General features: G+C 37.1%; 5 protein-coding genes across 6 annotated transcripts; 3 read left to right on the top strand and 2 right to left on the bottom strand.

The window, feature by feature from the left end:
* The first annotated feature begins 15,898 nt into the window (after positions 1-15,898).
* On the top strand, positions 15,899-43,310 carry LOC140152624 (uncharacterized). The gene is made up of 9 exons (XM_072175041.1): positions 15,899-16,347; positions 17,901-18,035; positions 18,365-18,981; positions 20,004-20,250; positions 21,312-21,560; positions 21,836-22,001; positions 23,113-23,283; positions 38,785-38,840; positions 39,268-43,310. The coding sequence occupies exons 1-9, from the start codon at positions 16,032-16,034 to the stop codon at positions 40,380-40,382; spliced, it is 3,072 nt and encodes a 1,023-aa protein (XP_072031142.1). The 5' UTR covers positions 15,899-16,031; the 3' UTR covers positions 40,383-43,310.
* Positions 29,173-34,257, bottom strand: LOC140166874 (uncharacterized). Its single transcript, XM_072190363.1, has 2 exons — positions 34,086-34,257; positions 29,173-30,196 (listed from the first exon to the last, which is right to left on the bottom strand). The coding sequence occupies exon 2, from the start codon at positions 30,181-30,183 to the stop codon at positions 29,359-29,361; it is 825 nt and encodes a 274-aa protein (XP_072046464.1). The 5' UTR covers positions 30,184-30,196; positions 34,086-34,257; the 3' UTR covers positions 29,173-29,358.
* Positions 43,311-51,508: 8,198 nt separating the features above from the next.
* Positions 51,509-61,829, top strand: LOC140152613 (NADH dehydrogenase [ubiquinone] 1 beta subcomplex subunit 5, mitochondrial-like). The gene is made up of 6 exons (XM_072175027.1): positions 51,509-51,651; positions 53,563-53,666; positions 55,688-55,754; positions 56,434-56,495; positions 59,101-59,207; positions 60,776-61,829. Exons 1-6 carry the CDS (start codon positions 51,543-51,545, stop codon positions 60,876-60,878), a joined length of 552 nt encoding a protein of 183 aa, XP_072031128.1. The 5' UTR covers positions 51,509-51,542; the 3' UTR covers positions 60,879-61,829.
* A 23,312-nt stretch (positions 61,830-85,141) lies between these two features.
* LOC140152599 (WD repeat-containing protein 91-like) lies at positions 85,142-104,868 on the top strand. 2 transcript variants are annotated; one of them, XM_072175019.1, is made up of 17 exons: positions 85,142-85,279; positions 88,165-88,319; positions 88,857-88,966; positions 89,676-89,798; positions 90,641-90,723; positions 91,333-91,454; positions 92,263-92,530; positions 93,143-93,425; positions 96,345-96,374; positions 96,902-97,040; positions 97,682-97,778; positions 98,061-98,155; positions 98,884-99,034; positions 99,738-99,846; positions 100,565-100,677; positions 101,393-101,590; positions 102,752-104,868. In XM_072175019.1, exons 1-17 carry the CDS (start codon positions 85,157-85,159, stop codon positions 102,905-102,907), a joined length of 2,355 nt encoding a protein of 784 aa, XP_072031120.1. In that variant the 5' UTR covers positions 85,142-85,156; the 3' UTR covers positions 102,908-104,868. The 2 variants fall into 2 exon arrangements, with proteins under 2 accessions (XP_072031120.1, XP_072031110.1); XM_072175009.1 differs by lacking the exons at positions 85,142-85,279; positions 88,165-88,319; positions 88,857-88,966; positions 89,676-89,798 and having other exon boundaries at positions 90,580-90,723; positions 96,905-97,040.
* A 1,185-nt stretch (positions 104,869-106,053) lies between these two features.
* On the bottom strand, positions 106,054-125,829 carry LOC140152592 (alpha-L-iduronidase-like). Its single transcript, XM_072174998.1, has 13 exons — positions 125,700-125,829; positions 122,610-122,803; positions 121,009-121,104; positions 118,320-118,522; positions 117,020-117,120; positions 115,117-115,195; positions 113,668-113,917; positions 112,875-112,959; positions 111,782-111,876; positions 111,069-111,196; positions 110,584-110,709; positions 109,373-109,568; positions 106,054-108,573 (listed from the first exon to the last, which is right to left on the bottom strand). Exons 1-13 carry the CDS (start codon positions 125,711-125,713, stop codon positions 108,461-108,463), a joined length of 1,680 nt encoding a protein of 559 aa, XP_072031099.1. The 5' UTR covers positions 125,714-125,829; the 3' UTR covers positions 106,054-108,460.
* Positions 125,830-144,179: the final 18,350 nt, after the last annotated feature.

Here is a 144,179-nt window from a genome sequence, read left to right as displayed (position 1 = left end):
AAAACCATAGAATTTTTTTGTTGATTCACCACAAATATTTTTGATATATCTCCTGTATGCGTTCCTAGTTGTCTTGTTTGCCGCTTTTCTGGCATCATTGAAGTTCTCATAACTGGTGGTGGTATTTAACCTCGATGGGAATTGTAGGCACGCTGTTTACGTTTTTGTAAGCATACTGACTCTGGTGTTTATCCAGGGTGATGTGTTACGCTTAGTAACGATCTTGGAAGGAATAAACATGTCCATAGATTCATTAATAGCATGCTGGAATTCATCATACAAAGTATTGACACTGGTGTCAGGTGAAACAGAGTTAACAAATTGGTTAGACCAATTTTTAAATGACATTTCAAAGCAGCATCGTCCGCTTTGTGGTACATAAAAACCTTGCGGGATTTTGTTTTATATATTTGGGTTTAGTGCTCACAATTATAACTGGAATACCATCATGGTCACTTATCCCGGGCACTATCCAAGACCTCTCAACAAGGGTGGGATTAGAGGTGAATAGGAGATCTAATGTACTGTTTTTCCTAGTGGGTCCACGCACTACCTGTTCCAAACCAAAATCACTGGCAATATCAATCATCTGCGGGAGAGGTTTACATCGACCCACCAGGATCAACAGACATGAGATCCCAATTCACGCTCGGGAGATTAAAATCTCCCCAAAATGATCATGCCATTACTGGTGCTTTTGATTTTATCAAGCGACTCATAAGCGTTAAAATACTCGGGTGCAGAACCAAACTTATGGGATCTGTAAAAGATCCAATTATGAGATCCTTGGTACCTTTGATTTTAATGGTAATCCAAACAACCTCACAATTGGTATCCAGATCAACACGATGAGTTGCAACCAAGTCATTCCACAGGGCAATGAGTACACCGCCTTTGGAATGACCAAAGTCCCTGTCCTTCCTAATGACTGAGAAGTCAGCAGGGAACAACTCACTACTATTAACACTACCATCAAGGTGGGTCTCATTGCCGATAATTATATCGGGGCAATAATTCTCGATGCAAACACTGAAGTCGGCAACTTTGCCTCTGATACTACCAAAATTTATCACCATGCACTTCAGAGACTGTTTGTTTCTACCTTTTTGGGGGTGGGGTTTGGGTCTACTGAACTTGGGTGACCTACCCTGAGATGTACTGTTTCCATTTGGGCTAACAGTACTGCTAGCGGAAGACACTGTATTGGTCGACCTTACTCCGCTAGCTAAGTCTTATGATGAAGATGTGGCAAGGGGGTGCCAAATTTAAAGATGTTACTGGAATCACTCAAACAAGAAAAGTTGTTGGAAATCTCAAGGCTGCACGTATGGTATCAGAGAATAAAAGAGGGTTGGCGTAATTTGGACTGCCACATCTATTACAAATCCATGAAATGCTACTATCTACGAGTAACTCATAACTGGGTGTTGACATACCCATACACTCTCGTGGAACCACTGTTCACAATTATCACAGCACGTAGCTCTTTGACCCCATTTTGCAGCTTTGGTGCAAATATTACATGGGTACTTGGGCTTGTAAGGCCCCGGTTTGGATGTAGGTCACCCGACTGCATAATTAAAATCATGGACATGGGCTTGCCTTTGGTGAGAATTCATTAACCTATCCCAAAATGTTCCTATAAGGTTGGGAATCCTGCAATTATGTTCAGTTACTGTGAGGTTAGTGTATCAGAGATATTTTCTCTGAAAGTGTGAAGCAGTCTCTGCTTCAAAGCAGTAGAATATAATTGTAGAATTCCTTCTCGCCCCCCATATACTACGTAGCACATGCAGATATATGTAGTGTATGAACGGTGTCTCGTGGTTCAGAAAGTCACGTAAAGCTGGTGGTCCCGTGTACAGGAAGAGTCAAATCCTGTGCACGTTAAGTGTCAGAGCTATTCGAAAAGAGAAGGGGGACCATCCCGGTTCTGATATCTGTATTCACCTCCTCTAAGTTCCAGAGGACTTCCAGTATAGCTCAAATGAGCTGCAATAGGAGGTACTAGAAAGGAAAGGAAAAGTACAACAAAGAATGTGAAGGCCTAGATTGGTCATGGTTTACACAAGAAGCAACATCAAAGTTCTTGTAACTATGTGAAATCAAAACATGAATGTTGGCTGGGTAATATTCATACTCAAATTCTGGAGCAAAAAGTATGGTATAATTAACATCACAAGAATTTGCAAACCGTTCAGTATTAAAGGTGAACCTCATTGAAAATAAAGTTATATATCAATGGAAAGCTTATGATGTCAGGAAGCAGAAAAGAATATTTTTTATTTGCCAAACGTACCAGGCTAGACACAATCTCAAAGATTTGATATTGGCACCCCCTAAATTACAAAAGCGAAATCGTTCAAATTGGGCGCTTTTCGTTGATGACGCCAGCTTCGGGGACACACAGTTACTTCCGGGTTTGAATGTAAACACAATGTCCATGCATTACTGTGGCATGCGTCCCGGGCGAATGCACGAACGCAGTCATTGTCAACTTATTTTACATTAAAATATTTTGAATAAAATAAGAATAACATGAAGGAAACATCATGATCAAATCAAGAATGAAGTTCCTGAATAAAGGGTGAGGATAAAAATGGAAAAAGTGCTGGCCGGGGTGATTTGGGATAGGCCAAACCATCCACGATATGCATAGGGAATATTGCAGTAAAGCAAGAGCGAAGATTCGCTGAAGAACCGGAATGAAAACAGATTGCAAAAAATAACTGCTAGTGCTACCAGTTCAGATCGTCACACCAAGTTGAGATGAACTTATCACAATGAGAAAATGAAGGAATAGAATAAGGTACATTTTTTTTTTATTTCTTAGTTTTACAACCGGTCATGTATGACAGGCGAACTCGTAGATACATACGGGCCGGGGCATACGGGATGAACTCAGTGACTGACTAAGTCTCCCGGGCTGAGTCTCAGTCGCCGAGTGTTCGGTATCCGCGACTGTACTGCTTGCAGACAAAATGACCGATTTCATATTCACATTCTGATATTTCCAACTAATATTGCTACTTCGTCAGCAAAATTTATTCCTATCCTGTAAATGTTCCAAGTATAAAGGAACGATTGATCAAATCAGCTAATACACAGTGCTCCCGGAAGACGAGAAGCGCTAGCGCTGTTTGGGAATATCCGCCTCGCAGACACCAGCTCCTTGCAATTTCTTCAGTATTTCGCTACTACCATCATCCATACAACAATTACATAGATGTTTTTCTTTTTCAGTAGGGCTACACCGATTGTGCTATCATCAAGAACTGTGACAGAAATGACAATATTATAATTTAGATTTCAGAATTCCATCAAATAACGGTCTACCAAGCCTAAATTGTATTTATAAAGTATTTGTTTCTTTCAATTGGGAATTCATGGAAAGAATATTTTCCGCAATGAATCATATCCGATCGGGGAATGATCACGACGCTAGATATGAAAACCTTTTTATGAGCTGGATTTTATAATGAAATCTTTTTTTGATTACTGCAAGACAATATTTTTTAGAAATCAGATATTTTAAAATGAATCAAGATCAGGGAATGTTACTTGATAAGCAAGTATTTAATTTGATGTTTATATTATTATGCCATGACCGTCACCGGTCGCAGCAAGCATTTTCTGCGCGTATAATTGATCCCAGCGCGAAATTCGAACTCAATAACCCAATTATACCCAGCCAGTTTCGACTGATTTTGTCCAAAATTTACGGAAAATTTATGTGTTGACAATAATTCTATTATTTGCAGCTTGAATATTCCTCTAATTTCAAGCTTAATTGCGAAAATGCATACAAGCAGACTTGATCAAATCCGGAGATCAAATCTGCTGCAACACACACCGGACCGCAAGTGCTACCAGAGGACGAACTTGGCGACTAAGCTGTTGCGCTATTTCTTCAGCAGCAATTTACGCATCGTGTTCGGTAATCCATAAAACATGAATGTTTCACTTTTTCAGTACCGTACACTGATTGTACTATCATTAAAGAATCGTGACACAAGTGACAATATTTTAATTTTATTCAGATTTCAGAATTCCATCTACTAAGCCTAAATTGTACTTATTTTATAATAATTAAGTATGTTTCTTTCAATCGTGATTGCGTGGAAAGAATGTATTTACCGCAATGCACTAAATATGAAAACCTTTATGGGCTGGATTTGATGAAATCGGCGGGTTTTTATTAATTTTTGATTACTGCAAGACGATATTTTTAAATATCAGATATTTTCAAATGAATCAAGAATAGGAATGTCACAAACAAGTATGTAATTTGTTTTTCGATCATGTTTATTCAGTCCATGACATGAGCGGCGCTGATAGCAAGCATTTAGCATGGAATTGATCCCAGCGCCAAATTCAAACTCAATTACCCAATTATACCCAGCGAGTTATGACTGATTTTGTCAAAATTTACGGAAAATTTATGTGCTGACAATAATTCTATTATTTCTAATATATATAGAAGGAACCAGCAACTTGAAAATTCCTCTAATTTCAAGCTTTATTGTGAAAATCAGACTTGCCGGGCAGCTTGCAAAGTACAGGAAGCAAGTCTTGTTTACATGTTTCCGAGTAGGATCACGTGACTCACGAACCCTGAGCTTACGTCCACGAGCATTCTCAAGGTCATAGACGATTGATTTGGGTGCTTTTTGGGCGCCTTAAAAAAGACCAAGAATTCATTCATTTTTTTAATTTTTCAGCTTTATTGGCCATCAAAAAAATCGGAAAAAATAATTTTTAGTATCCTGACATCATAAGCTTTCCATTGATATATAACTTTATTTTCAATGAGGTTCACCTTTAATAACAATATCATGTTGTAAATGTTGTAGTGATAATTTGCAAAGTAAGAATGAGTCCATTTCCGATCACTGTCACTGAATGGGTCAACTGACTTTAAAACATATCGATAGTATGAAAAGCATGCATGATTGTGGAACAATCTAACATAGGATTGTATTTTGTATGCACCTCGGGCTATAAAATTAACGTGCAAAATCGTAAGCTTACCTGGGAAAACTTGAAAACTTGCAATAAACCAGGTAAATACAGCTCGTCGCCAATTATCACATGGCTCTGTTGGTAAACAACATTGCTATAATGTATTATTTTTATTTTAATAAAAATGTTATTTATCTTCCTGAAATAGCCTAAAAAGTTTATTTATATGTAAGAAATATTCTAATCTAAGTTATGGAAAGATACAATAGTTTGCAAAATGCAAAGGATAAGCAATGTTTATATTTATATTTATTTAAAATTGTTGTACTCAACCAAAAGGTCAAGTGACCCCTTGCAATTCTGCAAATAAACACACTCAACAGTGGCCGCTCAACAGTGCAGTGCAGTGGAATGTGATCAACATTCCCAGGTAAGGAATTTTATGAGTTTTTTCTCAAATATTGAACGCCAATGTTAGAATTTGGTGTAGGCCTACTTTCCGTTCGAGGTACTATCTGTTGTAGTAGTAAAGTTGCATAGCTAGGCCTATAGTTATACCAGTATATTAATAGCTGCACTGCTTCATGCTTTCAGACATGTCAGAGCCAGTTGCTTAAAGCCATAATGTGTGACAGGTGGCAGTTGTAGTAACTACAAATTTCGAACGTTTGAGGACTTGTTCTCAAGTTGTAGAAGGTGCCATATAGGGTGGCTAGAGTGTTAATTATTTTCATTATAAATGTCGCAAAATATTAATATTGACAATAATTAATAATCTGTTTCACCTCTCCATATATTCATACATTGCTCACCTGTGTTTTCATATCATATTTTGTGGTGAAAAATGATTACAAATGTGTAATTTGCAATCATTTTTGGAGCAACGATTTCTTCGAACCGGCGGCTAGTGTGTATGTGAATGCACATTAAACACATACAAACAAACACATACACAGCACCTGTTGGAACTCCCGGTCGGAGCCGGGAGTTTCGATTATTGGAACTGGACAGGTGGTGAATGATGTGCATTCTCTAAATTCAGTAAATTTCCATCATCAACCGTGTAATTGAATGGGATTATTTTGAAATTTTAAAACGCTTGAAATATCACAAACAAATAGGCCTATGTTAATATAAAAAATACAAGCTAAAACCGTTGGGGTTCGATAATGAACCCCACAAAACTAACCAAGTATATGGAAAATAACATACGGCCGGGCGGTTTCTCAAGTTGCCGGCTCTATCATGCCACTTGCCGCCTGATGTGTGATTTGCTTCACAGCGATGCCCTCAATTTTACTCGGATTCTACTTTTTGTATAATTATAATGCCCAGTGGTGTACTAAAATACCACGTAAAAGACTAGGCCTTGTACTGTCTGTTCAATTAACTTAGATTCTTGAATTTTTAAGATATTTGAAAAAATAAAAAATTGTGGCCAAAGTCATCAAAGAAAAGTGTTAGCAAAGCCTTAGACCTAACATGATTTATACTTTTCAATTTCTTTTCAATTTTGCCTCATTTTAGGCAGTTACTTGGGTCCACCAAAAGGGTTCGCGACCTTTTTACAAATTGAGTGGGACGGTCCATTCTCAACTTAGGGCATAGACCCTATCCAATTTAGCAAAACAATATGTCCACCAATCTGTCCTGCCATTTTAATTGTTATACCGTTCCGGTTATTGGATAGGTTGTATAGGTCCCGGGTATAGGTGTGATGATGGTCCACCGGTTTTTGTTACACAAAATTATATGGCGCGATTACGTTTTATGCATAACATTATTCTGAGCATTATTTTTTCCCTAAACAATGACATTAAAATTATGGATTTCGTTCTTATTTCAACTGGTTTACAATGTAAATTGAGTTTTGTTTAATACCACCATTCCTTCCCAAAAATATCAGCATTCACTTGACATTTTCAGATACAGTGACTTTACAAGAATTGTTTTCTGTAACCTGATTGTTTTAAATAATATTTTCTTGTACAAACGTTCTTTTGTTTCAGTTTTTTTCAGTTTGTATTCAACAAACAAAACAAAATAACAAATTGTAATTAAATGTGTAGTTTTATAAGGTGTAGTTTTAGAAGGTGTAGGCCTATAGGCCTACACCTTCTCAGACCCATTCTCAGACCCATTCGCAAAATAAATAAATAAATAAAAATAAATAAATAAATAAATAAATAAATAAATACGCAAGGAATGTATAAATATAAGCTGGGCCTATATTAGAAAACCTTAATTCATATAATAACGTAATGTTTCAACAGTAGGGTTTCAACACAAATTAGGCATACTGGCAAATATCCTGATGCGGATGGTCGAATAAATACTATCTCTGCGCATTGTGACATTCGTCCCCATTGCTCTAAATGGATTGATTCAAAAAAGTTTATGGTACCCGACGTCCTATGGCTTTTTATGAAAATATCGCGGGAAAAGACCAAAATTGAAAAGAAATGGGGTTTTAAATTGAACTTTGGAATTTGAAAAGTATAAATCACGTTAGGTCTAAGGCTGTGCTAACACTTTTCTCTGATGACTTTGACCACAATTTTTTATTTTTTCAAATATCTTAAAAATTCAAGAATCTAAGCTAATTGAACAGACAGTAAGCCTAAAGTGCTTTAATAACAGTAAAATTTAACTTTTTGAATTAAAACCAGGTTGACCTGGCTTTATTCAGAGTTCATCGATCGACTGCTTGCTAACATCTCCCATGGATGTCACCTTATGTGTACACACGGTTGAGCGCAATGCTCCGTGTTACATGTTACGATCGGTGAGCGTAGTACACGCATTGTAGGCGCTGGAATGAAATCGCAATTTTCTTCGTTATCCTCATTTGTTTTTTGGCTCGAAATTAAAAGGGGATAATGTGATCAGTGAAAACAAACATTTAAATAGGAATCTATTCTTTATGCAAATCACACATTATTGCTTTAAAGACCCATACAGTGATCCCAGCGAAAGTGCAAAAAAAATTAAAATTGTTTATAAATTGCTTAAAAGTGAAGGATTTAAAAATCATTCAAATTGCCTTTTGGTATTTTTGAAATGAAATATTTGGCAAAAAACAAAGAAAACAGTCGTATTAATGAAGTTGAAAAGCCCCATTTGAATAAGCCCTTTCGCAATTTCGAAAATTGCAACTCGCATGCTCAGACATCGTCACACAGTTCTTCAACGAGAGATAAACACGAGGAGGCTGCAGTGCGTTTCCAATGCGATGAACTGTGCCGTTTGCATAAAAACATCTTGTACTGGAAATTATGCCGATTATTTTGTCTTTATTTCTTCATGATACATTGTATTTGATTAAATATATTGATATCATGAAGAAATAAAGACAAAATAATTGGCAAAATCCCAGTACAAGATGTTTTTATGCAAACGGCACAGTTCACCGCATTCAGTAGCCTCTTTGTGTTTATCTCCAATTTTATCAGCAAATATTACCCATGATGCACCATGATCTGAAATTGTGAAAGGGCTTATACATGTATGTAGCTAATTTAGATGTACTGTCAGTATCTAAATTACAGATTCATGTAAATTCCTTATTTTTGTCTTAAATACACAGCTTTCGGCTGAACCACTACCAGGCTATGTTTACATATTTATAACAATGACAAAAGGTACCAAAATCTCAGTTTTGATGATTTCTACGATCGACCGGATGAGCAAATCACTGAATGGGCCTTTAAATTTTGAACGTTTGAGGACTTGTTCTCAAGTTGTAGCAGATGCCATAGGGTGTCTTCAGTGTTAATTGTTTTCATTATAAATGTCGCAAAATATTAATATTGACAATAATTCATAACCTCATTATACGCGAGCCTGTGATCCAATCAAAAGTAATTGATTGCCTGACCACGCAATGACTCCAGACGCGCAACAATGACTTCTGCGCGCGTGTGCGTGTATAAGTTAAGCGTTATGGCTTAACGCACATGCCTACGCGATGCTGTCGCGCTTATGTGATTGGTAGCTCTTGTTGTCAGTGCGAATGTTATATTCGCCTGGTCGATTTTTTGTTGGGTAGGTTACAACATTAATTAAAACTGGTTATATTTAACAGCGTTTTATGGCATAAAATAACATAAAATGTCATTTTGATTTGTTCACAATATAAGATACGACGGTAATGAATGACAATAATAAGGGAGTGTTCAGAAATACTTTGATGGGGGGGCCTGGAAAATATTTTTTTCATGTCGAAAATTTTTTAACCCCCTCTTCGCTGAACCCAAAACTTTTTCGACCCCCCTCTTAATGGACCTAAAACTTTTTGACCCCCCTCATATAGGTTCAAAACTATTTTGACCCCCCCCCCCATCATAATGTACCAATTTACATCAAATAGCAGAGGAAACATATTAGAAACTTCATTAGAGGGGACGGCAAGTGACTGTACCTTGTGTAAAGGACATATTTTGAGGGCATTACGGCAGTGGGGTTGGGCACTCACGGCAAAATGCCATGGGTGCTGTGGGTTAATTCAAGGGCTGCCGAAATGGTGTGTTCTAATTGATGGGCCAGTTCACATGACCGCGAAGCGCAAAATTTTGCAATTTTACCCTATTTGGGCCCAAAATATGGTGCTTTTCGATGTGCTAAAAAAGTTGAATGTAGCAATTATTGCTTTATTTTTCTTCTATTAGGATTTTCAGTGGATGTCCTCCATGGAAAAATTAGGGGGGGGGGTGTACCCCAGTTCTCCAAGCTTCCTCCGCCTATAATTGTAATGCAACATGATTTAGTTGTATCAGTGATAATAAATTAATAACCTGTACTACATGAAACATTATTGTAAAAATTGTCAACACTAAAGAAGAATTGCAGCTTTTAGTGATTTAAAGAGCTGACCAGAAAGAACTGACACAAACCTCAAAATTAAATTCTAGACAAGCCAGTTTTTAACACTGGATCTAATGTACTTTTGTTGTGGTTTAATACTGGAACATTTCGCGCGCAGCGCGCGAAATTTTTTTACCCCCCCCCCTCTACGTGCCGAAAAACTTTTTAACCCCCCTGTTCATACACCCAAAACTTTTTACCCCCTATTCAGAACTCCTAAAATTTTATGACCCCCCTACATATTTTCTAGCCCCCCACCAGAGTATTTCTGAACACTCCCTAACTTAGACTATGCCATAGTCGATTTTTGATAAATAAAAATGTTATTAATCATGATGAACGCATTCAGTTGAACTCGAAATTATACTGATATTTAGTACATCAAAATACTAGTATAAAATGGTTATGAAAAAGTTTAGGCTATATAATTATATTTGTGACAGTAAAAGTAAAGTATAGGCCCTACGTAGGCTTATATTATTGAATGCAACATATCATAATGGCATAATTATAATATGACACTTCAATACTGAACAATTCTAATTTTAGAATCTGCCAGTTTATTATCCGAAAAACCGACTATGGACTTTCACTTTTAAGCAGAACTTTACCCCGGACTCACACACTGTCAATCATACTTGTTTATCAATAAAATCTAACCACAAGACTACACATCCAATTTCTCACTGGATGTACTCTGGAGCTACTCCGGATTACCCCCAGGGCTACTCAGAAGCGGTGCACCGTAACGCGAGTCAAAAATCCGTGGACTACTCCTATCCGGTTTTCCACGGTGTACCTCCCGTGAGAGACAGCCTATAGCGGAGTACCTCTAGAGGTACTCCGTAAAAAAATGTGTGATGATCTGTTGCCAGATTGAATGTTATTTTCTCAATTTAGCTTTATTGTATGCTTTTATTAGGATATATTATGGATTTTTTGTTCTTTCTTTCTTTCTTTTTTTTATATTATTTTTCAAATATATGTTAATAATATAAATAGTAAACATGTAAATAGGCCTACATAAATACATAAACAAGTTCAGAAATAAGCAAGTAAAAGTAATGAAGTAAATAACTGACTAAATAAATTTATCAATGAATAAACAAGTAAATAAATAGGTAATTAAATTAACAATTTAAAACTACACAAATAAGAAAATAAATAGTAAACATGTGTATTAGGCCTAAATAAAAAAAAAAGAAAGAATAGTACTCGTAGCCTTGGCCTATGTAAAATAGTAAATAATAAAATGATATTAATTATCATTAACTTGGTTGTTATTTAGCTTTTTAATTTGATTACCTGTTTGCTTACTTGTTTTTTCATTTGTTTGAGTAGGCCTGCATTTGTTTGCTTTTAAGCAGTTTTCTTTGCATATTATACTTGAATGATTGGTCATTTTATAGCTAATATTTATTTTAGGACCCCACTTTTATTAATTTATTATTAAATTTATTATTAATTTCATATTTATTATTTCTTTATGTGTATTATATTTTACTTATTTACTTTTTGTTTAGTAACTTATTTAAATATTTACTTTTTAATAAATAAGTGACCAATCATTCAAGTATAAATAAGCAAAGAAAAAATGTTTAAATAACAAACAAAATATGGCCTACTCAAACAAACGAAAAAGCACATATCAACAGGTAAGTCAAAGTAAAAGATGAATAACAACCAAGTAAAATAAATATGAAAACTGCGAATAACATCAATGAAAGTTGAAAGACTAGTAGGGCCTAGCCAAAAAACATGTAAAATATCAAAACTGTAGGCCTATTGCAAGTAGGTATATTACAATATCTTAGACCATGTTATTTGTCGGCCAGAAGATGATCTATTGTCTAGCTGCGTTGTGTCGCCATTCAGATATGGTTCAGACCATCACATGGTTCAGTGCACAGTCAACAAGTTGAAACCCCCTCCGGAAAGAAGGATTATTACAACAAGATCTTTCAAGAATCTGGACAAGGCGACGTTTGCTTCGGATCTTTGTCAAGCTACGCAGTGTGTTCTTGCTACTAATGACCCTACTTTGCAGGCAGAATTGTACAACAAGAGTGTTCGCGAGGTATTAGATAAACATTGCCCAGAGAAGACGCGATCACAAAAACTGATCTGAAACCCTAAATGGTATTCAGAGGATGTTAGGGTTGCGGCGCCGGGGCGTAAAGCTCGAGCGCAAATGGAGAAAGACACGTTCAGTTGAAGATCGCGAGAACTATCTTGCACAAAATGAAAATGTGAATCAATTAGTTCTGAAAAGTAAGACTGAGTATTTCAATGAAACTTTGGCTAATTCCAATGCCAAATCCATGTACAGTACTCTAAACTCACTTCTTAATACTTCTGTTCAGAAACTACCTGCGTGCAGTACACATACTGCTCTTAGTGAGCAATTTTCAGATTATTTCTGTGACAAGGTCTCTAATATTAGGTCTGAACTTGATAAGCAAACTTCCATCATTAATGTCAAAGATAACTGTACTGCTAATGTTAGTGCCAATGTTTGTGATGACACGCAAGTTCATGTTCCAACACTTGATATGTTTACTGATGTTAGTGAGGAGGAGGTCAAAAGGGTTATCTCAAAACTTCCAAACAAAACATCTCCTCTGGACCCGATCCCCACATGGTTGTTAAAACAGTGCATTGATATTTTGTTACCGATTATTATGTCTATTATCAACAATTCATTCAGAGTTGGGTCTTTTCCATCTGTTCTCCGTGAGGCTGTTATCTTCCGTTGCTCAAGAAACCCACTCTCAACCCGGACTTACTTAAAAACTACCGCCCTGTATCAAACCTTCCCACCCTTGGTAAGATATTAGAGTATCCAGCTGTGTCAAGGTTTAATAAACATCTTCATGAAAACAATCTTACTGAAACCTTTCAGAGTGCTTACAAATCATCTCATAGCACGGAGACAGCCCTGCTTAGAGTAAAAGATGATATGCTTAATGAGTTGGATAAAGGTAATGCAATCATGTTGGTTCTTTTAGACCTCTCCTCTGCATTTGATACAATTGACCATAATATCCTTGTCCAGCGAATGCAGAGGGAGTTTGGTATTACAGGGTTTGCTCAAGATTGGCTTGAAAGCTACCTTAAAGATCGTTGTAGCAAAGTATGTGTCCTTGGTGAGTATTCTAATAAATGTCCAATGCAATATGGTGTTCCACAGGGGTCGGTTGCAGGTCCACCGATTTTCACGGCATATGCTCAGCCAGTTTCTGAAATCATCAGGCTCCATCAGATAAAATATTAGGTCTTTTTATGTATTTTCATAGACCTGTTTGCAGGTATTCACTCCCATGTGTAGTTTTTAAACATTGCTATTTGATTATAATATGTATTTTATAATGATATATGTCCCTATTTGGGTTCAAGTGTATTTTTAATTATTTTAATTGTGGTTCAGATTGCTGCGCATATCTGTTTTATTCAAATTTTTGATGTAATTAGGAGTATATTTTACCATGCTGTGATATATTGTTGTTCTTAATGCCATACTGTGTATTTTTGATGTATTTTTATTTTCTTTGTACAGCGCATTGATCCATGGGAAATGCGCTTTATAAGTTCTTTGAAATAAATAAATAATAAATAATAATAGGCCTAGGCCTACGACTTGCAACAGTAAAATAATGTGGTGCAAAATGTTAGGAAAACAGAAGTATAAATTATGAATAAATTTTAACTGTGGGCCTAATATTTAATAAACTCTGGTAATAAACAAACAACATTGGAAAGTAGAGCCACGAACTGCAGTATGCACACTTTCTTTAAAATACAGGAAAACAATGTCACACAAACATCTCAAGTTTAGCAAAACTAAAAACATAACAAGGAACACAAAACTAAATAATGATTGAAAATGATTTTAAAAACAAATTGAGGAGAAGTCGTACTGTCGTTAAACAAAAGAACAAGTTTGTACGAAGGAAACAACCACTAAAAAGAAACAAAATGATAGTCTGTGTCTCTGTGACATCGACAAGTGATTCTCGCTCCGTGTGGCTGAAAACGATTCATAAAGCCCTATCAATCAAAACAACAATGTTCGCTTTGCTAAAAATAGCTAGGTACACGCACTAGTATGCGGCTGATTACGTGTTCGGCGAATTGTTTACCGCTGCCGGTCAATGACCCAATTGGCTACGGTTGTACACCGGAGCCGACTTCGGTGTTGCTCCAGGGTTAGCTCGTGGCTGACAGCTATCAGATGTACTTCAGAGTAGCTTCTTAAGAGTACCTTTGGAGTAGCTCCGATATGGCGTATCCAGAAGTTGGCACTAGTGTAGCACCCGAGTTGGCTTCTAGACAGACAATGGATGGAGTAACAGCGAAGTAGCTCTGATATGGTGTATCCACTATGGGGTTTGCTAAGGTTTAGCTACTTCGGAGTAGCTTCAGAGTAGCTCTATTAAGGTGTGGCTTCAGGGCTACACCAGGTGTAGCTGCGAAGGTAATCTGCCGCGGGGGTAAACCGTGAATGAGAATCTGGATGTGATAAGCATGGTGGTACAATACGTGTTAGATGCATACGTTCATCCACCAGCACAAAAGCGCCGCATTCCCTAGATAGTTGTGTACCATGTATAGTTATAATGGTACCAGTACGCGTCGGGAGGATTTAAACAATAACGAGATCTGGGCGACCAATCACAAGCCAGATTCATTTTTAAAGATGCATTACATCATGACCAATTTTAGTTAGGCCAGAAATTGGCCTAACTCTCAATCCAAAGTCAGTAGTCCACTTGGGAAGCTAACAAACAGAGGCGTCACGGTGACTGAAAAGATCAGTTGTGAAAATCTATCAATTGTGCACTCATTAATTAAATCAGAGTTTTAAGCTTAAATGTAATAGCCAGAGTAGTGCACAATTGGCAAGTGGACTACGGAGAAGTCTAATAATAACTTTGCACCATCTACATGTATTTTGAGGTCATTGTGTGAAATTGTCGGGTTTTGTTTTGGGCCTCGGTATTTTTCCTCGGGAGCTACCGCTCCCAAAATACCTCAGCCCAAAACAAAACCCTCCGATTTCACACAATGACCTCAAAATAGATGGTGCGCAGTTATTATTGTCTAATTAACAACCTGTTTGACCTCTCCATATATTCATACATTGCTCACCTGTGTTTTCATATCATATTTTGTTGTGAAAATGATTACAAATATAGTTTGCAATCATTTTTGGAGCAACGATTTCTTCGTACCGATGGCTAAGTGTATATATAAACATATACACAGCACCTGTTGGAACTCAATTATTGGAACTCTGTCAGAGCAGAACTGTTTAGCTCTGCTCTGACATGTCTGAGCTATCTCACTTCCCTGCTCTGACTGAGTAGTATATAGAACTAGTAGTAGAGCGTTTATCGTAAAGACCATCTCAAAACAGATATTAATGCTTAGATTAGATTAGACTCGCTTGCCAGTCCTAAACACCGCACAGCGTCATCATCCCTATATCTTCGTGTCAAAAATTGCCGTGATAGTACGGCAAATCCTCTCGTTTTTCAAAAGCTGCGCATGGCGATTTTGTTCGAGATAGGCCGAGCGACTCAGGCAGGCTAAGCATACCATATGCACACGATATGAGATACCACATAGCCTGCAACAGAGTTTCTATTCTATGTTTTTACAATTTGTGCATGATCAAGTACTCCATATGATATTGCCATTACAAGAAAATTTGATTTTTGTCAGGTAAACCCCAGATTTTGTTTCCAATACACTAACTGGAAATGCAATACACTAATTAGCAGGGATTGCTGTTTGCTGTGGATATATTTTACTACAAAATGTTCAAAGGACAGCTGTATATTCGTCTCAGGTCTAGGCACCCCCTTTTCAGTGCACTTGTACAATTACAATGTACATGTGAATACAATTAAAAAGTTCTAGAGCTATATACATGTAGGTCCGTAAAATTCCAAAGGAAACATGAATCAGAAAAAGCAAGTGATGAACTATATTTTTGAGCTCTAAATTGTAGATTCTAAAAAAATGCTGTTTTAATTTTTTTCTTTCACAGTATGGCGTCATGGCAAGAAAATGTTCAGCCGTCTATTACATACGCCTTATCTACCTCAGCTGGGAGTCCTGAGTATAACGGTAGGCAACCTGTGTATTATGGTAGCCATGATAATAGCATCACTCACCAACCAGTCGCAAATAGCCCACCGCAGATGCAGGCAGGACATAACACTTACTACTCAGGCGGTAACGCTCAACCACCAACCCAAACTAGCTCTTCTATAGGACAATCTGCATATTACCAGGGAGATGGTTCTCAGATTGCAAATAGCCCTACGACACAGACCGAGCCTGTTGCGTTCTTTTTGTTTTTTAACTGTAAGACAACAGGGAGTAGCATTCACAGGGATAAGATTGTAGAGATAGCAATACAGTGCTGGCCATATTGTGAGAATGCACCTGTGTTTCATAGTAAAGTCGATAACTCTGGAGGCAAGCGTGGGAAACGACGGGACAGGACTAAGAAAGGTATGAAATACAGTAATAGTTATGGCAACTTACAAAGAATTAAGTTTAGACTTATAGGTCCGTATGCACAAAAGAGTTAGACCGGGTTTAAAGTTAGACCTGGTCTAAGTGGAATTTATTTCCATCAGGAATGGTCCTTTACTATTATTTCATTCCATAAGTAGCTAGCAAATTCTATAGATTTAAATGCAAAGGTCAAAAATAATACAAAATGACTGAAGCAAATGTAAAGGAAAATGTCCTTTCTCCTGGGATAAAATTCCACTTAGACCAGGTCTAACTTTAGACCTGGTCTAACTCTTTGTGCATACGGACCATACAGTCTTAGGGATACCAACTAGGGTCAATATTCTCTATCTGCTTCATACTGGGACAACACTATGCACATCTTCCTTTAATTAGTTCTATTGGAGACCAACTTTTATTTACTTTCGTACCTTATTAGTGTAAAAAAACACACATTTCTCTCTTTACATGCATTAATCATGGGATCATGTCAGTGAACAACTTTGACATTTGCACGTAATTTATTCTTTCCATTGAGTAGGCCAAGGAAGAAAAATTCATCTTTGACGAGGACTTGAACCTGGTACCACTGGGTATCTAGACCAATGCTCTTACCAACTGAGCTATCAAAGAAGCCAATGACATTGAAGCATTAATAGATATGCCCAAGGTTCCAAATAATATATCTCGACTGCTTCTCTAGCAACAAAGAGAAATGATAAATCAAGGGTTGAGAGCCAGAAAGCCTACAATCACCTGCTCCCACAAAATGAACATAAAATCATCAGGGCACTTTTTGATACAGTCAATTAATAAATAAATCATGACAAAATTCAATAGAAAACAAAAGCCATTGTAAAGGGAATATTGATTTTTGAAGACCAAAGCAAGGAGCCAACGTTGTGAGAGCTGGTCATAGTGAGTTACGGCTTTCTGGTTCTGAACCCTCGATATATAGCATTCTTGTTTTTGAAAGATAAAAAGTCGCTTGATGAGTGCATATTGACAATTCCTATATTTGGCACCTTTCGGTATCTCATCGATATCACATACCGCGGTACTATAAAACAACAAAAGTGTGATGAAAAGGGTATCACATGATTATTTGTTATTTTTAATCATGTGATACCCTTCTTGACCTCGCATTCCTTGTTTTATAATATGCAAATATTGACTGCTATGAGGGGCATGGTTAAAATTATAGGCCCAAGGTGATCTCAAAACCATGCTATGACCGAGGTGCAGCCGAGGGTCACAGCATGGTTTTGATATCACCGCGGGTCTATAATTTTAACCATGTCCCGAACAAATATTTGTTTTATATACCGAAATATTTGTTTTATATACCGAATGGATGTATGTGGATGTTGCAATTGCGCAGTTTGATCGGGACACACATTACCAGTCAATAGTTCGATTCCATGACCGGGCAATAGATCATTTTGAGGGCATAGCTAATTCAATGACCACACTTCCAACCAAACAGCATTGTTCAGTACAAGAAATGTCTTGGTTTTACTGATTAATTAAGTTTTTGTTCTTTTTAGGCCAAAAGAAGACCAGTAGTCACCCAGATGATACCATCGGCCATCCTTTCCCAGTGGTTTGGAAGCAATTGATGCAATGGCTGGAGAGGATCTTAGATCATGCTACCAATGTGATAGGAACACAAATATATCCAGGTAACAAAATGTATTATGGGTATAATCTTTTGCAAGATTGCTTTTAAGTGTTAACCATCAAGATTGCGCACACAAAGTCAAACATGTGCATAAGATCATGAGCAAAATAATATGCACTGGGCAGTTAGAAGTATACTTAATTTGTAAACGGAACATTGTCTGCTCTCCACATTAACAAACCAAGGTGGCAGATTTGTCATAGTATTATGTATGGTGCAATTTTGAAGTGATAATATAATATCTTTGCATTCAATATATGCAGTATCTATAAAGGAATGTTTTCACCTATGGATAATTCACTTTTTTCACTTCATCTTTCCTCTTTACAGTATTTGTAGCTCATCATGGGGATCTGTATGACTTTCATTTCCTGATCAGTGCCTTAGAGAAGCATGGCATTGATTTAGCAGCAATGTCTGAGTTAGACATCCGTTTCTGCGATCCAGTTCCATTGCTCCAACAGTATAAAGAATATGCGCATCCTTGGTTGATAGAATCTCGCTCTATGGCACTAGGTTCACTCTTAAATGACTGGCTGCCAGGACAGTTTGACATAGGTGATGTGTATATCTGCTTAGGAAAGACATTCCTTGCAGCTAAGTTATACACACAGACACCTATGTACTGGCTTCTCAAAGACTTTCCTGTGTACTCGGCTAAAGAATGGATCGAATATTATATGGAAGTCAAAGAATATAGAGAAGATAAGAAGAGTTTGGAGGATAACTTCCCACCAAATGTACCAGAAGTGCAGCGAAAGTTTGCTGTGCGAAGCTTGCTTCAATGGGGTTATAATTGGGATAGGCTGATAGAGTTGTACAAGGTGTGCACATCACCAGAGCACTTTAGGCAAGAGCTGAAGGATTGTGATGTCAAATCTGGTGCTGCTAGCCAATTGACCTGGAAGATTGTGGACCAGAACCTCCCTCAGGATGGAACCAGACAGGTAATCAATTATAATAGTTGTCTTTGGCATGCTCTGCTGACATATCAATGGGAAAAGTTGATCTTCAGAATGATAGGCCTAGATATGCTCACTCCACCTTGTTGTTTAATGCAATCTTTTGAAAGCAACCCAATAGCTAAGTTTATAGCTGATTCAAAAAACAAATGAAAACCACAAATTTCAGATTTTGAAAGATTAATTTTTTCTTGATTTTGAAAGAGTTATGTACAAATATTAAATGAGACAGAGGAAGACATATATTTTGTTGCTAAAAAACAACATAAATACACCTAATATGGTTTGACAACATAATAAAACAACATCATACCCAAACAAAAATTTCCCCATATGTAATGCTGGTAAATCCGCTATATTTTTGGTCGCTCGTGAAGGGCAAATAAATGCAGTGTACCTCCGACGTTTGTCAGCAATAGTCGGAAATCAATAATTTGCATCTGAATGCTACAAAGGTTTGCACACTCGGCCCTTTTTGGCACATGTTACAAGCAAAATGCAAATAATCACTCTCTTTGAATCAAAGTTAGTTTTATTTTATTTTCAGCCCAATTTGAGCCATTTGGGCATTTTTAGCGTTTTTCATAGAAAGTCAGTTTCAGGTCTACTATTTGCTCTCCATGAGTGACACATAAACATGGCGAAGACAGCACTCTTTTAAGTTAATTTTTTTTCCGGTTTTGGAGTGTCCCTGGACCTAGACCTAGATGCTAGGATCATTCATGGTTGACCTAAAAAAAAAAAAAAAAAATTTCAAGATATTTTGTATTTTTAATATGAAAATTGATACTTTGTTTTCATGTCATACTCTATTAATGATTTCAAAATGCATTCAAATTCAATTTTTTTTTTTTTTTTTTTTTTGAAATTGAGTATAATCCCACCCCCAATTGTGAAAAATTTTCACATAAAAAACGGGTGGGACTATACTCGGACCAATACGGTAATATGTTTTTACTAGACTTATATGTTATAATCTTTCACTTTCGTATGTTTCATTTCTCCAGTACAAAGTCCGAATTAAAAAGAACATGCCACCTCAACGTTACACCCATCTAACAGATCGTAGAGGGCGCATGTGGATTCTACGTGTCAAGAATGTGCTGCCACCTTGCATCTATTCTCTCAATGATTTATATGTGAATTTGCCTTCTACCAATCAATGGAAAGTGCCAGAGAACTTGCTGTTGATTCGTTACCCAGAAGCTTGGTGTCCAATGCCTGGGGATACCCCTGATGAGGATACTGTCATAGGTAAGGGAACTTAACCCCTTGAGCACTACCTGCCAATCTAACATTCTCTCTGATTGGTCAATTACATGATATCTTCATTTTAATCACCAATCAGAATGGAGCTTTGCAAATAATTCACCCCAATTTTTTTGTGTGGTGAAATTATTCTAACAATGTTGCTGATTGGTCCAATTGATAATGAAAACTTCTTTTTGACCAATAGGTAGGTAGTTCTCATGAGGTTAATGTTAATAATTTACCCTATCAGACACCTGTTCACTGTGTCACTGCACAGGTATTGCTACTTTAAAGGGAAAAGATTTGTGGGAAAATGCAGGAGGCTAATCCCAGAATCCATTACACTATGGGAATGGATCAGCAACCATGCCCAACTCTCATACTTTTTGCAATGCACTCAAGTGTCACTAGTAGGCATGTGTATCAACTACTACATCAATCTGTCCCTCAATACAGAACTTATTTTAATCTAATCTTTAATGTCTGATCATTATTACTCATGATGCTCACAAAATTGTTAAATTACTGCAATGTGAAAAAACAAATCCAAGACAACAACAGCACCACAATCTTATTTAAGACTGGACTTAATATTAGACCTAACAGAGTCATGAGATGGGTTGATAATAATATTTTGAATTCTTATTGATAAAAACAATGCATGATGCATCAACTCGAATATCCAAAACACAATGATGGTGTTAACCCTAACCGAACCCATGTTTTTTTTGCTATCGGAAGGGAAAGTAGAAACGAAAAAGGAGAGAAGATGAACAAAGAAGTCATGGTACCCCCAGGATTCAAACCTCGGATCCCTCGCATGCCACACAGATGAGCACCGACCTGGCCCGGCCAGCGATTCCCTGGGTATATATGACTTTGGCTGATTGTGTCATCACATCACATGGAATGCATGCACGAGCAGTGGCTTTAATAGTGAGCTTTAGTGAGACCTGGTTTGGTTAGGGTTAAGCTGTTTGTTATTTTTTAGGGAAATATGTTAGAGCTCTGTTTATGTTTATTTTAATGTTGACAAATCTATCAAATTATTCCCTGACAATCAGATCAACTTCAACTTGGAAGCTTGACGTTTAACAGTGATGACAACAGTGAGAATTCATGTGATAGCTGGGATGAAGAGGAAGATGAAGATGCTGCCATGCGACAGTCACTCCAACCAGTGGAAGAGTATGTCAAAGAACAACCTGCAGCGCCCCCTATCACCACCCTTCAATTTGGCAATGAAGCATCAGCATACAACCCATTTGCTGACAATAAGAAGCACAGAGATCTTCAGTCAGAGTTGAGAAAGGGTGAGTGCAAAATGGTGCAGCAAGTTCCAGAAACAAAATGTTATTTATCTTAAGGCAATTTTGATGATATTATTTTGTATAAAAATAGGCTGTTGTGATATAACTTTAGAGTCGTGGTGCAAAATTGATACCACATTGTACTGACTTTATGTGTTGATTGTCTGAGACTGCACTTTGAAAGTTGTGAAGCTTTTGTCAGGTGTGACTTGTGACTTCCATACCAGGTGAAACCCTGTTACTTAACATTTGCAACATTTTTGCATTGTCATTTACAGAGGACAAGACCAAGGTCATTAAAAGCCTGTGGGAGTCGGTCAAAGAAGACACCAAGCAGGAGCCCATAGGCTTTGGACAGACTATCAAGTTCTGTAGACCTGGCGGGTCAGAAGATCAGCGGAGAAAAAAGAAAGATAAAGACGATGACGAAAATTTCAAAAATAGGTAAGGTATAGTTAATATTAAAATACCTGGATGGTTAGTTGAGAGAGTGTGCTACATGTCAATATGGCTTATGACTTGCATCTAATTATTCCTTTGAAAACCATACTGCCATGACCTGACTTCAAAGATCTAATCCATAAGGCACAAAAAAACTAGGACCATAGAAATAATTTTCTAATAAGCAAATCTGAGCAATGTCAGAAATGTTCTGTAACTTTGAACAATTTGTTTAACTTAACACCAGGATGTTTTTAGCTTTTCTAGGTACAAAAATAGCCTTTGGATACACTAAATTTGCATATTGAACCAATGAAAATTACAAATTGACCATTTTTGAGATAATCGCAGTAGTTTTCTGTCATTTCTCAAAATTTTCTGACAAATTGCAATCTTTCAGCTTTCAATCAAATGACACAAAAGGATACCACCAAACTTTTTACCCTTAAACAGCATGTTGTGATAGCTGATGGGGCTTATCTGGACCTCTTGGAAGATCAGTACTATTGTATTGAAAAAGCTGCCCAGAATAAGGACGGATTAAATTATGTTATCAGGTGTATTTGCTTCTGGGTTGTATGCAGTTACCTTTTGGATTTTTATTGATGGGTTGTTATTTGAGTACTGGTATGTAAAAGAGATGTCACAAATGTATTTAGTGGAAGCATTATTTGTTTCAGCATTATTTGTTTCACACAGTATAATTGAGTATCACGCCAAACTAGACTTTGCTCAACTTGACCACTTTTAAAAATCTCATGTCTTTTAAGCATTAAACCAAAAAAATAAGTCCCCTTATTATTATTTGGCTTTAAAGTATTAAATTTAATGGATATAAGTCAAAATATTATGGTAAAAATTTCATTTGAATGAGCATAGCCACAAAAAGGTGTATGCGATCAGGCTGTGATCGCATTTCAAATTCAATGCAAATGCACAACCTTGCATACTAACTAGCCAATCACAAGTGAGTTGGCTTATCAGTATTACGCACACAAGGGCATTCATCACACAGTGTATGGGGACAGTCGTCACACTGTTGGCAGCTGCTTCATTCAAATGAACAAGTATTAACCTGAAGAAACATCATATTTTATTAATCCACAAATTATAGGAAAGGCCAGCGAAACAAAAGACAGAATGACAAAGGCAAGGGAGAGAGGGCGTTTGGAAGAAGCCAGAGCTGGACTCCAGAAACCGGTGATCCTGAGAAAAAGAAACCTGAAACAAATCGGTCCCAATCGAGAACAGTCAGCTGCAGTGAGAGTTGGGATGATGAAGCAAGGTATGTCATGCAATTGAGACTGGTTATATCATGTAATGTGGTCGGTTAGACATTGCGTCTCCAGCATTTGCTGGGGAGAGGCCAAAATATGCAGTGCATCATGGTAAAAAGTCGATATACAAAGCTTGCATAAATGAATACAAGACAGGAACATATTATGTCATTGTGTGTTTAATTGTCAATATAATGATGTTACATATGCATGCACACTAACAGTAATTTACAATTATATTAGATCTATTTCTATGTATTGATCCTTTGTGGATCTGTTTTCAACATTATTATGATCACACTCACATGAAAATTGAGTTAGCTTGAAATTCCCCTGAACAAGGAACTTATTACTGCTCATTGACTTCTAATTGGGAGCTGATCCTGTTTGCAAAGGTTATTTGTGGAATGTCTAGGGTGTGCGCTCTGCGTAGCCGCAAAGTCTCTGAATCGTTTGTAAATGGTTTATGGAATTGATGTGGGGCCATAGTGGTCAGCAACAACCTGTAAAGTGTGCTGAGGCTTGTGGATCAACGTATATAGGCATTGTGCCTAAGCGTAGTGCACTATATATCACTGCACTTTTTTTTTTTTTTTCAATGGTGGCATGGTGGCTAGAACTACAATGTCGACCCTGGAGTTCAAAAATTGGACTGGCAAGAGCAACTGCTGGTGGCGCATTGTTGCTGGCGGTGCATTGTATTGTGAATTGTGAGAATTGAGGTTTCTTTAAGCATGTACACTATAACTGATGCAAGTATTTATGTGTTGTCTGCACAGGCCTATCATTTTTGTCTCACCTTTAACAGTAGCTGTATTTTAACACCCACCCATACACCAGTTGTGGGTAACTTCACTGACAGACAGATAGATAAAAAAGTACCTGTCTGGCTGGCAGTCAACTATTTTAGATCAGTGGCACTGAAAATCATGGCACACAGAAAATGTACATGGGCCCCAAAAAATCCTGAATTGTTCATAAAATTGTACCAAGTTGAGTTGTTTCAATCACTTGTCACAAATAAATACTCAACAAACTATAGCATAGAGATCATTCTGAATCCAGATTTGGTGAAATTATGATAGCAAAGACTCAAGAGCATGACAATTGTAATTTCACTTGTAATCCTCACTTCCAAGTCGATCTCTCCAGCTGTGAATTCACCATGTGCAAACCTTTTACTGGGTGACCGGTGTTATGTATAAATAATAGATGCCATATTTGACATGGAGGTTTGGCGATGTGTTATAATATCTAGCTATTATATAATAGTAAATTTGTTACAGATCTAATCCAATCAGGCTAAAGTCGGCAATAATGAAACTGAAATATATGCAAAAAGTGAGAATTAAAAGCAACCAATTATTCAAGAGACATGGGGATTCCATATCAGTAAATGTAGGTATACTGAGCAAGTTAGTAATGGTAGTAACTCAATTTTCAACATTTCAGGCTTTGGCCTGAGTGGATCAGATTGATTCACATTTGTGAGTTTCCTCTTTTGAAAACTGTAAACCTTTTCATGATTAGTTCAAAATTTGTGATAATTGTGTTACCCAAACATAGACAAAAATATACAGACCATTAACCAATTATGAAAATTTCAGTTTTACTTGACCTTATTAACTACATTGATCATTGGTAAAATGCATTGAAACCATAATTCAACTTCTTAATAATAGATATTGTGATTATACAGGGTACATCACATGTGATGTACCCTGTATAATCACAATATGATATGTCTGATTTGCTTCAATCAAAAAGGTGTTACCAGAGAAGTATTACATTATCACATCTTCTCTGGAGCAAACAAATGTGATCAAACCATAATATTACCTTTTCCCCAATTAAGTTCAGCTTTTTGGCATTTAACAATTTTCCAAATGATGCAGCCTACTTTTAGTGCAAGGCAATACATTCAAAAATTGTTTTCACCTATCGCTATGGTAATTAATCCTGTAACATCACTACATCTACAGTGAACACTGCCCTCAATTAATTCATCTACTACATCACCCTCCACTTTATGGTATAGCACATGCATGTATTCCAAAAGATTTGCAACTCGGGTATGGGCTACAAATATCTTTACATAATTATTTGTTTTTAATTAATTGGTTGTTTTTATATATTTTAATGGTTTTACAAAATACTGATGTACACATCATATCATATCAATTTTTCCATCAATTAAAAAGCAATTATAGTCATTAAATTAGAACTAGCCCCGTTCCACAAACCGCGATGCCTCTCGAATAGCGAGCGTATCGGCTACTATCCTACAGTTGGAAAATCATCATACAGGTATCAGAGTACAGCACAGAAGCCAGTGCTACATTAAATGACAACAAACAAAGAGTAGAGTCTGGAATAGCCAATCATGGAACATATGAAATAAATTCTGTTTTGTCTGTTCTCGTATATTTTGTCTTTCTTTTATATTCAATACAAGTAAACTCAACCCATAAAGTAGACTTCTCCGTAGTCCACTTGCCCATTTTGCATACATTTAAGCATAAAACTCTGATTTATATTGATTTGTGTGCAACTGATAGATTTTCACATCTGTATCTGATCTTTTCAGTCACCGCACTCCCTCTGTTTGTTAGCTTCCCAAGTGGACTACTGACTTTGCCTTGCGGTGAAGATTTTTAACACGGGACTCTATGGAGAGTTGGCCATGATGTAATGCATCTTTAAATGGATCTGCCTTGTGATTGGTCGCCCATGTCTCACTATGATTTAAATCTTCCGGGCCCGCGCCAGTACCATTAACTACACCGTACACAACTATCTGTGGTATTAGCGGCGCATTTGTGTTGACGCGAAAGTTAATCTGTCAGAGCAAACATCTAGCGCGTCTTGTACTATACCATGCTCAGTACTTGTGGTTAATGGACTGATAAACAAGTATGCTTGACAGTGTGTTTTTAGAGAGCAAAGTCCCGGGGTAAATTTCTGCTTAAAATTCAAAGTCCATAGTCGGATTTTCGGGGTTTGGTATCAATAAACTGGTAGATTCCAAAATCAGAATTGTTCAGTATTAAAGTGAGCCATTATAATTATGCAAGATAATGTTGCATTCAATTACTTTTATTGTCACTAATCATCTGATATTTTTAACTCTTTATGACCATTTTACTATTGAATACTTTAATTTTAATAAACATCAGTATAATTTTGAGTTCAACGAAATGGGTTCATCATGACTAATAATAACATATTTTTAATAAAATTTGACTATGGCATAGTCTACCCATAAAGTATCGAAACGATTATAGATGGTCAGATATATTGGAAACTAAAATATATAGCAAAAACTTATTTAATGTATATAAAGCGCAATTTTCTCCTGCGCATTTTGATACCTCTTTTGTTGCTCTACGATATCATTTGGTCGAGTTATGGGCGCTTGAGTGGCTTCAAGTTGGATTTTGAAAGTTGCACTTAGCTCCTATACCAAGCCAAATGCGTTGTATTGTGACCAATAAATGCCCATTGCTTTTGTCCGCCAAATTCAAATGAGTACCGTATTTCGTCAAATAAACGCCCCCAGGGGCGTTACATTTTCCCAAGGGGGGCGTTTATTCAAGGTCAATTTTAGAACAATAAAAAACGATAAAATGATGAAATATGAACTAGAAACACTGACTTCTGGCTCACTTCCGGGTTTCCAATCCAGATTTTCGCCAATTATTGACGCTATTACCGACCATGTGGGGAACTTGGTAAGCTTACTACACAAGATGGCATGGAAATATCAGCATTTTTTAAACATCTTGGTTGAAAAAAGTGGTGGGGAGCGTTTATTTGAGGGGGGGGGGGGACTATTTGACGAAATACGGTATGTGTGATGGTATGCACACCAAGTATTGAGGTGTCAACAGAAAGAGTTCATGAGATAAGTCAGAGATAAGTAAAGGGTAGGAAGTATTGAAGTTGGAAGTCGAAGGAGTAAAACAAAGTAAAGTTCATGGTTAAGTAAACAGAGCACATCAGTGTCCTTTGTCTTGATTTTGTGTGTGTCTGTACATGACAAACGCGTTTGGCTTGAATAGGAGCTAAGTGCAACTTTCAAAATCCGACTTGAAGCCACTCAAGCGCCCATAACTTGACCAAATGATATCGTAGAGCAACAAAAGAGGTATCAAAATGCATAGGAGAAAGCTGCGCTTTATATACATTAAATACGTTTTTGCTATATATTTCAGTTCCCCATATATCTGACTATCTATAATCGTTTTGATACTTAATGGGTTGAGTTTAGCATATGAAGAGTTTAGAAGTAAATGTTGATAAACGCCAGATTCAAACTTTTTGAGTTATGACCACCAACTTCTACATTACTAAAATGCTAGCTTTATATTGACAGCCTACTGTAAAATTCCAACCTTTTAGTGCAAGAGTATATAAAGAATAAAATAAGAAAATATTTTCAAATTTTATTCTTTATATACTCTGCACAAATAGTATCTGTACACTTAAGACAGACAGTAAAACTATGTTTCAAAATAGAATGGTCTATAGATAGATAGATATCAATATTTCAATACCTCATTTAGCACAATGTGACTTTATTTCCTTAAGTTACAGCAATTTGAATGAAAAAAGAAAGCATTTCAAAAGTGACAAAATGTACATTGACTTCCCCTCAAGGTACACAGATTATGAACTCAACAGAGTGAGCATTCATGTCACGCTGTAAGGCTAAAAAAAGAAGTTATGTCTCAAAGCCGGCGCGCACGTTCGTTTTTCTTAGTGCGTCCATGTCAGCTAAAACAACAAATGCATTTTGTTATTTCTTTCTTTCTTTTTTTTTCTTGCGGTAAAATCATGAAATCGCAGAAATGCTAAAAAAAATTTGGAAGAAAATCTACATGATTCGATACTTGCATTGTTTAGGTATTAGATAATTGATATTTGTACTTCAATTGTCGAATGTAAGTTCATACGTGCTGGTGATAAACAATTTCTAAAAGTTTAAACTGACATTCAGCACAAAATTCCAACTAACCTTGAATTTTCGATGTGAGACACACATCTTCATCAGAAGAAGTCCTAGGCCGTCCTAGTCTTCAATTGTGTAAATCAACCACAATTTTATGCTGTGTAATTTTGAGCACTCAAAAATGACATCTTAATTCAAAGTTTAGTTTAAAAAAAATCTTTACAAAAAATAAAAATCTTTAAAAAAACTTATTCTGCATTCGTTTTTGTAACTGCCATGGGTTTTGAGACATAAGTATTTTTTTCTTTAGCCTAATGAGTCTTTGCACTTGAGTCACATCATTAAAAAAACATCCTAAAAATGCATGTTATTGGTCCTGTTTCCAAAACTGTGCCAAATATGAAAATTTAACTTTCATTGCCAATTAGTTCCAACTAAAGAATTAAATTTAAGATATATGTTCCATTTGGCAAAACAGAATTTTTTTAATCCCAAAAATTAGTGTTGTATTTTTATGGAATCTTGAGTAAGGGGCGGTGCAATAATTATGAGCCCCCCAGGGGGGGGTAAAATTTCCAAACGGCTCGCCAAAAATCGCTTGCCCCCCCTCTTGGCCTGCCAAAATCGCTGCCCCCCTCTCGGCCCGCCAAAAAATTCTTTGCCCCCCATTGCATGCCAAATTTTTGGAATCCCAATTTACAAACCTTAAATGGTCTATATACCTGTTAAGTAAAGCGCAAGAGCATGAGCAGGAAAATTTGCATATTTAAGCGCTTCCGTATTGTTTTCCTAAGCCTTTTAGAGCGTTTTATTAAAATGGCGCCCCATGAATGTGTGCCAAAAATCGCTTGCCAAAAATTGCTTGCCCCCCCTTTTGGCCCGCCAAAAGTTTCTTGCCCCCCAATTTTACCCTCCCCCCAGGGCTCATAATTATTGCACAGCCCCTAACCTGGATGCTAATTTTGATTTACACATTTGATACATGGTCAAGAAAATACGAACAACTCTTATATAAAATGGTGCGGTACATAATCTATCATCTGCTGCTGATTATAAAATCAGCCCTGGTTAAATATTAATTATTCAGATAAGCCATTTTAGTGAAAGCTGTCTTACATAAAACATGGTAGAATTAATCCTCATAGAGGAGAAAGCCTGAAAAGGTTGTGTACTTACTACTATCACTGAAAACTTGCAGCCTATTGGAACCAAACTGTAACCATACTTGGTTACCAGCTGCCAGCTGCAGTACAGCTCCATTGGTAGATTGTGCCAACATGCTACCTGACACATTTTCATAAAAATATGCCCTGGTTATTTTGGTACCATCTTTAACTAAATCAACAAATGGATTGTGTGAATCATGATTTCTACATATTGTAAATGTAAACCAGTACACTCCTGGGATCTGACAAGTAAAACGATTTGTATTAATGTCAAAGTTACTGCCAATGTTTGTTTCTGTTACCTGAAATGTTAATACATCTCCATCGTTACCAGATTGGCTGCTTCTCTTAAAAGCGGTAAATGCTGATCTTCCATTTCGCTCTCCTGACTCTCCTTTCGTTCCAAGGTCTCCTTTCTCTCCTTTTCCACCTGCAGGACCACTTTGTCCAACTCCAGCTCTTCCCTTCAAACCTTGTGGCCCAACTTTGCCTGGATGTCCTCTTGATCCCTGCACTCCTTGTAAACCTCCATCTCCCTTCTCTCCACTTAGTCCCTGAGGTCCAGGAAGTCCTCTTTCTCCCTCCAAACCTGGTCCTCCTATATCGCCCTTTTCTCCTTTCAAACCATCACGGCCAGGCAAGCCATTGTGTCCATTATGTCCTGATGTACCAGAAGGCCCTTGACAGCAAGAGTTGCATGGTTGAGGTTGGCTACCATCAACAGGCATGGTTTGTGAAGATATACTTTGGATGGTGAGGATACCAATAAGTAGGAAGATCAAGTGTGACATGTTGAATCCAGATCTGTAGCAGGGGGAAAATGGATCAAAATAAGTGTCATTCATTACATTGATTTTGTCGCTCTATTCAGCAAAAACAAAAATGGTAATGGTGTACTTAATGGCGTATATTTTTGTTTATTAAAAAATTTGAAAAATGAGAAAACCTTCCGTGGACTTTGATGTGCTCCTAAACGATAGTGCCAAAAGTTTGGAGTTTCTTGTCACAAAAATCATGCAATATTTTCACAAGTGAACTCTGATAAATCAATGTTTTAGTAAGTAAATGTCAACATTGCACAAAATGCACTTAGATTTTAAAACGGTAAGGCATTCATGCTTGCGAAAGCTGTATCTGGCGGATGGTCTTAATGTGCATCTTTTTGCACCAATTATTCAAAAATATCTGCTTTTAGTGCGCCAAAATTCAAAATAATCAAAAAATCTGAGTGGCATTTTGACTGCAAATCTTTGTTTTGTTTACATACATTTGCTGGAGTTAATAACATACCAAATGCGACTTGACTGGGTTGGACATACATGCAGGTTTGCGCTGCGCTGCTAATCATGAACGTATAAATCACAATATCTTTCATTACATTTCCCACAATTTAATTCAGCTGTCTTGAGCCATGTAACTTCGTAGAGTTACAAAGAGTGAAATAATGATTTTTAAATCATTTGTGCATAGACGAACGTTTCTCCGCTTATTCTGACCTTACCACAATTTGAGCAATTTTGAATTTTGACCCTCTGTTTAAACTTAGACCCAGGATATCTTGATATGCTCAAGGGTACCGAGTGGACACCCTTCAAATTCTGCATCTATACACATGAAACGATCATTTAAAGTGTAAATTTGACAGTCACTCAGAGGGATATTTTAGGGTTACCTACTAGACTGTGTCTGCTTGTGGATGGACAAGTAATCTATGTGTGTATGGCAAGCCACAAGGGCCAAAATGCAAAAATTGTTTGCTTGCCCTCCATTGGGATTTTTAGGGTGGGTTGGTCAGTCGGAATAATATTTATTTTTTAATGACTCACTACTCAGTCTCAACGCAGGACTACCGATTCTTTAGAAATGCATAGTCGCGCTAAAAGTCGATCGATACATGTTAAAATCAGCACAATTCAAATATACACCTTTTTGCTACGAAATAAATTTTCTCGGTCAAATATAAAGCAATATATTTTTTTTCTTCAGTAATGTCAGTTAAAAACATTGTGCTTGGATATACATTTTTTTTAAAATCCTGGTGTTAAAATTAGGTATGAAATTGTGTCGTTTAGTGTAAGATTTATGAATTTTATAGGCCTTACTTCCGTCCACGAGCTTTTTTCGGAATTCATTTTTTAGCGTTTCAAACTAATATAATTCTCTAAGGAAAGATATTTCCCACCTATGTAAAGCACATCGTGTGGGTCTATCTATTATTGTTTTGTCAGAATTTCCGTTTAATTTCACCTTTTTCACGTCATGCTCCTAAAATCTCAAACTCAGTACTTTATCTGGAAAGCAAGCAGCATAAATAGTCGATAATTCCATTGATCTAATCCAGGTCTCTTCTGCATTGAAAGCAGGATTACTCGACGGGCGATTTTGTAGCCCAAATCTCCCATTTGGGTGCTTTGGTAAATTAAAGTGAATACGGTTAGTCCGTATTAAGAGACGCACATTGTACTGTCCAAATCTAGAAAAAATAAATGAGTGTGTTATTATAGGGGATTTTATTTTTCTGTCCTCCTATCTCCAGGTGAATTTTGTATGACACCTCCCCCCATCGCGGGTTGGCATTTTCATTACACCCTTCAGGCTTGTGTTCGGGTTTGTTTTTAATTTGACATGTAGGCCTATTTGTCATAATAGGGCTATACTTTTTAAATGTATAGCTATAACGTGCTATATAAATATTATTATACGGGTATGTAATATTATGTATAGGCCTATCGGGCGTGGGGTGGGTGCAGAGGTGTGTGAGGTGGGTAGTAGGGGGTGTATATAGGGAAACTTTGGGGTGGTACTCAACACATTTTAAATATGACTTTCAATGCAAGGCTCATTGTTGCCACAAATGTGTTTTTTTTTTCCTTTAGGTTATTTAATAGGTTTTTTTTATAAACTTCCATGTTTAACCTTGTATTGTTATTCCAAAAGCAGTTTCAAACAAACTATATTGAAGTTCTGGCAACACTGTAGCCAGGCCATTCTTCATATCACTGCATATGGCACCCGGGGATATCGATTTACAATGCCTTGGATTTCACGCGTTGATTTTGAAAATTTTTCAGCCGGCAGTGAAAAAAGGTGGAATCAAAACGGAAATTCTGACAAAACTATGATATATCGCTCACGGTGATGTGCGTTAGAAAGTTGGGAAAAATCCTTCGTTAGCCAACTATATTACTTTGAAAAGCTAAAAGTTGATCCAAAAAAAGGCTCAAGGGCAGAGTTGAAGCCTATCAAAATCGAAAATCTTACACTAAATGACTGAATTTCACGCCTAAGTTTAACACTAAGATTTGAAAAAAATACAGTATCAAGCATTACAGTTTTTCCTGACATTTACTGAAAAAATGAAAATTATTGCTTTTCATTTGGCGAGAAAAAAAAATTTACACTGAAAAGGTGTAACTCAAAATTTTGTTCATTTGAATACCAAATTCGATCGTTTGTATTGCCTCATTAAATGACTGAGTGAGCCTTGCAGAACAATAAGAATCGGTAGTCCTGCGTTGAGACTGTACTGCATAGAACTGTAGGCAATGAAGATTGGTCATGTGGAAAGATAAATCAATACTTCACTGCAGACCTCAATACGCAAGATATACCATCGAAATGGATTCAATTAGAAGTACTGCATACATTGAGACACAATTTATTGGAAACATTGATACAGGAATGGACAGTTATAAATGTAATAATGGGTTTACAGTTAGTGATTTTCTTCTTAAGAATATGTTGTTGACCAAATTTAGCTTTGAAAGGAAATCTACGCACAGAAAAAGTAATAAAAACCATTAAAAACCTAAAAATAAAAAAAAAAAAAAAAAAAAATTTAAGGGCCGACCCTGATTTTGGCCAATTTTGGTTTGGTCATAATTGTAATAGTTTGTAGTTAGTTTGCCCATAATTGTAATATTTTATGTTAATTTTTACTATTGTATATAAACAGATTAGAAATGTGTTTTCTAAAAATTAAGGGTATACGATTGTTGGTCGAAGCAGCCAAAAAAAAGTAGGTCACAGCATCTTGCGAATGGTAGTGAGCTTTAGCAAAAATTACATTGCTCAATTCATAGCGAGCGTGTCGAAGAATTCAAATATCACAGATATACTTTTGTAGGTCCTGTGGTTCATGAGTTATGTTGTAAAGAGGGCTGAAACAACAACACTTTTGTAAAACGTACATAACTCATTAACAATAATAAATTAAGCAAGTTTTCAAAGTATATGATTTGTAGAATGAACTTTTGCAAAACACCAAAGTGTAATTTTTTAATAATATATTGATTCAGATAATGAAAAAAAATATTTTGGCTGCTTCGACCAACAATACCTTGTATTCCCTTAAATGCATAACCTGAAATTAGTCTTAGTACAAATCTTTGGGCTTGATTGTCACAGCATATGAACAATTCCCTGAATACATTTTCCCCCTTATTTCCACAAATTAGCCAAATATTAAAATTTGACTTTTATTCCCAAAAGTTCAAACTAAAGGATTAGGATTTAGCTAAGTTTCATTTGACAAAACAGGATAATATTTTGTTTAAAACCCAAAAAATTTCTGTAATCGGGAGTAATGTGTGTAAGCCTTCCAATAACTGTAGGCCTATGTAAATCTAAAATGTAGGTATAATACAATTAATTCAGCAGAGCAGTCATACAGAAAACAATAATAAGTACTCACCAACTTAATTTTCTGGCAAAATCCTGATATGAACAATAAAAGCAGGCAGAAGAGATCAGATGCAACTTCTGCTATGGAATATTGGCAGAATTAACAACTCTTTGTTCAGTGCAGATGAAGTATAACAACACTTCTCGCAAGTGTATCAAAGTCAAGCTCTTCCTAGGCAAAACATATTTCATAGTAGCATCTGTTGAAAGTATTTTGTAGATACCCTCATCAAAGTATATATACCAATTCTTGGGTTGATCAGACAAAGAAGCTTGCAGATATGAGTCATGTTTTCCACAAAAAAAAAAACCTACCAAATATGTACATTACTTTTTGTGATTTGATCAAGCCAAAGACCCTGGAAAGTTTTCCAGGGTCTCTGATCAGCTAAATGAGTTGTTTGTTGCTAATATTGAATTTGAGATACAGCCAACTTTATAATATTTATAATTATATAGTATTAAACTTTATCATGTTTATTGTTCTGAGCAACACTGAAAGTGTTATATATCTGGCACTGGAAATCCAATTATGAATATGATGCAGGTTTCATCAAAATAAAGCTCCGGACTGGACACACGCAGTCCCATATGCAGGGAAGGGGAGTGCAGCTGCATCCCCCAAAATTTGCAAAAGCATAAAAAAGTCCCAAACAATCCTAACTTTTTATGCTTTTTTAGTCAAAACTGGTCTGCATTTTGGGAAGAAGGTCCACTTTTCACCCCCCTGGAAAAAAGGTCCACTTTTTCAAAACACACACCCCCTTGATTGCTTGACAAACAACTTGTACCCCCAGAGTGGTGAATTATAAGGGGGAAGAAGTTTTTTGGCAGGCCAAAGGGGGAGGGTGGTGTTTTGGCAGGACAAATGGGGTGGGAAGCGATTTTTGGGACAGATAAAAATTTTTGTTTATAGGTATAATTCCATTTCTTCTGCTGCCCCTTCCTTTTTACCACTCCTGCTTTTACCCCCAGGGGCTCATGCCCCCAATGCCCCCATTTATATGTGCATGAACCCATCAAGGCTTTTGTCCAGGCCTTTGTCCTAAGCGCAAATCTGATCATGTGCCCAAGAATAAGGGAGCAGGACATGATATGTATCATAGTAGTAATGTTATGGTAAACATAGGATATTTGCTAATTTAGAGAAATTGTAAGGGGCTGTGCAATAATTATCAGCCCCCGGGAGGTAAAATTTCCAAACGGCTCGCCAAAAATCGCTTGCCCCCCCTCGGCCCACCAAAAATCGCTTGCCCCCCCTCTCAGTCCGCCAAAAAATCTGCCCCCCCCCCCTTGCACATGCCAAATTTTTGGGATCCCAATTTGCAAACTTTAAATGGTCTATACATGTTGCGAGCACAGCGAGCAGGAAAATTTGCATATTTAAGCGTTTCCGTACGTTTTTCCTAAGCCTTTTTAGAGCGTTTTAATTAAAAGGTGCCGCAAGAATGTGTGCCAAAATCGCTTGTCCCCCCCTCTCGGCTTGCCAAAAAATTCTTGCCCCCCCCCCTTTGGCTCTCCAAAAATATCTTGCCCCTCCAATTTTACCCTCCCCCAGGGCTCATAACTATTGCACAGCCCCTAAGGACAAAGCCTTCTTCAAGGCTACACAAATGACTATTTATCTTGCATGCCAGTATATGACAGTGTCTATCAAATCTTGCAGTAGTTATTATGTCTAGGTCTCTAGCCCTATATATGGTCAACATTTAGGAACAGAGTCATACATCAGTGTGGGGAAAAATGTGATCAGGCTTATTTCTTTGTTCAGTGGTAATTCAAATCATGTGTATTTGTAGATAGTCATGAGATTACAAATTGTTTTAAAATGTTTACATTATAACCCTAAAAACACAAATATAAGTAAGAATCTTTACTCAACTCATTCTTTGGTGGGCAGTGGACAGGGTAGCCTATAGGCCTAAATGTTATGATAGATCAATTCAGAGTAGAATTAGATGAGCAGTTATTTATGAAAATAGCGGGGCTGGTAACAACATAGGGGGACCAAAAGGGTTTTGGGCATTAAAAGCAGAGAGGGGACCAAAACAGTTACATGTTTATCAAAAGGGGGCATAAAACTCACATTTTTAAAAAGTTTGTGCTGGCTTTGCACACATTAGTATACACATTTGAGCATATTTCCCAACTTTCACTCAGTAGGTTGTTTCAGAGAATGTTGGTGCTTCACGCATATGTTTGTATTAATTTATACAATTCTTTATTATACAACCATAAGTTCTTTGTTTAGATAGACTGAATAGAATATACACTGTAAGTTTGTTTATAGTTACAGAATATGCAGATAAATCAGTCATTTTCAGCCTTGTGAAATTTAAATTCCCATTCCAAAATCAGAATATGAATACTAGAGTATTGTATGTAGGGGTTCAAAAAAGAAAGGGGTGGGGGGTCAAAAAGTTTTTAACAAAACATTTGAAAAAGGGCAGCCCCTACCAAAGTATGAATGAGTACTCCCTAACTTACATGTAGTCACAATGTGTTTGTGTGTGTGATAATTGATGAATTAAAACTTTCATGAAAGCAAAATGTTTCAACATAGGAAAATTGTTATTGTTTGAAGAACAAACCTGAAGTATATATTCCCTGAAATTAGGTCTACCATGTTTTTTGTTTTGTTTTGTTTTTTGCATTTTCTACAGCAATGACTCATCATATCATAGCTATTCAATTTCATCCTATCTTTATGTTCATGACATGACCTACGATTGGTATCAGACATGATAGCACATACTTGTAGTGTCCGATGACACATAGTACCATGATGACATGATGTAAAAGTGTGGAAAAAATAGAGACTGAAAATGTAAATTGATCTAAATTTAAAAGATGTAAAGGTGTAATACAGGAATGAGGGATTCTTCTCAATGAGTATTATTGCTTTTACAGGGTGAGTAAAAAAGTGCAATAGGGCAAAGAAGTCATCTAGGTAAAATTATCAAATAGGGTTGAGAGGGGGGGGCAAGCAATTTTTGGTGAGCCATTTGGAAATTTTACCCCCCGGGGACTGATAATTATTGCACAGCCCTTTACAATTTCTCTAAATTAGCAAATATCCTATGTTTACCATAACATTACTACTATGATACATATCATGTCCTGCTCCCTTATTCTTGGGCACATGATCAGATTTGCGCTTAGGACAAAGGCCTGGACAAAAGCCTTGATGGGTTCATGCACATATAAAGGGGGGCATGAGCCCCTGGGGGTAAAAGCAGGAGTGGTAAAAAGGAAGGGGCAGCAGAAGAAATGGAAATATACCTATAAACAAAAAAAATTTATCTGTCCCAAAAATCGCTTCCCACCCCATTTGTCCTGCCAACCATTGGCCTGCCAAAAAACTTCTCCCCCCTTATAATTCACCACTCTGGGGTACAAGTCGTTTGTCAAGCAAAAACAAATTAGGTTTTCAATTCCATTGCATGTCCCCAGGCCCGTATGCAGGATTTTTTAAGGGGGTGTGTGTTTTGAAAAAGTGGACCTTTTTTCCAGGGGGGGAGGTGAAAAGTGGACCTTCTTCCCAAAATGCAGACCAGTTTTGACTAAAAAAGCATAAAAAAGTTGGGTTTGGGACTTTTTATGCTTTTGCAAATTTAAATACGTTTAAATGAAATTTTCCAGAGTAACATAGTTTCAGTTTCAGTTTCAGACATAAAGATTGGTGGGTGGGTTTTTAGTGCAGATTGAAATGGAGTTCATTAGAAAATCTCCTAAAAGTTAGTAGGGGTATAGATAAACTGCAGTTGGTGCTGTCTGAGGTATGAAGGACTTACTTCCTTGAAACCTATCTGATGTGATTTTGATGTATTTTCCCCATTGTTGTTTGTTTGTTTACCTAGGTTGGTCTGTAAGGGACACATGCTTGAGTCCATAGAAAATATGTGGTCCAGGCCTATAGAAAATGCACAGTATGCTGGTCCTTCATAGTATAAGTTAAAAGGCATGAAAATAGCAAAAAGTAGACCGAATCAAATATGGCTACTCCCTTGAAATAACAATTTTGCTCTTATACCTACCTATCTACCAGACAGCATCATGCATTTCTGCACCTGCTGCCTGACGTAGGAGAAAATTCCATATGGCCCGGTCCTAGGTAGCAACTTCAGCTTCTTCCACAGACCATTTGGTGCCAAAGCTATCCAAGTTCCTCTGAATAACACTTTTCCAAGTTGTCCTAGGGCGTCCAGGTCTTCTCTTTCCATGGGTGGGATTTCAGAAGTAGAGTTTTCTATGAATTGGAGTTGGACTCTCATCCATCCTGAGCAGATGACCAAACCACTGTAAACGGCGCTTCCTAATGATGGTGATGAGCTTCTGTTGCTTTGTCAGAGATCTTATGAAGTCGTTGGTGATATGCTGAGTCCATTTGATGCGGAGAATTTTCCTTTGGCATCTCATATCAAATGCATCTAATCTGTACTCATCTCTCTCAGTGAGAGTCCAGCATTCAGAAGCATATAGAAGGGTAGAAAGAACGCAGGCTTTATAGAATTTCATCTTGGTGTCGAAGTTGGTCCTTCCACACCTTCTTCCACACCTTTGCTCTTATCCCTTACCAATCTATTTTGAGAAAATGATCAAAGTTTTAAAATGTGCATGTATGTATGGGAATAGTAAAGAAGGTGTCAGCCAAATATTACTGAATGTTCTTTTAAAACATATCATCTATACTTTTTACATTATTACAGTGTTGCACCAGCTGATCCAGTACCTAATGAAGATGGCTCAACTACTCAAGCCAAAGGTAGGTTTAATGACTTCTTATTTCTCTTTCTTGTCCATACTTACATTGGAAGTCATCAGGGCCACCGAAAACTGGCTGAGGCCTGGGACTGGCAGGTAGATGAAAAGTCCACTTTGGTATAATAAAAATGATTTTTTTTATACCAAATTAGTCCTCTAAAAGGCAATAAGTTTTAAATAGGTTAACTACCACAGTTGTTTGTAATTTGCCATGTTTTCTTTATAAAGAGTTAAACCAAATTTGTGGATTTTGAAAGGCAATACAATTTTTTGGACCTAAATGGCCCTGCAGTGAATAATATTTTATTATATCAGAGATTTGTTTCAGTTCTGATGTTTTCTGTGTTTATCTTCTGACTGCCACCATCAAGTTTATCCAACCCTTGTTGTTGTACATTTACTTACGTTGTCTATATCTTGTTTTACAGATACTGCAGCCGCTCATAGGATGATTAACTTCCATCTTGCCAAAAACAACAGGAAACCTAGAAATAGTAGGAGTAGAAAAAATGATAGCCGTGGGGAAGCTAAAAGACAGGAATCATCTCAGGGACAAGAACAGGTCCAAAGTAAGCTAGATGAAACATCTGGAAAGCAAGGCACAGGTTTGAACAACCCGGCAAAATCTCCTGGTTCATTCAGCAGTAAATTGGCAGCTAACAATACTCAAACACAGACATGGGGTAAAGGGAAACCAGACATAAGCAAGAGTACCACCACATCTTGGGGACAGGGAAAATCAGAAGCAACCAATGATACCTCAGAAAGTAAAAAGTTTCCTACAAGGAATCCATTATCATCAAAAACTAAGTACCCTTCTTCGTGGGGTCAAGGAAAGTTTGATTTGAATAAAGATTCCTCAGCACAGGGAGCTTCCTCAAGTGGAGCCATCAGAGCAAAGGCATCAGATATTGTACCCAGTAAAGAGGAAGAAGATTGGAATGAAAATATAATCGCATCTCCGCCCAGTGCTGTAACAAATGACTCCACAAAGAGTGATGATGACAAGTCTTCAGTCATGTCTCTTGGAAGCGTCAGTCAAAGAAGCGGAAGATCTAGCATTGGTGGATCAAATATAAGGCGACCCAGAGAAACAAGCAAGGCACATATTGTAGCACAGAAGGCTAAACAGCAAGAGAAAACTAGTCCCAGCACACTGAAATCACTGGTTCAAAAACCACCAGAAAATTGTCTGGTAGACTCTAAGAAAGCACCAGTAACAGAAGAAGGGTCATCGCAATCCTTTGTACAAAGTAAGACATTTTCGGGAAATAGTTACCAAACCCATAATGCAAGAGGTTCTCATGGATATAGAGGTCAAAACAAGGGTGCTTTTAGAAATGAAAATCAAAGTCATAATTTGGGATGGAGCAGTGACAGAGGAAGGAAAGATGACAGGAGATATCAAAACTTGTCAAAAAGTATCAACAGTAACCTTGGTAACAGTAGTCATGGTGATTATCAGCCAGTTGTTAGCAACCACATAGAGGAGAGTGAGAATTGGGATGAGGAAGTTGGAGATGATGAATGCTATGGGTTGTAAGAGTAACAGTAATAGCAAATATGCCATTACTACTCCTGATTCCAGAAAAATACAGCACTAATTTTTTTAATTAAAAAATAGTATCTTGATTTGCCAAATGAAACATTGCTAAATCCTATTTCTTTAGTTAGGTCTAACTGGCAATAATATTTATAAAGTTTAATATTTGCAATTTGAAGGGAAATGGACCAAAAACATGAAATTTTGCATATTGTTATAAAAATGTAGTCACAAAATTGGCATAAGTCTAATCATTCAAATTCTTGAATTTTATATTATTTTATATCATTTTTGATAATTGGTTATGAAAAAGATTAGGAAATTTTTTGGACTTTATTGTCCAGTGCACTAAGAACACCCTAAAAGGGCATGTTTTGGGCCCTTATTTCCAAAAATTGACCAAGTATTAAATTTTGACTTTCATTGCCAGTTAATGAAACTAATTAAAGGATTAGGATTTAGCTATGTTTCGTTTGACAAAACAGGCTACTATTTTTTTATCCAAAAATATTATTGCTGTATTTTTCTGGAATAGGAGTAGACTATGCTAAATGGTATAAATGTTTAGGCAATGTTTAGGCCAGTGCTGGTATTATAGTATTTTTTGTCTCAGGCTGGTATCAAACATAGCCATTGTCATTGTCATTCCAGTACTGATGTGGCTAATGGCCATAGTGACGTTGCTTTGTGGTGCTCTGATAAAATGCCACACACACTTTCACATGATAAACTCTTAAATCTTATTTAAATGTAGGCTGCACTATGTACAACTCGCAAGTGAAATTACACATGTTTTCTGCAATATTCACAATTTTGTGTGTGAGATTTTAAAAATCCAAGTACAGACAAAGTGAGTGATGTAATATATTCAATACCAGTCCCTTTCTTAAATACTTCAAAACATATTGCAATTGCCAAAACAAAAAGTAGAGAGTACTTTGTATAGCACCATAAGGGTTAAAAGCAGTATTGTAAAGATTGTAATAGTGGTTAATGATTGAAAATGATTTTGTTGTAGTGTAAATGACAACAATCAATGCACGCCTGTTACTTTTTTCGCCTGGACACAGTGTCGTGCAATGTGATAGGAAAAATTATAGGGCTATTGCATTGATTTTTGTCATATGAATGTTAACAAAATCATGTCAGTCATTAACCTCATTCATAGACATCATAAAACCATTGTTGGTCTAAACATATTTTGATATTAAGGTATTAAAAAATGACACAAATCAAAAGTAACATAAAAACCACTCATTGGCAGCCCAGAATTGCTAACCCGTAAATTGACCAAGTAAGGGCTGCCTAGATGGGTGCATGTCTTGCAGTAATACATGAATTCACATCATGCATTGACCAAAGTCATTGCATGAAACACTCTTATCAAAGGTCTGCTTCTTGTCCATGGGCCCTCGTGGCTCTTGCTACACCCTTTCTCCTCTGTGAGCAACACACAAACATATCAAAGTCCTTACTCACCTAGTCTATACTGTACATAACTGAGACTTATTCCTACCAAATGAGAGGAAAAGTTGCAAAATTTCATTTAAATTGATATAGTATATGATGTCAGTGATTTTTACTTGGTGTTCACACTTGGTGTTCTAACGTGGACTTTTTCTTAAGCTTTGCTTTTGTTTTCTATTGCTTTTAGGCATGTATAATGGCCCATACAGGGTGTATCAAAATGATTGGTACCCATCAGTTTCCAATAATTATGGACACGACTACCACAAAAAAATGCAACGTATGAGATAATATACCTTATTTATAGATGAATGTTATACATGTATGAAAGGTCATAAATTTATAAATCATGGGAATTTCAAGAGTATCCAATGTTTCATATTGAAGAACAGGCTTGTCAATAAACAACAAACACGGATGGGTACCAAACATTTTGATACAGCCTATATCTTTTGACATATCGGGTGACTTTCTGCTTATTTTATGTAAACAGATCTCTTTTGATTCCATTTACTACATTGTACAAGACCAGTATTTTCAGCTTAATGCAATGTGTCTCTCATATTATTCTACACTGTTAAGTCTATATGCATCAGGATGTGATTGAACGTTAGCAATAGCACTAATAGACACATTACATTAAAGACTGACCAGAGATGTTTGCAAAATATCTTAAAATATCATATGTAATGTTATCTGATCCAATCTGCCCAAAGTCTTCCTGGAGAGCATGGCCGTGGTTAGAGTACTCACTTCTAGTGCATCAAGGTCTCTGGTTCAATTCCTGATGGTTGTAATATACTGAGGTATTGACTTGGAAATAAAGTCAGAATTTAATTGGTGCTAGTGATTGGTCAAAAGCTAATGCCCAGCTGCTGTAGTGTGATGATTTTGGTATATAGAAATTACAGGAAAACGCTTTTTTAAGATAGTAAATTATAATACATCTTGTGGGCATCCTCGGCTCTGCCTTGATCAGGCATAATGCCCTCAATTCTATTAATAAATCCCTAATTCATAACCTTGTAACCATGTATACCAGGGGCTTTTCAACACCAGTAAGCTGTTAGCAAGTCAATGATGGTAATACATTTTGTAAATGTTCGCCTTTGCCCGAGTGGATCAGATTGTATTACATATGACGGATTATTAATATGTGATGTTTGGCCTTTGAATCGCGCAAGTACATAGTGCATGTATACTGATTGCAAGTCAGCAACATGTACTATGAATAAATAAAACTAATCAAAGGTTAACTGTAACTTGGTGCTCTTTATCCATGGCAGGGTTTTCTTTAAGCATTTTGCTGAAGGGGTATTTTCAAATTTTGTTGACCCTTTCAATTGTGAATTTTTCCTCTGAAGGAGTCAAAAACATTGACCGAGGGGTATTTTTATAATATTATTTTTGAAGACATTTTTAACAATATGTGTGTTTTTGGAGCCATATGCGTAGATCCGGATTGGGATGGTGGGGGGGGAATCTCCCCAATATTTTGCCAGGGGATGGTCCATACAATCATCCCCAATATTAATGTTGACGCCTGTATGTGGGTTTCTGACCAAATTAACCTCATATTTGGCCATTTTAGCCCCAAAAGTGCACATTTTTGCGCGCTTCTCGTGAATTTATTCCACTTTTGCACCATATTTCAACAGTTAAGCTTCAATATGGCAAAATTTGTTGTACCATAAACTTATTCTTTCTCCAAAAGGTGCTGGATTCACTATACTTCAAGACACCCCCCGAGTCAAAAAGAAATCTACGCCACTGTTTGGAGAAGTGGCGGATCTAGAGCAGTCAGAAGGGGGTGGGGGCAATTTTAGAAGAAAATAATAATATTTAAAGATTCCCCCTGAGAAGTAAGAAACTTTTGCCAATTGAAGACCTAATTGTAGCAATTTGGTGGATCATTTTGGCAATATTAATGTGTAAAATTTTAGTTTTAAAAAGCCGAACATTTGTGAAATGAGCAGTCCATGGAGTCTTTCGTGGGACGACAAGTTTTCCTATTATGGTAGGCCTATAAATTGTGTTAAACATAAATTGGCAAATGTCGAAAGCAGAAGCTAGCAGAAGTGAAAGTGGCCATTTGTTTATCAACTACGCAGGGTGATGTTCCCCCTTAGAACTTGGAAAATTTTGCAAAATGAAGACCTAATATTTGAAGACCATTTTGCCACTATTACTGTGTAAAATTTAAATTTGAACAGTTGAAAAGCTGAAAATTGTGAAATGCCGGTCCATAAAGCCTTTCGTTGTCCTACATATCGGGAGTAGGCCTATAGGTCCTAAATGCCAAAAGCCGAGAATAAATACACACATATCAGGTGTTTCTCTATTCAATTCTTGCAATATCTGAACGCAGCGTCGTTTTCAAGATTTTGTACGCATTGGACTTTGGAACTAGGGATTTGAAGGAGTCAGAAAAGTGCCTGAACGCGTAAATATGTGTGTTTTGTGCGTTAAAGAAAACCCTGATCCATGGAGCTTTATATATAGCCCCATGTCTTTTTTTAACAGTTAACAGTAGTAACTTAATGATATTTATAATAGGTGCACAGTTTCATTAATTGTCAATATAAAAAAAAAAGTCAAACTATGTGCTTCAGTCCAAATGTATTTTTCATATGTGATGCATTTTAAGCAAGTTCAAATACCACTGAAAATTAACATTGAACACTTCCACCTATACCCACCAACTATCTCACCCACCCACTCTACCCTACACACACATATATAAGGGGAAAAACAGTACATACTTGTGTAGTGCACTACTTAATGCTTAGTCTTGATTCAAGCTTGTATACACCCAGGGCCATATAATGTATGTTACTGCCCGGTGCCCCGGTTACTGTGGGATGCTGTATGCGTGTACGTAACGGCCGATGACGGTGATCGATTCTATAACGAGGGGGGCTTCGCCGCCAGATAACGGTCCATGGCTGTGAGTGCTCACTGGCTTCGCCGATCGATCGCGGATTTATGTTTGTAAAACTGGCAGAAAATAGTTGATTAATTTAAGTTGGCAGTACAAATAGGCCCGAGTGCGGATATCAGCTGGCCATGAGACCGACCTGTGTGTGTCCTTTGACTGTATTGCTTAAAATTGTTGCACTTATATTGCTAAATTAGTTTATTTGATCTATTTTAGTTGAATATGATATGTATGCAGTATTATTTTTCTTCTTTATTATTTTAAAGCTCTGTCTTTTGTGGTTGACAAAAGAATTCAAAGAGGAGTGGAACGATAGTATTATTGGTGTAGTTACACGATATACATGTATAATCAGTACGAACCTTGATCACATTTACAATGCAATGGAGACAACCTCAATGCAGTGGCATAGACAAAAAAGTTTCAAAGAGGAGACAGGGGGAAATGGGAGCAGCTGCAGGGGCTGTTACAAAATTGGGTAAAATGGCACAAAATTGTCCAAAATGGTAAAAAGGGCCTAAATATCTTTCAAATTTCAGTGGCCAACATCCTACAGGGGGGATAAGAGGGTGGCTATGTCACTGCTTCAGTGTTGAACTTGATTTTGACCATCTTGAGATATGTGACCCATCACATCGAAACACGGCAGTTCTCGTCACAAATGAAATTGTAGATTTCTTTACCAAACTAAAGGACTGTTCTAAAGCGTTAAAATGGTACCTCTTTCATTAATATCGCACATAAAATCAGGCGACGGATGACATGATCGCGCCGGCAACTCGTGAAACCGCCCGGCCGTATGGCATTTTCCATATACTCGGTTAGTTTTGTGGGGTTCATTATCGAACCCCAACGGTTTTAGCTTGTATTTATATTATTTATCAACGTAGGCCTATTTGTTTGTGATATTTCAAGCGTTTTAAAATGTCAAAATAATCCCATTCAATTACACGGTTGACGATGAAAATTTACTGAATTTAGGGACTGCATGTCATACACCACCTGCATAAAATGACAATTTTATGTGACAAATACAGTTCAAATTTCTTATTATTTTATTTTTCGGGACATATTTTCTTTATTATCTTTAAATGTGGGTTTTCCGACAACTGCTGTGTTTCGATATGATGGGTCACATATACAAGCATTTGAATGTATGAATTACAATCTTTGTCTCACAGCTTTGTCACCAGTTAAATTTAGGGATAAATTTTAGTTTCTAAAATATATAACTGTTATAACTCAAGACAAACTGAAATTTGAACATTTGAAATCGCCAACTTTTAAATAGTTTTTCCAGTGTAAATGCCAGGGTGTAGGTGACTAAATTTGTCAGATGCTGTTGTTGAATAAGTACTTGTAGCGAAGTAATTCATAACTACCTTGCATGCATAAAAAATTCTCGAATCAATTGCACTTGTGAAATTCATGAAATTTTCATGAATTGCACCATTCCATCCTGAAAGTTAACAGTATTTGATGACTTCCATAGGCTTTCATCTAGCTGTAGTTATGTAACCTAGTATTCAAGTTGTCAGGCTGAAAGTGTTGATCTTCCTGTGTTTCTTTCAACCTATCTTTTGTTGCTAACCAGCCAAAGATGATTTTGAATGCCTTTGTCAAAATATTCATCTATTGTTCAAGGATATCGATTCAAATGAAATATATTTTGTATGGTACTGTTTCACCGTCGAAGTAGTGATGTAACAAGATTAATTACCATAGCAACAGGTGAAAACAATTTTTGAATGTATTGCCCTGCACTAGTCACCTGTCATGTCTGTGTATGTGTGCAATCATAGAATGAAGACAATACCGCTCTTTTTAAAGACACTAGTCCTACAGATGCGAGTAAAACATACATGGACTCGGCATAATGTGAAAGTTTCCATAGAATTACGATGCATGTCTTTATATCTATTCTTTGATAATCAATGGTGCGATGCAGCGTACATCTAGTGCAAGGCAATACATTCGAAAATTGTTTTCAGCTATCGCTATGGTAATTAATGCTGTTACATCACTATTTCTACTGTGAATAGGGGATAATTTAGCAGTATTAATTTTTCTTAATTTTAGCTGTTTTGAACAGTTTGTGTGTTTATTTTCTCACAGCCACACATTAAAGGGGGTAGGGACTATCAGTAATCTTTATGAAAGTCTCAAATTATTTGAAATTTCCAAGCATAGCCTAAAGGTGAAAGATGAGTCTTATCAAATTTTGATTTTAATTTTTTTTTCATATGAAAAATCAACAAAAAGGAAGAAAACAGTATTGTATTGTAAACACTAAACAGTGTTGTATCTTTTAATTGTGTGTTGCTACGAGTGTCCGTATAGACATCCGGCAAACACATAATGAAAACATTTGAATATCAGGTTATATAAAGGGTGTAAAACTTTTTTTTTTAAGAAAATATTTTTCATGCAACATCATGCTTCAATTAAAAAATAGGGGCGGTAGTCCCAGATAGGTCGTCCGAAGATATGGGTAATGAAAACCATGCCTAGTAAATATTCATGTGAAACATTTTTTTGCAAAACACTTTTTTTTTCATTTTCAGCCAATTTTACAAGTTGACCTCAAATGACCTTAGACCATAGTATGTGACAGTAGTGAAGTATTGTATTGTAAACAGTATTGTATATTTTTAATTGTGTGTTGCTGCAAGTGTCGGTATGGACACCCAGTAAACACATAATGTTTTACAGAAAACCTTTAAATGTCAGGGTATAAAACATTTTTTTAAAGAAAACAATTTCTAAGACTTACTGCAAAATATTCTAACATAATGTTACTAAGCGTTGACAAAATATTTTGCACAAATGTTTGCAAAAAATATTTTGCGATAACATTTTGAGTGGGAGTGGGCTTTATTGAGCACAAACACCTAGCTCAGGCATCACTGGACATCAGTATTTGTCATTGGCTGCAACATTTATTCAATATTCCTGTCATTTTCATTTTTAGGTTGTCCGAAGGAAAACACCTTATGGCATCACAATTCATGTGTTCGTCCATCCGTAATCCGTCTGTCTGTGTTTCGTCATTCCATCAACAAATTTAGTCTCACATGAACAGTTCACATCTGCATTATGTGAACTTTCGGTCGATCCTTCATGTATGGTTTTGACGACAACAGTCAATTTTTGCCGACAAAAATTGTGTGGGGGGGGCACGCCCCCCATACCCCCCCCTCTAGCGGCGGCCCTGCCTAACCTTAACCCTAAGCCTAATCCTAATCATAACCCTAATCCTAACCGTAATCCTAACCCTAAACTAACCCAATCCTAGCCTTAAGGTTATACGATGTATTGTTGGTTGAAGCAGTGAAAAAAAGTAGTTCACAGCATCTTGTGAATAATAGTAAGCTTTAGGAAAAATTGCATTGCTCAATTCATAGCGAGCGTGTAGAAGAATTCAAATATCACAGATATACTTTTGCAGGTCCTGTGGTTCTTGAGTTATGTTGTAAAGAGTCCATTTTTGCCGACAAAAATTGTGGGGGGGGCACGCCCCATACACCCCTCTAGCGGCGGCCCTGCCTAACCTTAACCCTAAGCCTAATCCTAATCATAACCCTAATCATAACCCTAATCCTAACCCAAAACTAACCCAATCCTAGCCTTAAGGTTATACGATGTATTGTTGGTTGAAGCAGCAAAAAAAAGTAGTTCACAGCATCTTGTGAATAATAGTAAGCTTTAGCAAAAATTGCATTGCTCAATTCATAGCGAGCGTGTAGAAGAATTCAAATATCACAGATATACTTTTACAGGTCCTGTGGTTCTTGAGTTATGTTGTAAAGAGGGCTAAAACAACAACACTTTTGTAAAACGTACATAACTCATTAACAACAATAAATTAAGCAAGTTTTCAAAGTATATGATTTGTAGAATGAACTTTTGCAAAACACCAAAGTGTTATTTTTCAATAATATATTTGATTCAGATAATGAAAATCAATTTTTTTTTTTGGCTGCTTCGACCAACAATACCTCGTATACCCTTAACCCCTACCCTCATTTTGTGTAAAATTACATGAAGGAGTAACCAAACATTCATGTAGGTGGTGTTGAAGGTCACATACTGAGGTCAAAGATTATTTGAGGTCAACTTGTAAAATTGGCTGAAAATAAAAGAAAAGTGTTCTGCAAAAAAATATTTCACATAAATATTTACTATGCACTATCCATATCTTCGGACGATGCGACCTGTCCACTGAAATGTCCACTTTGAAATTCACAACTCAGTAAATGATAAGCACCCTTTTTAAATGACTTAATACTTATGATTTCACACCACCAAATAGAATTATATCGTTGTGCGCCCTTAATTTCACTTCTTAGAAAAACCCATGTATTCTCAATTTAAGCATTAAAATGAGCAGAAATTTGCATAATTTTAGCCAAATTTGGATTGGTCATGATTAGTAATATTATTTCCTGCAAGTGTACCACAGATGGGCGAGATCAAATAACTTTTAATGATTTTAAGCAGCCTTTTCTTTACAGAAACACTGGCATGGTTTTGCCTGTAAAATAGGCAATTCCCAGACATCGTAGACTTCGAGGGCCAGTCGTAAAAAATAATGACGGTCAACCTATATTTTTTCCCAGCCAGAGGGATCAGGCAAGGGCTGATTTCAACCATCATAGCTGTCGCTTAAAACTGAGTCGCTCCTGTGAAGAAAAAATGACGTTTTCTTAAGGCAAATTTAGCACATATCTCTATGGGACTCTGATTTGGTGGTGTGAGATCTTATTACCCAGCCAGGGGACTGATTAGGTTGAATATGGTACTGTAGCATTCATTTTTTTCATTTCTAATGCCTAGTAATAAATAAAACTGGCTTTCTTTACAAATGACAGTTATTTGTGGCTCTTTAACAGTTTTTCTATTCCCATATATTTATTTTATCCTGTACATTCCTGACACAGGCTGATACAGCCCATAATTGTAGATGTTGGAATAAAACTGCATAAAAGTAACAGGCTAGTGCCATTTTAATCAGCGCCTTTTGTGCCATCCATTTATTTTTTACTTGAGCTTTTTATTTTCTAAAGGTTTCTTCTATAAAGTTCTAATGAACTTGTTATACTATTATTGTGTGTGTATAAGGTATGTAGATATGGTAGTCATGGGACTACAATAAAGTTACTCTATATTGAATATTTGGACTGCCTTTACTTCTGTTTACTGTTTATTGAATAGACTGCAATATGGACTTTACGGTATGGGATACATGCCCCCCCCCCCTCCAGGCTAGAAGCATGCAGGACCAGGCCACTAGTATTTCAGCAACTCACTTGATCATTCACTTTTGTTGGACACATTTGGTCGATAGAAAAAAACCACTATTTTGTACATTTACTAGTTCAAGTACTACAAAGCAGAGACCATATCAGGGGCAGATCCAAGATTTGAAGGTGGGGGCATGACATGACAGTACAGTCGGTGATCCTCAAAGAGAGATCCTCAAAGGTGGAACTTTGGTATGTTAATTAACAGGGTATCTGCATGGGACGTATCATGTACCCTGCCGATTTTTTGTCAAAATGAGAGCCTAACTGAAGCCATGTAGTATTAGCCTATTGCACAATAATATTTCTAGAGTGATTATTTCCTGACTATATTATTAATTAAAAGGATTTCCAGCTAATTAGGCTTGACTTTTAGGCAGGGTGGGGGTGCATGCTCCCAGTGGCGTAGATTTTATGGAGTTGGAAAAGAATTCTTGGAAGTAGAGTCAATCCAGCACCTTTTGGCAACAGAATAAGTTTATAGTACAAAAATTTTGCTATTTTGAAGCTAAACTGATGAAATATGGTGTAAAAGTAAAATAAGTGCGCGCAAAGCATGCACAAATTTGCACTTTTCAGTGGCCGCTCCAACCCCAGGGGGCTGAAGAAAATTCAATTTTGCCGCCCCTCTACAGCCCGAAAAGGTTGACCCAATTATTTTTTTCAGTCGTTTGAAAAAGTGAAGAGCAAAAAAAAAAAAAAAAAAAAAAAGGGTTTTAGGCGCTAGCACCCTAAAAGCAACACATTTTAATGTATAGTACCATTTTTTCAATAAATTTTATACTTTTTCAAATTTTCCGCCCTTTTTTCTTTACTAATTCTTTTTGCCGCCCCCATCGTTTTTGCCGCCCCTTCGTCTTCCGCGGCGCCCCATCGTTTTGGCCTCCCCCTGCTTTTCCCCCGGGGGGCTGGTGCCCCCAAAGCCCCCCCAAAATATGCGCATGCTTTTGGGGCTAAAATGGGCAAATAGGCCTATGAGGTTAATGTCAGAAACCCATTATCAGGCATCAACATTGGGGGGGGGTTACGATCATCCCTTGGCAAAATGGATCTACGGGATCTACGCTTATGCATGCTCTGGAATCCCACTCAAAATTTATTTATTTTTGGGACACCATTTGAAAATTTTAACCCCCACTCTCTTTGTATATATTAAAATTCCTAAAACCCAAAATGCAAAATCAGAAGTTTTGGAACTTGATGCATGATATCAGTGAAAATTCTGTTGAGGTTCAATGAGTGGTTTAATAAAGTAATATATTGATCGGCCAATTTTGACGCAAAACGGACTTTGAGAGGATATATTCTCTATTCTTTTCCATACGGGCCGAAAATGTAAGAACAAAACCATGATGTCCGCCCCTCCTCCCTCCCCCCCTCCCTCCCCTGTAGCAAAAAAAAAAAGTTTGAAAATTACCCCCTCATACATGTGTAAATAGTTAGTTTCTCAAAATGGCGACTCTCTGTGGCAAAATTTGTCCAGGACTCATGTCTTTTTATAGGATAAATTCACCACTATGCCGAGCCTTGCATCAAGTCAAATGTACACCAGTGGCAAAAGGTAGGGTACTCTATTCTAGTGTAGATTTTATTATGTCGTTTGGAGTTGTAAATGAGATGAAAGTCGTGCCACGGTGCCAGTTTAGGTAAGCTTAAAATTTGCATTCAATCAAGGTTAGATACAGACTTTAAGGTACATATTTCGAGGTGCATAACAGACACAAAATTTGTGTCATAACAAACACCAAATTGGTGTCGATGACCTGACATGCATGCATTCTTTTGTGATGGTCTTTCAATTTGTGCCGAGTGTCCTTGGGAGACTTGACTATGCTTCAGTGGTCATGAAAGGATTCAATACTTAGATAACCTCTGCCCCACTAATCCCCAGCTATTGTCTGAAATTGCACCTCGGAAGATATATTATAACAACTCAGTCCCTCAAATGATAGTCATATAACGACCAAAAGATAAATGACTGACTATCATTGAGGACTGAGTTCCGCAGTCTAAATCAAGGTGTACTTTTGCATTCAGTAGGCAATGCAGGGTTACCGGTTAAACGGTTGCCAAATACCTTCTCATCAACGTTAATTATAATATTGGAAGAAGTGCAAGACTTTGATGTTAAAACAACTTAAAATTTGCTATTTTTGAAAGCTTCTCGAAAAATAAGATAGGAATTGCGGAATTAAGAACTAGAATTGAAATGTAGATTTTGTTTTTTTGTACCATTTGTAAAATCACCAGTACATCTCGTCATCTGTCACATGAAAAGATGAACAGAGAGTGGCAAAGAATTTTAAAAAATGAGAGAAATTTTGCAGAAAAATGAACATCACATCATTTGCATTTTCTGATTTAAATTTGCCATCAATCTTGAATATAAAGTGCAGATTAGACTTGAATTGCATCACAGTAAAAATGTGTCAACCTTTCTTGGTAATTGCATGATAAGCTAGCATAAATTACTAATGAAAACAAGCATAAATCTTGTTGATGTTGATTCTTGATCCAAACTTTATAATTTAGTCCAATGTTTAATATAGTGTGGGTGGTCTAAAAAAGGGAAACAGCACATCAAGTTGCTAACTTGCTTGGTACAAAAGACAGTCACAAATGACCAGACAAAGGAAGCATTATAAAATAGGACACACACCAGCCCTCGAATTAAGGATCTAAAAGGGGCACACAGCAACTTTTTTAGGGCAAGTTGATAATTGCCTTGGATTTTCACTGAAAAGGCAAGGCAGCACGGCAGTTTGTAATATTTCAAGAGGGCATCATGGCAACTGTTTAAAATATGAGATGGGTACCAAGGCAATTTCTCAAAAGTGAAGAAAACACACAAACAGTCTGATAGATGATTTTATAATGAAGGGGCAGGGCTGGGGCACCGACGGCAACTTCATTAGAGGGCACGGCAAGTGACTGCCGTCGGTAAAGGACATTACGGCAGTGGGGATGGGCACCCACCGCCCACGGCATTATGCCGTGGGTTAATTCGAGGGCTGACACACACTCAAAGAAAGAGACATCAGATATATATATGGCAGGGTTGTAGCTAGAATATTTTTAGTGCTGGGTGGCATTTGCACATTTTCACTATTTTTGCCCAAATGGACCAAATTCTTGACTAATTCAATAAAATGGTGCAATTTTGGCATCTGAGTGGTGGGCTCCAGTGCTAAAATTGAAGCTGAGTGGTGGGCTCCAAAACTGAGTAGTGGGCTCTACCGCCCACCACCGCCCACTGTAGCTACAACCCTAACATACTTAGTTTAAGTTTTATAGTATAAATGCCAACTCATGGACTTAATGCAAATTATGAAAAGTGAGAACAATCAACAATGTGAATTCAGAACAAAATGTAACAATTTATTAAATGCAAATTAAGCATAAAATATTATAACCATTTTAATACAATTTGTTGGTGATGGTGTTCATGTTTGTTTTCTTCATATCATTGCAGATGGCTATATGACAATAATGAGAAGGGGAATGGCAGGAGGAAAGGCCCCTAAATTTTTCATCAAACCCCCTGAATATGCAGAGAGAGCAATGTTGAGAAAATTTGTAAGTATGTGGGTTATTTTGCAGATATTGCACAAGGACCTTACCATGGACCTTGAACATGGCTTCTAATCAAATTGTACATAGACTGACCCATCACATTCTAACTCTGGTCATTGTTTATACTGCTCCAAAAAAGTATCCTTATACTTGGAAAAATAATCACAATTTCATGACTGAACCATATTGGGAGGGGGGGGGGGAAATTTGTTTTTTTAATAGATGGTCGCATGTCATGAATTGATCATCTTTTGTGTAACATAATTTTTTATGATAAAAATATCGCCAATCTTGATTCACTTCAACACAACTTTTAATGAATACATTTTAGACCATTAAAAGTATACATTTCTGGAAAGCTCATATTACAAGGATGCCAAATCAACAAAGTATAATATCATAATACAGGGTGGGTAAGAAATATACAGGGTGGAACATCAACAAAATTAGCATCTTTCGTGTCATGGTAAACCCCATATTTTCTTTTTCTGAAAGCTATGTAGCTCAAAATAAATATGGATTCAGAAAGACATTGCATGGGCCCTTCCAACAAATTAGGAAGAAAGAGTTTGGTATCCCTTGCGTTAAACATACAGGGTGGTCAAAAATTGAAAAAATAATTTTACAATTTGTATGACATTATCAATTAAAACTTTTTTCCTCCATGTCTGGCACTAAAACTAATAGCATAATTGAATTCCTCATCAAATTTCCTTAAAATATGTGTACTTTTGAATAAGCAGGGTGACTCGGGCAAGAGATAGGCCATTTAGAAATGTCGGAGCATTACGTATTACACTTTGTACAGTAACATATAGGGAAAACTGTCTTAATTAGTATTTAATTAGGCAATTAATTAGTTACATCTTTTGTTACAGTTGATCTACTATGAGGTAGATTAACAATCCAGGATGATATGCAATTTGGTGTCCATGCTAGTTGTACTTTTTAAGATACAAAGGTTTGAAGTTTGCCATATTTTCACAATTTTGTGTATTAACCCTATGGGGCTCACCCGCCTGCTCACCCGCCCAGCTCCTCCATTGACACATCTTACATATTGAAGTATAAATCTCAAAGTAGTTGTCTAATTGACTTGGGGTTTTTGCATTTGACAAAGAACATATTTATCTACAAAATGACACCAAACTTTCTAAAATAGGTATCATACTTTTAGAATAAACTAAACTTGAAGTGGGAAAAAAGCATTTTCATGTTATGGCTCCTCCATTTTTGGGTGACCTATTTGTGACATGCGACCAGATGCACTATTTAATCCGGCACATTATGACACCTCATTGAATCCAATGTGACTTCAAGAAGCAAAGTTACAAGCATTTGATTATACAAAGGTCCAGTTTTAAAAGTGACAAACTGGCCTATTCAAAACTCTATGGACAAGACATCTGGTTTGAGAGTGGTAAATGGTGAATTTGTGTGTGCCTCTAATTTAAAACAAAAGGAACAAAAGAAAACTGAAACAAAAGAACTGACAAATAAAATGGAAGTTATGAAAAGTACAGAGAAGTAAAAACTGAAATAAATACTGCTTTAAATAAAGCTTCATTGAAGAAACTGTTGTCTCTTTGTTGCGCTTGTTGGAATCGTTTCTGCTGAAATTAAATTCTACTTCGTTGTGTTTCTAATATTTGTAACATGTCATAAATTCATAATTATGCCAAAAAGACATTCTCATTTTGCATTACCTGGATGATTGAGAACATTCACAAATATATTAGTATAATACCAACTTGCAAAAGTTTAATGTAAAATGACATGACAGGCCTATCTTACTACAGCTCAGATTTACAATTGAAGTGACTACTGAAGGCTGATATCAGATTTGGTAATGGCAGTATGAAAATACAGAATTTGGGAAGATACACCATTGCATATAAAGCAAATTATTGGTAAAACTTTCAAGTTCATGCATTTCTCATTCAACATGATAACAGTAGTAATGCCACTAATTGTATTTGTATTGTATTACACTACACTTTATGTTTTTTTGTTTGTTTGTTTAGGTTAAATATCTAGCATACACAGGTGTACCATTAATGGGACTTGTCACATTTATCAATGTGTTCATTGGTAAGCATATGAAGTACATCTCTTAATTGAACTCTCATTTTCATCCTTAGTATCTTATATTTAGCCCACTACCAAAATGTGTGTCTTAAAGTAAATTGCTGTAAACCTTTGACGAGAGCGTACTTTTGCAATGTTGACAAGATACAACTCAAATGTATGACACGTATGGTGGCGAGATAAACAACATGTACGATGCACAAAGTACTTCAGAAGCACCTTGTTAACATCACTGAACTACGCTCTCTTGAAAGGTTTACAGCAATTTACTTTATTACTACAAGAAAGTTCAGTTTACACACTTTAGCCAATAGTTTCATTATCTGACTTGCCCTGTCTTTAATTGTAGTTGACAGGAACACAAGAGGGGGTTCCTGCAATTTGGTCAGGGTCTAATAGAATATACATGTAATGGAGGGTCTTTTGGGAAAGGTATCAAATCCACAGCTCGTCATTGCAAGGATTGAAAAGAGTGGCAAAGTTGTACCTTGGGAGTAATTATAACATATCGGGGGATTAAACTTTAAAGTAATTGTACTTTAAAATCCTTTAAATAAAAATCCTGGAATAGGTGCAGGGTTTTATTTTACAATAGATGATGACTCACTTATGAATAGCCTTTTGAAAGTGACACAAAGTTTTTGTACCCACAAGTGACACAATTATCATCAATTTCTTTCAGGCCCAGCACAATTAAGAGAGATACCAGAAGGCTATGAACCTAAACACTGGGAATATTATCAGGTAAGGGAGTCTTGTATTTCACAACTTGTAATCCAACAACAAGCTTAGTTTCTCTGGATCTGAAACTATATTCTCAAAGTTCTTGAGGCAGGAGCCAGACGAGAGGATATTCATGGGTACCCTTTGATATATGTGACGTGTCATGTCAAAAGGAGACACTTTTGGGCAGGATTGTAAACAGAGAAATAGCCAAAAATCTGCCAAGGCTGATTTTTTCACAATTTGGGTTTCGAATTTGTGATGTTATTAATGTTAAAAATATTGTCTGATAGTTTCAGACCGGAATATAACTGGCATTTTGTATTTTTTGAGACATTTTTCAAGGTAATTCCTACTCTCAACATTGTCAGTAATATTTTTAAAGGCCGATATCTCAATTTCCAATTTCATAATACCATAACTCAATATCTTCGCTTAGGAATGTCCGATTTCATTGGGGAAAACGGCATTGTGGAGCAAAATATCTCTTTATTTAAAAGATATGTAAAAACTTCAAAATTGATAACCTGCCCAAAATTGTCTCCTTTTGACATGACGCATCACATATGTGGATGAAAACATATCAGGTCAGGTGATGAACTAGCAAAGTACACTGCTGTGATTTTATGTAAAACCCAAACCAGGTGATATATGAGTGCAAGAGTAGATGCTTTAAGGTGGCTGTGTACTCTCAGACATGCATGTAGTAAAAGTGCAATAACTTTGTAATTATTCGCAAGAAGACATATAAAAGTATACATTTTTATATAAAGGCAAGACATCAATAAATCTTAATATAAATACAGATTTGGGGTAAAAACAACAATTATGAAGAAAATCACACAAATTTGAGTTTTTGGCAATATTTGTTATGTACATCATAACAAAAAAACACTCTTTCCAAAATATTTTATTTTGTTTTTAGCTCAATCTTGAGGCTCCATTCCAAAAACGTTTTTTTTATTTTTTGATATTGGCCTTAGTTTTTGAGATATTGACCATATAAGGCATCAAAATGAACTTTTAAAATTCACAAACGCCTATTTGCACAAAATGATGCCTAAAATCGGAAATAGACCAAAATATAAAAAAATGAGAAAACCTTTTCTTGAGTCGATCATGCTTTTTACGATGATCATATTTGCTTACCTATAGATGCTGTATTTATTGAGTTATCGTAGTACCTAAATCGTCATTTTTACCGAGAAAATGAACATTGAAATAATGGCCGTTGAAGTTTAAAGTGGTCACATTTTGCCCTTTTATCGAATCTCAGGAGAATGCGGCAGTTTTCGCTTTTTCTACCTTATATTACGTGAACATCGGGTAAATCCACAGCCCGTTGAGAAGTTTGAGCGAAATCCATTCATAACTTGATATTCAAATCGAGGGAGAGAACTTGAAAAACCCACATTTTATCAGCTAAAACGGAGCCATTTGACCACTTGAAATTAGTGTTTCCAAAGGATGCGCCACGCATGCAGTTAAGCGTCGCGTATGCGTAGCGTATCTGTGCGTTAACAAATTGCGCGATACGCAGCGCGATGCGTTGTTGCGCGCGTGTACCTTGCTGATACAACAAAGATTTTCTCTCCTTTAAAATTGCAAACACGAATGAAATAGTGAAATAAAATCCATAAAATAGCGCAGTTGGAGTTTATAAATCTGGATTTTCTTTCCTTGTATTTATAAAAAACATAACAAAGTAACAAATATCAAAAAATCTCAATTTTGCGAAAGAAACAACGTCTTGAGTACACAGCCGCGTTAACTATATACAAGTGGTATCTATCTAATCTGCACTATATCGCTGTGTAAAATCATTATCAATTGTATCTTATCATGTTTTGTGCCAGTGTCACAAAAAATGTGTGGTTGGGAAAAAGTGCGGAATTTTGGAACCATATTCCTGGAAAATTTTCATCACTCCCGGGAAATATTGACCAATTTTCCCCTTCATTATTATATCTTTAACCTACGTCATGTTGAACTTCATTGGCAGCCAACACAGCATTTAGAAGGGGTTTTATAGTCATTTCCTGGGCATGCAAACACAAGAAAACAAACAAAATATTTGGAACTGGGGACTCCCCACAACCGCCTTTTAGAGACCCTTGTGTGAACATTAAGATGGTATTGAATTGTCTGTGGTGATTTATGCAATCATGTTGTGTACTGGGACTTCTTGTATGCATCTACTAGCAGGCTTTATGCATAACTGCTCCTGCTAAGTTAGTATTAATATGTTTAAACCTACATGACCCTCTTGACACATTACAGGAACAAGAATTGAATAGTTCATCCTGATATCTTAAACCAAAGTCTAATAGTTTTGTACGTATTACTGCAAGACAGTTTTTCATTCATTGATTTAGACCTTGACCTAAGCTGTCAACTCCATTTTTTTCAAGATGCCTTGCCAGATTCTGCGTTCACATGAAAGACTGGTAGCTCCTCCTAGAGATCTTAGATTTCTTGTTGCTAGCTTCTCCCAGACATCTTCTATATATTTATTGTTGCAGTCTGTGTTGATCATGTTATGATAAGTGTATGTATGTTACATTACATATCAAATTATGATATATTATCAATTCAGTTTATATTTGTTATGTGATTTTCTCGGCAGCATCCTATACAAAGGTTCTTTGCAAGATATGTATCAAAAAGCCCACAACAAGAATATGAGAAAGCTGCACAATTTATGGAAGAAACCTATCTGAAAAAGGAAGCCAGGTATGTGTACTCCAAATGAAGTAATAGATTCAGTGTATCATTCATATGTGACATGATCTACTCCATGGAGGCCAAAGAGGCATTTTTGAAATTCAGTTACTATAATTATTACTTATATATACAAACATTAGGCTATCATAATTATACTAAAATCACCAAAGGTCTAGCATGCTTGGTTCTAAGTTTTGTGATGTTTATTTTCTTCAGTATTTTATTGTTCTTTTACTCCATATTTTTGCCTTTATCTCAACTTCAAATTTGTTGCCTTTGACCCCCATGGACTAGATTGTGTCACATATGAGATTGTTCTTCCTAAGTATAGGACTTAATTTACTGCAAACTCACTTTTGGAGTTTGGTCATACAGCCTCGGGCATTAGTCACACTACAGTATGGATCAAAGGTCTTTGATATACAAATTGTGTGGAACATACAGACAATAGTCTTGTGTGTCAGTTGTACAAGTAAAGTTAACTTCCATGTTGATTGCCTCGCAAATAAACGTAGGAGTAGTAGCAAGCCCTCTTTCAGCTATAAGCCTTGCATACCAATGATAAGTAGTTTTACCTCACTTGTCATGCCACAAGTAAAGTCAAAGACTTTATCAGTGGATTCAGTGCTGTACATGTAGACCAGTTGTGGACCGGAATGCTGCTAACAAACTTGAATACATGAAATTTGTCCAAAGTGTCAACAGACTCAACACAAAAAGGACAAATTCAAGGATGATTGCATGTCTCTAAGGCCTAAAAAAAAAATTGTTTGATTGACTTTTTTTTCTTCTTTTTTTTTTTAAAAAAAAATTAAATTACAAAAAATAAATAAAAATAAATTAATTAAAAAAAATAAAAAAAAGATAAAAGGTTCCAAAGCCTTAAAAGGGAAATTTACTGGTTAAAAAGTAAAAAAAAAAAAAAAAGAATCTCGTCCTACCTACCCTAAATTTTTTTTTTTTTTTTCGCCAATCAAACAATTTTTTTTAGGCCTAAGCATGATTGATTTTTTTGCAATTTCTAGCCACCCTTATGTTAATTGTGTGTCAAATTTAGTCATTAATAAAATTTTACAGACATTTTGGGGGTATATCATCCATGAATAAAAAAATAAGTAGAGATATTGAAGTTGACCAAATGTTCACATGCAAAACCAGTGAGTAATATAATGACATCACTATTGTGGTAAATTCTGTTTAAGAAAAATTCAAGCTGATAACATCGCATGCAACCCTCCCCATATAATATTGGCTAAAATGAAAAAAGGAAATTGCCTCCAAGGGGTAAGTTGGGTTCAAGTCTGGAACACTGGAACCAAGAGCAATTTGTTTTAGAAAATTGCTCCTGGTTCATGTGAATTTTACAAGAACCAGGAGCAATTGGTGGCTTTACGGGGGCAAATTTGCTCCCCGCGCCTGCTTATTTCCAGGCAATAATAGAACAGCAATGATTTCAATTAACTCAGAATTTGTTAACTACAAATCGGACAATACACAGACAAGAGAACTATCTTTCATTAATTTATCTATTTCTATGGTATTTATTTCATTTGTTTTATATATTTGTGTCATTTCAGGTTGGAACTTATGGCTGTACGGAAGCTAATGAAAGAGAGAGGAGATGGCTATTACACATTTGTCAGAGGTGTACCTAAACAAGATTTCAAAGAGGACAATTAGAAATAGAGATATTATGTAAAGATGTAAACAAAATACCCTTGTACAGCTTTATGAAATCAATGTGGTTACGTTGCTCCACATTTTGTTTTGAACCCTAACTTTAAAAGATAATGTAGAGGACACCATCTTAAAAACAAAATGCTTTGCTCAGGCAGTGACAACTACATAGCTACTCTATATTGTCAAAACTACAATGTCAAGTAATCACACAAACAACTATCAGCAGTGAACATGACATTTTTTTTGTGTAGATCATGGATCCTCAGTAGATGAACACGGCCTTTCTAGGTGGGGTGGAATCTGAACTAGGATGTAAAATACATGGAGATAAGGGCTGTTTTCTCCCAAATTTCTTAAAATAGACCTTGAGAAAAATATTTGTCAATAGCAAAAAATACACATGTTCAAAATGGCCCATGTAATCAAAGTATTTTGAACCCTAATGTGGACCTTCTGCAGATACACTTGTATCTACTGTCTATTAGGGGGCTGAGGTTCTTACTGAGTATGCTCATGTTCTCTCTGGTTACACTGCTGCTGCGGTTTTAGTGAGTTGGCAGCGTTATTAAAAACTGAGCTGAGAGCAATACAGGTTTATAATCTATTAAATTATGACTGTGGCAAAGACATTTTTAATGTTAACAACAATTCTCCCTTTTTGAATGAATTGTGGGTTGAAAGAGAAGTTCACAAATGAGAATTTATTCTGGAGATGGGAGTTACTGAATTTTAATTTACTTCCTCAAGTAACTCTTTAGATTGAAATGTGACCTGCAAGGCTGCCAATGATTAATTAGACTTTTATGCTGATTTAGCCATCAAAATTAGTCCACTCTTGATATGGGTAAATTGCTAACCATAATTTTGAAACCTGTGTCTTCAGTGATCAATTTTACAATGCATTTTAAGTTCTTAAACCTATTGCAGAGTCAAGAACGTTTTTCAGGGGGGGGGGGGGGAATCAACAAAATTGGAAATGTTTGTAATTTAGTGTTTTACTGAGGGGGAACTGGAGGCAAGAGTTCTGAATGGGGGAATTTCCCTCACCACCCCCCCCCCCACACACACACACACACACAATGGCACAGCCACTGATCGCAAGTCACTCATAAACCCATCGTAATTCTTATATATATACATTTTGTAAATCCTGTGGAAGAATTATGATAGGTTTGTACTTACAATGGGTTAAATGAGTTACGATGCATTGACTACTTAGTTTCATTATTGGTTCTTATATACAATTCAATCAGAGGATAATATGATATGCCAAGCATTGGCTACTATCATGATCAGCATATTACACTGTGACAGTTTACACCAATCACCTATAATAACAAAAACATGATGCCATGAGGAAGAATAGATCAAATTGGAGTGTTTTGATTCTTTCGCTTGAGCAGTATGAAACTTATCCAACTACAATCCAATGGCATAGTACCATCTGTTGATCATGTTATAGATTATTGTTTCAGATGTGTGGTCGGGTGTAGGCCTATATTGATATCTAAAATTTTGTTCAAAGATCAATATCTGTAGTCTTGCCGAAGTATAATGAAAACTTCTGCAATATAAAGCAAGTCTTATTGGACTTGGTTATTGGTTATTCTAATCAAATTAGATTAAAACTATTTTTTTTGTTTCATGTAGTTTTGATATCCTGACAGATTTCTATTTGATGGCACCATTGAACTACAGAATATCATTTCTGGATTGTTATTGTTGATGTGAGAATAATTATATTAATAAAGAGAGTTAAAAAAATCATGTATTGTTACTTTTGTAATAGAGAAGTGAAGTAGACCCATTGATCTCAACTTAGTCAAGTTATTGCACAGTCATCATGCAACTAAACCTTGCAAGGCAAGTCCAGTGATCTCAAACTTAGTAGTGATTGCCCCTTTCCAGTCAAGTCCAGTGATCTCAAACTTAGTCCAGTGATTGCCCCTTTGCAGTCATCATGCAACTAAACCTGCAAGGCAAGTCCATTGATCTCAAACTTAGTCCAGTGATTGCCCCTTTCCAGTCATCATGCAACTAAACCTGCAAAGCAAGTCCAGTGATTGCCCCTTTCCAGTCATCATGCAACTAAACCTGCAAGGAAAGACCAGTGATCTCAAACTTAGTCCAGTGATTGCCCCTTTCCAGTCATCATGCAACTAAACCTGCAAGGCAAGTCCAGTGATCTCAAACTTAGTCCAGTGATTGCCCTTTTCCAGTCATCATGCAACTAAACCTGCAAAGTGATCTCAAACTTAGTCCAGTGATTGCCCCTTTCCAGTCACTAACTAAACAAACCTGCAAGGCAAGTCCAGTGATTTGCTGCAAAAAATGGAAATGTTTGTAATTTTGGGTTTCTTTTTACTGAGGGGAAAGAGTTCTGAATGGGGGCATTTCCTTCATGCCCCCCACCCCCCACCACCACCACCACCATGGCACAGCCACTGATCGCAAGTCACTCATAAACCCATCACAATTCTTATATTCTTTATATGCAACTCAAAGTTAGTCCAGTGATTGCCCCTTTCCAGTCACCATGCAACTAAACCTGCAAGGCAAGTCCAGTGATCTCAAACTTGGTCCAGTGATTGCCCCTTTCCAGTCATGTAACTAAACCTGCAAGGCAAGTCCAGTGACCTCAAACTTAGTCCAGTGATTGCCCCTTTCCAGTCACCATGCAACTAAACCTTGCAAGGCAAGTCCAGTGATCTCAAACTTAGTAGTGATTGCCCCTTTGCAGTTAAGTCCAGTGATCTCAAACTTAGTCCAGTGATTGCCCCTTTGCAGTCACCATGCAACTAAACCTGCAAGGCAAGTCCAATGATCTCAAAGTTAGTCCAGTGATTGCCCCTTTCCAGTCACCATGTAACTAAACCTGTAAGGCAAGTCCAGTGAGCTCAAAATTAGTCCAGTGATTGCCCATCTATACAGTCACCATGTAACTAAACCTGCAAGTCAAGTCCAGTGATCCCAAACTTAGTCCAGTGATTGCCCCTTTCCAGTCATCATGCACCCAAACCTGCAGGGCAAGTCCAGTTATCTCAAACTTAGTCAAGTTATTGCCCCTTTCCAGTCACCATGCAACTAAACCTGCAAGTCAAGTCCATTGATCTCAAACTTAATAGTCCAGTGATTGCCCCTTTCCAGTCACCATGCACCCAAACCTGCAGGGCAAGTCCAGTGATCCCAAACTTAGTCCAGTGATAGCCCCTTTCCAGTCACCATGTAACTGAACCTGCAAGGCAATTCCAGTTACCTCAAAATTAGTCCAGTGATTGCCCCTTTGCAGTCACTATGTAACTAAACCTGCAAGGCAAGTCCAGTGATCTCAAACTTAGTCCAGTGATTGCCCCTTTCCAGTCACCATACAACTAAGCCTGCAAGGCAAGTCCATTGATCTCAAACAGTGATTGCCCCTTTCCAGCCATCATGCAACTAAACCTGCAAGGCAAGTCCAGTGATCTCAAACTTAGTCCACTGATTGCCCCTTTCCAGTCACCATGTAACTGAACCTAGTGTAAGGGAAAATCCATTGATATAAAATGTAAGGGTTGTGCAATAATTATATATGGGCGGGGGTCAAAAAGAAGGGGGAAAGCAATTTTTTGCAGGGCTAAGGGGGCAAGATATTTCTGCACACATTCATGGGGTACCTTTTTGTCCTTTTAAATAAAACGCTGCAAAAAGCTTACGAAAACCGTACGGAAATATCATTAATGCATAATTTCTTGCATAATAATTCTGGTCGTGCGTCTTGAACTCGCCACCCGCCACCAAAAAAGGTGGCGATGGCGCAATGTTACGTTTTTCAAAATTCGACTCAAATTAAATGATGATATCTCTGCCAAGCAAGAAGTTACTGTTAAGTCTGTTATGCTTGTGGTCTCATTTTATTGCTAAATAAATTGCACTTTCACTCCTGTAAAAAGAAATTCTTTGGCATTTTTGTTCACGGCTTGAACCCATATATGCACAGTTTATCTCTTACATACACTACGTCTTGAATAGATATTGTAGCTCATCAACCCTGTGATTAAGAGGCTAGGAAAATAAGGAAATAATTCCCAATATCTCAGATCATACCCAGGTTTGTATCCGGATACAAACCTGGGTATCCCTTTATCTAATCATGCCCTACATGACAAGGACTTTAAGTTTTTAGCACATCTTATCTTGTATTGAGACAATCGCAACCAGGACTATTTTTTTGCCTTTTTTCTAAGGATGTTTATGATTGAGCTATCACATGTTTATAATAGGCTGAATTGGACCCTATAATAATTATTGGGCCAAGGTTATTATCTGCATGGTATAATTGAATTTCAATAGGCCTATATAGTGATATTGTTTTAAAAGTTTGTATCTGCTGGAGTTATATAAGCCAGGGTCAGGATGTAGGTATCATTATGCCTCAAATCACTAATTTATTGTAAAATCAGTGCAGAGTAGGTTAGATATGAAAATGGAAAGTTAGAACAAATTACTATACACCTGATCCGTGAACTGTGTCTTTTTGACTTTTTGAAGTTCGTAATAAGCAATGCATTAAGTAACCCATTTTTTATCCGAAATTTTTTCCACCCTGTATAACTGTCTTGAAGGTCACCCTGTATAATGTAAAAATTCATAATATTTGTGATGTATACGCTAAGGGTGGCGAGTTCAGGACACATGGCCTTCTAGGTTTGCAAATTGGGATCCCAGAAATAATGCGAGCGCATGAGCAGGAAATTTTGTATTAGCGGGACTTTTAGGGCGTAATATAGAAACAGTGCCCCAAACATCTGTGCCAAAAATAGCGTTGCCCCCCCCGCCTTTGACTTTCCAAAAATCGCTTGTCCCCCTTCTTTACCTGCCAAAAAAATGCTCGTTCCCCCCTATAATTCACCACCCCAGTGGTACACATAATTATTACACCACCCCTAAGGAAGATGCACAGGGCAATTATTGCTTCAGCCCCCCCGCACCCCCCAGCACCACCACCGGCCCGCCACCACCTATGTCATTATTTTGGCATGTGTGAATTATGAAAGGGGGTATCATGACCGCTTACCAAAAAACAAAATTGGGACCCTTGCAAAGAAAATTGCAGCCATTTTGTGAAATAAAAAGATCAACCACGAAATGTTAAAAAAATATTAAAAATTAAATAATACATTATTCGTACAACTATGTTTGGCGTATAAATGGCTCGAATAACGTTGATGTTGCTCATATTAGAGTCTATTGGAGTTTGTCGATGCTGCTTTGTTATCAAGTCATGCTGCACGGTAAAACGTACCAATGACGTATAACATTTGACATATAACAAAAACCTGTATTTTGATTATAAATGGCTATACGCGGGTAAAACGGAGTTTCAGTCTGTATTTCATTATTGTTTAGTGTATACCTAATTTATACGTCGCTACATGTGAAAAACGTACAGGACAGTGTCAGTGTTATTGTTTATATCTGTGTAGCGTTTTGTAGCACAAGTGATTCCGTAGTACAACTTGGCAGATTTATACGACAACATAGCCTATTGCTGGTCGGCACACAGTCAGCCAGAAATGTGATGCCAGGAGCTTGGAGTAGAGGTGATGAGGCTTGCATGTTTATCTTTTTTATCCTTTTTTTATGTCAACAATTCTCCCTTTTTGTATAAATTATGGGTTGAAATTGTGGGTTACTGTATTTACTTCACAAAGGCTCCGGAAGATTTTGAACATGGGGGGGTAAATTTTGACCTGCCCCGAGACGTGAAACGCTGAAGGGGGTGAGTGTGGGAGGGGGTATAGCTTTTGACATGCATATATTTTTACATGAATTGTACCTTACATGTTGAATTATACCCTAAAATTATGAATTTTACCCTAAATCTATGAATCTAATCCTAAAATTAATCGGGTATTATTCTAGGGTACTTGGGCCCCTCACCAAAATTATTGAGGGCCTGGTCCCAGCCCCCCCGGTTCCGGAGCATTCCTCAAGTAACTCTTTTATACTGATTGAAATGTAACCTGTAAGAACTTTGACTTTCATGCTGACGGAGTTCTGAATGGGGGAGTTTTCCCCCAAGCCCCCCAGAGTAGCCACTGGTCACACTCCAAGCCCATCGTAATTCTTAGGCCTAAAGATAATTATAAATCCTATGGAAGAATTATGATGGGTTTGTACTTACGATGGATTAAATGACATGATGCATTGATAATGTTAGTAGTGAAATCTACCCTCTGGTTACTTGCTGTGGGTTAAGATACATAGGGCAATTATTGCTCCAGCCCCCACCCCCAGCACCACCACCCCTCCATGCCTCCACCACCAATATGTCATTTGGCATGTGTGAATTATGAAAGGGGGTATCATAACCGCTTACCAAAAAACAAAATTGGGACCCTTGCAAAGAAAATTGCAGCCATTTTGTGAAATAAAAAGATCAACCACGAAATGTTAAAAAATACTAGGGGGCTCGAATAACGTTGTCGCTCATATTGGAGTGCTTCACGTAAAACGTACCAATGACGTATAACATTTGACTTTAACCTGTATTTTGATTATAAATGGCTATACGCGGGTAAAACGGCGTTTCTGTCTGTATTTCATTATTGTTTAGTTTATACCTGATTTATACGTCGCTACGTGAAAAACGTACAGGACAGTGTCAGTGTTATTGTTTATGTCTGTGTAGCGTTTTGTAGTACAAGTGATTCCGTAGTACAACTTGGCAGATTTATACGACAACATAGCCTATTGCTGGTCGGCACACAGTCAGCCAGAAATGGTGATGCCAGGAGCTTGGAGTAGACAATGGTAGAGGTGATGAGGCTTGCATGTTTATCTTTTTTATCCTTTTTTATGTCAACAAGGCAAGTCCAGTGATCTCAAACTTAGTCCAGTGATTGTCGAGGCTTTCCAATCACCACTGTGCAACAAAACCTGCAAGGCAAGTCCATTGATCTCAAACTTAGTCAAGTAATTGCTCATTTCCAGTCACCATATATAACTAAACCTGCAAGGCAAGTCCATTGATCTCAAACTTAGTCCAGTGATTGCCCCTTTCCAGTCACCATGCAACTGAACCTGCAAGGCAAGTCCAGTGATCTCAAACTTAGACCAGTGATTGCCCCTTTCCAGTCACTATTTAACTAAACCTGCGAGGCAAGTCCAGTGATCTCAAACTTAGTCCAGTATTTCTCTTTGCAGTCACCATGCAACTGAACCTGCAAGGCAAGTCCAGTGATCTCAAACTTAGTCCAGTGATTGTCCCTTTCCAGTCACCGTGTAACTAAACCTGCGAGGCAAGTCCAGTGATCTCAAACTTAGTCCAGTGATTGCCCTTTGCAGTCACCATGCAACTGAACCTGCAAGGCAAGTCCAGTGATCTCAAACTTAGTCCAATGATTGCCCCTTTCCAGTCACCATGTAACTAAACCTGCAAGGCAAGTCCAGTGATCTCAAACTTAGTCCAGTGATTGTCGAGGCTTTCCAATCACCACTGTGCAACAAAACCTGCAAGGCAAGTCCATTGATCTCAAACTTAGTCAAGTAATTGCCCATTTCCAGTCACCATATATAACTAAACCTGCAAGGCAAGTCCATTGATCTCAAACTTAGTCCAGTGATTGCCCCTTTCCAGTCACCATGCAACTGAACCTGCAAGGCAAGTCCAGTGATCTCAAACTTAGACCAGTGATTGCCCCTTTCCAGTCACTATTTAACTAAACCTGCGAGGCAAGTCCAGTGATCTCAAACTTAGTCCAGTGATTGCCCCTTTGCAGTCACCATGCAACTGAACCTGCAAGGCAAGTCCAGTGATCTCAAACTTAGTCCAGTGATTGTCCCTTTCCAGTCACCGTGTAACTAAACCTGCGAGGCAAGTCCAGTGATCTCAAACTTAGTCCAGTGATTGCCCCTTTGCAGTCACCATGCAACTGAACCTGCAAGGCAAGTCCAGTGATCTCAAACTTAGTCCAGTGATTGCCCCTTTGCAGTCACCATGCAACTGAACCTGCAAGGCAAGTCCAGTGATCTCAAACTTAGTCCAATGATTGCCCCTTTCCAGTCACCATGTAACTAAACCTGCAAGGCAAGTCCAGTGATCTCAAACTTAGTCCAGTGATTGTCGAGGCTTTCCAATCACCACTGTGCAACAAAACCTGCAAGGCAAGTCCATTGATCTCAAACTTAGTCAAGTAATTGCCCATTTCCAGTCACCATATATAATTAAACCTGCAAGGCAAGTCCATTGATCTCAAACTTAGTCCAGTGATTGCCCCTGTCACCATGCAACTGAACCTGCAAGGCAAGTCCAGTGATCTCAAACTTAGACCAGTGATTGCCCCTTTCCAGTCACTATTTAACTAAACCTGCGAGGCAAGTCCAGTGATCTCAAACTTAGTCCAGTGATTGCCCCTTTGCAGTCACCATGCAACTGAACCTGCAAGGCAAGTCCAGTGATCTCAAACTTAGTCCAGTGATTGTCCCTTTCCAGTCACCGTGTAACTAAACCTGCGAGGCAAGTCCAGTGATCTCAAACTTAGTCCAGTGATTGCCCTTTGCAGTCACCATGCAACTGAACCTGCAAGGCAAGTCCAGTGATCTCAAACTTAGTCCAGTGATTGCCCCTTGCTGTCACTATAACTAAACCTGCAAGGCAAGTCCAGTGATCTCAAACTTAGTCCAGTGATTTCCCCTTTCAAGTCCCCATGCAACTAAACCTGCAGGGTAAGTCCATTGATCTCAAACTTAGTCCAGTGATTGCCCCTTTCCAACCATGCAAAAATATTAAGAATAACAGCACTCGTACAACTATGTTAGGCGTATAAATGGCTCGAATACACTATCACTAACGTTGATGTCGCCCATATTGGAGTCTATTGGAGTCAGTCGGAGCTGCTTAGTTATCAAGTCAAGCTGTACGGTAAAATGTACCACTGACGTATAATATTTGACTTTCACATGTATTTTGATTTATACGTGCTATACGCGCGTATATCGGTGATTTCGACGGTGTTTCATTATTTGTGTAGTTTATACCTGATTTATACGTCTCTACATGTGAAAAACGTACAGGACAGTGTTAGTGTCATTGTTTATATCCTTGTTGTGTTTTGTAGTACAAATGATTCCGTAGTACAATTTGGCAGATTTATACGACAACACAACCAGACAGAAAAATGGGAGGAGCTAGAAGGAAGACAAACAAAAATCATGTTAGAGTATTGTTGCTTTTGTCCCGGGCTTTTGTAATAGAGAAGTGAAGCACACCCATTGATCTGAACTTAGTCCAGTGATTGCCACTTTCCAGTCACCATGTAACTAAACCTGGCAGGCAAGTCCAGTGATCTCAAACTTAGTCCAGTGATTGCCCCTTTCCAGTCACCATGCAACTAAACCTGCAAGGCAAGTCCAGTGATCTCAAACTTAGTCCAGTGATTGCCACTTTCCAGTCACCATGTAACTAAACCTGCAAGGCAAGTCCAGTGATCTCAAACTTAGTCCAATGATTGCCCCTTTCCAGTCACCATGTAACTAAACCTGCAAGGCAAGTCCAGTGATCTCAAAATTTGTCAAGTGATAACCCCTTTGCAGTCTCTATGTAACTAAACCTGCAAGGCAAGTCCAGTGATCCCAAACTTAGTCCAGTGATTGCCCCTTTGCATTCACTATGTACTGATGTTACTAAACCTACAAGGCAAGTCCTAGACTGGCCCCCAGTCTCGGTTCGGTTCCATCTCTGGATAATGTAACAATAAATAATTACATAATGCCCTATGAAAAAAATGCCAAAGTCCTGCACCCCCCCCCCCTTATTTTCCTCAATGCCAAAAATCCATTCCTCTTCATCCACAAATCGACGCCACTGATTACACACACAATCAACCATGCAGCAATATAGAAATATACTCGTATTATGTGAACGTATCGTGAACGCGAAAGTCCATTGAGCGCTCATGTATTGGGTTGATTTTTAATGCTATGTAATCTACATTACCAGTCGTTCTCCATGGACCCGAGGGAGGGTCTAGGCACGTCCAATGATCTCAAACATAGTCCAGTGATTGCCCCTTTCCAGTCACCATGCAACTAAACCTGCAAGGCAAGTCCAGTGATCTCAAACTTAGTCCAGTGACTGCCCCTTGCAGTCACCATGTAACTAAACCTGCAAGGCAAGTCCAGTGATCCCAAACTTAGTCCAGTGATTGCCCCTTTGCAGTCACTATGTACTGATGTAACTAAACCTACAAGGCAAGTCTAGTGATCTCAAAGTCAAGCTGTACGGCAACACGTACCAATGGCGTATAACATTTGACTTTAACCTGTATTTTGATAATAATGGCTAAACGCGGGTAAAACGGTGTTTCTGTCGGTATTTCATTATTGTTTAGTTTATACCTGATTTATACGTCGCTACATGTGAAAAACGTATAGGACAGTGTTAGTGTCATTGTTTATATCTGTGTGGCGTTTTGTAGTGCAAGTGATTCCGTAGTACAACTTGGCAGATTTATACGACAACATAGCCTATTGCTAGTCGGCACACAGTCGGCCAGAAATGGTGCCAGGAGCTTGAAGTAGAGGTGATGAGGCTTGCATGTCAACAATTCTCCCTTTTTGTATAAATTATGGGTTGAAATTGTGGGTTACTGTATTTACTTCCTCAAGTAACTCTTTTGTACTGGTTGAAACTTTCATGCTGGTTTATCATCAAAATTTGTCCATGGGTAATTATTGCTAACCATAATTTTGAAACTTCAATGGGTCTTCAGGGATCAATTTTACAATGCATTATAAGTTCTTGAACTCATTGCAGATCCACGAATATTTTTTATCAAAATCAACAAATTTGCGCATAGTTGCTGCAAAAGTGGAAATGTTTGTAATTTTTAGTTTTTATTGAGGGGCAACGGGGGGGGGGCAAGAGTTATGAATGAGGAATCCCCCATGTCCCTCGGCGCAGTCACTGGTCACGAGTCACTCCAAACCCATCGTAATTCTTACATATAATCCTATGGAAGAATTATGATGGGTTTGTACTTACGATGGATTAAATGACATGATGCATTGATAATGTTAGTAGTGAAATCTACCCTCTGGTTCCTTAGCTGTGGGTATAAAACAAAACCCAAAATTTCTTCAACCTTGCTAGTTAAAACTATGATAAAATGAACATTGTGTAATACAAAATGCAGAACATCAAAAAACTTATTGACTTGTGTCGCTCATACCGGAAAAAAAGACAAACACAAATCATGTTAGTGCTGTTACTTTTGTAATAGAGAAGTGAAGTAGACCCATCGATCTCAAACTTAGTCAAGTTATTGCACAGACACCATGCAACTAAACCTTGCAAGGCAAGTCCAGTGATCTCAAACTTAGTCAAGTGATTGCCCCTTTCCAGTCACCATACAACTTAACCTGCAAGGCAAGTCCAGTGATCTCAAACTTGGTCAAGTGATTGCCCCTTTCCAGTCACCATACAACTTAACCTGCAAGGCAAGTTCAGTGATCTCAAACTTTGTCCAGTTATCGCCCCTTTGCTGTCACTATATAACTAAACCTGCAAGGCTAGTCCAGTGATCTCAAACTTGGTCAAGTTATTGCACAGACACCATGCAACTAAACCTTGCAAGGCAAGTCCAGTGATCTCAAACTTAGTCAAGTGATTGCCCCTTTCCAGTCACCATACAACTTAACCTGCAAGGCAAGTCCAGTGATCTCAAACTTGGTCAAGTGATTGCCCTTTTCCAGTCACCATACAACTTAACCTGCAAGGCAAGTTCAGTGATCTCAAACTTAGTCCAGTTATCGCCCCTTTGCTGTCACTATATAACTAAACCTGCAAGGCTAGACCAGTGATCTCAAACTTAGTCCAGTGATTGCCCCTTCCAGTCACCATGTAACTAAACCTGCAAGGCAAATCCAGTGATCTCAAACTTTGTCCAGTAATTGCCCCTTTCCAGTCACCATATAACTAAACCTGCAAGGCAAGTCCAGTGATCTCAAACTTAGTCCAGTGATTTCCCCTTTCAAGTCCCCATGCAACTAAACCTGCAAGGCAAGTCCATTGATCTCAAACTTAGTCCAGGGATAGCCCCTATCCAGTCACCATGTAACTAAACCTTCTAGTCAAGTCCATTGATCTCAAACTTTGTCCAGTGATTGCCCCTTTCCAGTCACCATGCAACTAAACCTGCAAGGCAAGTCCAGTGATCTCAAACTTAGTCCAGGGATTGCCCCCTTTCAGTCACCATGCAACTAAACTGCAAGCCAAGTCCAGTGATCTCAAACTTAGTCCAAGCGATTTCCTCTTTCCAGTCACCATGTAACTAAACCTGCAAATAAAATAAATAAATAAATGTCGGTGATTTAACGTGCGCTACACCTAAGTACCAGCACACTTCAACAATTATTCCGTTGCCATTAGGATATAATTATTAGAATCATTTCCGCTTCCACAAGTCCCGGCAACTGATGCGCAGGTACTCTCAGCTGACTTAGATTGTGATTACCCCTAGCAGATCCCCATTTCACACCTGGGTGGAGTGAAGCAATTGGGAATTAAGCCGTCTTGCCCAAGGACACAGCACAACGGCCGCGTTGGGGCTCGAAACCACAACCTTTCGATTATGAAGCTCGCGCCCTAACCATTGGACCACCGTGCATCACGTGCAAGGCAAGTCCAGTGATTTCAAACTTAGTCCAGTCATTGCCCTTTTGCAGTCACTATGTAACTAAATCTGCGAGGCAAATCCAGTGATCTCAAACTTAGTCAAGTGATTGCCCCTTTGTAGTCACTATGTAACTAAACCTGCGAGCAAGTCCAGTGATCGCAAACTTAGTCCAGTGATTGCCCCTTTCCAGTCACCATGTAACTAAACCTGCAAGGCAAGTAAACTGATCTCAAACTTAGTCCAGTGATAGCCCCTTTCCAGGCACCATGCAACTAAACCTGCAAGGCAAGTACACTGAGCTCAAACTTAGTCCAGTTATTGCTCCTTTCCAGTCATCATGCAACCTGCAAGGCAAGTCCAGTGATCTCAAACTTAGTCTAGGGATTGCCCCTTTCCAGTCACCATGTAACTAAACCTGCAAGGCAAGTCCAGTGACCTGCAAAATTAGTCCAGTGCTTGCCCCTTTCCAGTCACCATGTAACTAAACCTGCAAGTCAAGTCCAGTGATCACAAGCTTAATCCAATGATTGCCACTTTCCAGTCACCATGTAAGTAAACCTGCAAGGCAAGTCCAGTGATCTCAAACTTAGTCTAGGGATTGCCCCTTTCCAGTCACCATGTAACTAAACCTGCAATGCAAGTCCAGTGATCTCAAACTTAGTCCAGTGATTGCCCCTTTCAAGTCCCCATGCAACTAAACCTGCAAGGCAAGTCCATTGATCTCAAACTTAGTCCAGTGATTGCCCCTTTCCAGTCACCATGCAACTAAACCTGCAATGCAAGTCCAGTGATCTCAAACTTAGTCCAGTGATTGCCCCTTTCCAGTCACCATGTAACTAAACCTGCTAGTCAAGTCCAGTGATCTCAAACTTAGTCCAGTGATTGCCCCTTTCCAGTCACCATGCAACTAAACCTGCAATGCAAGTCCAGTGATCTCAAACTTAGTCCAGTGATTGCCCCTTTCAAGTCCCCATGCAACTAAACCTGCAAGGCAAGTCCATTGATCTCAAACTTAGTCCAGTGATTGCCCCTTTCCAGTCACCATGCAACTAAACCTGCAATGCAAGTCCAGTGATCTCAAACTTAGTCCAGTGATTGCCCCTTTCAAGTCCCCATGCAACTAAACCTGCGAGGCAAGTCCAGTGATCTCAAACTTAGTCCAGTGATTGCCCCTTTCAAGTCCCCATGCAACTAAACCTGCAATGCAAGTCCAGTGATCTCAAACTTAGTCCAGTGATTGCCCTTTCAAGTCCCCATGCAACTAAACCTGCAAGGCAAGTCCATTGATCTCAAACTTAGTCCAGTGATTGCCCCTTTCCAGTCACCATGCAACTAAACCTGCAATGCAAGTCCAGTGATCTCAAACTTAGTCCAGTGATTGCCCCTTTCCAGTCACCATGCAACTGAACCTAGTGTAAGGGAAAATCCATTGATCTAAAATGTAGGTTCTGTGCAATAATTATATTAGGGGGTCAAAAAGAATTGGGAAAGCAATTTTGGCAAGGCAAGGGGGCGGGGGCAAGATATTTCTGCAGACATTCATTGGGTACCTTTTAAATAAAATGCTGTAAAAAAAGCTTACAAAAACCGTACGGAAATATCATTATGCATAATTTCTTACTTTATAATTCTAGGTTTGCAAATTGGGATCCTAGAAATTATCATATAATGCGAGCGCATGAGCAGGATAGGAAATTTTGTATATTTAAACATGTCCCTAATGTTTTCCTACAATGTTAGGGTGTAATATAGACACAGTGCCCAAAACATCTGTGCCAAAAATCGCCACTCCCTTCGACTTTTCTAAAATTTTCCCCCTTTTCTACCAGCCAAAAAAATGCTCCCCCTCCTCTTTTGGCCTGCCAAATATCTTCCCCTCACCCCTATAATTCACCACCCCAGTGGTACACATAATTATTACACCACCCCTAAGGAACTTTGAGTACACAGTGCAATTATTGGTCCAGCCCCTATACCCCAGCACCACCACCCCGCCACCACCCATGTCATTTGGCATGTGCGAATATTATGAAAGGGGGCATCATAACCGCTTACCAAAAACAAAATCGGGACTCTTGCAAAGAAATTAAAGAATGTAGTACTCGTACAACTATGTTTGGCGTATAAATGGCTCGAATACGCGGTCACTAACGTTCATGTCACCCATATTGGAGTCTATTGGAGTCAGTCGAAGCTGCTGAATTATCAAGTCATTCTGCACGTAAAACGTACCAATGACGTATAACATTTGACTTTAACCTGTATTTTGATTTATACGTGTTATACGCGCGTATAACGGTGTTTTTGGCGGTGTTTCATTATTTGTGTAGTTTATACCTGATGTATACGTCGCTACATGTGAATAACATACAGGACAGTGTTAGTGTCATTGTTTATATCCTTGTAGCATTTTGTAGTACAAGTGATTCCGTTGTACAACTCGGCAGATTTATACGACAACACAGCAGGAAATGGTGACGCGAGGAGCTAGAAGGAAGACAAACGAAAAACATGTTAGAGTATTGTTACTTTTGTAATGGATAAGTGAAGTAGACCCATTGATCTCAAACTTAGTCAAGTGATTGCCCCTTTCCAGTCACCATGCAACTAAACCGGCAAGGCAAGTCCAGTGATCTCAAACTTTGTCCAGTCATGAGTCATTGCTGCCCCTTTCCAGTCACCATGCAACTAAACCTGCGAGGCTAGTCCATTGATCTCAAACTTAGTCCAGTGATTGCCCCTTGCAATCACCATGTAACTAAACCTGCAAGGCAAGTACACTGAGCTCAAACTTAGTCCAGTAATTGCCCCTTTCCAGGCATCACGCAACTAAACCTGCAAGGCAAGTCCAATGATCTCAAACTTAGTCCAGTGATTGCCCCTTTCCAGTCACCATGCAACTAAACCTGCAATGCGAGTCCAGTGACCCCAAACTTAGTCCAGTGATAACCCCTTTGCAGTCACCATGTAACTAAACCTGCAAAGCAAGTCCAGTGATCTCAAACTTAGTCCTTTGCAGTAACTATGTAACTTAACCTGCAAGGCAATTACATAGATTTCAAACTTAGTCCATGCAGCTGATTGCCCCTTTCCAGTCATCATGCAACTGAACCTAGTGTAAGGGGAAATCTATTGATCTTCCCCAGTACCACCACCCCGCAACCACCCATGTCATTTGGCATGTGCGAATATATATGAAAGGGGGCATCATAACCGCTTACCAAAAAACAAAATCGGGACCCTTGCAAAGAAATTAAAGAATATAGTACTCGTACAACTATGTTTGGCGTATAAATGGCTCGAATACGCGGTCACTAACGTTGATGTCTCCCATATTGGAGTCTATTGGAGTCAGTCGAAGCTGCTGAATTATCAAGTCATTCTGCACGTAAAACGTACCAATGACGTATAACATTTGACTTTAACCTGTATTTTGATTTATACGTGTTATACGCGCGTATAACGGTGTTTTTGGCGGTGTTTCATTATTTGTGTAGTTTATACCTGATTTATACGTCGCTACATGTGAACAACATACAGGACAGTGTTAGTGTCATTGTTTATATCCTTGTAGCATTTTGTAGTACAAGTGATTCCGTTGTACAACTCGGCAGATTTATACGACAACACAGCAGGAAATGGTGACGCGAGGAGCTAGAAGGAAGACACACGAAAAACATGTTAGAGTATTGTTACTTTTGTAATGGATAAGTGAAGTAGACCCATTGATCTCAAACTTAGTCAAGTGATTGCCCCTTTCCAGTCACCATGCAACTAAACCGGCAAGGCAAGTCCAGTGATCTCAAACTTTGTCCAGTCATGAGTCATTGCTGCCCCTTTCCAGTCACCATGCAACTAAACCTGCGAGGCTAGTCCATTGATCTCAAACTTAGTCCAGTGATTGCCCCTTGCAATCACCATGTAACTAAACCTGCAAGGCAAGTACACTGAGCTCAAACTTAGTCCAGTGATTGCCCCTTTCCAGGCACCATGCAACTAAACCTGCAAGTCCTGTGATCTCAAGACCAGTCATTGCCCCTTTGCAGGCACTATGTAACTAAACCTGCAGGGCAAGTCCAGTGATCTCAAACTTAGTCCAGTGATTGCCCCTTTGCAGTCACTATGCAACTAAACCTGCAAGGCAAGTCCAGTGATCTCAAACTTAGTCCAGTGATTGCCCCTTTCCAGGCACCATGCAACTAAACATGCAAGGCAAGTCCTGTGATCTCAAACTTAGTCCAGTGCAGTGATTGCCCCTTTGCTGTCACTGTGTAACTAAACCTGCAAGGCAAGTCCAGTGATCTCAAAGTTAGTCCAGTGATTGCCCCTTTCCAGTCACCATGTAACTAAACCTGCAAGGCAAGTCCAGTGATCTCAAACGTAGTCCAGTGATTGCCCCTTTCCAGTCACCATGTAACTAAACCTGCTAGTCAAGTCCATTGATCTCAAACTACGGTCCAGTGATTGCCCCTTTCCAGTCACCATGCAACTTAACCTGCAGGGCAAGTCCAGTGATCTCAAACTTAGTCCAGGGATTGCCCCTTGCCTGTCACCATGCACCTGAACCTAGTGTAAGGGAAAATCCATTGATCTAAAATGTAGGTTCTGTGCAATAATTATATTAGGGGATCAAAAAGAAGGGGGAAAGCAATTTTTGGCAGGGCAAGGGAGGGGGGCAAGATATTTCTGCACACATTCATGTGGTACCTTTTAAATAAAACACTGTAAAAAAAGCTTACAAAAACCGTACGGAAAAATCATTATACATAATTTCTTACATTATAATTTTAGGTTTGCAAATTGGATACCAGAAATTATCATTATAATGCGAGTGTATGAGCAGGAAATTTTTGTATATTTAAACATGTCCCTAATGTTTTTCTACACTGTTAGGGTGTAATATAGACACAGTGTCCAAAACATCTGTGCCAAAAATCGCCCCCCCCCCCTTCGACTTTTCTAAAATCTCTTGTCCCCCTTTTCTACCTGTCAAAAAATGCAATGCCCCCACTCTTTTGGCCTGCCAAAAAGCTTCCCCTCACCCCTATAACAACACAACCAGCCAGAAAAATGGGAGGAGCTAGAAGGAAGTCAAACAAAAATGTTAGAGTATTGTTGCTTTTGTAATAGAGAAGTGAAGCACACCTATTGATCTCAACTTAGTCCAGTGATTGCCCCTTTCCAGTCACTATGTAACTAAACCTGCAAGGCAAGTCCAGTGATCTCAAACTTCGTCCAGTGCCGGATTGCCCTTTTCCAGTCATCATGCAACTAAACCTGCAAGGCAAGTCCAATGATCTAAAACTTAGTCCAGTGATTGCCCCTTTCCAGTCACCATGCACCCAAACCTGCAATGCGAGTCCAGTGATCCCAAACTTAGTCCAGTGATAACTCCTTTGCCGTCACCATGTAACTAATCCTGCAAAGCAAGTCCAGTGATCTCAAACTTAGTCCTTTGCAGTAACTATGTAACTTAACCTGCAAGGCAATTACATAGATTTCAAACTTAGTCCATGCAGCTGATTGCCCCTTTCCAGTCATCATGGAACATGAAGGCAAGTGATCTCAAACCTAGTCCAGTGATTGCCCCTTTGCAGTCACTATGCAACTGAACCTAGTGTAATGGGAAATCTATTGATCTACCCCAGCACCACCACCCCGCCACCACCCATGTCATTTGGCGTGTGCGAATATATATGAAAGGGGGCATCATAACCGCTTACCAAAAACAAAATCGGGACCCTTGCAAAGAAATTAAAGAATTATAGTACTCGTACAACTATGTTTGGCGTATAAATGGCTCGAATACGCGGTCACTAACGTTGATGTCACCCATATTGGAGTCTATTGGAGCCAGTCGAAGCTGCTGAATTATCAAGTCATTCTGCACGTAAAACGTACCAATGACGTATAACATTTGACTTTAACCTGTATTTTGATTTATACGTGATTTGGCGGTGTTTCATTATTTGTGTAGTTTATACCTGATTTATACGTCGCTACATGTGAATAACGTACAGGACAGTGTTAGTGTTTATATCCTTGTAGCGTCATGTAGTACAAGTGATTCCGTTGTACAACTCGGCAGATTTATACGACAACACAGCAAGAAATGGTGACGCCGGTATGGCAAGCCAAAAGCCCCATTACGTATTGCGACAACGCGTTGCTTTCGCCAAAGCAACGCGTTGCTAAGCCAGCCAATAAAAATAGAGCTTTTAGCAACGTGTTGCTTTCAGAAGCAACGCGTTGCTTTCCCAAAGCAACGCGTTGCTTACATACTCAATTCAGGGGCGCCCAAGCCGAGTTTTTGATTAGCCAATCATATCGGCGCTTTGAAGAGCTGTTGGTTATGTCCATCCCGCCTTAGTGGTACTAGTTGTTACATGTTTTGTGTTTTGCGTGTATCACACTATAATTGTACACTCAATTGTAGACATAAATACTCAGTCTGAGAAATTCCTTGAGCAACAATATTAATTTGTTAAGGACAAATCTCAAACTTTTTTTTTTTTTTTTTTTTTATTTTTTTCAACTTTTCAAGAAACAAAGCAAAACACACAAGACATTGAACAGCAAAACAGAGACGAGGACAAACAAAACACCCAGACATTCACACACACACAAATCACAATCTTGAAACTGCCATGAACAATTCAAATGATTGGCTTGAGAAAATTAATAAAATTCAAAGGGGTATTACAAAGGGGCATCAAGATCAATGGTCCATTTCTTAAAATGGAGTCTAAGTTTTCCTTTGCTTTCAGCAATCTTGAATTCCACTTTCCGTTTTACTTTAACCAAATTCAAAAAGGCATTGAAGTTGAGATTTGTATGCTGAAATCTGCATCTGTGGATATAAAATTTAAGGCACAAGAAAAGGAAATTAATACACATATCATGTTCTGAAGTGTCTCTCACACCGAACATTTTATCAAATTTTGAAAAATTATAAGATTCATTTGTGACATTATTAATATGAAAACACAGATTATCCCATAGGGGAGAAACTTCCTTGCATTCACAAAATAAGTGTTAAATAGTTTCGGGCAACTCTTCACAAAAGTAACAGTTAGGAGATTCACTCAAACTTAGTCCAGTGATCGCCCCTTTCCAGTCACCATGTAACTAAACCCGCAAAGCAAGTCCAGTGATCTCAAACTTAGTCCGGTGATTGCCCCTTTGCAGTAACTATGTAACTTAACCTGCAAGGCAATTACATAGATTTCAAACTTAGTCCATGCAGCTGATTGCCCGGGCTTTTCAGTCATCATACAACATGAAGGCAAGTGATCTCAAACCTAGTCCAGTGATTGCCCCTTTGCAGTCACTATGCAACTGAATCTAGTGTAAGGGGAAATCTATTGATCTACCCCAGCACTAGCTCTTGGCCAGAGCCCTCGGTGTACCCTTTAAGAAGATCCAGTGATCCACGAGTAAAATAAGCAAGTGAAGAAAATGTATAGTAAAACATGATATCACTACCAGTACTAAGCATGCTAAGGCAAAACTACATTTAGTCACCAACACATCTGTGCTCAGAAGTAACAGACCACTGCACTATCCCCTTGCCGAAGGCAAGGCACGCGAGCGAAGCGAGCCAGTGGCTCACCAACATCACAACAGGGCCACACTGCAGGAAAGACCACTGATGACCCCACCCCACTAACCGCGAAAGTCCACTAACCGACGCGCCAGCCGGTCTTTACTAGTGTGTGGTCAGAGGGGATATGGCATGGTTTTTCAGTTTTTCTTCTATTGGGTGGAAAATAGGTCGGCTTTGGAGCAAAGCTACCCCAGCACCACCACCCAGGTCATTTGGCATGTGCGAATATATATGAAAGGGGGCATCATAAACGCTTACCAAAAACAAAATCGGGACCCTTGCAAAGAAATTAAAGAATATAGTACTCGTACAACTAAACTCCTCAACAAAAGTTTGAAAGTTTTTTCAAGCATCTGTATCTCCAATTATTTGTGACATATTCATATCGTGTTGCATATCAGCTTTTGTTGAGGAGTTTATGTTTGGCGTATAAATGGCTCGAATACGCGGTCACTAACGTTGATGTCACCCATATTGGAGTCAGTCGAAGCTGCTTTGTTATTAAGTCATGCTGCACGGTAAAGCGTACCAATGACGTATAATATTTGACTTTAACCTGTATTTTGATTTATACGTGCTATACGCGCGTATAACAGTGTTTTTGGCGGTGTTTCATTATTTGTGTAGTTTATACCTGATTTATACGTCGCTACATGTGAATAACGTACAGGACAGTGTTAGTGTCATTGTTTATATCCTTGTAGCGTTTTGTAAGTGATTCCGTTGTACAACTCGGCAGATTTATACGACAACACAGCCAGCTAGAAATGGTGATAAGAGGAGTAGTCTACAAAATTGTCTGATTTTTCTTATTTTTGAACCTTAATTAATGCAAACAGTAGAGTTTGCTAGTAATTAAAAAAAATATTTAAAAAATAAGAAGAAATCCCGACCGACCGACCCAATTGTAAAAATTCATTTGAGGGCAAGCAAACAATTCTCGCTATTCACAATAAGGGCGCCGCCAGCGGTTTGCGATGTAATCGTGATGTATCATGGGAAAAGGTCGACATCCAAGTCTGCGCAATACGAATATTACCATGCTATAGTACGTCCAATGTAAGGTGGCACACAGAGTAATTCCCAGTAGTGATATCATGAACTGCTTATGCACTCTGTGGGCACGTACCATTTTGTGCATGAGTGAAGCACTGCACATGAAAGTTGCAGGAAAATAACTTTCTCCTTCAAATACATACAATTTAACATGTATTATTTTTCCCATCTGAGCTAGTTTTACCCATGATAAAATGGTTAAATCTGTTATGAATGAACAAGACAACTTGTCTCCAATAATGAAAATTTATGGGTTTTTCTTGTCCTGGACTGACCTGTTGAAAAGTTTGCAATTACCAAGGTTTTAAAGGCTTACTTTTGTGATATTTTTTCCAACTTTGTAAACAAACAAAAGTTAGGGGAAAAGAATGAATTCATGTAGGCCTATTTGCATTTGTATGCATGTTTGTTAATTTTGTGATGCCCATAATCTTTAACCATGTTTGATTTTCATGTAATTATGTAAGGGCACCGATTGTTGGTGTTTTTAAAACACACAATTTAGTTAAAACATTTTAAAGCAAAAATTATTTTCATTCAGTGAAAGATTCCCCTGATGACAAGCAAGACAAAGAATTGGGCCAAAGTTTTATGGTATTTTAAGAAATTTAATATAGGCCTATAATTTTAGTCACAGATTATTCATTTTTAGTTCATTTTCAACTATGTCTCGAAGAGGAAAACCACTGAACAGCCAAGCTCGTGATATTGTTCTTAAAGTGAATGAATTTTTTGAGAGGGAAAAAGAGGCCGGTGGCGTGATTACCCCTGTTACACAAGTGCAGAAAAGAGTTGCTGAAGCAACTGGGGTTGCGAGAAGATCTCTTAACCGTATCAAAGCCCAAAAGCAGCAAGAAGGATCAACACATACGCCAAACAAAACAAGGCATAGGCGTAAAACTGTCCAGCCAGATGATTTTGATCAAGGTGTAATTAGAAGGAAAATTCATGATTTCTACATAAGAAAGGAACTGCCAACATTAGATAAACTGTTAGTAGAAGTGAAGAGAGATGTCAACTTTCAAGGTGGAAGATCAACTTTGTGGAATTTGGTAAAGGAACTGGGATTCAAATACAGAAAACATGATGCCAGGAAGTTTTTAACGGAAAGGAATGAGGTGGTTGCTCTAAGATATAAGTATTTAAGAACTATCCGTAACATAAGGAGGCAAGAAAATCCCCCAACAATCGTTTATTTAGATGAAACATGGATCAACGCACATAAGTCTGTAGACAAATGCTGGTTAGAGTTTGGTATTGACTGTCGTGATGATGGCACTGGAGGACTTAAAGTTCCCACTGGAAAGGGAAAACGTCTGATTGTTTTGCATGCCGGTACTGACACTGGATTTATTGATGGTGCCAAAGACACTTTCATTGCAAAGAAAGAGGATGGAGATTACCACAGCGAAATGAACGCTGAACATTTTGAAGCTTGGCTCATTAATCAGCTGTTTCCAAACATACCACCAGGATCTGTTATAGTGATGGACAATGCTTCATATCACAGCAAGAATGAAGGAGACAATGTTAACTCAAACAGTAAAAAAGCGGCAATGAAGAAATGGCTTGAAGACCACAACATACCGTATGAAGCTGATATGATTCGTCCAGAACTGTATGAAATTATCAAAAGGCACAAACCCTTCTCCCAAAAGAAACGAGTGGATGAACTTGCTAAGGCACATGGACACAAAATAGTGAGACTCCCTCCATATCACTGTGAACTAAATCCGATAGAACTTATTTGGGCGCAAGTAAAACATTATGCGAAGACACACAACCAAACCTTCAAAATAGCGGACATGAAGAACTTGTTTGATGAAGCTTTACAGAGGGTCAGTGCTGAAAACTGGGCAAATGCTGTAGCCCATGTAATAAAGATAGAAGAAGACTACTGGCAAAAAGCAGGTGCATTGGATGATGGCATACAGGATATCATCATATCTCAAGATTCCTCTTCATCATCATCATCATCATCATCATCATCAGAATCAGATGATGAGCCTAGTACTTCAGATGGTAGACGTGCTGTTGGATTTGAAGTACTTGATCCCAGGAATTTATACTATGATTATGAATAGAATATATCATACTTTCTAACACCAACACTACTTTACCCTTACATAGAAGAGCATTTGACCCTGTTAATTTCCCTGGATACTTTATTTGGACTTGAATTTTACTTCTACTGTCTTGAAAGAGCTTATTCATTAAGGAGTGCCTTTAACACAGCTGGTTCATATGGAAGATCTTATTTCTATTGAAAAGCTCCTATTTCAGTTATACCATTACTGGAGTAGGTAAGTTAAAAATAATTGTATCAATATTTATGATGTGTATAACAACTTTTATGAGAAAACTGTATTCACTTTCTATAAGATGGAATTAGAAAACAAAAATACACAGTTAGTGCATTTCCCTACAAAAAGTGGTACAATCCAAAAACCAGCCAGCCTAGTTTGGGGTGACACAAAGGCCATGTGCCACCTTACGTTGGACGTACTATATTACATAGGAACACATGACAATATTTTTTAGTTTGTCAATATAACGGTATTACACTCAAATCGATAGAGAAAAAAATTAATTGTGCACATTTCAAATCACATTATTAAGTATTATTGAGTATCGATTCGCGTGTAACACCTTTATTTTGACAAACTAAAAAATATTGTCACATGTTCCTATGTAATAGCATGGTAATATTCGTATTGCGCGGACTTGGATGTCGACCTTTTCCCATGATACATCACGATTACATCGCAAACCGCTGGCGGCGCCCTTATTGTGAATAGCGAGAATTTTTTTTTTCTTGGCCTTACGGGACTCGGTCCTTTTAAAGACTATTCTTGTTACATTTGGACGAGGTGAAAGGTCGGTGAACCAAAACAACACACATCCCATTAATTTTCACAAACAATGCTATGTAAAACGGGTTGTAAGATTGCAGTTTAAAAATGTCTGAGACAATGTTGAGAATGGACGAGCTTGTCCGTGATTATCTCTTGTACCGGGGATTCACAGGCACACTAAAAACACTTGACGTAGAGCTGAAATACGACAAAGATAAAGGCTTCAGGGTAAGTCAAATATTAACAGTGCCGTACTATTACGCTGACTTTCGTATTCGGCGAGGAGGACGATTTCGACCTCCTGGTTTGTTTACAAACAGAGAGGTAGACAAAAAACCGTTCCGCTTGTCCAAACACTCAAGTATCAGAAGGATGGTCCACAATAGCGTGATTCACGTAACCTGAATAGGGATTAAAAGCTGTCACGTAGAACCATGTGCTTCTATTGTCCAATTTGCCATCAAGATTTCATATGGAAACAGTTCAGACCCAGTACACGATCATGTCAGAAATTAATATTTTGTTCTGGGTCTGATTATTCGGACTAAAATATTAATAAGTTTAAGCTTACTTACTGAAGTTACTTCACTGACATGACTGGTGCCATTAATGTTACTAGTCTAATACTGCCTAAGTGGCTGCATGTGCACGGTGCAATAATTTGCTGTCTCCTGGTAGCATGGGTAAAGTTAATTTTTTATTACTTCCACGGTCCGGGTACGCGCTGGTGAATTGCGATCGCTTCCTTAGAAGTGACAAGGTCGCCTACTATATAGGTATGCCAGGTGAATTTAAATTTGCCATTAAACTGCATCATTTTATATATCAAATTAAAGCCCTTGAGTAAAGAAAGCCAAAACTGAAAACATTTTTGTCATAGCACTTTCCGTGGCAAAGTTACATCTTTTCAAAGATCGACTTTCATCAAAAAGATTCTGCTAGCAAAATTCCCCAAACAGCATTACGCCGGCCTACGGGGTGTTTAGATCTTTGTCTCATGATGATAGCAGCATTTTTTTAATGGAACTGCTATCAAAATCCAGAGATGTCAACAAGTCATTTTTTGCAAGTCAAGTCCAAGTCACAAGTCCTTTTGTCCAAGTCCCAAGTAAGTCAAGTCATTTTGAAAAAGTTGCAAGTCAAGTCAAGTCACAAGTCATCAAATCACAAGTCAAGTCGCAAGTAAGTCACAAGTTGTCACAAGTCACTACAAGTCTATATACCAGTTTTGTGTTTGCTGGGACAGGACTCCCGAGTTTTCAACCCGACATACTTTTACTTCCAACGCCGAGCCTGTGTCGCTGATTGAGGGCACTATTTATTTATGTATTTATTTCCACTTTCCAGTTCAGGTTATGCCGGACACAAGGCCCGCCAGTGGATAATTTGTTAATATAATTGTAGGCCTATTAATATTCATAAATTCTATCCATAAATTTCAATTTACAAGAAAGTAACCTCAGACTTGCGTTGGTAACAAGTCAATTTTTTCAAGTCCAAGTCCAAGTCATTTTGTCTAAGCTAAGGTCACAAGTAAGTCAAGTCATTTTGCAAAAGTTGCAAGTCAAGTCCCAAGTCCCAAAAATAGTGACTTGAGTCAGACTCAAGTCCAAGTCACACGACTCAAGTCTACATCTCTGTCAAAATCCCTCTAAAATTCCATGTGTGAGTGTCTCATCACCATAAAAAATCATATATTTGGGTCAAGTGAAGTATAGAAAACATATTTATGTAGGTAAATATGTATTGTGTTTGGTCCCCGGTCTAGGCGAATTTCGCTGACTAGCAAATGTGTTAACTAAGGTTTGCCTGGCATACCTACCTACTACGCACAGCGCCGACGACCAATGGGTCAACCGGCTTGTTGTCAAGTCCGTTGATCAGCCAATCAGCATGATTGTTTATTTCTTCTGTGTGTACGCTCGTCTACGCTTGGCGCACAGCTCGGACCACAGAAGTAATAGGCAAAAAAAGAAGAAGAAAAGGGGAAGACATTTTGGCAGAGCAAAAAAAAGGGAATGGGGCAACTTGGCTGAGAGATTTTTGACAGGTTGAAACTTGGAAGTGGAAGACATTTTGGCACATACAAAAACATCCCGGAAAAACATGTAGACTCAATAGTAGTGACATACTATACTTTGATCAGCTCGTAATCGGCCGGCCTTATAACATCGCGGATTAATATCAAAATATTTTATTTTGAGAATTGTCTTGCTACATCTCGCCAGAAGCATCACAAATTATTTATTGAAGTCATGTACTTTGCTTGTCTAGACCAGACAGGTCAACTAATAGCACTCTGAACGTGGGTCTACTTTTCGGCTTTAAAAGCCTAACATTTCCCGCCTATTAAAAGGGCATTTCGTGATCCACAGCCTCATCATCCCCCACTTTTCTCAAAAAAGTTGAGATTTTTATACCACAAGAAACCTCTGGCTACATAATGTTTATGTACCAAAACTTTCTTGCAGATTAATTCGTTTTGCAAAAATATCGTCAAATTTGAATTTCGTTCTGGTATACCAGAACGAAATTGCAACAGTGGTCTATGGAGCAGTGTTATACATATAATCATGCATAACTCGCAAACACAAAATCGGAATTAACTGACATTTTGGGAATAAGCTTTGTTTTCACAAAATTTGGCAAATGCCGGCCACACATTCAATGGACCGCTGAATACAAACACGCGAGCAGTGTACCGTGTCATGTTGGCTCCCAATCTAGCATGCTATGTGAATAAACTTACTGGGGACTACCACGATCTTCCGCTACATTAGTACATGTTTCAGGGCTACTTGCTGTCCAACTTAGTGGAGAGTCATATTCTGTTAAAAAATGTCAATATAATGACAGTCAATGTCTGTGCTGACGAAACTAAGAAGAAGGGGGCTGTGTCACAATGCTGTACTCAATTCTGATGTTGCCAAATCACCAATGTTGTATCCATGCATAATTCATGGGTGTTTCCATGTTTAAATTTGTCATTATTATGGTCCTTTAGTTATTCATACTACCTACTTTAACAGCATAAATTTATATGATTCGAAATTGAGCTTACTGAATTTGTACATATGTATGTAAATCTAACATTTCAAAAATTATTTTTCCAGGTGGAAAAAATAGTTGAACAGCTGCTCAGCTATGTATGGTCATATGATCTAGCAGGGTTACAAAGTTTCTGGGAACACCTGGATAGGAGGGTGTTTTCAAGATTAGAATCTTCACACAATGCCAATGTACGCAAGCTAGAAATCAGTGTATTGAGGTAAGGGTGAATTGAAGTCCCGCATATCAATTAAAATCTAGCAAGCACGCCAAACATACAAAATATGAAAAGGATGTTATAACAAACTGATACTTCAAAACAATCATTCAAAACTTATTTTGCTTGTGAGTTGTAACCATGAAGTTGTTAAAAGAAATTAAATGTTTATGACATTTTCTATAAGCCACCTAGCATGATTAATTTCAAGGCTTTAAAAACATGGGCTTGAGCAACATGTTTGAGCCTGGGCCCATCAGGACCCATGTGTTTCCACAATTACAAGTTGAACAAACAAATAAACACGCAAACAAACACACCTGTACACAAAGTGCTGTAGAAGTGGCAAACAAATCTTGGGTTCTACCTTTACTTTGGTTTGGGTAGGGATCTGCAGCACACAGGGCAGCACCTCTTTACTCAAACCAAAATAAGGTTAGTTAACGGAAAACAAAATGTACTCATTGTACTCGTGTACTTGACACAAGTACACAATGGGTCATTGTTAAACACATTAATATCTTACTATTTATTTTACAGATTGTATGTGGTAAATGCTGTACAGACAAATCGTCCAGATAAAGTCACAGAATTCTTTGACAAGATGAGTGGTGTACTTCAAAACCATGGAGAGTGGAAGGATTGGTTTGGTAAGGGCTCATATTGAAATTCCCTTACACAGGAAGGTGTGCGCCATCCTGCAGCTTTCCTGTGCTAGCCTTCTTTTGTTAAAATCCTGGGCAGGGTGTATCACTGATGCATATAATCCATCCGCTTTATGACCGAGCTTTCCTGAGGCGCGCGCTTAGCGAGGGGAATCCTGCCTTCTTTCTGTGTGAAAACGTGGTAGGGTATTTCAATATGAGCCCTAAGTAACTACATTTGAAGGGAACTTTGCTTTTATTATTCTATCCTAGAGTCTATTTCATAAAGACTTACAATAAATTGCTCTTACCAATGATTTACTAAGTATTTATGTGTGGTATATCAATCATAAGGCTTTGTGAGAAGAACCCCAAATGGGCTATATTCCACTTGAAATCCATACCGCTATGGAGGCCATGCCCTTAATCCTCCACACAGTGGATGTAGATTTCAAATGGAGTCACACATTCAGATAACCCATTTGAAATTCACACTCCCTGTGTGGAAGATTTAAGTCAGGTGTTACATAGGGGGTAGATGGATTTCACCTGGAATAACCCAGTATATACATGATCATGTATATTAGCCACTTACTTTTACTATGGAGAGTAACATTTCTTAACTGGGGAAACTGCACCAAATTCACTGGCAGACCATCTACTGCTGTAGAATAGATTCATACTAAACTAGCATGTGTTTTATATTAATTTGCAGTGTTACCATTCCTCAAGAACCCAGAACAGAATTCAGTCTTTGAACTTTACTTCAGCAAGCAGTGGCAAGAAACTCTCACCATCTCTCTGCATAATTTTCTTAGTATTATCTTCCAAGCTATGCATATCCTTTGAATTGTCTTCACTTAATATTTGAAGTTAATTATGATCTGAGATGTGATTGATATTAATTTATTGTTTCATTCAATTTGGACATGGAAGAAAGCATCAGGAATTGAATTAAATTTAAAAAAAATAAAGAATTACAGAAAACATGGTGTGATTATTTCACCTCAGTTTATCCATTAATTCAGTATCAAATGCTATTACACTTTGAGTTTGAAGCTATTAACTTAGGAGCTTCTTGGATAGCTCATCAGTTGGTAAGAGTGCAGGCTAGATACTCCGAGGTCCCTAGTTCAAATGCTGGTCGAGGATGACCGTTGGCCAACTAGAGGGAAAGAAAAGTAATTGTGATTGATATCTTTTTGGAGGTTGTAAAAAGGCAAAACAAGTATGAGCGGTTGAGCTCCTGCAGTTTAGCACAGGGTTCTACCATACTGAATAAAACCCATTGATCAAAATGGGCATGAAACTAAACATAAAAGTGGTTTTCCAAGTAAAGTGTTTGGATGCGAGCCGTTAGACCAATAGGCCAATAAAATAAACGATGTGTCAGACAAAAGTCTTTGAACATGGCAAAAGTTCGAAGTCAGCAAAAACATCTAAATCCAGCGATGCTGAGTTCTTCATCAGTGCTCAGCATCGCTGGATTTAGATGTGTGCCGACGTAGCAACCTTGTCTTCTAACATGAAACTAAACAGCAGGGCTAGAATTGCATTTTATAAAATGAACTGGTAGTATGTCATTACTTTAGGTCAATCACAGTCAATTATCTACATTGTATATATTCATATGCATGGAAAACAGTTGCCATAGTTACAAGATCTTTAACTCCAGTGTACCTGTTCCGGAGCTGCTGAATTTTGATACTGAACAGAAGAGAATGAGTCAATTACAAGAAGACAATTCTTTACTAAAAAGACAGGTATGGCTTAAAAAAAGAATCGCTTTATTTACCAATTCCAAGGGATTTGATATAATAATGGGAACCTCATAAAATCCCATACTATGGTAAACCCATTATGATGGGATTAACATGCAATCATTCATGCAGCAGCTAATGAATATACACCTGTCTGCTGCTTAGACATCATATGCCTTGATTATGCTTTAGTTCTCAATGGTATCAGAAAGCTAATATTGAACATATTTATGTACAAGTATGAGAAAAGGATGTTATACATATGCATGTGCCTACAACAGTCTTTTTGATATTAGTCAAACTTGCAGTATACAAAAGGAGCTGCATAATTGTACTTGGGTAGAAAAAGAGGTAGAAAGACAAAAAGGCGAAAAGTTTAGAGTGTATGGCAAAAGAGATCAAAAGATACACTTTTCTCTCCATAGCCAGCATAGATGCAGACATGATGGGTGCTCAATCCTTTTCAATACCTGGGAATATTCAATTACAACTAAAACAAAGACACCTGATGATGGCATATATGATTGATGTACATATGCTCAGATTCTATAAATCACCAGCTATTTGTAAACATTAATTAATCACTTTGCAATGTTTGAATTGCATTACTAGGTGTCCATCTTAGAACGTATAGAAAAGGAGAAACAGGACAATGGACGCAATGACAATTGGTCCAACTCAGCCAAGTTTTGTGCAACGGCAGAAATATTAGATGACTTTGCTGCTATACCAGAGTGAGTGTGATTTGATTAATGCAATGTGTCCTTAGTTTTTCACATTGAACTTCATTTAAATTATAACCAACCAGCACAAAGGGTCTGCAAAGTTGGCAAAGTTAGTTTTGAACATTTGAGTGAACAATAGCAAACAACACTGAGATTTAGTAATACATTTGTAGGAGCAAACTTGGATTGCTCCCCTGGTTATTTATGCAGAAGCTGGGTACTAAATAATACAATGATCAATCTTCGATGACTCAAAACCAACAACAAATATGACAAACTATCACAAATCCAAGGATACACTTAAGCTGAAACGTATCTTGATGATGTTTATTATCTTCACTTTCTTGTCTTCTCGTCACAAATTAGTTACGTTGGTTCAGGTAAAGATTAATTGTGTCTTTACCGAGAGCTTCTACAATAACAATACATCAAAAACCAAGATGGCAGCCTCCAGTGGCTTACATGTGAAAGCTGGCTATGGGTGCACAACACTAAAACAAACATGCCATAGGAATGCAATGATTAAGGATGCACAACACTTAAACAAACTTTAATTTTGGTAAATGGCATCAACAACATTGGTTGATACTCATGACCCTGGTAACAAGCAATAAGTGCCTGTAATATATCATTTCATGAGGTTTGTCTGTCTGATATCTTGAAAAAGTGAAATTGCTGACTTTCACCCTTGCTTGTGCTGGATATCACATTGAGAGACAAGCTCACTGACACAATTTTAAGTTATAAAGTTGATTTGCAAAGACAATTTTGACATCTTGTGACAAAATAAAAAAGCTACACATCAATTTATTTGCAGAGAGGATCATTCCAAAGAAGGTCAGTTTAAGTCAACAGCCAGAGGACTAGGGATCAAGAAACAAGCATCTCCACAACCTTCAAGAAAGCCAACAGCCACACCAATCTCCTCATCAGCACCTACCAAGTCTAGTCCTCTTCCTTCAAGAGCTTTCTCTGCAATACTTGGTCAGAAGAGGGACCAGGCGGTACCTGTTACTAGCACCGTCAAAGCTAAAGATGGAACTAAAAAACCATCAGCAGGTGCAGTGGATAAAGTATTATCTGCGGTAAGTATATTTGAAGAGCTTTGTTTCAAAACCCGTTACATCCATTTGCCCATTTTTGAGAACACATCAAAAAATCATTGTTGTATGGGGGTTTGCAACAAAAGCAGTTTTTGGCAGGATGCTTGGGTAGGGTGAGCATCCTGCCAAAAACGGCTTGTGTTGAAAAACACCTTATATCAGTGATTGTTTTCTTGATTTTTTGATGTGTTCTCAAAATTGGGCAAGTGGATGTAAGGGGTTTTGAAACAAAGCTCTTCATTTGTTTACTTGAGATAGGCGATTTATACCTGCTATGTTAAGGTATAGAGAGATCAGGTAGTACGACTGACACAATTAAAACTGGAAATTGGTAACCAGTGAGTGCATCTGCCAAAGCATCGTCTGATAATGAGCCTGAGAAGTCAATTTTTGTGTCAAGGCCAGTGCCTACATTGTGTGAGTTTTCTCTATAAATTCTTACATATGAGGGAGTCCTTTCTTTTAGTATGATTTTACGGAATGAATAGTTGCAAATACATAATGTGTGTTTCTTTTTGTTTATAACAAATTTTATTTTTGCATTCACTCACATTTTGTAGGCCAGTCGTCAAAAAACAACAACAAGCCTACGAGGCCAGTCGTCAAAAACAACAACAAGCTTATGATCGACAAAGACAAGAACTTTTCTCTAAACCCAGAACTATAGTAGCACCCACTATTGTATCTACTGGAGAAATAGCTGCTGCACCTGCCCAGCCTGCCAGCCAGGAGTCGGCCCTATTTGAAATGACCAGCGTACCTGGGGGTAGTGCCAATTCTAACAGCAAGGGTGGCATAATTTCTGAGCAATCTTGGGGTGATGGTGCACAAGATTTCAAAACTGGTGATGACACCAGTCTTCCAAGTTCCAAAAATGGTAAGTTTAAGTATTTTGAAGCAAGAATTCCAAGCAAGCAATTCCACTTGGTCAGCTATACTCCTATCTCTGTGGGTTATAGAGTCACATTGTTTCACACAAAGTGTGTGTGTACTTGGATCTTTTTATTGACTCCTTCCTATGGGATAGCATTATAATAAGGCATGAGGGAGAATGATAAATTTAATAAAGCCAATTAAAATTGCCAGAAAATCCTGGTATATCCTGAATTAGGCTTGGTACCCCCAACCAATTGGATGAATCATATCATGCTAGGCCTCTGAATGATTAGCTCCAGGGATTAGCTAGGATAAATCAACTTTGAATTTCATACTCCTTCTGTAGAAGATATTTATAAGATCTTCAACAGGGGTAGTGTGGATTTTAAATGGAATATCCTAAAAATGATGCCAGATATTATTGTATTGATGCATTACTTGAGCAGATGTAGTGTTTTCTTCATAGGATCGTTGAGTTAACCTCTATTATTACACACTTTCTTTCACAGATTCCTTCAGATTCAGAAATGCAACATTTTGGACCATTTTAATGATACCCTTTCCATACATCCCCCTTTATCAAAATAATGTGTGACTTTTTTTTCAAAAAATTAACATGGCAATCCTTTTCCTTCATATTTAAGGGAAAATATTGTGGGTATCAGTAAATTGAAGTTAGATTGTCATTATCCAATTTCATAATTGTTTCCATAAGTTTATACTCCAACATAGCACACAAAAAACACCTGTGGACAATGTTGAGCTTTTAATCTCACAATATTTTGTGCATTATTGAGAGCATTTAATAACAAAATGAAAGGTCAAATGTAGATTTTTGTGTGTGTGTTTTTGTTTGTATTGGTTTTTTTTTCATTCAAAATTGGACTTTGTACTGTCCAATTGCTAAAAGTACACACTTAGAGAATATCAAAAGTTATCATTTTGCCAAAAAAAATCAATGACAAAACTATTTTGACTATTTCACAATTAACATTTATGGCACTAATTTATATGTTTTATTGAATGGCATGTGATGAACATGTAAAAAGGTTATAATAATTATTAAGAGTATTTTAGCATAATAAAAACTGATTAATTTTAACTTTGTAGCACATTTTTTCACATCAATTAAACCATCCTCATCCTAATCACATGTATAAGGACATTATATTAGTCCAATGTAAACAACAATCATCTCTGTAATCAGTGTGTCTGTCATTTGTAATTTGATGTCTTCTTAAATGCTTAATGGGTTTGAGCAGTGTAATGTACAAATGTAGAAAACTACAAATTGCAAGTTTATCAGCAGTTTGAACTGATTGTCAATGTAAATGGCTTCTTAACACTGTAGTATTAGTACTGCAAATGCAATTAGTTTTAGTAGTTTCTAGACCAATTACACATGCTTGAAGTTACCATTATACATTGGTTTTATTAACTCATATTATCAATATGATGCCTTCTAACCTTGTATGCTACTAAAATGTTACCTATTGAATGCAACATTTATGTACCGTAATGTGAAACTAATGTTTAACTCTAAATATTACTAACGATGGTGAGCAAAGAATATTTAGCTGAAGTGGGATTTGACCAACAACCCTTGGATTGCCAGTCCAGTGCTCTACAGTCTGAGCTATCCGTATGATGGACACCAATATATTTGCTTGGATATATCTTACTTGTGAAGATTCTTACAATCAACATATGTTATGCTTATACTTTATGTTATCAGAAGTTTCCATCTATCTTCTTACATTTCCACTAATCACAATTACATCAATTTTACACTCATTAACAAGTTACTTTGTCTATCACATGACTACTTCATTTCCATTTATTGTAGAGGCATCCTCATTTTGCTCTGAATGAAAGTCATATCTAAACATAAATATGATCAGGAAAATGTTTTAACATTTTCCTGATCATAAAACCCTAACAAGAGGAGCATTGGGATCTTACTATGAGGTGGTGGTGTTATTTTTTAGATATTCATGCAATAGCATTACACATGGGACATGTGTTAAATCATGAAAGGGAGAACTTGGACAGGCTACAGGTGAATTTACAATACTGGATTGTCATGCATGGGACCAAATAGTGGACATCCAGCATTTTACAGTAATTGAGGAAATTGAATGGTAACTGTCAATTTTAGAAAGTGTATGCATTACAAATGATTGCTAATAGTTCTTACAGTTTGTTAGGCCTATCTGCAAAATAATATTACACCCAATGACCTGCTATTTGTTGCAACTTTAGACAAGAATAAATGAAAAATAAAGTGGCCAAACAATCTGTTCCCTTCCATGGGTGCCATACAATCATAGTGAAATCAGCATGCTTTTATCTAATATATCAGTCAGGGTTGTTTGATTTAAATTACGCCAATTTGATTTAAATCACTTGATTTTTTTTTAATCACTGATTGAAATCAACATTTTCCATTTTTTACCATTTTTGATTTAAATAAGTTAATTTCTTGCTTAAATTGACTGTTTTACTTCATTCTTAATGCTTCTACAACTTTTGGATACAATTAAAATACCTCTATAATGTCACTTTATCTATTGCTAAAAATTCATCTTCAAGGTGCAGAATTCAACAGGTTTTTCCCCATGATTTTACCAAATTTTTCTTTGAAATTTTCACATGTAAAAACATGTTTTGATTTGTAAATACCTGGTAAGATTGTGCATGCATACGACTAGCATTCCACTCTTTTGACTTTATTATGGGGTATAGCAGTTCTTGGAATAAAAAAAATCAAAAAAATCGATTAAAAAAAAAAAATCAACAACCCTGATATCAGTTACATGTTGCTTGAAATGGCCTAAGAACTTTGACTTTAATTTGGCGCCTATGAGTGATGCTACACCTTTCATAATCCATGTCATGTTTCATGCTTGTCTTCTTGCAGTTGATTATGAAAACAAACTTGAACCTTCAGGTGAGAATAGAGACAAATCTAACGCCTCCAATTTTGTAATTTTAAATGTGTTACAGGTATTTTATTGGTCAGAATGTACTCAGCACTTCATCTGTTGTTCCGTAAATGTGATTGGTAAACTGTTTTAATGTTTGAATGTATGTGTGGGGAGGGGTGTGTGCGTATGTGTGTTTGTACATGTGCGTACAGTGTGATTGTTTAGTCTTGTATTTGAATGCCTTGCATCCATATTAATGTACTTCAATTTTTGGACAGCAAATTATTATGTTTAATCACATTCATCTTTTAGTTAACCACTTTTGTCATGGATGTTTTTGCCCAACACAAACGTTTGAGTCAAGACATGCACTTTATTATATTTCCCAGTTTCAGTATCCTATTGGAGAATGATATGTATTTGTGAAACTCGTCAGTAATACAACATTTGATCAATTATATTGATATCCCTTGTATTTTAAACCAATAGTTATTCTCATGATAAACTAAAGAAATGTTTTTTAATTTGACATCTGTGTGTGCTTTGTTAGCAGAAGAGTTGCCAGGTGCTCCACCATTCCTTGTGCTGAGTCAAGATGAATACACTGAACACCATTCATCCATTAGCGCCTGTAGATTTTCACCATCGGGGACAACAGTAGCAAGTATGGATGTGGATGGTGTAGTCAAGTAAGTGCTGAAGTAATTATCTATCATACGCTTCACATACATTTCACTTGGGGAATCAGGATTAATACAATTCTGTAAGCAGCTGTATATTTTCACCATCGGGAACAACAGTAGCAAGTATGGATGTGGATGGTGTAGTCAAGTAAGTGACAATTAGTGCTGAAGTAATTATCTATCATATGCTTCACATGTTGAATCAGGATGTATACAAAGATCATTCTTCTGTAAGCAGCTGTACATTTTCACCATCTGGAACTAGAGTAGCCAGTTTGGACATCGATGATGTTGTCAAGCAAGAGGAAGTGTAATGTATATTTATGAAGCAGTGATTCATCATAAACTTCACCGAGATTTCATTTAGTGAGTTGGTATGAATACACAGAACAGTACTTCTCTCTGCGAATAGATTTTCTCCATTTGAGAATACAGTTAACAGTTTATCAGTATGAAGATATTGTTGTGGTGTATATTGGCTGTGCCCTTGTGAGGTGATCATTTTCCATATATGATACACTTCAAAAACACTTGTCAAGATAAATAAGCTAGTTTGAACAAAATTTGGAAACTTTAGTAACAGTATATGAAGTTCTGTGTTATAAAATTGTTTAATAAGTTACTGTCAACTTATTTGTTCTTTGTAGGGTGTGGAGATTTTCACCAAACCCTGCTACAATATCCACCATAATGTTTAAAGCACCACTGATGTCATTAGAATGGGCCTCAAAGTCAGACAGGATGGTAAGAAGTTTTAGATATGTGTGTACATAGCATAGCTGAAATTCGATATACAATGTATGGATAAGTAATTTATCCAAGATGATAGATATTTGATTCATAAACATTCCACATTCAAAATTACTAATCATCTCAATAACTTTTGTGATGTGACTGGCACATTTTTAGGTGAATATATTTGTTAGGTTTTTTTTAATCACTCAATATTTGTGACTGATAGATGTATGAATATTTACTTGTAGAAATACTGTAACTTATTATGTGTATTTTGTTCTCATGTTACAGATGTTATTGGGAAGCAGTAGTGGCTCTATTAAAATGTATGATGTAGAAGCTAAGAAACCACTGTGTGAAGTAGATATAGTAAGCACACATCCAAGGTGAGATTATTAAAATGTATGATGTAGAAGCTAAGAAACCACTGTGTGAAGTAGATATAGTAAGCACACATCCAAGGTGAGATTATTAAGATGTATGATGTAGAAGCTAAGAAACCACTGTGTGAAGTAGATATAGTAAGCACACATCCAAGGTGAGATACGTAGTAAAGTAATGACATACAGCTGTGTCCAACAGTTTGTTATTTTTATGTGTAGCATGCAGTTGACCAAATATGTGGCTGTAAGAACATGGTTTGACCCTGTGCTGTGCTATTTGTAGAAAGTAGATATGTGAGAGTGTAAGGAAAAGAGAAAATAGTTGTGTAGATTACCATGTGAAAAGACATTAGACAATGGTTACACTTTAATTCAAAAGATGACATTGAGATAAAATGTTCCTTGATTATGATATTGTTTCATTATGGGTGAAATCAAAGTACAAAGAAAAGAGATGCAGTGTAATAGAGGAGATAATAGAGATGGCAACAATGGATTCAATTTGTCCAAAAGACAAACTGACAAATGTTTATAAATTCAGCTCATGGTTTTTCTGTATGACCTAACTAAACTTTCTATACATGTAAGAAAAGTACATGAAGCTGTTGCTTCAATCACAACTGTAGAGATTTTGAAGAAGTTCGAATAACTGCAATTTGTTTATATGTGTGAATTTAAGTTGCATTTGTTACTCATTTATTCAGTATAGCAATATTTGACTGATTTTGCAGAGTACTAAGCCTGTCTTGTAGTCCTAGCAGTACCTCATTTGTGTCATCATCAGCGACCAATGCTCGTAGCAGACACAGGTCCAGTGATTCAGAGCCGTCATCATCCTCATCTAAACTATTAGTATGGGATATGAAAGTCATGAAAATACAGGTGAGTTGGCCATCACACACATACACAATCACACACATACACCACACTTGCATGATCACACAGACATTCACAGTAAACAGAGTATTTACATGTAGTTCAGAGTTTATAAGAAATTGGCAGTCAAAACAAAGTATGTTCTGTGCGTCAAGCTGGTTCTCTGTGTTGTGGTATTTGCATGCATGTTTCAAGATGTTTTGATGCAAAGAACTTGCAGTTTTGTTACATACCGTATTTCCTCGAATAGTCACCCCCAGGGGCATTGCATTTTCCAAATGGGGTGTTTATTAGAGGTCAATTCCTGTTAAAAGCATTAGATAAGCTTAAAACTCATGCTGAAATGACGAACTATGAACTTAGGAACACTTACTTATGGTTCACTTCCGGGTTTCCGACCAGATTTTTGCCGATTAGCAACGTTATTATCGACCATGTGTGCAACTTGGTAAGCTTACTAAATAAGATAGCATGGAAATATTGGCATTTTTGAAACATCTTGGCTGAAAAAAAGTGGTGGGGCGTTTATATGAAGAGGGCGACTATTCAAGGAAATATGGTAATTGATGGACATGTATTGAACTGGCACACGGCCACCCCTATGAAAAGATTAACTGATTGGATACCAATGTATTAACTGACGCCTTTGTTTTTAGCAGAGAAATTGTTATTAATAAATAAATGTGTTTCTGTATTTTCTTACTTGCAGCGAGAATTACAACTGAAACCAGGTGTAGGTTGTGTCAACTGTACAAATTACAATCACAATGGAAATCTGTTGGTAACAGGTGGCATGGATGGAATGATTAGAATATTTGGTAAGTTTTTGTAGGTGTGCATATTATTGGTCAAGTGTTTGAACATTTTTGGGATTTAAGGTTAGCAACTATTCTAAACTGTTGCGATTTGGTAGCTCACAGCATCTTGGGAATGGTAGTGAGCTTTGGCAAAAATTGCATTGATCATTTCATAGTGAGCATGCAGAAGAATTCAAATATCACCGATATACTTTTGTAAGTCCTGTGGTTCTTGAGTTATGTTGTAAAGAGGGCTGAAACAACAATAAATCAAGCAAGTTTTCAAAGTATATGAATTGTAGAATGAACTTTTGCAAAACATCAAAGTGTTATTTTTCATTAATATATTGATTTAGATAATAAAAATCTTTAGAAGTATTTATCGGTATGAAGACAGTCCCTTGTCTTTGGTGGCTCTTTACCGGCTAATGACTTTGAAGAGAGCTATGCAGTGTAAAGATCTAGGTAGTATGTGATGTTTTCAGGTGAGGATAGTAAGAAACACATTACTTGTCAATAGTTAGATTTGGTTTTAGGGTGTGAGAGCTCAGATTTAGCCAGGTAGAAAGATGCTATTGAGGAATTATACAGATGCACTCCTTTTGAAAGCTGTATAATCCTGAATATAAGTCTTTACACTTGGCAAACTCTTATTTGTCTCAGAAGGATACACACAAACATGGATGTCAGTGCATGTATCTCAGATAGCTAAATCTTAATTGATTTCTCTTTACTATAGATATGCACAGATATGAGAGTCTACTGAGTTGGCAAGCTCATACAGGAGAGACATATGCCACACAATTTAGCCCTGATGAGCCGACTATATATAGCATGGGATCTGATGGAAAGGTAAGCACCCTACAAGGCATGCTACATTTGTACATAAAATTGTGTCTAGTTTGACTGATCAGTCAGATCAATTACTTCAATTAGGGTAATGGGTTGTGTCAGTTACCCATGCTGGTATAATAAAACTGACGGAATAAAAAAAACGAATCTGCATTTGACGTTGCTGTCAAACTCCCGATGACCCATGATTAGTTGGTAGCGTATATAAAGAAGGTGGGTTCATCTGGTGCCTTCATCGGAAAAAAGGAATTGCAGAAAATGATGAAAAATGATGGTACTTTTACAAGGAAAAAGCAAGTTTCTAGGCATTGTTGACATGGTGCCTTCAAGAAAGAAAGTTTCCTATTACATGTACTACATGTAAGACCTAAATTTTGAGATGGTTTGTATGTTTGAAGGTAGAAAATTAACCATAAGGCACACTGTTTTACGGCCACATTGAAAAACTCAACCATCATAATAAGTATATTCAAGAACTCCATTGTGGGTCTCATACAGTGTAAACTCAACTACGTCTCGTCCAATATTTTAAAACTCATAGCTCGACCAATAAATATGGGCTCAATCAATCCAATTTTATATCACAGTACAACACAGTGTGTATATGTATAATACAAGATTCAAGAAAGTATGCAAACAAGGGAGACGTATCCTGAAAGAATTGCTCCATAAAACTGTTTAAACCATGTTTACCCTGTGTAATTTTTTTCACCAGTTTATTCAGTGGAGCATCAATAGAATAGGTGAGAAAGTATGTGACTTACCAATCCATGAAGGAGCAACAGGTCCATTTGTGATGTCTGGGTTTGGTGGTTACCATCGTCAGCATGTACCCCGTGGCAAACTGTTTGCATTTGATAGCGCAGGCAAACACCTGCTCACATGTGCTCCATATGGCGGCATTATCTACCAGGTAGGGGGCTTGGTTACTGAAATTTCTTGTTGCATGATGTTACTTACAAAAGACACCATTAGGTATTAGGTAATGTGTGATAGATGCAGCTGTCCTCAATATCATAATTGATGAAATAGGGGGAGGGAAAGGGATAAAATGCTGCATATGACAGTTTGTTTAAACGGTCGCTCCATGTGGAGACACGCTTGGGTCCTGATGGGGCCAGGCTAAAAAAAAATGCTCAAGCCAGGCTAAAAAGCCTAGATATAAACATGCTGGCCTGTATATATGTATGGAAAGAGAAGTGAGAAACAGATTTGAAGACAGTGAACAAGGAAAAGAAGGCCACTCCCAACAATCAAGTTAACAATTTTACTGTCAGCCTTTGGGTCAAGAGAATGGAAGTGATTAATCCAATCTCAGCTGCCACTGAGTTGTTCATATTGGATTCTGTGCACCACCTTACATCATTCGCATTTGAATACAAGTCACACATAAATCAGCAGAAGTCTAGGAAATGAGTTGGATGTTTTGAAAATCTCAATTTTGAGGTACTATAATTTGTGTTACTATACCTCATTAATATTTATTAGGTAATCCAGATATTTCATTGGTCAATTGGTGTCAGCGTCTGTGTGCAGTATTTTGACAACTTCCTGTGTGTGAGTAATCACGAGATGCAGGAAAGTAATATACAAATACTACATGGTCAGAGGGGAATAGGGCAAAACTATTTTTCCCTCAGTACTTGCTATGGAGGGTGAGGGTTGATAGGACTGTAGCTAGTACCGAGGGAAATTTCCTGATATAAACCATGTAGTATTTGTTTTATTACACCGCCACAATTTTGCTATGGGGATGAGATTGTCATTTAGATAAGGAAATCTATCCCACGTTGAAATCGGTTGTGTCATATGCTATTGACCAATAAAGTGGCATGATTTGCTCATGAATATTTATGTATTATATTTATATAACAACATTATAACATGCACTATATTCGGCCTGATTGAGCAATTAGGTCAAAGAGGAAAAATTTCAATTTATACAGTTTTGGTTTTAAATTAGCATTTAATTAGAAGACAGCTTTGGTTACTTTGTTTTAATTCACTTAATAAGGATTCACACTTGCTGAACAAAAACTTTTTCATGTATATCTGGTTTTATGTTGTATTTCAGAGACAACGAGAGCAGGGCCTTATGAGAACTCTAACCATCTTAGGCCACAAAACCCCAGTTGTGAATGTGGATTGGTGTGCATCTTTTAATACAGGCATGTGTTTGACTGGATCTATGGATGGAAGGGTACAAGTCACAACACTGCTTAGCCAGTGAACAATCAAGGACTGTGAAGAACTTTACTACTTGGATAACTTAACTACTTGGTTATCATTTTAGAAATATATAACATGCATAAAGGCAAATAAAAGTATATTTTAAAAAGTCAGAGATAATATTTATCATTTTGAGTTTCAATATCAGATTGATTTGACAGAATATTGGTTTTCCAAATTAAATTTGCCATTTTGAAAATAGGATTTAGCCAGAATTTCAAAGTTGCCCACTCATCTCTATCGGAACCAATGACAGACCACCGCTGAAAACAAGTTTGATATGGCCAAGAGTACATTGCTTAAATTGTATGGTATCATGTGCTTTAGGTTTTGAGAACTGCAATATCTGACAACATAAATTCAAGAAGAAAAAAAAGAAGATGCTACAAGCCTGAATCTGATTGAAAACTAGGGTATAGCATCCTAAATGGCTACTCTCTCTATATACTTATATGTTACACACCTTTTGAGTAAAAAGTGCAAAAAAGTATGTTACACATCTTTGAACAAAAAGGGCAAAAAATTATATGTTACACACCTTTGAACAAAATGGGCAAAAATATTATTTAAAAATGCACCTAAATTATTTCATAAAATTTGCACAATGTTTTCACATAAAGAGGGATGTCATGCAATAATTCACTAATCAAGTTCATCCAAAATTAAAGGTGGTTCACAATAATACGTTAGGACAAGTTCATGAGAGTTTGCGAAATGCAGTTTATCTTGCCATCTAGGAGGGATTTATTCTATTTAGGGATTCAATGTTTCCCTGTTGTTCATCACCATTTAACAACAATGCATCCACGTCGTCTGTGTGGTAGCCATGCAGACCCGTCGGACGTGTGTTGTTAAGCAGTGGTGAACAACAGTGAAACATGATTGAATCCTTTCAAAACAAGCTAAACATGTGTTTATTCACATGATTATTTCATGAGGAATGTCAATTTAATCACTATCACTCAACCTTAAAAAAAGAATGGTGAATTATCTATTGATATCAGTAGTTAAACTACAGAGAATAACAGCATTTCACAAATTCTCCAATTACTACAATACCAAGAAACTTATGACACAGGAAATGATATAAAAACTTTTTATTCACTACTTTGGTGACAGTACACCATTGGTAAATATTGTGATACAACTCCCATGTCATAAAATTATAACATCGTGTGCAATATAGGTAAATGTTATGAAAATTGTTTGTATAAAATAACTGAACATTCCAGGTATAAGCAAGCATATAAAAATATATTATTTTCTGCATTATATTCCATACAATGTTCACTTAATAAAAGTTTGCTGCACCAATGAAATGATTTTTTCCTCTTTGGTCAAAATTGGCTTCTGAGAATCAAAATTGAAATTTAGTAAACAACACGTGGGTAATAGATAAGAGGTCAAATGACATGACCAAATTTTTTTGATTTGCAAAATCAATGCATGCCCCTTTAATTTTTTCACCAGAACAATGCACAAGTCTGCATATTGAGAATCGTGCCCTTGCCAATTCTGTGATAAGAATCCAAATTCGCTGTCGTAGTGCATGTTAGTAATCATTGGTTACTGCTCCAAGCCTGGGCTTATACACCTGTTCCGAATTTTGATATGCCATAGGCTTTGTTTTGTGATCATTTTGATCAGTGGTTCGTAACAAAGAAAGTGTGATCTAGTTGATCTAGCAACGGTCATATTCTAACGTGCACTACGACAGCGAATTGATTCTCCTAAGCTGCAACAAAAGTGCACTTGTGGTTTGACAAAATCACAGTGCTTTTGCCAAGTGCAATCAGTGCAAGGTTCATTGGGTGCTGCTTAATGTCTTTTCCTGTTATAGTGGATACAGGTAGTAATACACATTTGGAATTTACCAAGTGATATGTTGACAGCAACATACTAATAGAACTCTCACAAAAACACTTGCAACTTAACAAGTACACATTGTACAATGCTACAATGTACAATCCCTCATTTCAAATATATAGTTTTGGTTTCTCTATTGTTCAGAAACCAAAAATCAAGGGATTAAAAAGTAGAGCTGATCTGGTTTGCAATCATAACACTATTATGCTGGAAGGACACAGTATAGGGTATATAACCAGAAGTATACAATAGCCTATTGTGCTAACATAATTATTATCATGATTGATTTCGAAATCTATCCCGTGGACGACAGTTGATGCTCTCTGTCGAAGGTAGGTGGCATATTACACTCACGAGTTCTAGGCCTAGAAATCATATACATGCGCGTATATTGAACGATGGAGCGGGTGGGGGATTTGTTTGTTTGTATGAAACATAAACGATGCATGGAGATGATTTGATTATGAATTAGTTTATTATCCCGGAAGCACAACCCATACCTCTTTAAGAGGGGGCTCCCCTCCCTATATAACCACCTCTTCGCTAAATTACCCTTTCCCCTCCTCCTCCCCTACATTCGATATCTTCATCTCGAGCTCTCCTCCCCTTCTCTTTCACTTCCAATGCTCTCTCTCATCTGTTTCTCTCTCTCCCGGCCCATATCCCCCTTGCCCTCCAACCACCACCCCCACCACACACACACACACACACCCACCCCACACAATCTCTTTTCACCTCTATCTTCTACTTTTTGCAGTAAAAATTGCTTCAGTAAAAGTCATTAGGTTATTAGAGGTCATATAATGGCCTTCCATCGATTCTGGTACATGGGATTAAGGACATGAATCGATTTTGTTTATAGCACCTATACAATTACAATAGTGACCCCTTTTGTAATGTCGAATGCAAATATTTCGATGGTCTATATTTTTTCACAGGTGAATTAGCCTAGACTTATTCGGTTTTGTAAACCACGTCTTTCAATGTAGATTACCATGCTCGATTTCTCTCCTCGTGAATATTGCACTGCGAAATTTAAACTTTTCTTTTGTATACTTAGAGTAGGTAACTTCAAATCAAATAATTTTACGATCCACACCACTTATAAGAAACTGAAACCAAAACCGAAACTGACTGACACAAATGTTCGGTTTTAAACAAAAAAGGTAGAAACAATGAGTTCGATATCTTATGATTCAAGTGGTTAGGCAGGACAATAGGAAACCACGTGACCAAAACCAAAACCAAAACTAAAACTATATATTTGAAATGAGGCAATGCTTTAACAGTTTTGCCAAACCCAGTGGTGCATTGCTTATGTTCAACCATGTTCAAGAAATATTTTTTGACCTAAAATCAAGTTAACAAAAGTGTTAATTCATTGGTGCTTAATTATCCAAAAACCAAATATGTATAACAGACTATATAATAAAAGTAATAAAATGAGGAAATACATATTATGCTGTTTTGTGTATGTTATTGACTGTGGTACGAGGAAAACTCACAAGTGTCTTATAAATGGGAAGTGGTACAAACAACCTTTTCTTATAGCTATCACAGAATTCCACTGGAGTGGAAACCGTGTACTTCCAGATTCTTGTACCATATGCCCTGTACACATTTGTGACACGATCAAGGGAAATGAGTCAATGTCGCTAATATTGATTTTGAGACATTGGCAAAGAAAGTTTTAAAATTCTTTTTCTATTGTTTTCAGCGAGTAATAAATTGACGGAACTTTGCATCGAATGGTCATATCAACATGGGGTTTTCAGTTTCTGAAAGCTCAAAATGACCATTTTTGACCAGGGTCGACATGCGACTCATTCCCCTTGATCATGTAACAGTTATGTTGGGCGTACTATATAATTATTCTTTTTGGATGAAGAGTTAGACATCCAAATAATAACATTTCCTAATGCTACTACTGTATTCAACTTAATTAACACCACTGTCCTAATAAGTACCCCTGTGGAATTTTTCAATTGACAACTGTTAAAGCGCCCTCTATTCAATGCACCTGTAAGATGAAATAAAATTACCATCTTAAATTTCCGGCTTAGATTATGATTTTGCCTTAAGATGCACCAGCATTTTTTATTGATTATTTGTGTAAATTCTATCTTGCATTTCATAATTTTAATAAGTACCCCCCCAAAGTGACGCAAGTGACCGGGTGCTAATTAGGACAAATATGGTACATTATTTGAAATAACAGCGTCAACCTTTTTGAACAACACACAATCAATGCCAAAGCTAAATAAAGTTACACTCCCATAAGGCTGTATACAGACTTTTTATTAGACGTAAAATATTTGATGTAACATATCTACGTTATTTAATCTATTGCCATTCTATTTCCAGTAATGTTTAAGTTCTAACGAATGTTTGATGACGTAAAATCAATAATATATTTCTACCAGATATTATACGTAACATATTATCGATTTTACGTCATCAAACCTTCGTTAGAACTAAACATTACTGGAAATAGAATGGGACTAGATTAAATAACGTAGATATGTTACATCAAATATTATATGTCTATTACTCGGAGTCTGCATACGGCCTTACTAGCAATGAGGGTATGGTTTTGACCAATCAGGTGGATTGTTCTTTCCAAAGCACCATTTAACATTACAGATCATTTGATGAATTTCAGAAACTTATCAGAATATAAATTCACAATAACTTTTCATCCTTTTTTATGCATGGAAATCACAGATTAGTAATCTACTGCCGAGGATGGTTGGATTATATTGACATCTACCATTTACCAGACCTGCTGATAAGTAAATGATGCATTTATAGGCATCTTGCAAATACAAGAGACATAGAGAGAGAGAGTAAGAAAACATGCCTCTATAGTTTAACTCAATCCTCATCCTACAATAATGGCTAAGGCTAAGAAGAGTGGAAAACCATTTCCTCCTGGCAAGAATGGTCATTTTAGTACTAAATTCAATGCAGACCTCCAAGTTTCGGCTAGGTTGTACATTATCAGGTATGCCACCCATAAGCATGATAAGTTGTTCTTTGTTGCATGTAGATGCACCATTCTTAAAAGAAACAAAGTGTGTCAGACAATATTCAACAAAAATGGCTTTCCATACTCCTTACTATGCATTACTGTCCATTTGGCTTCCTCGAAACGGTAGCGTCCATGTGTGATACACACACGATCATAGGTGGTGTATCTGTAGGGCGCAGTCGCTTTGCACTGTATCGTGTGCTACAGAGATGCACCACCTTTGATCTCGTGTGTGATATGCTACTGTCTTGAAGCCAAATGTACTGTAAAGATGATGGGATGTGCTATTTTTTATCTTGGCAAGTCGGTGACGTCAACAAGTGGAAACATGTGCTTGTGTATACCAGCACTTTATGGGAATGCTTGCGAGTTGAAGCTGCACCCAATAAAATGTGCACAACGTGACCGACTTACCACAATGGAAAAATACTATAGAGGGGTTTGTACCACCTCTATAATTAAAGTTTGCTAATACATTTTCAAGGTTGTCTGAATTGCTTGTTGAGACTGATTCCCAGTCATTGCACATAATATTCAAACCACCTTTTGGTCATGAGCTAAAATCTGTTTTTGTACATTCTTAATTTAGGTACTAAACACTCTTGACAACTAATGCCTTGTTTTGTTGTGATGAGTCATTTGATCTTTAGTATGTAATCAATGGCTCCCATGTTTTTTGCTGACCGGAGTAGAGTATGGCCCTTTTTGGCCCCAATAGTCTACTGCACACAGACGATACCATCTGTTAGTTACAGATAAATACTTCATACCTGGAACCAACAAAAATAGTTTCAATTAGATTGCAATCATATAATTTTACTGACAAAATACAAAATAATGTTTTATTAGCATTTACTCACAGGCAGAAGTACTTAATTTCCATCTTAAATTAAAACAAACACAACAGCAGCAATAATAATGATAATTATGCAAACTCTTATTATGGCCAAAATAAATCTACAAAGGCCCACTTTTCGCTCTTTTTTCCACTAAAAAGGTCGAAGAGTGGAAGAAAAAATGACAACTGGGCCACTGTTTGGTGATATGGCAATAAGTCCAAAAAGGGAAATTTTAGGGGTGTTTAGGTCCACTTTTTACAAAAATCTGTGTGAGCACACTTTACATTAGTCCTGCACCTTGGGCCTGCAATTAAGGAATGGATATAGTACTCTTTGCTTTCATAATCAGATCAGGTTGAGATCGCTGGGATAGAAATCTGAATTGGATTAGGTCAATAAGTCAGTCAAATGATTGGGGATCAGTGCCTCCCAATCTACTGTGATTTACTTACCAACAAAATAAGGTGTGTTTTTAGTTTGCTTTTAGCCCTCAACTAAGTACTTACTTTGCTGTGGGTTTTGTTAATTTTGAACAATTCCAAAGAAAAAACATGAAGATGTTTAACTCACATTTTATTGATGTTTCACTAACTACACTAGTGGTTTCAGCAGACTGGCAACCCATCACATAGGCAACAGGAAACATCAGTTTACTTTGGAATTGTTCAAAATGAACAAAATCCACAGTTGAAATTAACATCCTAATGAACTTGTTCAAAGAAGTACTTACTGTGTTTTACATTTACTGAATGAACAAATGTAGTAAAGATGATATCTTGCTTGTTGATCCTACTGTATGACTCTTCTTTGCCAGTACTTGAGTATTCTACTATGTATGTGAGTAGACAATGTGATCCTACATTGGCATCATCCCATATCACTAGCATATCTTGAGATGTGATGTTATGTAGTCTTACATCTATCACCTACAGGTTATAATCAAACAAAATTGATAAGTTTGCATTTTACATGGGGGAGAGAGTTCAGAATGACATTTAAGGGGTTTAATTGCAAAATAAATACAGAGGAATAAGTGTTTGTTATCAAGGAGTTTTATCTTCATTTGAGGAGGCTGAAAGGAAATCTGAGTTCTCTTCAGGAGATCAAATGCTTCTCCCATGAAGACTTTACTGCATGTGTAGATGTAAGCCTGTTAGTTTATTATTGTTTCACGCTTGTGAAATGCATTGAAAGTTCTTGCTCATTCGTCTTGTCCATTTTTGGGTTGATATGTCAGAGATAAAGGAATTAATACAAAACATTTCACCCCATAGAAAACTGGCAGGACCAAATTCCATTAGAGGTTAGGCGTTTTTTTCAATTGTCTCGATTTGAAAGCATGATAGGTTTGGGAGAAACCTAGTGGAGATCACTTTGAGAAACTTCAGCCCTCCACTTGTACTTCTGATTGGTGGGCTCCACCAACTGAGCTTGACTACTTGTTGAAACCACACTCATATAAGCTTACCAACACCCTTACACTTAAAAAGTGCTACAAGACCTTCTCTCTAACCCTGATCTAAAAGTAAAACCAGCAAACATGGATGGCTTTGTGTAGCCTTAGAATTTATATGTGGCAGAGGTCCAATGACAAGTTTTGATACCCTTTTCCAAAAGACCCCCATTGATAAACATCACAAAATCCAGTCACCTAGATGATTTCCTAGTAATAATTCTCATGCTCCCGCCTCTTTTTACATGGTGCCAAAAATTCATTATCAGAACTCTCCTGGCCATCCAGTAGTTTCAATACTCAATTCATTGACAAGGTCCCAACCAATCTTAAAGTCACTTCTGATTCAGATTGCACCTAGATTTAAATTTCAATGTGTTTGACTAAAGCCTAAATTGAAACACAAAGGTAAAAAGAAAACAACATGCCAGTGATAAGAGTGTTATAAATACAATATCAGCAACCCTTAGTATACATGATAGACTTACCTTTCCTGGTCTTGGAGCAGGTTGTGTACATATATGTAATAATAATACTCCTGGTTTGTTGAGACTAAGGTCAAGGGTCAAAGATGACTCGTCTAATTTGACAGGACCCTTTATTCTAACAGGCTCCTGAAAATCAACCAAAAACATTGAATTAGGACTAATTAATAAGACATGAATCAACAGTGAAAATATCAGGTCTAGAAAATTGACATTATCTGACCATACATGAATCAAAGCTGAGCTTAGCTGTGCTTTTCCAACTGGAGCATCTGATGAAAATGATACACAACATTTGCATAATGTATACAAAATGTGCCGATCAAGAATTATGTTACTATTTCTATCAAAAGCAAGACTTAATATGTTTTTAAAAATGCAAAACAGTTCATTTTATCATTTTGATCCCTAATGAAGGAAACAAACAATCATGGTTTATTTTAAGGGAGTTCTGTAAAATATCTGTAAAATATGAACTATGTCTTTACCTGTTGATTTCTCATGTCTTGTAATTGTTTCCTTGTAGGGAAGACGGGTTTGCCTTGTGACTTCCATGTTGCATATGGATTGCCGTGCTGATTGTCAAGAAGGTACAGGCTATACAATTTTTGAGTACCTGTATAAAATACAATATATAAGAAATCAAAACTAATAGAAAATTGTGAAGAATAAAGGATAAAAATATTATCATTACTATGACGTGCACTTTTTTATTCTTGTTAATCCCCATTGTTTTTGTGGGTTTCTGTGGGTGGAAATTGTTAATGTTTGATCAAATTGACCTACTTCTATACCAAGATTTGTTTCCTGTTTCTCAAGTTGATCTACACTGCTCTTCCATATTAAAAGTACCATATTCATTCCAATAAGCGCACAGGGGGCTTAACAAAGTCATTTTAGGTGGGCGCTTATTTCCACATGGTTGACCAAATTTTTTCCTAACAGGCGTTTATTAGAGACAAATTTACGTACGTTATAAAAGGGTCTTGAGACGTTCTAGTAGCTTTTCTGATGAAGAAAATGTATTGCAAGTTTACACAGGACTTCTATTCCCTTAGCTATTTCACTGTATTGAAGTCTATCCGTCACTTCAGAAAATTGGAAATCCCCTGGGTGGGCGCTTATTGGGGCATGGGCGCTTTTTGGAATGAATACGGTAACTCAAATTTTGTATAAAAGCTCCTATACTTATTATTCCTACCTTGATTTAAACCTTGAATATCAAGCTTTATACTGTCTGTATCTGTCTCACTACTTGTGTCTGCACTGTTATATATCAGAACTGACATCTGCCAACTGCATAAACAAAAACAAATATATGAGTGTTGAAATGATCATTGAATTTCTACCAATCTCCTCATTATGAGATCCAAAGGTCACTATATTGGTTGGGAAAACATAAAGGTGCTCAAACGGGAACAAAAATAATTTTTCCACAGAGTTCTTGAAGCAATACACAGAGACTCAACTGTGATCATGGACTAAATATATATCCTATTTAACTTGCTGATGGCCATTGAGGGGCAGCACAGCATTGTAACATCCTATGATGTCATATTATCAATCACATGACGTCATCAAAAAGGACAATCCCGATTTTAGATAAGACAGCATCACCATCTGCTGAAGATGCTACTCAACCTAGCAAAAACGTTCCAGGTGAGTGATAAATAGTGTAGTTAAATATCAACCAACAGAAGAAGACTTGAACATCATTAACATTTTGTGTTTATGAAGTTTTAAGCTACTGTTTGACTTTGTATTTGCCGACAGTAAAATAATTCCTCAATGTCGTCTTCTCTGATCGGGATGGTTGTGGTTCTTGCTTTAACCCTGGAATCATCATCCAGTAACTTCATCTACCCAAAGGGTTTACCATGTAAGGTATACGACAGCTCTGACTTAGACTGTAGCAATAGGAGACTTACAAGTATTCCACAACTAAAGGACCACAATGTCAAGAGTTTAGATTTGAGTTATAATCAACTTGAAACTGTCAACAGTATGAGTTTTGTTAATCTCACTTCACTCCAAAAATTAGATCTGAGCCACCAAAACAATATATCAGCAATGATACATTTAGAGGACTGAAAAAGTTGGAAATGCTAGATCTCAGCCATCAAAATCAGCTTACATTGCATGGAAGCCCATTTTACCATTATGGAGTGTTCAATATTGATCTACAACCTGAGTGCGATTGCCAATAGACTGCTATGTAACATATTAATGGACATCCTAAACTTCAACTTGATCTTCTTGTCATATTCTACCGATATAAAATATGGTACACATACCTGTCTGTCCCTACTCGCGCATTGTGCACAGATGCAATGACGCCTACATCACTATTATTGGAAACAGGAATATATGTGTCGCCATCTGGAGAAAAAAAACCACATACACAAACACACCACAACATTACATTATGCTGCATTTCATGTTTCAAAAGAAAATTGTAACCAGACCAAAAATACCATACATGCTGAAATGAGCAAAAACAGATGAGTGAAACATAGGTCTAATAGGAAAAAAAACATTAAATTTTGACCATAAACCAACCAATCGACAAATGTTAGATAATGAACAAATATTAATCAGCATGAATTTGAAATGCTCCACTTCTCTAATGATGAGGAGCAGGCTGTTGGAATGCTACATGTAGTTGCCTTACATTTTTCATTATGCCTTTGAGATCAACATTATAGCTCAAGTCATTATATATAAAATCATTGAATGGTGATGTTCAACTTTAGACTGCAGACGTAGATTCATAATATTTAAATTGATTGCCTGATGAAATATCACTATAATTTAGGTGTAGCTGACAAATAATAACATTTCAAAAACATTTTTGAAAGATTTCTGCAAACATTCTAACATATTGTAACATAAATTCAAGTGTTGACTTGAAAAAATTATATTCAATAAAATTTTGACAATACTTTTAGGGTTTTTTCCTATAAAACATGATGACATTTGAATAACCTGACATTTTAAACTTTTTAAAATAAAATTTGAAAATATTGTTAAAACATTTTGACCAAAACCAAAACATGTTTTTAACATTTGCTGGGAATTTATTCTTACTCTTGATAAGAATAGTGGTGTCTACTTGCTGATTCCCAAGAAGAGCTAGGAGCCCCATGACACTGAGCACTGGCTTCTTGATCATATCTACATAGTGTGGTTTTGTGTTGTTGATCTGGAATCGTGTAGTAAGTGTGCGCTGATCAAAAAATGATGGGTAGAAGTTCATGAAGCCATTGTCGTTACTCAAAAGTGCATAATGGATGTCATCCCTCTGGGTTATCAGCAGATTTTGATGTTGGCCAATAACCTGGAAATTAAAAAATTGATGTGAAATTTTTTTACTAAATACTTCTTGATCTCTTGCACAAATTTGAAATTTAACACGGACAAGTATTGAGACTTTAGCACTGTTTCCATGAACTAAAGAGATACAGCTAGATTAATTGATGTATGTTCTCAGTCATCCAGTTGTAGCAACATGAAATTTGGAATTCAATCAAAATACTGGACTTACTATTTTTAGCAATGCTACTTTGTTTGTGATACCGTTTGATTCAATTCCAAATCTGCATTTGATTTAATTCCAAATTTCATACAGCTAGATTATTCGCAAACATCCAAAGTCTGACTGCTGCAAATTTCTTTCCAGAAATTAACACAGCATATTTAGTCATTGTCAACATGAGGTCATCAGCAGAAATATTTTCCTATCATATTGGACTAAGACGTCAGCTATATGGTACTCCACAATATAACAGTAATAGAGAGAAAAGTGAAAATGTTCGTCATGTTTCCTACTGACAAAGTGACAAGCTCTAATGTCACTATGTAAACAACTTACAGGTATTAATAATTAATAAGGTAATACCAAATATGGAGGTATCCAAAAGTATGCTAATTAGAAGGTTTAACAAATCAGAATAAGATCCTGATCCAAAATTATGTAAATGAGTTGAAGAAGGTTGTAACATGAATGTACAGTACTTCAAATCTAGGGGATTCTATTCCAAGATCTTTGGCCCTCATTAACAGGTGATGTGGGGGCTTGACCCATTTACAAATAGTCTGCATCCCTTTCAAATAGTTTATGACTGTTTCACAGAATGAAAACTGACATTAACCCCATGATATCTACCTGCTGATTGGCCAAAAAGAAGTATTAATTGGACAATCAGCAACATTGTTTGAATAATTTCACCACGCAAATAAATCAGGGTGAATTATTTGCAAATCTCCATTCTGATTGGTGATTAAAATGAAGATATCATGTAATTGACCAATCAGAGACAATGTTAGATCGGCAGGTAGTGTTCATGGAGTTAAAATTTCAATTTTACCAACAAATAAATCAAGGGGTTAGTACATGAAGGTCCTATCTGCAAAAGCTGCCCTATAAATATTTGACAATTTCTGCATAATATATATTGTACACATCTAAAAATATGACAGCTGGCAGCTATTGCAGATAGTGAACTAAACCCTTGAAATGTAGGTATGAACTGTTACCTTGGCAACAACAGCAGCATAGGTTGCATCCGCTCTCCATTCTTTTGGTTTGCTCCAACCAACAAGGGGGTCAGCCTCACTGTTATTATATAATGGATAATTGAGCACAAACATAAACTTAGACAACTACAGGTGACTTGCCAATAAATAAATGCCTGCTGGATGGGGCCCGGGGATGGGGGCACCCGTCACTCAGAAGACCTGTTATTCAGAAGGCCCATTTTTCAGAAAACCCGTCAATTTATATACGCGTATTTTGATACCCATATTTGTCCAGTTTTGTTCAATATTAACAATACAGCAGTGTTTTGAATCAAAGATACAAAAATTTAAAAGTTGCAGCTATTTGTATTGATTTGAAGTAAAGCATGAAGATAATGACATGCTTTATGTGCTACAGTGCTGGCATAATAACCACTGATCGCTGTAAACTGCAACTTTTAAATTCAGATATTTTTCTTTAAAAGCACTACTGAGTTGTTAATATTTGAAGACATTTGACAAATGGGGTATCAAAATGCGCGTAAATAAATCATCCTCTCTCTCTATATTGAAATATTGTGAAAATAATTATTAGTTCTGAAGCTATAGGCATATTTATAACAGCTGCGTTACTTTTTGTGCAGACCATTCTTATAATTGACACCTTGCAACTGTTGATAGGGTAAACAATGATATCACATTGATATCACATATTATATCACTCATACATAAATTCTAGACAGTTCATTGGTTGATCACCATTTATCACTTTTACCATCACCCTCTCCGTGTGATAGTCTTTACTATCATAGTGCTCTGTCAGTAGTGCGCCTGCGCCTAATAAGCCGTCGCTGACTCTTGGACTCGCCGATTTAATTATGAGGTGGACCCCAAAATGTGAAGTAGGCCTATATCACGTCAAAACATGGTGTTATGTTGATGAAAAAATGTATTTCCTACCTTAAATAGTATTTTAGTAATAGAATTTATGTATGAGTGATATAAAACAAATATTAACTGTCTTAAATTAGGTAATGGTGAAATATAATCACTGGGTGAAAGATGTATTGTTCCATTCCACTCGCCGCCCGCTCGTGGAATGGAACAATCCATCTTTCACCTCGTGATTATTTCGACCATCACACTCATAGACAGTTAATATTTGTATACTATAAAACAATGGAAATGAGGTTAAGAATGATATCACAATTTCATTATTTTATAATCATGTGATACCATTCCTGACCTTGCATTTGTCCTTTTTTAGTATGTGATATCAATGTGATATCGGTGTTCACCCCATCAATTGCAGGAAGGTGGCACTTATAAGAATGGTTTGTTGCAACTAATTCCAATCCAGTTTCTACCAACATCAGAAACATTATGTCACTCTCCAACTTTGGAGGTGACGCATATGTAGGGCTGTTAAGACCCCCTTTTTCAGCATCCTGTCACCCAAAGACCCCATATTTTTTTACGAACACATGCTCTGTCACCCAAATACCCCCTATTTTTCCATTTGATCTGTCACCCAAAGACCCTTACAAGTTCAATTTGAACAGCAACTTTCATTTATCACAGATTTTGTTACTTATTTTGAAAAAACAAAGATATTTGAAGCCATTTTGGACTAGAAATTTGATTTTCGAGGTTTCTGTGGTGCTGTTTCGCTCTCACCCAAAGATTCCATTTAAAAAAGGTCATGTTCTCACCCAATGACCCCATATTTTTTACATTTTGCTCTCACCGATGCTAAAAACCATGCTCTCACCCAATGACCCCATATTGCTCTCACCGAATGCCCCTTAGTGCGGAAGTGCCAGCCCTACACCTATATCCATTTCATATTGAAGTGCCCCCCGTTTCGGTTTCCAACATAGCATTGGCAGATTTTCCTTGCATTAGAATGTTCCGTACTTACTCATTGTAAATAGGTACTTGAGCTAATCCTGGGTATTTGATGTGAATGGCTTCAATCTTCTCCAACTCATTGTCCAAAATAAACAAGGCACTACCTTCACCCTAAAAACACAAAATAAATTACATATATCAGTAACATTGCATCTCTACAAGTTGTACCCAGAAAAGAAAGTCCGGTGTTTAGTTGCCAAAAATATGATGAATTGATCGACACACTTTTCCCTAAATATGACAGAGATATAGAATTGCAGATTCGTACGTAGTGTGAACTTACTAGGAGTACTTTTGAGGAACTCCTCATCACCAGCCAATGTTGTTAGCTATGATGTTTCTTGGAATGTCATCTGATCAGGTCGGTCTCTAACAAGCCTGGGAATAAGCGGGCGCGGGGAGCAAATTTGCCCCTGTAAAGCCACCATGGTTCTTGTAAAATTCACATGAACTAGGAGCACTTTAGTTTAGAAAATTGCTACTAGTTCCAGTTTTTGCACTTGAATGCAGTAGTGCTGGAATGCTATATTGTATATGCAGAAAAGGCTATTTGAAAATTGCTCATGTTTCTTCCAGTATTGCTCCTGGTGCTTGTAAAATCCCAGTGAACTAGGAGCAATTTTCAAAAACAAATTGCTCCTGGTTCCAGTCTGCTTATTTCCAGGTTGGTCTCTAACCGTTTCCAAGAAACATAGGAGCTAATAACATTGGCTGATGACGTGGAAGTTCCTAGAAAGCACACCTGGCAAGTGATGTAAACAAGTTGAGTTGAAGTCTATATTCTGATGATACAGGATGTTTGATTTCACATAACACTGAAGCTTGAAAGAATTCATCATGAGAAACCTGCTATCAACTAAATTATTATTAAGGGCGTTGGCTCTTACTAATGTCGTTCCTTGTTATGCAAATGAGACTGTTTACGCTTCTGTAGATTCTACACGGAGATTTCGGAGCTGTCTTTTTGTTATTTCCTATTTTATGTGCATTAAGGCCATTTCTATACAGTTGAATGAGCATAAAAAGAATCAATCTTCCACTATACAGTGCGAAGTAAATATCATATTTGTATACCCTTGATATGTAATGTGAAACTGGCATGAAGATGGTATACTTTGTACAATATGTATCACTAATTGAATTGCTATTTAATTATAAACTTTGTATCATGCTTCAGCTACATTTCACTTATACAAAAAGTAATGAAAATATCTTAAAAGCAGACTGTGTTAAATTTTCAGCTTTGTGTTGAAGAAATTTCAACAATTGGTGCAGTTTTCACAACCGACAGAGGGAGTTTAGTAGCTAACCTTTTGATGAAATGATATGTAATCCAACCTGACTCCTGTTTGGTAAGTGAAATAATTGATTCCATTATCACAATGATCCAGTAATGCCCAACATATCACAGAATATGATGGCTTTCTACAAGCCGCACCAGGTCCACCAAGTATCAGCCGAGAACTTGCTGCTTTAAGCCCCTCAGAACAGGCGTCGTAGTAGTTCAAAAACCCTGCCCATTTAAGAAAAATAACATATAAAATTTATGATTAAGAGAGCAAATTTATTGAAATGAGATCTTAAGGTTTAGGCTGTATCAGATCATGCATTATCACAAACTCCATTTTGAAGGTTATAATAAACTGATATCACCCCACATACGAGGGGGTATCCAAAAGTTTTTGACATCACACAGAAGTGAAAGTGCTATACCGATGAAATTTTCTCTTAAGTATGTTTACTTTCTTCACAGGTGGCGCTAGATGGGAAGTAGGCGCATAACCTTTTCGTGATAAGATCCTCCACTTTCTTGAGTTTTTTCACTGTGGCGCATCATCCGTAAGTGATGGACGCCCACTTCTTGGCTCATCTGTGAGGGACATGTGGCCAGTTTGGAAATTCCTTTTTCAAAAAGCAATAGTGCCATATGATGGGCAATCATCACCGTAGATTGCTTTAATTTCATCATAGATTTTTTGAGCATTGTAGGCCTAACCCTTCAAATGCAGGAACTTAATCATGATGCGTGCCTCAATTTTCACCATATTGCAGGTTATGCACCTACTGCCCATCTAGTGCCCCATGTAAAGAAAGTAAACATACTTATGAGACCATTTTTGGACCATAATGTACATAAGGACCAGTGATTACACTGACAAAATTTCATCAATATAGCTCTTTTCCTTCTGGGTGATGTCAAAAACTTTTGGATACCCCCTCGTATACACTTCCCCCATACACCCACACACAGTGCTCACAAAGGCCTGTAGATTTCAGAAACAAATGCTCAAATGACCCTTGAAGATATTGGCTTACATTAAGCACTGCCCACACATCTCTAACATGCAAAACAACTACTGTAGAATTCTTTTATGTCTGCCTCGGTTTGGTTTTTTTTGACAAAAGAGATGTAAGGCAGACGCCTCCACAAAAACATTATTTGAGTTCGAGCAACTATATATGATTATGGTAGCTGTACAAACATGTATTATTGTAAGACCAAGTTGTGGAGGGTACCTGTCTGTCTTTCGTCAAAATACCCTCATTTAGAGGCATGTATGCTTGTTGCATATATCAAATCATTAGACTCCAGATAATTGATTTTTCAAATTCTTGGCAACATTATTATGGCACAGAATTGTGAAACAGCATACAAATTGGTGATAATTTGTTGATTCCAAAGCCAACTATTAAACTTCTGACATACCATGCAAGTTACAACATGTTAGAAATCTAAATGATCTCCACCAGACAATAACAAATAAATAAACAATACAAATTTGCATTGTAGAGGAAGACATCTATCATATATGTCACATTCATTGGAAGTTGAATGCAATTGTCTTCCTCCCATATTCCTGCCCTGGTAACAATTTAAGCTTGAATTTCCAGGAAATATCTATCATAAGTTAAGAACACAATTTACATATGGCACTGTTGTTTTGTGACAGGTCATTCAATTATCCATGTCCTTGGTCATAAAAATTTTTATTCCTGCTCTGATAATAATAACTTGAATTTCCAGGAAGCATCTATCATATAAGTGTCATTTTCCTTTGAATTTAAGAATATATTGTTTGTGAGAGGTCATTAATTAATTGCCCATGAAACTTGTTTGATCAGTCTGATGATGCATGAGATTTTTCAGATACAAAAGTGTAGACTACATAACTACACTAGCTTCCAGAGAAAAACGGCCATCTCTTGCCCATTGGTGATGCATGCCCTGTTAATGAGCAACATAAGTGGGCTAAATAAAGCATTGATGCATAATCAGCCAATCAGATCACCAGTTTGTTATGATTGTGGGATGATTGCATTAGCCAATTGAGACCCCACTTTCTTGTTTACACTGTGTATGTGCTAAAAGGTAAACAACAGCCACTCTTGATAAAATGTTCTCAGTCATCCAGTTGTAGTAACATGAAAATTGAAATTAAATCAAAATACTGGACTTGCATTTTTTTAGCAATGCTACGTTGTGTGTGATAACATCACACTTCATCAGGCAACTGACCCGCTGGACTGGTCATGTGAAGACAGTTAGGGATCGGCTTAATGGCCCTGTCCCATGTGTGTATTGTAGTCCTCCTCTTATATTGAGTGATGGTGATTCTACTCTCTCCCAATACAACTTATCTCACACATGGGACAGAGCCATTAAGCTGATCCCTAGCCATATGTCACATGACCAATCCAGCCGATCAGTTACCTGATGAAGTGTGATGTTATCACACGCAACGTAGCATTGCTAAAAATAGGAAGTCCATTATTTGGTAATTTGGATTTAATTCCACATTTCAATCAAGTGTAGAATCACTTGTAATGTGTCCAAACTAGTGATATTGTTATTATTATCCAATAATAGTCTACAAGTTAACCTTTGAGAGAGTAATTATATCTTTTCAGATTACTGTTATTAAAGCGATTTAATTGAATTTGAGAATTGCAACTTTTTTCATAATTCTTCATAACTTTGACTCTTTACACTCTTTTTACCTTGTACTGTAAAGTTGAGCTTATCAAAATCTTTATGGTCTGGTTCATTCCATGTCTCAAAATTCCATGTAGATACATACTCTATACCATATTTGTCTGCAAACCAAGGAAAACAAAATAATAGGAATTACAAAGTGTGATATAATATATATTATTATTTATATCAGGCTTCCGTGTGGTACAAAAAATCCGCATATCGCAGTGTGTCTTAAAAGTACCCAGATGATTTTTAAATGAATAGTTTAATGAGTGAGTTAGGTCAAATCAGTCAAAGTTATTTTAATTTTACCAAGTCAGTCTGATAAAAATAATAATAATAAAAGAATATATTGCACTTGATAAAAAATATAGCACTCCTCTTCGACTTAGCAATATTTTTCTATCTCATGTAATATATTCTTGTATCACACTAAAAGCCATTCAATATTATATAAATTTAGTAATAGTTTTGAAATATTGGTCAAGGGAGATAACATACACCTGCTTAAGGTTAGCAACTATTTTATTTTTTTAACTATTTTAAACTGTTGCGATTTAGTAGTTCACAGCATCTTGCGAATGGTAGTGAGCTTTGGCAAATATTGCATTGATCACTTCATAGCGAGCATGTAGAACAATTCAAATATCACAGATATACTTGTGTAGGTCCTGTGGTTCATGAGTTTTGTTGTAAAGAGGGCTGAAACAACAACACTTTTGTAAAACATACATAACTCATTAACAACAATAAGTTTTTAAACTATGTGATTTGTGTTATTTTTCAATAATAAACTGATTTAGATAATGAAAATCAAGTTTTCGCTGCTTCAACCAACAATACCTCGTGTACTCTTAAGTAAATCGCTTTCCATTCAAATATAGATATTGTTCAGACCCCTTTATTAAGACAATGCCATTTGCTTTATCAAGTCCCCTACACAGACAGACAGCCAAACAAACAAACTGACTAAGACTTTCACCGATTTACCAGGGATGTACACCAATTTTTCAAGAAATTTGGACCCATTGATATACCAAAAGTCAAAATTTTTGGCCGAATTTAACCCAAAATGTCTTCGTTTTTTTTACCCAAATTTTGAAAATTTTGGCTAGATTAAGGAAAAATTGGGCTATTTTCCGAAAAAAGTGAGAAAAATAAAAAAAAGGACCCATTCATATACAAAATAGGCTTTGAAAAAGGGGTCATTGGTTATACCAAAAGGCCAAAATGCTACCCATTTTATGCACGTCCCAGTATGGTCATTTGTACTGAGTACCCCGGTATGTACACAAATTATACAGACATTTTTAATGACATTTAACCTATCAATGTGGGTGGCTGATTTTTTTGATCACCAATATGGGGATAAACTTTCAAATGCATTTTTAGGTTATTTGCTGTCCATTACATATATTTAGAATGCGGGGATGGTCCCCGGTTCCCAGGGGGTCCTCAATTGGAATGTTAGATATCTCACAAATTTGCAAATAATGCATTTTCATGATATCTGCCATGTGATGTATTGAAGATGAAAAAAGTTCCACTTTTAGTCATTTTTCTTACAAATGCCACAATCAGCCTAGTCTTGATTAATATAACCAAATATGTTGTCATACCATACCTATGTATCTTTTAGCCAGTGTAGTCACCAAATCTTTCCACTTATACACCTGGTGTCGATCCTCAAAGTCAGTCCACCAATCAGAAGGGTTGCCCATGATTTCAAAGCCAACCTGTAGTTTATTCTTGTATAAAGTGTCTATGAGCTCATCAAGAAGTGTCAAGTTGTATGACATTGATCCATCTGGATTTATGCTGAAAGTGCAACAAGTTATGTTACAAATATATTATTATTTCATGTTGGCTTAAGACGGGACACACCGTCGTCGTCCTATACGATAAATATAAATTTAATACTCCGTTGGTGAGCGACAGGCGAGTGGTAGTGAGCGACAGGCGAGTGGTATTTCACTGAACGCAAGAAAAGGAGTTCTATCTGATTGGCTAGCAATCGATCGCTTAGGTCGCTCAGTAGTCAACTACAAACTCATGCATTCAATTCGATTGAAATCGATTATTCTATTATTGACGAAGATAAAGAGCGTGATAGTGTGTCAATAATGTACATTGTATTGCACCTGGTTTTATCAGCATTCCTTTATAAAATAATTTTCTCAGAGTTAAATATTATCAAAATTTTTACCCAGGATTTCAAATGTTTTACATCAAAATTGCAGTTAAACATATCCACAGCAAAATACCGGTCCTCACTAATTAGTACATTTAATTTCCAGTTAGTACATTTAAACGAAACCTGTGATTTACGTGACAACAAATAAAATTTTCTTACAATAGAAATATCATATGGGATACTGATATGGTAGGCCGCAACCGCCACAACGTGGAGCTGCTACGCGTAGCTGACTTTTTGTTCCGTGGAGCCAAATTGACCAATCATGTTAGAGTTTTTCATTACTCGGAGGTAAAACTGACCAATCAAGTACGACTTACTCATTACGTGAAGCTTAATTTAGTCATTAAGAATTTGCCAGACGAGCTTCACGTAGTTGCAAGATATCCTCGGTCACGATAGTTATGATTCAAAAAGTAATTTATGAAAAGTACGAACCGACTTATTATTAAGATGGACATGCACTCACAAGAAACTCATACAGTATTGTACACAACTATATAGCTAGGCAGAGTGGTGGTAAACCATGCACACAATTCTGCGATCTGCAGTGTATCGCCGGGAGCTGATTTGTACATCTTATGCTGGCGTGGCTCATGGAATTCGACCTTCAGCAAACCAGTTCGGATTTACTTTATATACTAGTAGTAGGCCATACATACTGTAGTTACGGTACTGCCCGTTTTCCTATACACAATACTCAGTGCGCTCACCATTGACGCGTGACCTAGTGTATGTTAGAAGTATTATGCCATTGCCTATATGACGTCCCTGTGTAAAAAAAAATAACCAGTCAATATTTAAAGTATTCTCTGAAATTCTAGAAAATATAGTTTTGTAACATTTCCTAAATTTTTAGCTAATTTAGGTGTTTGGAAATATTGGTACTTTTGTGTTTTAGGAAGGATATGTAAACGACAGATAACACCAAAAAATATGAACAAATTATTTCTAAACCGTGTTAAGTCTGCAAACCATTATGCTTCTCATTTTCAAGAACGCTGGTTAACAATAAGCAGACTATTGTCTCATTTCGTAAACAAAAGCCCAGACAGTATTGTTACCTTTATGCTTAAGCTTTATAATCATTCACCCAACTGAAACTATAATACCAGCTCATTGTTCATTGCACAGGTAAAACAGACACAAGTGCAGTGTGTATTTAACCAGAGAAGATCTGATGTAACATAGTTGAGCTGTTTTCATTGAGTGTTATCTTGGTTTAATAGCTTTTAATGGGGTTTAAGTCCTTCAAAGGTCGTGGTGAATTCTACTGTAGACATGACTGCATCATGATTATTTTAAAGTCAACAACATTCAACAATATGATCACCGTGATAGTATGACAGTATCAGTACCGTGGGTGTCAGTGATCCTGGCCTGACACAGTAGACAAACAAACAAACACGCCACACACATGGCACATGCATGCAAGGTAACATTGACTATACACTAATCAAACAATGGTATTGATCCTGTACAACTGTTGGTGGTTTATTTACATTCGATTCATTTAAAATCCACATAGTAAACATTAATTTTGGCAAGAGTTTTCTCTCTGGAACGATGATGCATCAACTGGCTCCGCGTAATGAAAAGATCTAACATGATTGGTCAATTTAGCTCCGCTGGCGAAAAGTAAGCTACGCTGAGCAGCTCCATCGCCAGGCGGTTACGGCCAGCCATATACTGATCATGCGAAAATCGTAAAACATAGAATAGAAACAGTGTGGCCGGCTCTCAAAATCTCAAATTGTATGCATAGCCTGAGTCGCACGGCCTATCTCAAACAAAATCACCATGCGTAGTTGTTGAAAAACGTGAGGATTTATCGTACTACCACGGCAATTTTTAACACGAACATATAGGGATGATGACGGTGTGCGGGATGGAGGGGAGCATGGCCGAGCAGTGTTTGCACTCAAATATTGAGACAAATGAAGCTGACACACAAGAGGGAATGGTATGGGTTCTATAAATGAGATCCCAAGGCTTGATATAAGGGGTATCATTCCCGCCCCATGTGCATGATTTTTCAGAGGAGGAGCAACGCATAAACTTTCATTTTGATATATTGGCATTAACTCAAAAACCACAAAACATATGGAAATATAATGAGGTTATTGGCTTCCATTTATTTCAAGAAGTACACTGCAATTGTTTGGCTAAAACTGGAAAACTATGGCCCCTGTCACCACACTCACCTTAATCTGCAAATTACCCCACTTTAGGATATAATATGTTGGAAGCAGAGTGCATTCATATGTTGTGCAAAACTAAAGTGTGTGAATTTTACTCAAATTTTGCTTATGTTAACAATTTGGTAAATGTCTGTCTAATATTAAGGTTATCTCACATGGGTTAGTTTGAAAATGTTTGCCTAGTATTTTCAGCTGGTGGAAGGGGGAACTCAGCCCATGGTGGTAAGACTATAGTTTCTACAGAAACATGATTTTTGTTTCTTGAGTTTTGCAATAACAATTAGAACAAATCAGAATAACCCTGATGCAGTAAACCTACCTTACAGTGACCATGTCCAAGAGCCAATGAATTCTAACCTGTTTGATGCCACTGTGTGGTACAGATCCAATGTATGCTAAATTCTGCTTCTCATCATCACTCAAGAAGTACTTGTAGGCTTCTTGGTGAGGGTCTGAGGGCTAAAAAATAAAGAATAGATAGAAGAAACACAATAATTACTTGCATTAATTATGCTACTGAAATAATGTTAATTGAGAATGCAAATTTCTTGATTGAAAATAACCCAAAACTGTTTAGCTCTATGCAGATTTCATACATTTGACTTTAACTTTCAGCTTTAATATGACACAAAGTTTGCCATGATTAGATGAAACTGAACATGTGGTGGTCATGTCCTAGAACTGTGGTACAACTGTCCGCATAGCTACATTGCTGGTTTACTGATTGGGCTTATATTTAAGCCATCAACATATCACATTGGCCAAACACTATGCTGATAATATGAAGTAGGTAGTAGGTACATAGTTCAGTTTTTATTAATTTTTGACAGACAAAAAAACAGCAAAATAACAACAATTTGTGGTACTAGAGAGATATATTTCTCATTACTTTTCCAAAGAACACACAAAAGTATATATTTTCAAAAGACAAAGCACAGTAAATCACAACAACAACATCATTTCTCTACAGCAATACAAAGTCTATACTAGAGTTTTCACTACACATTTCAGATCTGAATTTTTTTCTACAAAGTACACAAACAGGTGATGGATTTGTACAAGAATGATTGCTACTAAAATGTTCCAGGAGCTTACAGACTTTCCTTAATAATTGACTATCAAGTGATTTGCCATTTCAGTGTGATATCTCATCAAGAACCATACCACTTGTTACTCTTAAAATATGAGAGATCCTTGGAATATCCACAGATATAGCAGTTTCTTACCATAACCCAGTACTTTCCCAAAAGTGTGTCAGATTTGAGGTGATGTAATCAGCAAGTATGGTGACACACATATATACAGCTATACCAGTTTCTTACCATAACCCAGTGCTTTCCCAAAAGTGTGTCAGATTGGAGGTGATGTTATCAGCAAGTATGGTGACACACATATATACAGCTATAACAGTTTCTTACCATAACCCAGTGCTTTCCCAAAAGTGTGTCAGATTGGAGGTGATGTTATCAGCAAGTATGGTGACATGATAGTCTGCTCCTTTCACTGGTAATATGACAATTGAGGATACCATAGCAACCAGCAGTGTACTTATCAACATCTTTGATCCTGCGTTTTGTGTCAGCTTACCTGAAAACATGAATTGTGGATTTGAATTAATATTTTCGTTGAAGATAACAGGGTCAGATTTACGTGGTGGCCAATGACAGTGGATTTTGCTTGATATAATCAATGCCAGTGGATTTTGCATTGGGCCGGTAAATATTCAACAATGCTAGCCCGGTGGACCAGTAGGTTTTTGAGCGAAAAAGCGAAATCAGACCCTGCAGATAAATTGATGTAACAAACTGATTTTGAAGGATTATAATCAGTACAGTACAGTACCTAAAATAAGGACAAGTTCTGGGTATGTGACTTGACATAAATGGTGCAGATGTCATGTTCTGAAATAGAAACTAGTACCGTATTGGTCCGAGTATAGTCCCACCCGTTTTTTATGTGAAAATTTTTCACAATTGGGGGGTGGGATTATACTCTAATTTGAGTGTCCCTGGACCTAGACCTAGATGCTAGGATTATTCATGGTTGACCTAAAAAATTCAAGATATTTTAGTATTTTAATATGAAAATTGATACTTTGTTTTCATGTCATACTCTATTAATGATTTCAAAATGTATTCAAATTCAATGCATTTTGAAATCATTAATAGAGTATGACATGAATACAAATTATCAATTTTCATATTAAAAATACAAAATATCTTGAAATTTTTTAATTTTTTTTATTTTTTTTTTTAGGTCAACCATGAATGATCCTAGCATCTAAGTCTAGGTCCAGGGACACTCCAAAACCGGAAAAAAAAACTTTTTTTTTACAATTTCTGAAATTTTTCGAAAAATGGGGGGGTGGGACTATACTCGAACGTGGGACTATACTCGGACGAATACGGTACTTCCTATTTATCCTATTTACTTCCCATTGATATCACCAGGGTTTTCAACTGCTATAGTAATTAGTAGCTTGTTAATTCCAATGAATTCTAACTTACTCGAGAACTTTAGCTTCGAATATAGTTACGCATTGAATGCTAGAGTATGTTGTCATCGTTTTTCGGTCGGTCAGCACTGACATTTTTTTGCAACAGACAGGTGTTATTTGTTCTGTTAATGTTGAAATTTGGATGGAAGTTATTTTGATGAGTCAATTGTATATGTTGCGGGAAGAAAGCCTATTTTGAATAGTCCAAAATTCTGTTGAAATGCAATTTGAGCAACATTTTCAATGTGATCGCCAGTCGTGATCAGCTCTGTTTACTTCTGAACTTCTATTGCTTTACATGGTGTTATGCTTCAGTGAATCTGACTACATTGTAGCTCGCTCAAATTCAGTGGAAAAATTCAGAATTTTTTAGCTCCGCAAGCTATAATTTGGCCCAATTTCAGTTCACCAGACCCCTCAAAATGCTGATCATCAAGCCCCTATTTCGCCCCAAAATCAGTGGTAGGAATGAGTTTGATATTAAAGCCATATTATAACATTTTCAAACAAAATAGATTAGCATTTCTTTGCCATAAAATGTTAGCTTTTACTGTCAGATATATCCCCTTTTATTTTTGAGCTGAACAACTATGGCAAAGTAAAGAAAATTGGAATTTACTACCAGCGCAAATGTCGCCTATACGTACCACTCCTTCGGTCATGTTATAGTACGACCCTTTGTTGTGTATACACGCCGTGTACGTACTAGTGTGTTATGAACATCGTGTATGCGTTCGACTAATAATTCCATCATAATAATAAAGCGCCAGTTTCGGCGTTTTATTCAAAATCTCGGATTTTGACAAAACTACGGCACCTAGAGTCTTGATTTTTGCAGGCTATATTGGTTTAATAAAGTACAATTTAATCGTGTAAAAATGAATTTAAAAAATTCAGTGAGGGCGTCCTCCTCAGCAAATGTTATAAGGCAAAATAAAAAAATAAACATGTTTCACGTCCCCTCCCGCTTCCTTTTTTGAGGTTTCCTCAAATATATTTTTATTTTTTGAAATTCAGGTATTAACTTTTCAAAAAATATGTCCAGGAAGTTGGAATGCTTTCTATAGCCTTGTTAAGATACAAGAAACATTTTAGGAAGGTTTTGTAATCATTGGAGGGGGTGTAACTCTCAGAACAACAAATAAAAAAGGGCCTCCTTCTTTTTCCAGGCATTTTTGTTTATGCTAAAACAGCTCTAAGTATGGGTATTTACACCAATTTTGCGATAAAAAATAGAAAATAAAAAGCCCCCTCCTCCTCCTTTTTTTCGAAAACCCGGACGTGAAACATGTTTTATTTTTTACTTGGCCTAATATGGCTTTAAATAAATAATTTTTAAGCTTACCCATTGCCATGTCATGAATTTAGTACGGTAGACTTTCACTATTTGGAGCTTCCATGCAACCCTTATCCTTGCTATTAAGCAGTAGAAATTATTGTGAGGGTCGGTGAAAAACCTACCGAGGTGTCTTCCTTCCCGAGACGTGCCTGGGACGTCCTTTATCTCAAAATTCAGGACCTTGGTGTCTTGCCTTGGCCAGAGAGTTGATATTCCCTTGGCCCTGGTTTGACATTGTTGTTATAAATGTATTGAAATAACTGCGCATGCGTAAGCAACGCTCGTCGTCTTCGACGTGTGGCGCCACATTTGGTAGAGGGCGCACACCACTAAATAATCGTCCCATTGAAATACGTGTAAAAACACCAGTTTTATTTATTCGTTTTGAGGCCTTTTCGGCGCTTTCTGAGAATTTTAATGATAACCAGTCGATTGCAAATCGATGGAAGTTTAACATATGTTTCAATGTATGGGTAGTCTTCCACCTCGTTTTCCCGGTAGGAGCCGCTAAACAGCGCCCTCACTGTTTTTGACATGCTCTCATGACTGTAAACCCGTTTCTGCCCATTTTTTAATACGCGGACCTATTTTCTCGATAATTATAAAATGCGACTTTTTAGTGATTCAAATTCATGCACAGGCTTTCCACTTTTATTTAAGCTATAATTCGCTACTCTTTCTGATTATTAGTCCAAAGAGCAGCCCATAATACCTCAAAAACTTTCTGAATTTTACCGGAACTCAGTAGGGTTGCACAAATGGCGCATTGATTTAGTGGTGTGCCCCTTCAAGGGTTTTTTGATGTTCAAAAAATTGAGTTCTTTTATCTTTTTCTTGAAATATAAAATGTTTTGAGTAAAACACTTTAAATTTAAGTGCTCTGTGACATTCACATCAAGAGAACTAGCCTTTCAAAGTTCTATGGTGGATTCCGAAAATAGGCAAATTTTCAACATTTTGACCATTCATGCTTACTCTTCTAAATTTGCATTGAATTCCAATTCTCTAGATAGTTGTTGACCGTCTTTCTGATAAAATTCGGTTTTAAATGAGAGTAAATTACGTTTCATAATTGCAAGGGTCTACTGTTAATGATTTTATAACAATCACCCCCCCGTCCCCTACAAAACCAAGATTTGGCAGCTTTAAAAGGCATGCACCGATTTGTCACCTTAAGCCCAAATTGCTTCAAATCCAAGAAATCGCGTTTTCACACAAATTGTGGCAATTTCTTCAACTTTGAAGGCCTCTGAGGAAATAATCTTAGCGCGACTTGCATATAAAACGCATTAAATATATTCACTAACATGTAAACCATTTAATTAAATCGAAAAAAACTGCAATTTAATCAACAGCCATTTCAATTTGGGCTGAATCTCTGAAAAGCACGGTTTTACTCCTAGGCCCTTCGAAGGGCGCACACCACTAAATAATCGTCCCATTGAAATACGTGTAAAAACACCAGTTTTATTTATTCGTTTTGAGGCCTTTTCGGCGCTTTCTGAGAATTTTAATGATAACCAGTCGATTGCAAATCGATGGAAGCTTAACATATGTTTCAATGTATGGGTAGTCTTCCACCTCGTTTTCCCGGTAGGAGCCGCTAAACAGCGCCCTCACTGTTTTTGACATGCTCTCATGACTGTAAACCCGTTTCTGCCCATTTTTTAATACGCGGACCTATTTTCTCGATAATTATAAAATGCGACTTTTTAGTGATTCAAATTCATGCACAGGCTTTCCACTTTTATTTAAGCTATAATTCGCTACTCTTTCTGATTATTAGTCCAAAGAGCAGCCCATAATACCTCAAAAACTTTCTGAATTTTACCGAACTCAGTAGGGTTGCACAAATGGCGCATTGATTTAGTGGTGTGCCCCTTCAAGGGTTTTTGATGTTCAAAAATTGAGTTCTTTTATCTTTTTCTTGAAATATAAAATGTTTTGAGTAAAACACTTTAAATTTAAGTGCTCTGTGACATTCACATCAAGAGAACTAGCCTTTCAAAGTTCTATGGTGGATTCCGAAAATAGGCAAATTTTCAACATTTTGACCATTCATGCTTACTCTTCTAAATTTGCATTGAATTCCAATTCTCTAGATAGTTGTTGACCGTCTTTCTGATAAAATTCGGTTTTAAATGAGAGTAAATTACGTTTCATAATTGCAAGGGTCTACTGTTAATGATTTTATAACAATCACCCCCCCCGTCCCCTACAAAACCAAGATTTGGCAGCTTTAAAAGGCATGCACCGATTTGTCACCTTAAGCCCAAATTGCTTCAAATCCAAGAAATCGCGTTTTCACACAAATTGTGGCAATTTCTTCAACTTTGAAGGCCTCTGAGGGAATAATCTTAGCGCGACTTGCATATAAAACGCATTAAATATATTCACTAACATGTAAACCATTTAATTAAATCGAAAAAACTGCAATTTAATCAACAGCCATTTCAATTTGGGCTGAATCTCTGAAAAGCACGGTTTTACTCCTAGGCCTTCGAAGGGCGCACACCACTAAATAATCGTCCCATTGAAATACGTGTAAAAACACCAGTTTTATTTATTCGTTTTGAGGCCTTTTCGGCGCTTTCTGAGAATTTTAATGATAACCAGTCGATTGCAAATCGATGGAAGTTTAACATATGTTTCAATGTATGGGTAGTCTTCCACCTCGTTTTCCCGGTAGGAGCCGCTAAACAGCGCCCTCACTGTTTTTGACATGCTCTCATGACTGTAAACCCGTTTCTGCCCATTTTTAATACGCGGACCTATTTTCTCGATAATTATAAAATGCGACTTTTTAGTGATTCAAATTCATGCACAGGCTTTCCACTTTTATTTAAGCTATAATTCGCTACTCTTTCTGATTATTAGTCCAAAGAGCAGCCCATAATACCTCAAAAACTTTCTGAATTTTACCGGAACTCAGTAGGGTTGCACAAATGGCGCATTGATTTAGTGGTGTGCCCCCCTTCAAGGGTTTTTTGATGTTAAAAAAATTGAGTTTTTTTATCTTTTTCTTGAAATATAAAATGTTTTGAGTAAAACACTTTAAATTTAAGTGCTCTGTGACATTCACATCAAGAGAACTAGCCTTTCAAAGTTCTATGGTGGATTCCGAAAATAGGCAAATTTTCAACATTTTGACCATTCATGCTTACTCTTCTAAATTTGCATTGAATTCCAATTCTCTAGATAGTTGTTGACCGTCTTTCTGATAAAATTCGGTTTTAAATGAGAGTAAATTACGTTTCATAATTGCAAGGGTCTACTGTTAATGATTTTATAACAATCACCCCCCCGTCCCCTACAAAACCAAGATTTGGCAGCTTTAAAAGGCATGCACCGATTTGTCACCTTAAGCCCAAATTGCTTCAAATCCAAGAAATCGCGTTTTCACACAAATTGTGGCAATTTCTTCAACTTTGAAGGCCTCTGAGGGAATAATCTTAGCGCGACTTGCATATAAAACGCATTAAATATATTCACTAACATGTAAACCATTTAATTAAATCGAAAAAACTGCAATTTAATCAACAGCCATTTCAATTTGGGCTGAATCTCTGAAAAGCACGGTTTTACTCCTAGGCCCTTCGAAGGGCGCACACCACTAAATAATCGTCCCATTGAAATACGTGTAAAAACACCAGTTTTATTTATTCGTTTTGAGGCCTTTTCGGCGCTTTCTGAGAATTTTAATGATAACCAGTCGATTGCAAATCGATGGAAGTTTAACATATGTTTCAATGTATGGGTAGTCTTCCACCTCGTTTTCCCGGTAGGAGCCGCTAAACAGCGCCCTCACTGTTTTTGACATGCTCTCATGACTGTAAACCCGTTTCTGCCCATTTTTAATACGCGGACCTATTTTCTCGATAATTATAAAATGCGACTTTTTAGTGATTCAAATTCATGCACAGGCTTTCCACTTTTATTTAAGCTATAATTCGCTACTCTTTCTGATTATTAGTCCAAAGAGCAGCCCATAATACCTCAAAAACTTTCTGAATTTTACCGGAACTCAGTAGGGTTGCACAAATGGCGCATTGATTTAGTGGTGTGCCCCCTTCAAGGGTTTTTGATGTTCAAAAATTGAGTTCTTTTATCTTTTTCTTGAAATATAAAATGTTTTGAGTAAAACACTTTAAATTTAAGTGCTCTGTGACATTCACATCAAGAGAACTAGCCTTTCAAAGTTCTATGGTGGATTCCGAAAATAGGCAAATTTTCAACATTTTGACCATTCATGCTTACTCTTCTAAATTTGCATTGAATTCCAATTCTCTAGATAGTTGTTGACCGTCTTTCTGATAAAATTCGGTTTTAAATGAGAGTAAATTACGTTTCATAATTGCAAGGGTCTACTGTTAATGATTTTATAACAATCACCCCCCGTCCCCTACAAAACCAAGATTTGGCAGCTTTAAAAGGCATGCACCGATTTGTCACCTTAAGCCCAAATTGCTTCAAATCCAAGAAATCGCGTTTTCACACAAATTGTGGCAATTTCTTCAACTTTGAAGGCCTCTGAGGGAATAATCTTAGCGCGACTTGCATATAAAACGCATTAAATATATTCACTAACATGTAAACCATTTAATTAAATCGAAAAACTGCAATTTAATCAACAGCCATTTCAATTTGGGCTGAATCTCTGAAAAGCACGGTTTTACTCCTAGGCCCTTCGAAGGGCGCACACCACTAAATAATCGTCCCATTGAAATACGTGTAAAAACACCAGTTTTATTTATTCGTTTTGAGGCCTTTTCGGCGCTTTCTGAGAATTTTAATGATAACCAGTCGATTGCAAATCGATGGAAGTTTAACATATGTTTCAATGTATGGGTAGTCTTCCACCTCGTTTTCCCGGTAGGAGCCGCTAAACAGCGCCCTCACTGTTTTTGACATGCTCTCATGACTGTAAACCCGTTTCTGCCCATTTTTAATACGCGGACCTATTTTCTCGATAATTATAAAAATGCGACTTTTTAGTGATTCAAATTCATGCACAGGCTTTCCACTTTTATTTAAGCTATAATTCGCTACTCTTTCTGATTATTAGTCCAAAGAGCAGCCCATAATACCTCAAAAACTTTCTGAATTTTACCGGAACTCAGTAGGGTTGCACAAATGGCGCATTGATTTAGTGGTGTGCCCCCTTCAAGGGTTTTTTGATGTTCAAAAAATTGAGTTCTTTTATCTTTTTCTTGAAATATAAAATGTTTTGAGTAAAACACTTTAAATTTAAGTGCTCTGTGACATTCACATCAAGAGAACTAGCCTTTCAAAGTTCTATGGTGGATTCCGAAAATAGGCAAATTTTCAACATTTTGACCATTCATGCTTACTCTTCTAAATTTGCATTGAATTCCAATTCTCTAGATAGTTGTTGACCGTCTTTCTGATAAAATTCGGTTTTAAATGAGAGTAAATTACGTTTCATAATTGCAAGGGTCTACTGTTAATGATTTTATAACAATCACCCCCCGTCCCCTACAAAACCAAGATTTGGCAGCTTTAAAAGGCATGCACCGATTTGTCACCTTAAGCCCAAATTGCTTCAAATCCAAGAAATCGCGTTTTCACACAAATTGTGGCAATTTCTTCAACTTTGAAGGCCTCTGAGGGAATAATCTTAGCGCGACTTGCATATAAAACGCATTAAATATATTCACTAACATGTAAACCATTTAATTAAATCGAAAAAACTGCAATTTAATCAACAGCCATTTCAATTTGGGCTGAATCTCTGAAAAGCACGGTTTTACTCCTAGGCCCTTCGAAGGGCGCACACCACTAAATAATCGTCCCATTGAAATACGTGTAAAAACACCAGTTTTATTTATTCGTTTTGAGGCCTTTTCGGCGCTTTCTGAGAATTTTAATGATAACCAGTCGATTGCAAATCGATGGAAGTTTAACATATGTTTCAATGTATGGGTAGTCTTCCACCTCGTTTTCCCGGTAGGAGCCGCTAAACAGCGCCCTCACTGTTTTTGACATGCTCTCATGACTGTAAACCCGCCTCTCCCCATTTCCTAACACGCGGACCTATTTTCTCGATAATTATAAAAATGCGACTTTTTAGTGATTCAAATTCATGCACAGGCTTTCCACTTTTATTTAAGCTATAATTCGCTACTCTTTCTGATTATTAGTCCAAAGAGCAGCCCATAATACCTCAAAAACTTTCTGAATTTTACCGGAACTCAGTAGGGTTGCACAAATGGCGCATTGATTTAGTGGTGTGCCCCCTTCAAGGGTTTTTGATGTTCAAAAATTGAGTTCTTTTATCTTTTTCTTGAAATATAAAATGTTTTGAGTAAAACACTTTAAATTTAAGTGCTCTGTGACATTCACATCAAGAGAACTAGCCTTTCAAAGTTCTATGGTGGATTCCGAAAATAGGCAAATTTTCAACATTTTGACCATTCATGCTTACTCTTCTAAATTTGCATTGAATTCCAATTCTCTAGATAGTTGTTGACCGTCTTTCTGATAAAATTCGGTTTTAAATGAGAGTAAATTACGTTTCATAATTGCAAGGGTCTACTGTTAATGATTTTATAACAATCACCCCCCGTCCCCTACAAAACCAAGATTTGGCAGCTTTAAAAGGCATGCACCGATTTGTCACCTTAAGCCCAAATTGCTTCAAATCCAAGAAATCGCGTTTTCACACAAATTGTGGCAATTTCTTCAACTTTGAAGGCCTCTGAGGGAATAATCTTAGCGCGACTTGCATATAAAACGCATTAAATATATTCACTAACATGTAAACCATTTAATTAAATCGAAAAAACTGCAATTTAATCAACAGCCATTTCAATTTGGGCTGAATCTCTGAAAAGCACGGTTTTACTCCTAGGCCCTTCGAAGGGCGCACACCACTAAATAATCGTCCCATTGAAATACGTGTAAAAACACCAGTTTTATTTATTCGTTTTGAGGCCTTTTCGGCGCTTTCTGAGAATTTTAATGATAACCAGTCGATTGCAAATCGATGGAAGTTTAACATATGTTTCAATGTATGGGTAGTCTTCCACCTCGTTTTCCCGGTAGGAGCCGCTAAACAGCGCCCTCACTGTTTTTGACATGCTCTCATGACTGTAAACCCGTTTCTGCCCATTTTTTAATACGCGGACCTATTTTCTCGATAATTATAAAATGCGACTTTTTAGTGATTCAAATTCATGCACAGGCTTTCCACTTTTATTTAAGCTATAATTCGCTACTCTTTCTGATTATTAGTCCAAAGAGCAGCCCATAATACCTCAAAAACTTTCTGAATTTTACCGGAACTCAGTAGGGTTGCACAAATGGCGCATTGATTTAGTGGTGTGCCCCCTTCAAGGGTTTTTTGATGTTCAAAAAATTGAGTTCTTTTATCTTTTTCTTGAAATATAAAATGTTTTGAGTAAAACACTTTAAATTTAAGTGCTCTGTGACATTCACATCAAGAGAACTAGCCTTTCAAAGTTCTATGGTGGATTCCGAAAATAGGCAAATTTTCAACATTTTGACCATTCATGCTTACTCTTCTAAATTTGCATTGAATTCCAATTCTCTAGATAGTTGTTGACCGTCTTTCTGATAAAATTCGGTTTTAAATGAGAGTAAATTACGTTTCATAATTGCAAGGGTCTACTGTTAATGATTTTATAACAATCCCCCCCCCGTCCCCTACAAAACCAAGATTTGGCAGCTTTAAAAGGCATGCACCGATTTGTCACCTTAAGCCCAAATTGCTTCAAATCCAAGAAATCGCGTTTTCACACAAATTGTGGCAATTTCTTCAACTTTGAAGGCCTCTGAGGGAATAATCTTAGCGCGACTTGCATATAAAACGCATTAAATATATTCACTAACATGTAAACCATTTAATTAAATCGAAAAAACTGCAATTTAATCAACAGCCATTTCAATTTGGGCTGAATCTCTGAAAAGCACGGTTTTACTCCTAGGCCCTTCGAAGGGCGCACACCACTAAATAATCGTCCCATTGAAATACGTGTAAAAACACCAGTTTTATTTATTCGTTTTGAGGCCTTTTCGGCGCTTTCTGAGAATTTTAATGATAACCAGTCGATTGCAAATCGATGGAAGTTTAACATATGTTTCAATGTATGGGTAGTCTTCCACCTCGTTTTCCCGGTAGGAGCCGCTAAACAGCGCCCTCACTGTTTTTGACATGCTCTCATGACTGTAAACCCGTTTCTGCCCATTTTTAATACGCGGACCTATTTTCTCGATAATTATAAAATGCGACTTTTTTAGTGATTCAAATTCATGCACAGGCTTTCCACTTTTATTTAAGCTATAATTCGCTACTCTTTCTGATTATTAGTCCAAAGAGCAGCCCATAATACCTCAAAAACTTTCTGAATTTTACCGGAACTCAGTAGGGTTGCACAAATGGCGCATTGATTTAGTGGTGTGCCCCTTCAAGGGTTTTTTGATGTTCAAAAAATTGAGTTCTTTTATCTTTTTCTTGAAATATAAAATGTTTTGAGTAAAACACTTTAAATTTAAGTGCTCTGTGACATTCACATCAAGAGAACTAGCCTTTCAAAGTTCTATGGTGGATTCCGAAAATAGGCAAATTTTCAACATTTTGACCATTCATGCTTACTCTTCTAAATTTGCATTGAATTCCAATTCTCTAGATAGTTGTTGACCGTCTTTCTGATAAAATTCGGTTTTAAATGAGAGTAAATTACGTTTCATAATTGCAAGGGTCTACTGTTAATGATTTTATAACAATCACCCCCCGTCCCCTACAAAACCAAGATTTGGCAGCTTTAAAAGGCATGCACCGATTTGTCACCTTAAGCCCAAATTGCTTCAAATCCAAGAAATCGCGTTTTCACACAAATTGTGGCAATTTCTTCAACTTTGAAGGCCTCTGAGGGAATAATCTTAGCGCGACTTGCATATAAAACGCATTAAATATATTCACTAACATGTAAACCATTTAATTAAATCGAAAAAACTGCAATTTAATCAACAGCCATTTCAATTTGGGCTGAATCTCTGAAAAGCACGGTTTTACTCCTAGGCCCTTCGAAGGGCGCACACCACTAAATAATCGTCCCATTGAAATACGTGTAAAACCACCAGTTTTATTTATTCGTTTTGAGGCCTTTTCGGCGCTTTCTGAGAATTTTAATGATAACCAGTCGATTGCAAATCGATGGAAGTTTAACATATGTTTCAATGTATGGGTAGTCTTCCACCTCGTTTTCCCGGTAGGAGCCGCTAAACAGCGCCCTCACTGTTTTTGACATGCTCTCATGACTGTAAACCCGTTTCTGCCCATTTTTTAATACGCGGACCTATTTTCTCGATAATTATAAAATGCGACTTTTTAGTGATTCAAATTCATGCACAGGCTTTCCACTTTTATTTAAGCTATAATTCGCTACTCTTTCTGATTATTAGTCCAAAGAGCAGCCCATAATACCTCAAAAACTTTCTGAATTTTACCGGAACTCAGTAGGGTTGCACAAATGGCGCATTGATTTAGTGGTGTGCCCCCTTCAAGGGTTTTTTGATGTTCAAAAAATTGAGTTCTTTTATCTTTTTCTTGAAATATAAAATGTTTTGAGTAAAACACTTTAAATTTAAGTGCTCTGTGACATTCACATCAAGAGAACTAGCCTTTCAAAGTTCTATGGTGGATTCCGAAAATAGGCAAATTTTCAACATTTTGACCATTCATGCTTACTCTTCTAAATTTGCATTGAATTCCAATTCTCTAGATAGTTGTTGACCGTCTTTCTGATAAAATTCGGTTTTAAATGAGAGTAAATTACGTTTCATAATTGCAAGGGTCTACTGTTAATGATTTTATAACAATCACCCCCCCCCCGTCCCCTACAAAACCAAGATTTGGCAGCTTTAAAAGGCATGCACCGATTTGTCACCTTAAGCCCAAATTGCTTCAAATCCAAGAAATCGCGTTTTCACACAAATTGTGGCAATTTCTTCAACTTTGAAGGCCTCTGAGGGAATAATCTTAGCGCGACTTGCATATAAAACGCATTAAATATATTCACTAACATGTAAACCATTCAAAAAAAAAAAAAAACTGCAATTTAATCAACAGCCATTTCAATTTGGGCTGAATCTCTGAAAAGCACGGTTTTACTCCTAGGCCCTTCGAAGGGCGCACACCACTAAATAATCGTCCCATTGAAATACGTGTAAAAACACCAGTTTTATTTATTCGTTTTGAGGCCTTTTCGGCGCTTTCTGAGAATTTTAATGATAACCAGTCGATTGCAAATCGATGGAAGTTTAACATATGTTTCAATGTATGGGTAGTCTTCCACCTCGTTTTCCCGGTAGGAGCCGCTAAACAGCGCCCTCACTGTTTTTGACATGCTCTCATGACTGTAAACCCGTTTCTGCCCATTTTTTAATACGCGGACCTATTTTCTCGATAATTATAAAAATGCGACTTTTTTTGTGATTCAAATTCATGCACAGGCTTTCCACTTTTATTTAAGCTATAATTCGCTACTCTTTCTGATTATTAGTCCAAAGAGCAGCCCATAATACCTCAAAAACTTTCTGAATTTTACCGGAACTCAGTAGGGTTGCACAAATGGCGCATTGATTTAGTGGTGTGCCCCCTTCAAGGGTTTTTTGATGTTCAAAAAATTGAGTTCTTTTATCTTTTTCTTGAAATATAAAATGTTTTGAGTAAAACACTTTAAATTTAAGTGCTCTGTGACATTCACATCAAGAGAACTAGCCTTTCAAAGTTCTATGGTGGATTCCGAAAATAGGCAAATTTTCAACATTTTGACCATTCATGCTTACTCTTCTAAATTTGCATTGAATTCCAATTCTCTAGATAGTTGTTGACCGTCTTTCTGATAAAATTCGGTTTTAAATGAGAGTAAATTACGTTTCATAATTGCAAGGGTCTACTGTTAATGATTTTATAACAATCACCCCCCCCCCCGTCCCCTACAAAACCAAGATTTGGCAGCTTTAAAAGGCATGCACCGATTTGTCACCTTAAGCCAAATTGCTTCAAATCCAAGAAATCGCGTTTTCACACAAATTGTGGCAATTTCTTCAACTTTGAAGGCCTCTGAGGGAATAATCTTAGCGCGACTTGCATATAAAACGCATTAAATATATTCACTAACATGTAAACCATTTAATTAAAACGAAAAAACTGCAATTTAATCAACAGCCATTTCAATTTGGGCTGAATCTCTGAAAAGCACGGTTTTACTCCTAGGCCCTTCGAAGGGCGCACACCACTAAATAATCGTCCCATTGAAATACGTGTAAAAACACCAGTTTTATTTATTCGTTTTGAGGCCTTTTCGGCGCTTTCTGAGAATTTTAATGATAACCAGTCGATTGCAAATCGATGGAAGTTTAACATATGTTTCAATGTATGGGTAGTCTTCCACCTCGTTTTCCCGGTAGGAGCCGCTAAACAGCGCCCTCACTGTTTTTGACATGCTCTCATGACTGTAAACCCGTTTCTGCCCATTTTTAATACGCGGACCTATTTTCTCGATAATTATAAAATGCGACTTTTTAGTGATTCAAATTCATGCACAGGCTTTCCACTTTTATTTAAGCTATAATTCGCTACTCTTTCTGATTATTAGTCCAAAGAGCAGCCCATAATACCTCAAAAACTTTCTGAATTTTACCGGAACTCAGTAGGGTTGCACAAATGGCGCATTGATTTAGTGGTGTGCCCCTTCAAGGGTTTTTTGATGTCCAAAAAATTGAGTTCTTTTATCTTTTTCTTGAAATATAAAATGTTTTGAGTAAAACACTTTAAATTTAAGTGCTCTGTGACATTCACATCAAGAGAACTAGCCTTTCAAAGTTCTATGGTGGATTCCGAAAATAGGCAAATTTTCAACATTTTGACCATTCATGCTTACTCTTCTAAATTTGCATTGAATTCCAATTCTCTAGATAGTTGTTGACCGTCTTTCTGATAAAATTCGGTTTTAAATGAGAGTAAATTACGTTTCATAATTGCAAGGGTCTACTGTTAATGATTTTATAACAATCACCCCCCCGTCCCCTACAAAACCAAGATTTGGCAGCTTTAAAAGGCATGCACCGATTTGTCACCTTAAGCCCAAATTGCTTCAAATCCAAGAAATCGCGTTTTCACACAAATTGTGGCAATTTCTTCAACTTTGAAGGCCTCTGAGGGAATAATCTTAGCGCGACTTGCATATAAAACGCATTAAATATATTCACTAACATGTAAACCATTTAATTAAATCGAAAAAACTGCAATTTAATCAACAGCCATTTCAATTTGGGCTGAATCTCTGAAAAGCACGGTTTTACTCCTAGGCCCTTCGAAGGGCGCACACCACTAAATAATCGTCCCATTGAAATACGTGTAAAAACACCAGTTTTATTTATTCGTTTTGAGGCCTTTTCGGCGCTTTCTGAGAATTTTAATGATAACCAGTCGATTGCAAATCGATGGAAGTTTAACATATGTTTCAATGTATGGGTAGTCTTCCACCTCGTTTTCCCGGTAGGAGCCGCTAAACAGCGCCCTCACTGTTTTTGACATGCTCTCATGACTGTAAACCCGTTTCTGCCCATTTTTTAATACGCGGACCTATTTTCTCGATAATTATAAAATGCGACTTTTTAGTGATTCAAATTCATGCACAGGCTTTCCACTTTTATTTAAGCTATAATTCGCTACTCTTTCTGATTATTAGTCCAAAGAGCAGCCCATAATACCTCAAAAACTTCTGAATTTTACCGGAACTCAGTAGGGTTGCACAAATGGCGCATTGATTTAGTGGTGTGCCCCTTCAAGGGTTTTTGATGTTCAAAAATTGAGTTCTTTTATCTTTTCTTGAAATATAAAATGTTTTGAGTAAAACACTTTAAATTTAAGTGCTCTGTGACATTCACATCAAGAGAACTAGCCTTTCAAAGTTCTATGGTGGATTCCGAAAATAGGCAAATTTTCAACATTTTGACCATTCATGCTTACTCTTCTAAATTTGCATTGAATTCCAATTCTCTAGATAGTTGTTGACCGTCTTTCTGATAAAATTCGGTTTTAAATGAGAGTAAATTACGTTTCATAATTGCAAGGGTCTACTGTTAATGATTTTATAACAATCCCCCCCCCCGTCCCCTACAAAACCAAGATTTGGCAGCTTTAAAAGGCATGCACCGATTTGTCACCTTAAGCCCAAATTGCTTCAAATCCAAGAAATCGCGTTTTCACACAAATTGTGGCAATTTCTTCAACTTTGAAGGCCTCTGAGGGAATAATCTTAGCGCGACTTGCATATAAAACGCATTAAATATATTCACTAACATGTAAACCATTTAATTAAATCGAAAAAACTGCAATTTAATCAACAGCCATTTCAATTTGGGCTGAATCTCTGAAAAGCACGGTTTTACTCCTAGGCCCTTCGAAGGGCGCACACCACTAAATAATCGTCCCATTGAAATACGTGTAAAAACACCAGTTTTATTTATTCGTTTTGAGGCCTTTTCGGCGCTTTCTGAGAATTTTAATGATAACCAGTCGATTGCAAATCGATGGAAGTTTAACATATGTTTCAATGTATGGGTAGTCTTCCACCTCGTTTTCCCGGTAGGAGCCGCTAAACAGCGCCCTCACTGTTTTTGACATGCTCTCATGACTGTAAACCCGTTTCTGCCCATTTTTAATACGCGGACCTATTTTCTCGATAATTATAAAATGCGACTTTTTAGTGATTCAAATTCATGCACAGGCTTTCCACTTTTATTTAAGCTATAATTCGCTACTCTTTCTGATTATTAGTCCAAAGAGCAGCCCATAATACCTCAAAAACTTTCTGAATTTTACCGGAACTCAGTAGGGTTGCACAAATGGCGCATTGATTTAGTGGTGTGCCCCTTCAAGGGTTTTTGATGTTCAAAAATTGAGTTCTTTTATCTTTTTCTTGAAATATAAAATGTTTTGAGTAAAACACTTTAAATTTAAGTGCTCTGTGACATTCACATCAAGAGAACTAGCCTTTCAAAGTTCTATGGTGGATTCCGAAAATAGGCAAATTTTCAACATTTTGACCATTCATGCTTACTCTTCTAAATTTGCATTGAATTCCAATTCTCTAGATAGTTGTTGACCGTCTTTCTGATAAAATTCGGTTTTAAATGAGAGTAAATTACGTTTCATAATTGCAAGGGTCTACTGTTAATGATTTTATAACAATCCCCCCCCCCGTCCCCTACAAAACCAAGATTTGGCAGCTTTAAAAGGCATGCACCGATTTGTCACCTTAAGCCCAAATTGCTTCAAATCCAAGAAATCGCGTTTTCACACAAATTGTGGCAATTTCTTCAACTTTGAAGGCCTCTGAGGGAATAATCTTAGCGCGACTTGCATATAAAACGCATTAAATATATTCACTAACATGTAAACCATTTAATTAAATCGAAAAAACTGCAATTTAATCAACAGCCATTTCAATTTGGGCTGAATCTCTGAAAAGCACGGTTTTACTCCTAGGCCCTTCGAAGGGCGCACACCACTAAATAATCGTCCCATTGAAATACGTGTAAAAACACCAGTTTTATTTATTCGTTTTGAGGCCTTTTCGGCGCTTTCTGAGAATTTTAATGATAACCAGTCGATTGCAAATCGATGGAAGTTTAACATATGTTTCAATGTATGGGTAGTCTTCCACCTCGTTTTCCCGGTAGGAGCCGCTAAACAGCGCCCTCACTGTTTTTGACATGCTCTCATGACTGTAAACCCGTTTCTGCCCATTTTTAATACGCGGACCTATTTTCTCGATAATTATAAAAATGCGACTTTGTTAGTGATTCAAATTCATGCACAGGCTTTCCACTTTTATTTAAGCTATAATTCGCTACTCTTTCTGATTATTAGTCCAAAGAGCAGCCCATAATACCTCAAAAACTTTCTGAAT

The sequence above is a fragment of the Amphiura filiformis genome, chromosome 1 (genome assembly GCF_039555335.1).
Source record: "Amphiura filiformis chromosome 1, Afil_fr2py, whole genome shotgun sequence".
NCBI classification, from domain to species: domain Eukaryota; kingdom Metazoa; phylum Echinodermata; class Ophiuroidea; order Amphilepidida; family Amphiuridae; genus Amphiura; species Amphiura filiformis.
Note: the sequence above shows the minus strand (reverse complement) of the source record. Positions and strands in the feature narration are given on the sequence as shown.

Bases quoted from the DNA above. Each gene is read 5' to 3' on its own strand.
- LOC140152624 (XM_072175041.1), top strand. From the start codon at position 16,032: ATGCAGGCAGGACATAACACTTACTACTCAGGCGGTAACGCTCAACCA. The intron at 18,982-20,003 runs GTAATCAATTAT...TCATTTCTCCAG, and splicing joins CTCAGGATGGAACCAGACAG to TACAAAGTCCGAATTAAAAA. The intron at 22,002-23,112 runs GTAAGGTATAGT...CACAAATTATAG, and splicing joins GACGAAAATTTCAAAAATAG to GAAAGGCCAGCGAAACAAAA.
- LOC140166874 (XM_072190363.1), bottom strand. From the start codon at position 30,183: ATGTCACACTTGATCTTCCTACTTATTGGTATCCTCACCATCCAAAGT.
- LOC140152613 (XM_072175027.1), top strand. From the start codon at position 51,543: ATGGCGACTCTCTGTGGCAAAATTTGTCCAGGACTCATGTCTTTTTAT. The intron at 53,667-55,687 runs GTAAGTATGTGG...TTGTTTGTTTAG, and splicing joins GAGCAATGTTGAGAAAATTT to GTTAAATATCTAGCATACAC. The intron at 59,208-60,775 runs GTATGTGTACTC...GTGTCATTTCAG, and splicing joins TATCTGAAAAAGGAAGCCAG to GTTGGAACTTATGGCTGTAC.
- LOC140152599 (XM_072175019.1), top strand. From the start codon at position 85,157: ATGTCTGAGACAATGTTGAGAATGGACGAGCTTGTCCGTGATTATCTC. The intron at 88,320-88,856 runs GTAAGGGTGAAT...TTTATTTTACAG, and splicing joins CTAGAAATCAGTGTATTGAG to ATTGTATGTGGTAAATGCTG. The intron at 98,156-98,883 runs GTGAGATTATTA...CTGATTTTGCAG, and splicing joins ATAGTAAGCACACATCCAAG to AGTACTAAGCCTGTCTTGTA.
- LOC140152592 (XM_072174998.1), bottom strand. The intron at 109,569-110,583 runs GTAAGTCTATCA...TATAACCTGTAG, and splicing joins CTGCTCCAAGACCAGGAAAG to GTGATAGATGTAAGACTACA. The intron at 108,574-109,372 runs GTAAGTACTTCT...TGTTGGTTCCAG, and splicing joins TTCAGTAAATGTAAAACACA to GTATGAAGTATTTATCTGTA.